General features: G+C 31.2%; 11 protein-coding genes across 21 annotated transcripts in view; 4 read left to right on the top strand and 7 right to left on the bottom strand.

Annotated features, from left to right (window-relative positions):
* LOC109812788 (potassium transporter 10) overlaps nucleotides 1-10,564 on the bottom strand; it is a 10,654-nt gene extending 90 nt beyond the window's left edge. Inside the window, exons 1-10 of one of the 7 annotated variants that reach the window (XM_083068903.1) lie at nucleotides 10,206-10,563; nucleotides 9,948-10,023; nucleotides 9,522-9,844; nucleotides 8,539-8,764; nucleotides 5,972-6,217; nucleotides 4,939-4,989; nucleotides 4,553-4,813; nucleotides 4,264-4,431; nucleotides 1,616-1,870; nucleotides 1-1,181 (exon numbers count right to left, since the gene is read on the bottom strand). The exon at nucleotides 1-1,181 is cut by the window's left edge and continues 90 nt beyond it. In XM_083068903.1, coding sequence (XP_082925029.1) covers nucleotides 139-1,181; nucleotides 1,616-1,870; nucleotides 4,264-4,431; nucleotides 4,553-4,813; nucleotides 4,939-4,989; nucleotides 5,972-6,217; nucleotides 8,539-8,764; nucleotides 9,522-9,647 — 2,376 coding nt within the window. In that variant the 5' untranslated portion in view covers nucleotides 9,648-9,844; nucleotides 9,948-10,023; nucleotides 10,206-10,563 and the 3' untranslated portion in view covers nucleotides 1-138. Of the gene's footprint in view, nucleotides 1,182-1,615; nucleotides 1,871-4,263; nucleotides 4,432-4,552; nucleotides 4,814-4,938; nucleotides 4,990-5,426; nucleotides 5,450-5,971; nucleotides 6,218-8,538; nucleotides 8,765-9,521 lie in introns of those variants that run through there. The other 6 variants (XM_083068902.1, XM_083068901.1, XM_020376837.3 and 3 more) reach the window with 6 other exon arrangements.
* Nucleotides 10,565-27,796: 17,232 nt separating this feature from the next.
* On the bottom strand, nucleotides 27,797-30,170 carry LOC109812790 (pentatricopeptide (PPR) repeat protein). Its single transcript, XM_020376840.3, has one exon. It carries the CDS (start codon nucleotides 30,069-30,071, stop codon nucleotides 28,038-28,040), a length of 2,034 nt encoding a protein of 677 aa, XP_020232429.2. The 5' UTR covers nucleotides 30,072-30,170; the 3' UTR covers nucleotides 27,797-28,037.
* Nucleotides 30,171-31,883: 1,713 nt separating this feature from the next.
* Nucleotides 31,884-35,440, bottom strand: LOC109812803 (ATP-dependent zinc metalloprotease FTSH 2, chloroplastic). 2 transcript variants are annotated; one of them, XM_020376860.3, is made up of 5 exons: nucleotides 35,282-35,440; nucleotides 33,785-34,975; nucleotides 33,382-33,695; nucleotides 32,925-33,165; nucleotides 31,884-32,399 (listed from the first exon to the last, which is right to left on the bottom strand). In XM_020376860.3, exons 2-5 carry the CDS (start codon nucleotides 34,973-34,975, stop codon nucleotides 32,058-32,060), a joined length of 2,088 nt encoding a protein of 695 aa, XP_020232449.1. In that variant the 5' UTR covers nucleotides 35,282-35,440; the 3' UTR covers nucleotides 31,884-32,057. The 2 variants fall into 2 exon arrangements, with proteins under 2 accessions (XP_020232449.1, XP_020232448.1); XM_020376859.3 differs by having other exon boundaries at nucleotides 33,785-35,010; nucleotides 35,282-35,395.
* A 2,177-nt stretch (nucleotides 35,441-37,617) lies between these two features.
* On the bottom strand, nucleotides 37,618-49,879 carry LOC109812799 (UDP-N-acetylglucosamine diphosphorylase 1). Its single transcript, XM_020376854.3, has 15 exons — nucleotides 49,524-49,879; nucleotides 49,324-49,378; nucleotides 49,038-49,189; nucleotides 45,559-45,598; nucleotides 44,255-44,347; nucleotides 44,068-44,180; nucleotides 43,905-43,979; nucleotides 42,378-42,417; nucleotides 42,145-42,227; nucleotides 41,964-42,041; nucleotides 40,195-40,338; nucleotides 39,141-39,208; nucleotides 38,363-38,477; nucleotides 38,097-38,253; nucleotides 37,618-38,000 (listed from the first exon to the last, which is right to left on the bottom strand). The coding sequence occupies exons 1-15, from the start codon at nucleotides 49,683-49,685 to the stop codon at nucleotides 37,903-37,905; spliced, it is 1,473 nt and encodes a 490-aa protein (XP_020232443.1). The 5' UTR covers nucleotides 49,686-49,879; the 3' UTR covers nucleotides 37,618-37,902.
* A 1,722-nt stretch (nucleotides 49,880-51,601) lies between these two features.
* Nucleotides 51,602-57,080, bottom strand: SAL1 (SAL1 phosphatase-like protein). The gene is made up of 8 exons (XM_083068900.1): nucleotides 56,825-57,080; nucleotides 56,507-56,582; nucleotides 54,680-54,753; nucleotides 54,384-54,589; nucleotides 53,298-53,505; nucleotides 53,112-53,210; nucleotides 52,842-52,995; nucleotides 51,602-52,092 (listed from the first exon to the last, which is right to left on the bottom strand). The coding sequence occupies exons 1-8, from the start codon at nucleotides 57,023-57,025 to the stop codon at nucleotides 51,929-51,931; spliced, it is 1,182 nt and encodes a 393-aa protein (XP_082925026.1). The 5' UTR covers nucleotides 57,026-57,080; the 3' UTR covers nucleotides 51,602-51,928.
* Nucleotides 57,081-70,568: 13,488 nt separating this feature from the next.
* On the bottom strand, nucleotides 70,569-75,069 carry LOC109812784 (protein RGF1 INDUCIBLE TRANSCRIPTION FACTOR 1). Of its 2 annotated transcripts, none has more exons than XM_029274277.2 (4): nucleotides 74,731-75,069; nucleotides 72,206-72,280; nucleotides 71,897-71,995; nucleotides 70,569-70,979 (listed from the first exon to the last, which is right to left on the bottom strand). In XM_029274277.2, exons 1-4 carry the CDS (start codon nucleotides 74,953-74,955, stop codon nucleotides 70,836-70,838), a joined length of 543 nt encoding a protein of 180 aa, XP_029130110.1. In that variant the 5' UTR covers nucleotides 74,956-75,069; the 3' UTR covers nucleotides 70,569-70,835. The 2 variants fall into 2 exon arrangements, with proteins under 2 accessions (XP_029130110.1, XP_020232418.1); XM_020376829.3 differs by having other exon boundaries at nucleotides 70,577-70,979; nucleotides 71,897-72,037; nucleotides 74,731-75,063.
* Nucleotides 75,070-86,965: 11,896 nt separating this feature from the next.
* On the top strand, nucleotides 86,966-92,205 carry LOC109812786 (thioredoxin O1, mitochondrial). 2 transcript variants are annotated; one of them, XM_020376832.3, is made up of 7 exons: nucleotides 86,969-87,281; nucleotides 87,352-87,417; nucleotides 87,526-87,576; nucleotides 88,075-88,154; nucleotides 90,061-90,105; nucleotides 91,426-91,520; nucleotides 91,926-92,205. In XM_020376832.3, the coding sequence occupies exons 1-7, from the start codon at nucleotides 87,083-87,085 to the stop codon at nucleotides 91,933-91,935; spliced, it is 546 nt and encodes a 181-aa protein (XP_020232421.1). In that variant the 5' UTR covers nucleotides 86,969-87,082; the 3' UTR covers nucleotides 91,936-92,205. The 2 variants fall into 2 exon arrangements, with proteins under 2 accessions (XP_029130108.1, XP_020232421.1); XM_029274275.2 differs by lacking the exon at nucleotides 91,926-92,205 and having other exon boundaries at nucleotides 86,966-87,281; nucleotides 91,426-91,524.
* A 905-nt stretch (nucleotides 92,206-93,110) lies between these two features.
* Nucleotides 93,111-97,930, top strand: LOC109812791 (pentatricopeptide repeat-containing protein At3g16610). 2 transcript variants are annotated; one of them, XM_020376842.2, is made up of 3 exons: nucleotides 93,111-96,278; nucleotides 97,162-97,252; nucleotides 97,667-97,930. In XM_020376842.2, exon 1 carries the CDS (start codon nucleotides 93,558-93,560, stop codon nucleotides 95,826-95,828), a length of 2,271 nt encoding a protein of 756 aa, XP_020232431.1. In that variant the 5' UTR covers nucleotides 93,111-93,557; the 3' UTR covers nucleotides 95,829-96,278; nucleotides 97,162-97,252; nucleotides 97,667-97,930. The 2 variants fall into 2 exon arrangements, with proteins under 2 accessions (XP_020232431.1, XP_082925024.1); XM_083068898.1 differs by having other exon boundaries at nucleotides 97,047-97,252.
* Nucleotides 97,931-100,232: 2,302 nt separating this feature from the next.
* On the bottom strand, nucleotides 100,233-100,848 carry LOC109812817 (large ribosomal subunit protein eL27). The gene has a single exon (XM_020376879.3). It carries the CDS (start codon nucleotides 100,780-100,782, stop codon nucleotides 100,375-100,377), a length of 408 nt encoding a protein of 135 aa, XP_020232468.1. The 5' UTR covers nucleotides 100,783-100,848; the 3' UTR covers nucleotides 100,233-100,374.
* Nucleotides 100,849-123,271: 22,423 nt separating this feature from the next.
* Nucleotides 123,272-128,364, top strand: LOC109812800 (copper-transporting ATPase RAN1). The gene is made up of 9 exons (XM_020376855.3): nucleotides 123,272-123,702; nucleotides 123,792-124,400; nucleotides 124,754-125,183; nucleotides 125,347-125,672; nucleotides 126,203-126,261; nucleotides 126,353-126,695; nucleotides 126,967-127,164; nucleotides 127,256-127,513; nucleotides 127,700-128,364. Exons 1-9 carry the CDS (start codon nucleotides 123,424-123,426, stop codon nucleotides 128,174-128,176), a joined length of 2,979 nt encoding a protein of 992 aa, XP_020232444.1. The 5' UTR covers nucleotides 123,272-123,423; the 3' UTR covers nucleotides 128,177-128,364.
* A 9,516-nt stretch (nucleotides 128,365-137,880) lies between these two features.
* LOC109812794 (uncharacterized) lies at nucleotides 137,881-138,891 on the top strand. The gene has a single exon (XM_020376845.3). The coding sequence runs from the start codon at nucleotides 138,029-138,031 to the stop codon at nucleotides 138,701-138,703; it is 675 nt and encodes a 224-aa protein (XP_020232434.2). The 5' UTR covers nucleotides 137,881-138,028; the 3' UTR covers nucleotides 138,704-138,891.
* The last annotated feature ends 5,288 nt before the right edge of the window (nucleotides 138,892-144,179 follow it).

Raw genomic sequence — 144,179 nt, 5'->3', positions numbered from 1 at the left:
ATAACTGCCAAAAAGCCATTCTTCTAAAATTGATCCTCCGGATTGTAACATTGATTGCCATAAGCAAAGTGTTCCTCCTATGCTACACTTGGCTAAACTTTGCACAAAATGGCAATCAAAAAAGGATATGGTGCTATACTATACATAAAAAATCTGACCAACATTCAAGAGACTCTCATGAGGAACATTGAATATGACACTATTTTCCCTGCATACTTTCCTAAGAAATGCATATATATAATCAACAGCTATTTTCTTGTAGAATCTTGATTCCCTCCTTGCCCTCACAACTGTGTTTCCTAGTATGTGAACCACCCCAGCATCCCTGCAGCTGTTTAAAAATTCAAGTTCATCAACTTCAGTCTGGCTGCTTGTTTGACCAGAAGACCTGACAGTAATATTCATGTGGGTTGGTGATCTAGCTGGTACTATTGAATCTACTGAGGACATTGTTAAATCCATAGTGGAAGAAACAGTGTTTCCATTGTTATGCATAAGGCCATCTCTTGAAGGCTCTATTTGGTGTCCATATAAGCTGTATTCATCTGAATCTGAACATCCTTCCATCATAGACTCAAGCCGAACGAACATGAAAAGGTTATCAAAGAGTTTTTTCTCAAAATCGTCATCTTTCTTGTGCAAATCTTTATACCCATACCGTGCGACACATCGAAAGATGTGGTAACTCTTAGGTCCAATCCTCTTGACAAGGAATCGCTCTTCTTCTGGGACTGTGTAGACAGGAAGGTATTTCACACATACAAAAACAACTACTGAATGGATGGCTGGTAGGTTGGTGATGAAATGAGAGAAGATGTGGGGTACTCCACTTGCAAGTTCAGTGTACACTAGTCCAATTCCGGGGACACGAACAAGTCCTAAACTCGGTCCAAGCCCGAGAATCCATGCCATTGAGACCTTACTATGCATTTCAAACTCGTAGCGCTTCACTGTGCCATAATGCCAGACAGACATGATAATAAGGAATGCTCCAGCAATTGCAAGTGGAACCCAACCACCTTGATCAACTTTGAATAGTACTGAGGAGAAGTATGTGAATTCCACAATCAATGATAAGCCAGTGAAGAGGAGGACAAGAATCCAGTGGCAGCGCCACACTAGTATCATGATTAAAATCATAAGGAATGTTGTAACCAGCATGACTATCACAACTGCAGTACCTGTTATGACAACGACAATAATACAATTGAGTACACATGCTAAAATAAAGGCTGTAATGACATTGTAAAACAGAGGTGCAGCATTAAACATGTCGAAGAGCATTAAAAAGTTTCCTAAACAGCATATTATTGTTTTAAAATGTCGCATGATATATAGATCATCACAAAATACATTTGTTTTCAATTTCACTTTTTATCAAGAGTCTGTTTGAATAAGAACTTAGAAGGACTTTTGAGAGCTTTAAACAGACTTTAAAACAAAAATGCAAAGATGCTGATGTACGTAGGATCTTTGCACTTCACATGATATTTTGGCATTAAAATCATTGTTACTCAAATGTCTTCTTATCAAGCCTGAAATTAAAAAGAAAAAAAGTGCATATATAAAAGCAAGAAAATATTCATGTTAAAATTCAACAAGGGAAAAAAATTACCATATGCATTTCCAATCTGGTTTTGATTTTCGAACCCAGCAGTAACACCGATGCAAAGAATCATAAGGATCCAATTAATATCTGGAATATATATCTGGCCAAGGAATTTCTTTGATGTATATACAACTTTTACTCTAGGGAAACATCCAAGAGCAAGGGCTTGCTTAATAATTGAAAAGGTTGCAGTTATTGTGGCCTGGCTTGCAACTATGGCTGCAAATGTTGCAACAATAAATACTGGCCAGTATATTCTATCTGCAGAACTACGGATAATCAACATCTAATTGATAAACAACTAATACATGAATTGAATCTGTATCATTCATACAAACAACAAAAAAGGGCAAGTCAATGAGAGTATTTAAACATACTAACATTGAGAAACAAATACCATGGCAGTTCAGGCAAATATGTAAACTGATCCACGCATGGAAATACGGCACAAGTTTGACAATGAAAATCCAATTATATACTATAACCACTACTTGTATAAATGATAAACCTAAGCAGCTAAATTCTGCACTGGAAAAATGAGGGCATGCTGTGAGGTAAAACTTTCTAGCTGGCTAATAAAAAGAGAAGATATTAAAAGGAACAACACACAGGTTAGGGAAGTGATTCTCTCGTGTGAAAAAAAAAAAACACTTCAAATTTTCAAGTGACAAGGATCTTATCAATAATTATTTTAAACTTCACTTTATAATTAAAAATATATTATATTATTAATATTTATTAAAGGATTAGGATCTTATCCAGTCATAATGTCACTAGAGAGGATCCATTCCCCACGGGTTAGGCTTCAATGTGCACACACACAGACAGAACTGGCCAATATATCCCAAAGTACTTGACCTAAAGGTCCAAAACATCAATATGACTCATCTATACTCACTGTCTAATAAAAGTAAATAAGGCATGACTTTATCATTTAGGGATGTGCATTTGAACTTTGATTCATTTAAGTTGCTAAGGACTAGTTAAATTTACTACATTGATTGCAGTCTAGCAAAATGCAAGGATGGTTATTTTCACATTGTTATTCATTTTATTTTTAAGGATCACAGATATTCTCTACTAGAGGCAATCTTGCTTGAGTTGAGTAGGACCACTATGGGTGCCAAACTATGAAGCCCAAATACTTAGTACGACACATGTATGATACAACATGGGTACGATACAACACGAATATAAGGATATGACAATTTCTTAAAAATTTAGGATATGATATGATACGTTTTGGATACATTAATAAAATTTTACAGAAAAAATTATATAGATGTAGAATATTGGTAAAGAAAGATATTAAAAATTCTCTTTTATTAACTCATAACTGTGATGATTATAATTTGCAAAAAAAAAAAAGACTTGTAATCATAACAAAAAATGCAGTTTTTGCACATATTAAGTTAACTATATTAATAAAAGCATCTTTGATAGAACTTAAAGCTAATATTGATTCTATACAATAGCTTATGACTCAAAAACATCATTACTAAATTACTGTCTAATGTTAATGGTATCACTCTCTTCTCCCCTGTTATCACCATCAAGAAAAAAACATAGTTTCAAATTTTGGTTCATCAAGAGAGAACTCTTCCAATTCAAGAAGCCTAGAATCATCATCAAGTGGATGATGTATACCTCTACTAATGTCTCACAGCCTAGTCTCTCCTTTTTTATACCCTTCATCTTTCATAAACAAAAGTCAAAGGTTGAAATGCATATAAACAGAATCTTCTACCCTTTAAGATCCATTTTGTTTACCTTTCTAAGCATGACAAAAAGCATGACTGTACAAAAAGCTTAAGACAAGTTTTTTTTTTTTGGATACTTTTCAGATACATATCTAGAAGTATCCAATAAGTATCTGAGAAAAAAAGGTAAAAAAATAAATAAAAAAGATTGGATGCTTTTTAGGATATGTATCTGGAAGTATCTGAAGAGTATCGGTATCCAACACAGATACGACACCGATACTTCATAGGTGCCAAAGCTCTCCCTCCAAGTATTCAACGTAGTTGTATATCCAAGACTCAAACTTAAGACCTCTAATTAACCTAAAACAATCTCATACCAATTGATCCACACGCTTGAAACCTCTGGAAAAGCTGACATTGCTATTCATATATCATATAGAAAATGACTCCTATTTAATTCAACCTATGGTGCCAATGCCAACAATTGGAACAAGAAATAATTGCTTTGTAACACAGAAAGAAATTAGTTAACATAAATTTGAAAAGAGGAGGGGAAAGAGAACATAGAGAAGAATCCATTAAATTTTGTATTCTGAATGTGGCAATATACTCACTGTCACTGATTATCAGAATATATTCCTAAAAGAGGATTTTGGGATAATTTTCTATCACACCCTCATTTCATCATCAACATACATACAGAAGAGCTAGCCGTCAGGTTAGAAAATAGAAACTATGATATGAATAAATTCCTAAGCTTTGGCTAATAAACAGACCACTACCTAAAATAAAAATAAAAAAACAAATATTCTCCTAATAATTACATATCTGCAAATAATAACCACATAATTTCAGAATCAATTTAATCCCATGATTCTTGTGATTTTCCAACAATTCCAAATACTTTAGGTAAATGACAAACGAAATTTTTGTGTGAAAAATATGACTAACCTGGAATAGACCGATAAAAAGCATCTTGTGAATGGCTTAAGTTATTCATAAGGTAAGCAGCCTGACCAGTATAAGCCAAAAGAAGGCAAGGAAACACAACTAGAGTAAATGCAAGCTGTACAGCTGAGACCGGAAAATGAGCTAGATCAGCAAAAAGAGCCTCTGTCCCTGATAAAAATCATCACAAATTGTCAAGTAGGTAAGTACAAAATAATAACAATTCAATTCATTTGTTAATGCTTCTGAAATACACGAAGGAAAGCAACAGCAATAAAAAATGTAGTCTTACCAGTTATGCTGAGCATGATCCCACCAAGGGAAGTCCAGCCTTCTTTTCCTCCTCTTCTAAAATAGCGATATATATAAACTGGAGAAAAAGCTTTTAGAACACTGCTTCCATACTTCCAGATGTTAAATATACCTATTCCTCCAATTAGGAGAAACCAAAGAAGGACAATTGGAGCAAAGAGCCAACTAACTCTATCTGTGCCATAATGTTGCAAGCTGAAGAACCCAACTAATATTACCACAGCAACCAGCACTACTACACCTGTATTCCAGACAAAAAGAAGCATTTCAAGACATGCACTTAAAATTAATTAAGAACAATAAATTCTTCCCAATATAGTAGTAGCAATTGAAGAAAAATGTCTTATCAAAGGCGTAGGAGCATACCACTACTCATGTGAGGCTGATTTACCTTGATGCCACCAACAGCTGACAAAACTACAACAGAAGATATGGTTATGAATCTCTTCAAATAAATGGAGGATGTGTTAAAGATGATACTCAAGAAAAAACACTAATACCAATTAAAACATTCAGTATGGAGCCTCTTGCAACACAACATACATAAAACATAAATAGAAAAAGATCCAAGAAATAATCAGGGGCTTGTTTGGTTTGAGAAGATGTTCTGTTTTTATTTCCTATTTCACTAATAACTACAAAAATGTTATTTTATTACCACTGTGTTTCCTGTTTGCCAAGATTTGTATATGAAATGAAATGGTGAAAATAGTATTTTCAAAAATTTGTTATTTTTAACACCTTGCTTCAATTTTTTCCTTGTGTTATTTCTGACTTATTTCATCAACCTTAGACTATAATGAAAACAAGCTCATAAGAACATATCAAACAAAGCAGATGCCAATCATACTTACAGCTTTCAAGTTAATTGTATCCATATGAAAGACCAATTTAAGTTTTCCCAAGATCTTCCTATATATATGGTGCAAGAATCAGATAAAAGATGACAAATTGTTCTCCAAAGCAATGAATAGAGCAGAGTACTCTGTGCATGGTACAATACATCTGAAGAAAAGAAAGTCTACTCCTAAAAAGTAATGAACCAAGTAACAAAAAACACAAGATTCCTAAGTACTACACTAATCATGAATTCCTTGCCCCTCTCAAGCTTCAGTTTTAAATACATCTTTGTTGCTGACTCTATTAGTTCAAGTAGCATATAAGGTCATTCTACCAATAAGTTATATCCACATCATTGTCCTTTTTTATCATCCCCTATGATGAATTTGCAATTATCTTTCACAGTTTGGTAAATCAGCACAAATATGCACACATGCATAATATACAATAGCACATGCATTGATAGATAACTTACTTTGGTAAACATCAAGCAGGTTGAAATTTATGAAAATATTTTTAAGAAAAAGGGAACAAGATCAACTTCAAAAAGAAGGCATACCAGATATAGCTGGGGTAAGAATACCATCTCCAATAACCATGCAGGTGCCAACAAGGACAAGAATAAGAATGACACTCTTTGCAGATTCTTGTTCTTCTAACCATCTTTTGGTTTTTGCAGCAAATGACCTTTCATGGAAGGTAGAACAACTATATGTCGTTAACTCTTCATCTGTTCGATGCTGGTTGGGAATGGTTTTTATCTTTGCATGTCGGCAAAGCAAGGAATAAAGCGCAAATGTCCCACCTGTTCCACAAATGTTAGTTTGATAAAACTTCATTGCATCTCAGAAGTCTGAAGCTAGCATATCTATCTAATGTGACCCATATAAAAAGTTAGTGAATCTTACAGTTATGAAAGGACACTGGATAACAGGGTTATCAATTTGTGGATTGTGGAAAATGGCAGAAATATGTTAATAGCAGAAGTCATCGCATAGCAGTTGATATATATATATATATATATATATATATATATATATATATATATATATATATATATATGTATGTATGTATGTATATATGTATGTATGTATGTATATATGTATGTATAAAAAGATAAGTTGTATCCAAATAAAAATAAAATGCATACAGATTGACATAATATTATCTCAAGTTCAATTGGACAGAGACTTGCTGGGGATGACAAAAGGATGCAGGAGGAAGTGAACACACACTGATGGAGGAGTTCTTCCTTGATCTTTCTGTGAAAAGAGATTTATGTGTGGGAAGAGAACAAGTTTTACATGAGTGGGGGAATGGGACACCGAGGCATTTGGTACAAGGATTCTTTATACTTTCACGAGAATATGAACTTTGTTTTATTAATTAAAAAATAAAATTTCCAGTAAACATTCTTTCCCATGAAATTGTTCCCATGGGAAGGGTGGAATTATAACATTCCTGGGTTAAATAGAAAGTTTTACTCTGGTAAAATGTATTTATTGTAGTAAAAAATCTTTTATCCCGAAGTAATATTTATAAACACTCCCAAGAAGATTTATGACCAACCAAATGGATTTTAATCATTCTTAGGAATCATGATTCAATTATAATTCCCATGAATCATAATTCCCGAATATGAAAAAAAAATTCATGTACCACACACCCCCTAAGATTGAGGGGAAAAAGTCACATGCAATATCACATCCATCTCTCAAAACCACAACACCCAAAACAGCTGCATGGCAGGTCCTTACATTTTATGGGGTCTAGGAAAAATAATAAATTAGGGATCCCTAACTATAAGTATTAAAATATATATAAAAAAAACTTTTATAAAAAATAGACATGAAATTTTAATAAAAAAATTATATCTTAATATATTAAGTGCTTAATATAGATTTAGAGAGGCGGGTATAGTAATAGTATGCAGTGCAATTTTTTTATTTTTAAAATAGTTTCTTCAAGTATTAAGTACAGATTTTATTAAGTGTAGTTTTCATTTTTTGGATACATAAAATTTAGAGAGGATGTAATATGTTATTGAGTGTAAATTTTTTTTATTTCAAAACAACTTTTTTTTATTTTTTTTCGGGTGCCATTGTTTAATACGAAACTAAATGACAGTTCTTTTTCGTAAATAAAAAATAATAATTGAATGACAATTAAATCACGAATGTGCAATCATATTTTTTAATATTTTCAAAATAGAAAATAAATTCAAGGTTTTAACATGTGTACGAAAATAATAAAACAGGAAGTAATTTCTATTTTTTTTATCTTGAAATATAAGAGATTAAAAAAAATTGGGCCCCTCCCAATAAGGGACCCTAGGCTACTGCACTTCCAAACTACTCTCAAGACCGGCAATACAATAGTGCTTTTGCACCTATTTTTACCAACTCTTGTGGATACTGGATAGTTTATCAATTAACAAGAAACTTGTTGGTGAAATCAGACATCGTCATTCTATACTAAACTGTGTATTTGATATACCTATAAGAAAATTTATCTATGAATAATAACGTACTTCAGAATTCAGATGTTCCAGAAAAGGCATAAAGCAAGGAGGAAACTTTCTGGTATGAAGATATCTACCCAATTTCAGATTTGTATGTGTCAAAGTGTGTTTGGGAAAGATCATATTCCCAACTTTCAGCTGTTTTTGTGTAAAAAAGATGTTTGTGAAATAAGCAAATTATTTGAGACAACAACTTAAATTTGTAAACAGCTTTCCCCTTAAAGTTGATTTACTACATAAAATGTTGATTTTTTGTTGTATCAAAACAAAATTAAATATCTTAAAATCGCTTTTCAGAAAACTTATCCAAACAAAAATCCATTACAATCAATTATAACAATAATCAATTTTACATTTAATCAATAATTGAAATAATCTAATTTTCATAGTTTTTCCAAATACACTCAAACATTATCATATCGAATGCAAATATTTACTGCAAAGCATGTACGCCATGGGAATTTTATTGACTGAAAATATCACTAAAACTGGATTAACAGAGCTGATTGTCACTAAGAAAAGTTATAATATAGTACCAAGTACTTCCTTCGTACAACCTTAATATCTTAAACATATACACCAAAATTTAACAAAAAAATCCATACCTTGGCCATTGTCATTTGCTCTTAATACAACAAAAACATATTTGAGGAGTGGCACCAAGGTAAGAGAATAGATAATCAAAGAAAGAGCTCCAATTACATCCTCCTGATCTTTCACTCCATTAGGAAATGTGTTGTAGAAAACATACAAGGGTGAAGTGCCCAAGTCTCCGTAAACCACACCAAGACTCTGAAATGCAAGCCGCAGAAGCAACAATGCAGAAAACTTCTGAACAAATAAAAATTATGTTAACAAGGAATTACATACCAAATCCCTTAGCCTACATAGTAGCTTATTATTTCATCTGTAATCTGTATAGAAAAGGCTGGATTTCTTAGTCAAATTGATATTTAGCAATGCACTCAAGTTGCTTTAAGTCTCTGTCTTTTAAATGAGACTGCATAAGGTTTCAAATTGCAATTCCGGTTGCAATCTGATGGCAATCCTTAATGTTGTGTGAAATTGGGGACAAATGCAGTTGCAATGCAATTGCAAGTAGTCCAAAAACCTTGATGTTGCATCCAAAATCACAATTGCAAACCAATTTTTAAACCCTGTCCTATTTTAAACCCATGCTGCGGAATTTATCTAAAAACAGAGGATCTTTCTTGATTCCAAGGAAATCACTATTTTTTGTTCAAATTGTGTTCTAATGAAGTCCTTGACACTGTTGAAAACTAAGAAAACAAATTAAGTGCGCCAAAATTAAGAATACGGAGGGACATATGAAAATTGAGATTCCATAACTCAAATTCCAAGCATCCTTTCGAATAGCGAGTGACATTTGATCATGGCTACATTAATTGAACTTTATAATGTTGGATTGACGAATCATCATTACAAGTATTAATTTCTTTACAAACTAAGAATCACAATTAGAAGTAATGAATTGCAATTTTTTTCCTCAAAAATAACAGTATGACAAAATAAATTCGGTAAGAGAAAAAGAAAGAATGTAAAACTAAGTTGCAATAAGGCATCTTACTTTTTCTCTGTACATATTTTTGAGCCTTCCTGCCTCTTCATCCATAGGCTGGTCAAGCTTCTGATCCAAATCCCACATACTACCTCTGTTATCACTATCATCATCAGTATCTACTCTTGAACCCATTTTGAGCCGAGTTCAATAAATTGCAAGTTCCAACCAGTAACAGCTATGCAGCCTTATATTCTCCCCTTTCAAGAGCTCCTCCACCCCTTAAGAAAAATACACAGCAAAATTTGACAACAAAACCTTGAAACTTTAAATTTGAACTCACTTGAAATCCATGCCTATTGAAACCACGGATCCCAACTACCAAAAAAAATCTGCAAATGAAAGCAAAATTGAATATTTCACTTAAGGGTCCATGTCTGCCGTCTATGGAAAACAAGACCAACCCAATTTCAAAAATCAACACAAAATCTATACCCTCATATTGATCCAGCCTCAGAGTATCAAAAACTTCATCAGAAACTAGGAACAAAAGAATCAAACTTTGCCAGGCCTACATACATAAGCATGGTAGAACATAAATTAAGATTGAGAACTATCTTGAGCAGCCAAATACCCTAGTAAAGGAACTAAAATTTGAAACCCAGAAACGCAAATTTGATCCATGCAACCACAACCCGTAAAGGAAAAAGGGAAGAAACCATGTTTGTAAGTGTTATCTAAACCAAGCCTCACCTGTTTTAGCATAATCTGCTACTTGCCACTGAAAATACCAAAGTGAGTTCTCAAAAAAAAAAAAAAAAAAAAATTGCTCCTAACAAGTGAGGGGGTCAAAAACAAGAACCCATCTCAATTTTCACATGACGAAACCCAGAGTCCTGAAAACTAAGAGATGGGCAGAACACATGCAAGGCTTTTCACAGAAAACGAAGATTGTATTGTAACAGAACTGAAACACAGAGTGTCCTTCTGCTAAGCCTGTATTGCCTTTTTACAGTAACTGGACAGTGCTTTCTCTTGGAAGCTAGCAGACAAAAAATCTCAGAACGATAGAGAGAGAGGGGGACAAACCGAGAACTATATAATCTAGAGAGAGAATGCAAGTAAAGCCCGGAGAAGAGAGAGAATGTGGGACCCAAAGACTTATTTCATTCATTTTTCGTCTTCATTTTATGATTGGTAAACATCGTTCGGGTCTTCACTTCGCTCACACACTTTGATTTATCAAAGACTTAAAAAGAGTTAAGTCTATACAAGGATTTTATGTATTAACTATTTTTAAATTAAAACATTTTTAATTAACTTTTTATTTTAATTTGATGAAATATTAATTATAATTTTTTTGGAAAGATATTTATTTTAATTGATTAAAAAAATAAGCAGTATTAATTATGAAAAGTAGCATTAATTTTAAGAGAAAAGTAATATAAAAAATATACTCTAATTAATTGAGACAAAAAGGTGAATATTCTTAAAAGAGAAAAGTAATATATAAATAGTTTTGAAAAAATGTAAAAATAGAATAAATTTATTGTTACAACTAGATTAACTATTTTTCTTAATTTGAATAAAAATAAAGGTAATATTTATTTTAGTTTAAAATTAAAAAATTGTTATATAAATAATACTAACTTCAATCTAAATTATAAGTAACATAGGACAAATTATCAAGAAAAAAAATAATTAATATGATTATTTTTATTAAATTTTATCATAAAGTCAAATTTTATTCCAAATATATTATTTACTAAAAGTGATAATTATATTTAATGTTAATTTTAAATGAACGATAGAAAATATAATTAACAATAAGTGAAAAATATAAAAGAAATTTAATATTGAGTAACTTTAAAAACTATTATGACTTATAATTAGGCTAAATAAAAATTTAATTTATGACTTATATTGATTTAGATTATAAGGTAATAATATTAATGTATTTTTTGAAATTAAAATAATAATAAATAATTATTTTTAGAAACTTAAATTAATCAACTAAAACTTTTAATTACTTACTAAAAGAAAATTTACTTTCAAAGAGTAAAATGTTAATGACATATTTTTAGATATTCAAATAATTTGTATAAAAAACAATCTTAAAGGCACACATAAAAGGGAAATGTATTAACTTTTTGTTTGAACAAAAAGTGCTACTAACATACTATATAATACACTTCTATGGACATATTTATTTTCATTGATCATAATTTATTATAAGCAACAAAATTAAGAGAGAAAAACATTAAATAAAATACGAGATCTATCAAATTTGGCATTTTTTTAAATAAATTTCCATGAATGAAAGAGACTATATTTAGAAGAAAAAAATGTTTTAAAAAATGCGTCACTAACGTCATATTTGAATATTTATGAGAGAGACACTACATGATATATGTTTTATAAAAATCACTCCTCTTGGCTATGCTTTGAATAGTTGGTAGCATATTTTTGGAAATTTTAATGCGTATATTCTTAAATTTCAAATCTCAAAATATAAAAAGAAAAATTATTACTTTCAAAATAAAAGTATTTTCGAATTATTGAAACTGAAATCTTAATGCTCTCCTTACTTCATAATAAATGTCGTGAATTTTTTTAAATAAATATTATTTTAGATTGACTCGTGAAAAAGTTTCAAACTTTGTCTAAATAATGACTACACTAATTTTATATTGTTATCCAGTGATAACATGACATATATGAAAAGTCTGTTAAGCAATTATTTAAGTTAATTTATCATGATATTTTAATGTTTGAGAGTGTAATTTTTTTACGCTGAAAAAAAATAAATAAATTTTAATGAAACTGTGTCAAAAATAACATTGTTACATTTAATTTTTTGAATAATATTTTTTTACTTATATTTATTAAAATATAATTATAAATTAAGTTAATTGATTATTGCAACATTTTTTATATAGAAAATGCTACCATAGATACAGTAGCAAATTTTATCTTAATATTGTTTATTCTATTTTTTTTAAATTAAAGTCTTATATTAAGTGAAAGAATGGCGCATAAAAAATATATTTTTCTTATTTTTAATTATTTTTAAAAATTAAAGTATCTCTTAATTAAAAAAAATACATAAAAAAGTATATATAACCATAATGTCAAACTTTAAATAAATAAACTTTGAAATTTAATATAAATTTGATGGTAATTAACATATATATTTTCAATTCTAAAAATCTTGTAGACAGGAGGCATAAAGTATGAGTGACAACACTCATCTATATTAAAACTAAATATTTTATAAAGTTCACAAAAATTTAACAACATTATTAAGATGTTACAAAATATAACTTTGCTAACAATTTTAATTAATATGTAAAGTAATATATATATATATATATAAACAATATTTATTTATATTGATAATATTTTTCTAATATTGCTAAAAATATATCTTGTTGCATTGTGTTCTTATTACTTACAAAGAAAATTGTTTTTTGTAGTCTCTTATTTGTGTAAATGAGTGTCAAAGACATATTAACATAAATGAAAAAGTGAAAGAAAAATTTAATTTTTAAAATATAATTATTTTATAAAAAAAAAACAAGAGAATTATTATATTTTATTGATTTGTGCAAAAAAAATCTTAAAAAACACTTGAAAAAGAAAAGATAGTAAGTGTATGTTTGAGTTTCTGTTTTTATGAAACAAAATATTATATGAGTAGGGGTGTTAAAAGAATGAGTATAGGTAATAGTTTTTTTTTACTTATTTTGTCAAATAAATATTTATCTTGTACTTATTTTCATATTCATGCAGATATTCATTAAGTAAATATTTACAAACTTTTAAATATTTGTGAATATCCAAGGGTATCCGTAAATATTTGTTAAAAAAATTATAAAAATCTTATAAATAATTTAAAAATATTTTAATAATAATTTTTATTTACTTTAATAATTTCTTTAAAAATAATAGTTTACAAGTTAAAACTTAAATTATTCAAATATTATACAAAATTTTATTAATCACAAAATTTTTAATTTAAAAACTAAATTTAACTATTAAAATACTTTAATACCATAAGTTAAACAAATTCAATAAACTAAAATAGTTCAATTCCGCAAGTCGAAGATAAAAGTTTAAAAAAAATTATAATATTTCAACCTAACAAATATAAATAATTTTTTTTAAAATAATAATATATTTTCACTTAACACATGTTATATATTTAAACAAAAATATTTAGTAATTTTATTATAACAGACACCATCGATTGGAATCTTAACATATAGCTTATAATTGAGCATACAAAAAGATTCTCCTAAGAGCTTTACATTGTATAAAACTCATTTTAAATCTAGATCAAACACTCGGTCCCAAGTCACCACACAACAAGCACTTGCCTACTCTAAATAAGAATATTGGAAATGAGACAATGATGATTTAAGTCACAATCAAAATGTGTGTATATTATATCAAAATCGTCACCGTTAAACACACTTGTTTCTTGTATTCTAAATACACCACAATAGTCATCGACACGAATTTTCATGTTGTTATTATATGTTGATTTTCATGTAATTTCATGTTACCAAAAATATTGTATTGTTGATCCTGACAAAATAGTATCTATATAATGTAACACATGTTCCAAACATCAACCACCACTTTACACTTAAAGAATAAATAAGAACTTAATTTTATCCCTCTTTGGCAAAATGGGTACATTTTTTCTAGATCTTCTACCAGTTGAATCCCCTTACTAGTCAAATTGATATTTGTTGGTAATATATCCAACATCAACCTCAACACAAAAAATGACGATTTTGATGGCAACTTGAGCCGCCATATTGTTGTAAAGATATCAACCCCTTATTAGGTAGATATTAATGATTGTAATTCTTCATATGTAAAATTAATAGTATAAGAGACAAAGGGATCTACTTTCTCCCACTACATGGAAATGACATTTTTAGTGATTCTTACTAGTGCCACCATAATTTCCAACTTTTGAACAAGCTTTTTTCACCACAAAAATCTCTACCTCCTCCAATTTAGCTCCCAATCCCACCTCTCCTCCACCCAACTTCCCATACCATACACACCTTTACCTTTTTGTAAAGATAACAAATATAATATAATAAATGGAGTTTTTAAATGTATGAGTTTCTATTTGTGTCATTAAATGTATGTTTACTAAAAGTCATTCTTTTATCTATCTTTGGACTAAAGTGAAACTTAAGATAAAGAGTGTATATAACTATAAAGTAAAATTTAAGATAAATGAATTTTGTCGTTTGATCTATATTTGGTGGTAATTAACTTATATGTCTTCAATTTGAAAGGACTTGTAAAGTATGAGTAACAACACTCTCTATATTAAAATTCATTATCATTTTATAAAATTTACAAAAATATATTAACATTATTAAAATGCTACAAAATACAACTTTGGTAACATTTTAAAATGTAATTAATATATAAAAATGTTGCTAAAAGTATTTAGTAATATAAGTTTTATTTGACATTTGATAAAAATGTATCAAAAATATATTAAAAACATTTATTCATAATTTGACAACATTTTTCCAATGTTGCTTAAGACACGCCTTATTGTAGTGTGATTTTGTTATTTACAAAGAAAATTGTCTTTTTCTTAGGTCTCTCATTTATGTAAATAAATGTTACCACAGACATATTTACATACATGAAAAAAAAAACTTGAATTTATAAAAAATTTATAATTATTTTATGAAAAACAATGAAAATTATTATTACTTTCGTTCTTATATATAAGGTCTTTTTCACTTTTTTACTTGAACCTTCTTATGAGGTTTTTTTTCAATTGTCTATTGAATTAATTATATCTTCTCTTAAATATCTTTATTTAATAAATATTTTTTAAACAAAAGATAATAAATGCTTGAAATTAATTAGATAAAAAATTTCTTTAATTGGGATTGAAGAAGATAAATAAATATATAAATATCTCTCTCTTCCAAACATTAATTAATTAAGTAAGAATTGATTAAGAAAAAAGAAAGAAGATTAATTTTGAAAAGTAATTTAAATTATTGAAAAACTTAACATTTTTAACTAAATTAAATAATTTCCTTAAAAGATGTAATTCACTTAAAAGGAATTTATAATTAGAAATGAAGATTGGACATTTTACTGATTTGTGACAATAACAAATCTTAAAATACATTTAAAAAAAAAAAGCAAGTGTATGTTCAAGTTTTTTTTGTTTGTGGGACATTAAGTCATTCTTTTATCTATATTTGGATTGAAGTTAGATTATATTTTTGAAAATTTTAGTACATATTTCTTAAATTTAAAAGCACAAAATAAAAAAAATAAATAAATATTTCTTTCAATTAATGTAAAAGTATTTTTGAGTAATACACTGTACCTTCCAAATTCAATTTACTTTTTTAGAGAAGTTAAAAAAAATTCAAACATAAGCTAAATATTGTATATATTAATTTTATATTATATTTCAATCAGAATACGACATATATAAAAAAGAACATGATATATATATATATATATATATATATATATATATATATATATATATATATATATATATATATATGAAGAGATCGTTAATTTTACAATTAACAGTAATATGTTTATAATTTTTTTTAATTATTGACAATGTGATCCTTTTTATACTAAAGATAAATAAATATTAATTAATGTGCCATAAATGGTTTTGTTGTTTAAAAAGAAAATTTTCTTTTTTTAGTCTTTTATTTTAGACTTTTAAAGTATTATAACACATATTTACACAGTGAGATATTTTAATTTTTAAAACAACATATATCCTCTAGTCTTAAATTCACAACACAAAACTCAACTACATGCATTATATATCTCATCAATATAATTTCACACTACAACATGTCTCATGCATATCTCATCATAATACTACACAATCACATATTACTCACACATTCACAACACAACATACAACATGTTACTCATTCAACATATTCACGCTTGACGTCCACGCCTAACACTACTTATATTACGTCCAACACCAGTGAGATAGAGAGTCTCTAGTTCACTCATGCTCAATGTCAATCCTCTTGTGCATAGCAAAAATGAGAGAGAGTTTCTGTGTAATCCACACCCAACGTTATTAATCTTGTGTTTGACATCATCAAGTCAAAGAGCACTTAAAGCAATCAGGCTCGATGCCTCTTGTCCCATGCCTAATGTGGTAACACTATCAATTTTATAACTCTTGTTGTTAAACTGACAAATGTTGTCAAGTGTTTTGAGTCTGAGAAACCTTGAGAGCAAGTTGATCTTGAAGGGCTAAGCCAAAAATAAGTCTAGTCAATTCAATAAGTTATAAAAGGAAGATTTTAAGTTGTGAGCCTCATAATTCAATTTTTAAAAATTGTAGAGAGAAGATAGAGACAGAAAGAGATCTCGTTTTCCTTCTTCCTTCTCCTTTCTCACTTCCTTTTCTTCCATTCTCAGTTGATTCTAGTTAGTGATGGAGTATATCAAAACTTTTAAGGTTATAACTTCAAGTTAGTGGTGTGTAGAGTTGTCTTCTTCCTCTTCTCCTCTTGCAGATTTTGATTCTACGAGAGGTAAGGGAAGCTGTGATTTTGAATTTTTGTGTGTTTTGTGGGGTTATGTTGCTGAAAAATGTGTTGATTGTAGGTTGTTAATAAGAATTGGGTGATTAAAATGGTGAAATTAGGAGTGCTTTGTAGTTTCAAAGTAGAGTATGAGAAATATATTGAGTTGAATTCTTGATCTATTCTAGTTGCATGTTGTTTTTATGATGAAATTGTATTGTATAGGTTGTATAAAATTTTTTTTATACATTACATGTTGTTAGGATTTTTGAGTTTCAATTAGAATTGCCAAATTTGGGTTATGCACAATTGCAAAACTTGATATCGTGTCGGGGGTGCCTTCAAGGCGTCAAGCGTGACTCCAAAAAGAGGTTTTTATCTCACTCACGTTGGGCGTAGGATTGGTAGCACTGGACATGAGGAGAGAGAATTATCTTGGGTTTGAATCACATCGAGGGTAGGTTAAATGGTGTTGTGCGTGAAGAGAGAGACTCGTCTTTGCCTATATTCACATCGGGCACTAGAGTGTATGGTATCGAATATGAGTCAAGCAAAGAGCCTTATGCCTAAATGGGGTTAAGTGTGGGTGTTGTCATGCCTGGCGCGGGAGTGTGAGAGACTTTTTGCCTTAATCATGTTGGGCACGGGTGTTTTTTCATTGGGTGTGGACAAGATAGAGTGTTCTCTAACTTAATGGCACTAGGCGCCTAGTGAGTGATGTTGGACACAAGTTGCATGTTGAAAAATTGTTGTTTAAGTTGTTTGGATGAAGATGCATGATAGAAAACCTATCTAAGTTGATAAATGATTAAGTTAAATGTAACAGCCCAGCAACCCGCATGTGGATATTGTCCGCTTTGGCCGCAGCCCTCACGGTTTTGCTTCTGGCAATGGCACGCATGCCACCCCAAAACGCGTCCACACAAGGAAGGTATCCACACCCATATATATGGCATGCTTCGTTCTCCTTCCTAACCGATGTGGGACTTCACAATCCACCCCCCTCAAGGGAGTCCAGCGCCCTCGCTGGCACACCGGCCCGGGTCCCGGCTCTGATACCAAATGTAACAGCCCAGCAACCCGCATGTGGATATTGTCCGCTTTGGCCGCAGCCCTCACGGTTTTGCTTCTGGCAATGGCACGCATGCCACCCCAAAACGCGTCCACACAAGGAAGGTATCCACACCCATATATATGGCATGCTTCGTTCTCCTTCCTAACCGATGTGGGACTTCACAGTAAACTTGCATGAATTGAGTTATTTAAAGTTGTTACATTGTTAAGTTGTTAGGCATGTAGTTGAGATATATGTTTTATTTAAAGATACATAAAAAACTAAAAGAGAGTAACTGATGTTTTCGAAAACCAAATGTCCCATTGTACGGATATGAGATATGGTGCTCCGAGAGTCTAAGTGTTGAAAACCTTCAATACGTGAGTTGATTGTTGAATGGTATGTTGTGTGTTGTCTCCTCTAGGTTTTGTGTGGTATCCATGTGTGGACAAGGTTAAGGCACACATGTATAAAGTGATCAACTGAGTAAAGTACCGTCGAGACTTAGTCTCTAACCTAGTATTGGAGGGGTGTAATACTTGGAGGATAGTCGATAGGTTAATCTCATAGATGATTTAGTGATGCAACCTAATGTCGTAGTAGGTTCATACCCAAATTGTTATACCTAACAGTACTACTAGACTTCTTAATTTAAGTAGCAAACTTGAGAAATCAAATTGAGTTGTTAGCTGACCTAATTGAGATAGGTCGTACGTTGTGGTTCATAGGATCCAATCACTTAAATTACTCACCTTATGTTGTTGGAGATCTCCATAGTTGATATGGGTAATGACATATGTAACAATTATATGTGTTGTGTGTTGAATGTGCTAAAGTTAGTTGAGATTGTTGCCATGTTGTGAGTTGTTATATTTTGACATGATGGTGTGGTTTATGTGTCGAGTGTGTTGAAATGCTAAAAGGTGCTTAAATTTGATTATATGTTAAATTCTTTTAACAAACTTACCTTGTGTTTTCTTTGTGGTTAAAACTACAATGATGATACTTGGTATAGGAGTATGATATGATTAACAAGATGACTTGTGTAGTTGGTGGTGAGCCACACTAGAGGTGGCTAGGTTTTATTGACGAATACTTTGGTTTTACAAGCTTACTTAGGTTTTATAGATGTCGATCGATGCTTAGGTTTATTTTGCACTTAACTCTATATTTTGTATATAGTATGTATGTACATGAATTATTATTGTTGTTAATTCCCTACATATAATTGCATACATGATATTAGTCACGAGTTGCATGATAAATCCTAAGTAAGTTGTATGTTGTTAATCCTTCCAGTATGTAGTAGCTGAACTATAGCAAGTGTAGTGACTAGTAAGGTTGTGATAAATGTAACCAAGTCAAAAACTCTCTAACTAACTCACGTTTGACGCTACTCATCCCATGCTTGACGTAAGTGAGGCAAAGAGTCTTTGACTTGCATTGCGCCCAACACGATGAAGCTATGCTTGTTGCAAAGGCGACTTCTGCACTTAACAAAGTCACGACTAGTTACCATTACCTACATTCTTCAACAAATCCAACATACAACCCTCATTTCAACACATATATAACACTTACAACTCAAATTCATCAAAATACACCACATAAAAACACAATAGGACTCTAAAATCATAATTTTTTTCACAAAGCATCATATCAACTAAAAACTAAAACACCAAAGTTTCCACTTCTCGATTCAAAAACACAAACACAATCTGGTGAATCTAGGCAAGATACAACGCATGCATAAAAACAACAAACTACAAGTTTCTCTTACCTCGATTATCACAAAGATGAGGAAAAAGAAGGAGAACGAAACCTCTCAAGCTTCTACCTTACAACAACCTCGACTTGTGATTCTCATCTCTAAAGCTTTGAATCTCAAATCAACTCCAAAAGGTGCTCCAAGGAAGAATCAAAGCTCTCTAGTGAAATTAGAAGGTAGAAGAATCTTGTTTGACTCCAAGGCCTACATCTCTAAAAAAATCTTTATCTTAATGGAATAAACTTATGAAATTTAAGTTTTAAAAAAATCTTATATAACTCCTTCTAAACTTAGTCAACTTTGACCTGAACTCAAAACAACTAAACTCATAAGAATTTCTTTAATCCTTAGAGTTTTAAAATGTCAAAATAATATATTAACATATATCATTTACATAATAAAATTAAATAAATAATAAATTTCAAGACAATGTTATAGATATTACTCTCAAATCAAAATTGAAGTTTTAAGTTAGTAATATGCATAAATGTATTTTAATAAGATTCACATTAAATAAAATTACATATTACCCTGAAATTAAATTTTAATTTTAATTGAAGAATAATACCAATCACACTTAAAAAATGGTACTTAAATTTTGTAAAAAAAATTGTTTGGCCAAGTTGGATGAAAAGTTCTCCTACTAATTTTATTCTATCTTGTTTTTTTAATTAGTGTTGTTTGTCGACCATTAAAAGAAAATAAAATAAAAAAGTTGAAAGTATTCGGTTTGAATTGGGCATCTTCGTGGTCATCTTGTCTCAAACACACACTTTCTAAGTTTTGTGAGGTTTTTCAACTCTCAAATTAAGCTTGTTTGTACTTTTACTTAGTTATGGTAGGTAGCCATTTGAATGATGGTTTGGTAGAACAATTATGTTTTCCGATAAAACATGCTCCACTCATATTTTTCTTTGGTTCAATTAATCACTTGATTTGTATATTTGTATCAAATTTTCAGTTTAATTCATATAACTAAAAAAATGTTTTAATTCTTAAACGGAATAATTTTAATGTTTTAATTCTTATACAGAATAAATTTTTCATATATAAAACTTTGGAATTTTCTTAAGAAGAATAAATGATATATTATACTTTTATGCTAATAATAAAAGGATACCATTTTTTAGTGTCCACAATTTATTTTTTAATCTTATTCTTTTATTAATTACATTGAAAAAACTTTACAGAACTTTAAAAGAAAAACTCATTAATTAATTGTTAAAAATTGTTATTCTCTCAGAAGCAGAGATTATCTTTCATTCTACTAGTGGTTAATAATAATTGTACAAATAATATGGGAGAAGATTCCGTATTTATGAAACTCATAAAAGAAATTACTTCTTATGTTCAACGTCTTTGGTAATGAAGTAAAAAATCATTTTAAAAGTATAAATTCCTTTAAACGAGTGAATATTCTAATTTAGTAAACTTAACGAAAATTTTAAAACAATTAGTTTGGAAAATGCTTCTTTCTTCAATCGCACACAAATTTTATCGGTGGTTGGCGGCGTCAACTACTTGTCAGTTTTTGTAAAATTACAAAAAGTATTCAAATTGTTTTGTTCCACTACTATTACTTTTGTAAAATTTAAAAATTCTATTCAAATGGTTTTGTATAAAAAGAAATGAAAAAGCTGGATCAAAATTCTTTTTGTGCTGGCATGCTAATCTCGACAGATAATTTAAAGGTGTTAATTATTTATCAATTTAAGATCCATTTTCTGTGATTTACTAAATTAGTCCTGCTAATTTTTCTTTTTAAATAATATTTTTATTTTATTCGATTTATGTAATTATATTAAAAAATCCGGAGAAATGTAATGAAAAACATGTATAAGTTATATAAATCTCGAGAGATTTATGTAAAGTTGAAAAAAATCAAATTCAATACCATTTGTAAATAAAGATTAATCATTATTTTTAATAGTAAATATTTGTTTCTATATTATAATTAAAAAAAATCTATTTCATTGAATTTCAATTTTTATTTTAAAATAAAAGAAATATTATTTTACGTAAAATAAATTTGCTTTCCAAATTGAACATAGTAGATATTTATAATGCATTGTTGAACTAACTTAGTTAGATACTTAACTAAATTATGAGTTTAAGTTACGAAAAAAAATGAGTTTCTTTTGTAATATTGTTAAATTTGGGGTGTTAATTTTAATTATAAGTGATATATGATTGATATGATTAATGATTGAATTATTATTATTTTTGTATTGTTTAGAATTCTGAGGGTCTAGGGACTATTGAGAGTTAAGTTGTCATTGAGTCAATTTTGGTTAGAGTTGTTTAAGTCAACTAGAATAAGAGTATCTAAACTTTTTTCTTAAGACGTGAATCTTATAAATTCATCTGTTTAAGGAAAACTAGAGAGAAGATAAAAAGAGGTTCTTTAAAACTCAAGAAGAAACCCTTTTCAAAATCCTTATTCCCTTATTTTATCTTCATCTCTTTTACAACTAGTTGAAGTGGATTGTTGGTGATTCGAAGCTTGCGGAGTCAAGAACACCAAGTTGGAATCATACAAAGTTTTTCTTCTTCCTTCCACTTTTTCACTTGGAGTTGAGGTAAAGGAAGTCTTGTGTTTGATTTTGTTAGATTGCATGTTAATGATTTGTTGTTTGATTTCATTATTGATAAGTTTTTTGGATTGAAAATCTGAATAAGATGATGAATATGTGGTTATAGGTTTTTGAATGTGTTTTGAAAGAGATGTGATGATCTATGATTTATAGTTGTTGCATGTTGTAAATGAGGTTGCTTTCGAGCTATTTGTGGGGTTTAGATGTTGTATGATGTGTTGCATGTGGTGGATTTCTGGTTTTCAAGTAGATTGGACAAATTGAGTTTTTGCACAAGAGAAAAAATTGATATCCCATCGAGAGCATTTTCATGGTGTCGAATGTGGCTCAAAGTCAAGGGTTCTCAACCTTAATGACAGAAATAACATAAAAAGTTTGGGGGTGCCAAATTAATTTTTTATATATATAAATTAAAATTTTTATTAATTAAAAAATAATAGAATTTCTCATTTTCTTTACTCAATTTTTTTAATTTTATTATAATTAATAATATGATAATATACAAATATAATATATATATATAATATAGAAAAGTTTTGGGGAGTCGTGGCTCCCCTGTGGCACTACTAAGGTCCGCCTCTGCTCAACCTCATCACGTCGAGTGTAGAATTGGTGGTATCGGGCATGAGAAAAGAGAATCATTTTTGTCTTGATCACACTGGATGTTAGTTTGAATGGTGTTGGGTGTGAGGAGACATAATTGTCTCTACTTGAATTGACGTTGGGTGCCAATGGAGTGACGTCAAGTATGAATCAGGCAGAGGCCCTCTACCTAATTGGGGTCAGGCATGGGATTTTGTCACGTCAAAGTGTGAGAGAGTGGGAGACTCTCTACCTTAGCCACCTAAAGCGTAGATAGTTCGGCATCAGACATGGTGAGACAAGAAGCCCTTGCCTCAATGGCGTTGGACGCCTAGAGGATGGCACCATACATGAGTAGCTTATTTAAAACATGATGTTTAAGTTGATTAAAAGGTTGAAAGATGATGATTTAGTCATAGGATGGATGTTAGGGTAATTCATTATGCATTGGTTTGAGATAATGTATATTGATGCTTATGCTATTAAATGGTAAGTTGATTGATACTTAAATTGTTAAGTTTTTAGACATGTGGCATAAATACATGTCTTATTGAGATACATAAAAAACTAGAGGAGAGTAAAAGATGTTTCAAAAATTAAAATATCTTACTGTGTGGATATAAGTTGTGGTGCTTTGAGAGCCTAGTTGAGAACTTTTTAGTAAGTAAGTTGACTTTTGAATGAGTCATTTTAAGTTGTCTCCTCTAGATTTTATGTGGAATCCGTAAGTGGAAAATGTTGAGGCATACGTGTATAAAATGACCAACCAAGTAAAATATAAGGTCTAAGACTTAATCCCTAATTGAGTATTGGAAGGACATAATATTTGGAAGGTAGTTGGTTGACTAATCCCATAGGAAACTTTGTGTTGCAAGCTAATGCCATACATAAGTTGTTCTATCCTAATAGTAGTATTAGACTTTATAGTTTAAGTGACAAAAATTGAGAAATCAAATTGAAGTTGTAAATCTGACACTCTTTAAGGCCTAGGTTGTCTATACTTAACCTAGTTGCGATAGTCAAACGTTGTGGTTCGGTAGTGTTTAATCAATTAAACTGTTTACCTCTACTGTAGGAGATCTCCGTAGTTTACATACGTAATGGCACATTAGTTGTTTATTGTTGTCTATGTTGATAATGTTGTTATACTGAAGTTGTTAAGATGTGTTGTGGTGTAATTTGTATGTACTGTAGTTGGTAATAAGGTCAAGTTGTGTTGTGTAAAGGACTATTGTTGTTTAAGTTGATTTATGTTGTTGTATATGTCAATTTCTTTCACAAGCTTACATTTTCTTTTCCTTGTGGTTAGAACTGCAAAGATCATACTTTATATGAGAATAAGACATGATTATTAGGTTTGCTTAAATGATTGGTAGTGAGTCATGTTGGTGATGACTTTTTGTTTAATATTATTCTAATGTAGCATGATCAATGTATAAAATATTCAGTTGACAATTAAAAATTATTTTATGTATAATTATATAATTGTTGTAAATTATATATAGATATATATATAGGATATACATATAATTTCACGAGAAGATTTATTGATTTTAGTTATTTTATTTTCAACCTAATACATATATAAATTATATAAATGACCAAATAATTATTATATAAGAAACCTAAATTAGTTGATTTGAGCTAATGTTTCTATTAAATAATTAAAAGTCAAACTTGATATTAAGAATTTACAATTCACATATTTTATTCAATCAATTAAGCTATATTCGTTTATACATAATGATGACTTTAGTTTTCAGCATCCAAATTTGAATATTTTGGAACACAAATTGTAAAGCAAAAACCAAATGGGGCCTTGGAACAATAAGAATAATTAATTTGAGAGTACTCGTGCTAAATATTTAAAAATACAAATCATTCTTAGAATCTAAAACACATTTATGGTAACTATGACTAGTAATGGATCTGTTTAAATAAGGCAAATCATGTGCAGCGTCAGGAGAGGGACCACATGCAGATCATGGTACAAAAGTAAAGTGACTTTTTTTGTTTCTGAAATTTATAATATATATATATATATATATATATTTTTATTTTATTTAGAGTGTCCCAAACACAATTTAATATTTCATCATCATCTTACAATTCACTCCTATCCTTTTTTCTTTCCTTTTATCGGTCCACATTTTATTTTTATTTTTATCATATTATGTATTACTTCTATATGTTTTCTCTTTGCTTCTTTTTATCTGCCTCTTTCTTCCCTCACTTCAAAATGAGGTGGAGGTTGATCATTTTTCTTAATGAAGCCAAAGTTTTAATAATTCTGGTGACTTTTATGCATATATACCTAATTTCGTAGCAAAAAAAGAAACTCAGTCTTATATCGAGATTTAAAAATGCATAAAATAAGATTAGGTCAGTATTTTTTATTGACATAAGTAAATTTTAACAGGTAAATATGGTCAAAATCAATATATTTTATAACATTTTAAAAAATAGTAAAATACGTATTACTTCCTTAAAAATTGCTTAAGATTATTTTTCCTTCTTGAAAAATAAACTATACACCCCAAGAGAAACATGTGCTACATTTTAGACAGTTGAGATTAAAAATACTTGTTGACAAAAAGAAAAAAAAAACTTGAGTTTTATGTCCAGAGAAACAAATATAAAAAATATTTGAGTTGATTGCCTCAAGAAAGAAAATGTTAAATAACTTTAACGGTACAAAATATGGTTCCTCTAAATTACATTTAGTGAAAATTTGGACATAGTATTAGATTGTGACAAATTTCTAATATGGATTTCAAGTATCATATCTTATAATTAGATCTAATCGTTTCCAGCCACTTCCTCTGAATGAAAAAGAAACTCAACCACATCTCTTATTATGGAAGAGAGTAGAAAAAATTATTGATGTACAAATAACTGAGAGATAAAAAGAGAATAAAGAAAAATAAAAAAGATGCAGTAAATCGTGGGTTGCAATAGAGAGAAAAGTAAAAATACTGTGCAATATAAATAATTATGAAAGAAATGGCTAATACGTCTTATTTAGTTGTGTCTTATGTCAAATTCAATCTTAAATATGCCGTAAACAATGTGTGAGTTTAAGACTTAAGAGGAAAGAAATTTGTCCAATTTTTCTGTACAAACCAACCACCATCATAAAATGAGCGATTTGAATAAATAATTGAGTAATTAAGAAAAATATAACGATGGGCTGAATATGCCCCGTGGGCCCAATCCAAATAATTCCCATGCACATGATTAGTTGCATAGATTGATGCAGTTTTCAAGAAATTCACCAGAGGAAATAGATTCTCTCATGTTTATTAATTTAATGAGAGGATTTGAAGATGCATAAGTACATGGATGAATAACTTCTAGCACATCGAAAGATGTTGCCAATGCAGTATATTATGTGTAATATAACATATAATTAACTTAAAAACATACTTTTATTTTGTTTTTAAGTATAATATAACTAGTATTTTAGTTTGTATATTGCACATGATAAATAAATTATATTCACAATAAATAATATATAAATTATATATATAGGATGACATGTAAATTAGATTTAAATTTATAATATAAAACTTAAATTATGGTATAAATTTATTTAAACTATTAATAATTTCTTATAAAATAAACTATTGAAATTCAATATACAGATATAGATGAAAGACAGTGTGTTGAAAGGGATAGGCAATTAAGAAGATGAAATATAAATAAAATAAAATAAACAGATAATAGTTTGAGAGATTTTTTTTTAGTTGCGAGAGTAATGTGTGAAAATCACATTCAAATGAGAAGAGATATAATATTGATAATATATAATTAATTTATAGTAAAGGATTAGATAAATGTTTATTATTATTATTTTTATTTTTATTTTTATTTTCCCTCATCTGGAAACTGATTAGCATTTATAACCACTGTTATAAGATAATGACGTTACATATTGTAAATCATTTATTTTGTGAAATTTTCGTTTCCAAAATTGTTTTATGATTGAAATCGAAGGTGGTTGTGAATGTGATTTATAGGTTATATGTAATAAATGATAGGGGCGATGTCTAATATGCACCCCGTAATTAAGGTGCTTGGATTTTTAGTTTTTGCAACCATTGATTATGACATTATGTTAAAAAGTTAGAACTTTAATTTGAATAAATTTCTTTATAAATATTTATAAAAATAAAATAAAATGAATTGAAAATTTTCAGATAACTAAATCAGCTTACTCATTTAACTTATCTAAACACAAAAGTATCTAAATTGATTTTAAATTTCGAGAGAAACTTAAAATTAACTTGTACAACTTACTCATTTAACTCATCTAAACACAAAAAATATATAAATTGATTTTAACTAGTAAGACAAACTTAATTTATTTTAATTTCTTAAAATTCTTATATCAATTACTAAAAGTATTGGTGCATGCTTGTACCGGATCCATTTCTGTGTTGACCCATGAGTCCATGACCCAAATAAACCCAACCTAGCACCTCATCCAGTTGTTTTCCCTTGCCTAGTAATCTTTTTTTGCAGTGCAATACAGTGAGAGGCTCAATCTCAATCTCAATCTCATTCCAATTTCCAAAGGCACGTGACCGGAATTCTTGATTCCTCTGCTTTGACCTCTGGCACATGCCATCTTGAGGGAGATTTTAGAAAAGGTTCGACTTAATTGACTAATAAGAAATTAAATTACATTGTTATGATGAGTTGGCCACAAAGAGTCAGCAAGCATTTGATAACCAACAATAACTGACATCAGTGTTAGAAGCAACCACTAATCAATAATACCCTTCATTGAGATTTGCGTATAAAGAATTCCTTTTCTAATTTGAAATTTCAGCTATGAATTTGGAAATTATGACATGGAGGCCTTAACCTTAACTATTTATCGGGGTAAGGTTGTGATAAATGAAAACAAAATTGATAGACGAAAGAGCTGTAACAAGAACTTAGTCCCTCAAAGCTCTGCAAGATCATGAACATCATCTGAAATGGAAATCAAGGACCAAATAACTATTACCAATAATCTCCACAAGAACATGAACCATTTTTGAAATGGTGAAACCTGCTAGAGTCTCGCACTACAATTTCTAAATTTTTTATCTCCGATATGTACTTAATAGCAACATGACAGTCACAGCAAACCCGCAAGTTTTTCATCACCCTTATTGGCACTCCCTCTGGGGTGGTCATTAAAGCAAAAGCAATTGCCAATTTCTCACTATGGTGACTCAAGTTGTGTTCTTTTTCCTCATTGTCCATGTCATGCATAACCGAGCTAGTATCAGGTACATAGCCCCGCTTCTTCATTTCTGAAGTTAATTCTTCCAAATACTGATTGATCTCCACATGTTTTGGGTGGCATTCATCACCCATGTGGAACTGGTGAACCCGATTCTTCACTTCTACCCAACTTACACCTGGTTCTTTCTTCACCATCTTGTCCTTCATGGCTCTCCTCACCTCAGAAACATTATGCCACCTCTTAGCTGAAGAATAAATGTTGGCAAGTAGAACATACGAAGCCGAGTCTTGAGGATCAATCCTAAGAACTTCTTCAGCAACCCTTCTTGCAATTTCTGCATTCTTGTGGATTTTACATGCAGATAATAACGTTTTCCATATAATTGCATCTGCTTTTACAGGCATGGATCGTATCATAGTCTCTGCCTCCTCCAAACAACCAGACCTGCCAAGTAGGTCAACCACACAAGTATAGTGTTCTAGTCTGGCCTTGAGTCCATACTTCTTTACCATCATGTCAAAGAAATCAAGCCCTTTGTCCTTCAGTCCACAATGACTACAAGCATATAGCAAGCTCAAGAATGTGACTTCATTTCCTGGCAGATTTTCTTGTTCCATCTCATTGAAAAGCTTGATGGCTTCCTCTCCTTGACCATGAAACCCATAAGCAGCAATCATTGAGCTCCATAACACAACATCCCGCTCTTTGCATTCCAGAAAAGCTTTGATAGAGTCTTGCAAACTTCCACATCTAGAGTACATACTAACCAATGAACTAACCAAAGAAACTTCAGAACTAGCTCCTGCTTTTATTGCTTCAGCATGAATTTGCTTCCCTTGACCAAGCGTGGCTAACTCCGAACATGAGCTAATCACACTCACTAAAGTAATCCTATCTGGTCTAAGACCTGCCATTTTCATCATACAGTATTGGTCCAGAACTCCCTCAAAGTACCCTTTCTGAGCTTTTCCCGCCATAAGTGTATTCCAAGCAACCAAATTACACTTTGGCATCCAATTGATAACTCTTTCCCCATCGTGCATGCTTCCAGCTTTCATATACATATGAGCTAAAGAGCATCCAACAACCGAATTAAACTCAAACCCACATTTCATAACATAAGCATGAACCTGTTGCCCTGAAATCAAAGCTCTCAAATGTGCACATCCCCTAAGCGCGCTACCTAACGAGTACTCATCCGGCATGAATCCCAACTCATTCATCCTCGAAAACAAGAACAAAGATTCTTCATTCATTTCAAACTTGGTCAAACCCGTGACCATGGCATTCCACGTGGCAACATTTCTCTCAGGCATTTCATCAAACAGAGTCTTGGCACACTCGATATTGCCCATTTCAAGATAGGCCTTGAGCATGATGTTACATGACATGATGTTCCTCCTTGGCATTCGATCAAACAGTGCCACTGCGGTTTGAAGTTCCCCAAATTTTGAGTAGAGGTTGAGGAGGTGGTTGGAAATGAACTTGTCTGAGGAACACCCAGAAGTCAATATCAAGGAATGAAGCTGTTTCCCCAAAGAAACGGACTTTAACGGAACACATGCTTGCAGGAGGTTTGAGAACAAACGGGGTTCTGCCCATATCTCAGATACAAAGCTTTCAAACGCTTCTCTTATGTGCCCTTTGGAACACAAGGTGGCAAATTGTTCTTTGGCATCACGAAAGTGATTATTTTGCACGTGGGTTTTGAGGGAAATCGTGGAAAATAGAGAGATTGGGTTTTGAAAAACGGTGGGCACAGACACACAAGGGAATCGAATACGATGAAGACCAAACCCGCCCATTAACTGTCCTTGTTTAACTAATAAGTATTTACAACTCAAACATAGTATATATTTTTTTAGATAAGATATAACATTCCAATACTAAATGTTTTTGTGAATTGTGATATACTGCTCTTACTTGGCCAACTTAAACAGATTACCCTTTAGTAAAAAAATAAAAATAAAAATACATACGATCTATCTTAAAAAAATTGTTATATACTTTGCTATATAAATAACATTTTCTTATGAGCTTTTAATAGTATTACTTTTCAATTTGATGATGGTCAGAACTCAAACATGTATCTTCTTAATTGAACATTTTTTTTTCGCATTACTTACTTCCCTCACATACGTAAGGTGGTAGAATAAGAATAGAATATGCATAGTTTCTTTTTTATAGAACTAATTACAGTTTGTAGATGGGTCTAAATTGACATAGAATTTATGTGTACGGAAATAGTATTATTCTATTTTTTCAATTTATGGATACATAATATTTTTCCTTTTGGTACTGTACATATTCTATTTTCCTAGTCCGCTCATACTTTAAGCAACACACAAACCTGATCCAAACAATGTCTCCTTAATGGACTAAGGCAATAATAAGTAACACACAAATTATAGGCAATAATAAGTAACACACAAATTATGCGTGTTGCTTATCCATTTAGGAGTATAGTCTCTCTGTTTTTTTTCATAGTCGTTTTATTAGAATTTGTTATTTTTTTTTCATTGTCATTTTACTAAAATCAATGACTTATTAATTTTTTTTTCCATTTTTACCATTGATAATTAATACATGTTTACTGAACAATGTGTGTATTTATTTTTAATGTCTATTTATTTTTTCTTCAACTACTCATATAAAGTTAATGTGTATTTATAAGAGCAATATGTTCCCAACAAAATACTATAAAAAACAATATAACCATTAATTCATGGACAGGTATAATTAAATACAGTAGGTTACAGTTCACGTGTAATCAATGCATTAATAATTAATAGAGTAGATTGCAATTCACCAGTCTCAAAAATGCAAAAAAAATAAAATAAAGGGTAAAATAAGAAAGTAAGTAATAAATATTTTTTAAAACTAAAATATCAATGATTTTTTTAAGTCCCGTGCAAAACCTTAAACGACTATAAAAAAAATGGAGGGAATACTGTTTGAAGTTTCAATTAGAATTCCAAAACTATAATTTGGGACTTTTCGAACTAAAACCATACTAAAAAAGAATAAAATATAACCAATCTAAGATGGTAGGTACTATGACTAATTATGTTAATACGGTGCCGATGCAGTTGAATGAAACCAAGTTACAGAGAAAAAACATGATTTCTTTGTTGTCTTCGTAAAAAATCCTCACAGGTAAAGTTATCAGATCATTCATTAATCAAGCCAAAGGTGGTGATTAAGTAGAACCCTCTCCGGTGTGACAACTCAATATTTGAATCCCTAATATTACTGATAAACTGTCTTAAGGTCACATTTCACTTTCCCTGTAATCAGCCACTGTTAAAGAGATTAATGATTTTTTTGACACTACGAATTACATGATTTTGATAATGGCCAATGCTCTCAAGTCTATACATTTCCTTCAAAATACTGGCAATACCATCTGGCTACCAAGCTAATCTTAATTCCTAACCACTTACCACCATCTCAACAAATGGATATCCAAACTGAACCTAACTCACAAATACAGTGAATTTGCACCCAAACTAGATATTGCATCTCACCAGTTACAAACAACTCTATCTTAGGAATTAAAGTTGTTATTGTTGACAAAAGTTACACTGTATTATAGATGTAAAGAAACTACTAAAATATTTTACACTTCAAACAATTTCTCTTTTATATATACTCTCTGTTGTCACTGTCAACACTACAAAAATGAAAAAAGGTAGAAATTTTAATCATTCACAAATTTGGAGTAGGCTGTAGAGGGCATTCCGTATTCTAAGAAAATACATATCATATTAAAGATGTTACATATAGGCTATTCAAACAGTGGCTGGAACTGGAGTTGAAGGAGGGACCCTATTTTCAACTGGAATTTCAACAAATTCAGACAGTATAGCACGGAATTCATCACCAGTTATTGTCTCCTTCTCCAGAAGGACTTCCACAATCTTATCAATTGCCTCACGGTTGTTCCTTATATGCTCTAATGCAATTTCATATGCATCATCTGAGAGCCTCTTGACAGCAGCATCGATGTCTTCTGCAAGCTTCTCTGACATTGAGTTCCTTGCCATCATTCTCATGATAACATCCCCACTTTGTGCTGATGCCTCCATAAGTGACCAAGGACCAATATCAGACATTCCAAATGTGGTTACCATCTGCGAAAGTATCATTTAATATTAAATGAAACAGCATAGGAGGTTAAGGAAGGAAAATGAAAAGATTTTTTCAATAAAAAAGTTAAAAGTTCATCCTTCAAAGTAAACATCATCGTTATTTCAATTGAAGACAAAGTTTCAAGTTTCAGGCATTCAAGAAATCAATCATATGACGGTATTTATTGTAGGTTACACCAATTAATTGTAGCTAACAACACAACTCCTAATGTTCTGACAAAATATTGGCAAATGAAATCAGATTCTAAATTAATTTGGCTATAAAATGTGAGTTTAATTTCTAAGCATGGTCAATGTAAAAGATTTTATAGAAATTATCATATTTATGACTTTTAAAGTAAAAAATATCATTATACATGAATAATTGAATATAGTCTATAATTAGATGACAGTGTAAAAAGCATATTTAAATTAAATTCAGGAAATACCAGCATCCTCCACCTCACAAAAATAAAATAAAGAAAAAGGAGATATAATGCGACACAAAAGCATATAATTAACAACTACCTGTTTTGCCAAACCGGTGATTTGCTGCAAATCACCAGCTGCTCCAGTTGTAACTTCAGGCTCACCAAAAATGACTTCTTCTGCAGCCCTACCACCAAGTCCTCCAACAATTCTTGCAAAGAGTTGTTGTTTGGAGATCAGAGTTGGATCATCGTTAGGAATGAACCATGTAAGACCCCGAGCTTGACCACGAGGAACTAGTGTTACCTTTTGCACAGCATCATGACCAGGAGTCAAAGTTCTGAAAGCAAGTACAAACATGGGTTATAACAACTTTACGGTAATTGTTTGCTGAAACAGCTTCTAAGAGTTACCACTGAACAAGGGTAGTTTTGCTCGCTTAAGATCATATATTAATTGTTACATAGTATAGTAAGTCAAGAAGACAAAACACCTTGCTTCCATTGCAACCTTAAAACATTTACTTAATGACAAGAATGACAGCCAAATTTCTTACCCACAAATAGCATGCCCAACTTCATGATATGCCACTAAACTCTTGCTCTTCCCATCTGTCATCACTGTTCCTTCCATTCCAGCCACAATCCTGTCAATAGAATCATCAATCTCTTTAGATGAAATTGCTGTCTTTCCACGCCGACCAGCTAATATAGCAGCTTCATTCAAGAGATTCGCAAGATCAGCTCCACTAAAACCAGGCGTTCTCATTGCAATTACATCAAGAGAAACATCAGCATCAAACTTTTTATTGCTACCATGAACCTTTAGGATTTCAGTCCTTCCCCTTATATCTGGAACATCAACTGTTACCTGCAGAAGCATTGATGTTTAGTGACTTACTCATTAACAAAGAAGCATTAGGCATTTCAATGATTTCATAATTCAAACCATAATCATACCTGTCTATCAAACCGGCCTGGTCTCAATAGGGCAGAATCAAGAATGTCAGCCCTGTTGGTTGCTGCAATGACAATGATACCAGTATTACCCTCAAACCCATCCATTTCTGTCAAAAGTTGGTTGAGGGTCTGTTCTCTTTCATCATTCCCACCACCAATACCAGTCCCTCTTTGTCTTCCAACAGCATCAATTTCATCAACAAAGACAATGCAAGGGGCATTCTCTTTGGCCTTCTTGAACAAATCACGGACTCGAGAAGCACCAACACCAACAAACATCTCAACAAACTCAGAACCTGATATCGAGAAAAATGGAACACCAGCTTCACCAGCAATAGCCTTAGCTAAAAGGGTCTTCCCAGTTCCTGGAGGACCAACTAGAAGAACTCCTTTCGGTATGCGAGCCCCCACCGCAGTGAACCTTTCAGGCTTCTTCAGAAACTCCACCACCTCCATAAAATCCTGCTTGGCTTCATCCACACCAGCAACATCATCAAATGTCACTCCAGTGTTAGGTTCCATTTGAAACTTGGCTTTGGATTGACCAAAAGCAAGAGGAAATCCAGGCCCACCAGGACCTCCCATCCCTCCAGATCGTCTGGAGAGAAGGAACAATCCTCCAATCAAGATCAAAGGGAAAGCCAGATTCCCAATCAGGTTAGCTAAAAGAGAACCCGATTCTTCCTGGGGACTATGAGCTGCAAAGTCAATATTCTTTTCCCTGAATTTCTGAAGGAGCTCTTGGTTAAGTCCAGGAAGCTGAACCCTAACACGCTGAACCCTATTCCCCAACTCAGGAGAAACAGCCTCAACATAAGCAATGGTTCCATTGTCATACAGATCCACCTTTTTAACCCTGTCCTTGTCCAAGTACTCCAGAAACCTGGAGTAAGACATTCTGGAGGAGGAAACGGCTTGCTCATCAGCATAAGCTTTGCCAGTAGTTCCCAATAATGCAGGCAAGCCAACCCCCACATTTCCAACCAACAATTTCAAAAACCCCCTTCTCCCTTCCTGTTGCCTTTGCTCCAAGGATGCCTTTATGGAAAACGCTTTTGATGCCTTATGATTCAAAGATGAAAGTCTCCAAGATGAGTAGAGATATCTTCCATTGAAGTCCTTGTTAAGAGCTATCCTATTACCCCGTGTAGATAAACCATTCCCAACAAGGCATGCAGATGATGCTGCCATCTGCATCAACAAGAGCATCCAATCCAAAACATTGGCTGTTAAACAAACCACACATATAATACACTCTAATTGGAAGGAACATGGAAGTCTCAATTCAATTGATGGGAAGGTGTATAAATAGAAAAAATATTAAAATATGAGCCTTTTTGATTGAGGGGTCCGTCATTAACACCTCCAACAATCAAATTACTAAAAATGAATTGACAAAATTTAAGGCAATTAACATAACATTAAAGACATGAACAGCCAAGTATGTTTTAGATAGCAGGGAAGTGAGCCATGAAAGCAAAAAAAAAGAGCATATACCTTAAAAGTAAAATGAGATAAGAGAGAAGTGAGAGAGTAGAGAATTAGAAGGTCTGGACCGTATTGGTGCAGAGGAAGGTGATGATGGAAGAGTTGTTAATGTGTGGTTTATAGAAGGAGTGGCTGTGGTTTGGGAGAGTCATACGTGGCGTTTTCCTAACGTTTGATTCGTCCCTCACCGGTCCAATGTTAATATTTGAGATATTTTTTCGGTTTTCCGTTTGTTTAACTTTGATTAGTTAATTTAATAGTTTATAAATTGAATTGAGAGATGATTATTTTAATATACCTTAAATAAATTATCAAGCTAGTTACATGATTTTATTGAATCAGTGCACGGAGTCTGTACATCGCATCCTATTTATTACGAAAAAATCTTTAAGAAAATCACATGAATAAGTTTTTAAAATACTTTGGCTAGTTTTCTAAAAAAAAAAGGAAAATATAATTCGAAGCGTTTACACCGAAAGGCACGTTAGCGTTAAACAAATGTCCAACGCCGCAGATGGAATTTGGTTAAAATTTGGCCATATAAACATTAAATTTTTTTTGGATTAATATATTTTTAGTCCTATAAAATTAATAAATCTTGATTTTAATTTTTATAAAGTTTTTTATTTATTTTTTATCTCTATAAAATTAAAATTATTATTTTTAATTTTTATTTTATATGATTATTTTTAATTTATTAAAAAATCAAATAATTATTTTAAGTGTTATATATAATTATTACGATATTTATTATTTTTAAAAAAAATTATAGATTCTTAAAATAAATATTATTTATCTATTTTAAAATGATCATTAAAAATTAAAAATAGATAATTTAAATTTTAGAGAATGAAAATTAAATAATAATATTTTACAAAAATTAATATCAAAATTACTCATTTATAAGAATTAAAAATATATCTAAATTAAAAATCTTTGACAAATAATGAATGTCGTTTCAACTTTGGTTGTCATCTCATGATGACACGTAGCTAAATTTCCATGGCTTGTTTAATTTTCACATGAAATTATGATTAGACTGGTATTTGCATACTTTATGTCATTCTTCTTGTGGTCGTGGGTCAATATAGAAAATAACTATGTTAAGTCCGCAAATTAAACAAGCTGTGGGTCAATAAATCTATAACATTTACCTTATTTTGGTGTCAAATTTTTTTAACTTTTTATTTCTTAATTAACTTGTTGAACTATTTTTTTATCTTTTAACTAATTTATTTAATTATTTTACTATTCTAAAATTAATCACACACTTTTTTATTTTTATTTTTATTATTATTTTTATTCTTTTATGATAAAGTATAGAGTGTCTCACTTTCAACGTATAAAATAAAGGAGATGGTTCCTCAAAGAGGATATGACTGTGGGTTAACACGAAGAAAATAGCTATGGGGGCCACGTGATCGAGTTAATAAATAGTAAATCTTTATCCTATAAACAGTAAAAATCAAGATGTTATTTTATGTGATTATAAAAATTTGAGCGCATCGCCATTGTACATTTATTTTTTTCATAAATGCATTGACTTAACATTCTTCTAGAGATACATATTTGTCATTTTTCGAAGATTAATATAATCGACCTCAAACGAACTACTAGGATCGACTAATGAAAGAGATCATAGTTCAAACTTCATTATCACTGTTGAAAAAAAAAACTAATAAACCTTAAATCTTTTAAGGAACAAAATGGTCTTTCACTCAAAAGTACATTTGTTAATTGACAAAATTATGGTGTAATTGGTAATTCGCAAAGGATATGTACTCCGTGATTTGTATAGTAAATTACGCTGAGGTTTCTGAAATGTCTTGAGATTGCACACATTCACCAGAACTCTACTAACTCCCTTTTTTGTTTAGAAAACATTCACCAGAACCTCTTAAACATTATACTAAATCTCTCTTAATTATTTGCAAAACACTACGCTGCGTTTCCTTACAAAGAAGGTTGGTGTAAACATTGAAAAAACAGAACCTCATAATATCTCAAGAGGAGTAAATGTAATGTACGCTAAATTGTATAAACATATAAGAATTTTTCGATATTTCTCATCTTATTGTTGCAAAATTTGCAATACGCGGATATGTAGAATATGTAGTTAATAAAATCTGCAAAATTTAATTTTCTAACCATATAATAAAGCATGTAATCTAAAATTCCAAATCTTTCATGGGTAGTGAATTTGCTTGCTGAATGGGCAGGGATTTACATCCCGTGTCATTTCATCGTCACCTCTATTCTCCCAATTACCTCAAGTAACGGCTGAAATTACAATAATGTAATAAAAAAAAGTATGGCCCAGGGAATAAATTAATTTGGTAAATAGGTAAGGAAAAAGGAAAACGAAGCGATATATTCGAGTTCGCATGGGCAAATAAATGCTCAGTAAAATTATGATACATGTACATTTCTCAGCAACACTAAAACAGATCAGTGGCCAAAAAAGAAAAACCAAAAACCAAAAGCCAATCAGAAACAGATTGGAGAAGATAATATACATTGATACAAGTGAATGATGAGTGACATACACATTAATCTTGCAACATGTCTGGGACTGAGAACTCCCTCGTTGTTGTATAAGTCACAACAAAAGCCGCACAAACAGATTGGAACTAGAATGTGATCTCACAAGGTGCATGAAATGTTCTCCCTCGACATATAGGCTCCAGGTTTTCTCCAGCATACGAACAGAGTGGTGACACTTCAACTCCTTAATGAGGGGCAATGACATTTCATGAAAGGAAAAGGAAGTTAGATATGACAATCATTTTCCTTTTATCCTTGGAAGTAAAGAGGAATAACTTACCTGTTGCATATAAGGGTACTGAATGTGTTAAGAAGCCACCTGCAGCAACTACCCAACGAGTATGGAGTCGAAGAACAAGCAGTTTCGCACTGTCTGGAGTGTCAACATTGGATCCATTTGCATTTTTCACTGGAGCAAATTCCTCCTCTCGTAATACCTGAACATGGATGCATAAAATATGCAATAATAAGAGTAGAATCCTCAAACAAACATCACGTCAGGAAATAAATTGCACAATTTTATGTAAAATTTAGAATTATAGTCACCTCAAAAAGTGCAGTCGTAGGAGCATATGGAAACGCATCAAATATAAACTGTTCAAGTTTTAATCCCATTGTATATCCATGTATGGAAGGTATTTTCTTCTCTGCAAGATGATAACTGCACACAAAATCAACGGATTAATATCTATCTATCTATATCTATATCTATATATCTATCTATCTATCTATCTATTATATATATATATATATAGGGAGCATATCAAGTGAGAGGAATTTATTATGAGAGGGTGAGAGGGTTAAAATATAACTCTTAGATTAATTTTCTCTCACTTGATTAAATCCCAAATTTTCTCTCACTTGATTAATCTAAGGGTTATATTTTAACCCTCTCACCCTCTCATAATAAATTCCTCTCACTTGATATGCTCCCTATATATATATATATATATATATATATATATATAGCAACAGGTAGTATCAACATCCTTTTTTACTACATTAAGATTTAAACTTCATTAATTATAACTACTGATAATCATGCATCAGAAGAATAGTGATTAATCTTCCTGAGTGGTCCATGTCATCTGATTAAACTGGTGAAGTAGATGATTTTTTTTTTTTTTTCTATCATCGAATTGGTACTATAGCAATGTAGCATTTTTTTAACTCGAATATGGTTATATGACATTAAGACAACAAGGCAGCATGTCTCGCAATGAATAAATGTCCTCACAGTTGAAATTCAGAAAACAACGAAAAGCAAGATGGAGACAAATAATGGGGGCAAGGAGGTTGAAGTGAAAGAAGGCAACACACATACACGCTGTCTTTTTCAAGGCCATTTGCCACTTGGTTCAGAAAATCCAGAGTGAACATGTGTAAGCAGACCTGAAATCACAAGGTCGATTAGAAATCTTGAAGATAACTTGCAACTCAGCCAGTAAAAATAACAATCAAATTCTGACGTACGAATATTTTCAAGATCTATAAATATGACTAGTTGAATACTCATGCTTAAACATGATCACACATAATAGCCTTCATCTTATACTACTACAACAACTGAGCCTTATCCCTTTAGTGGGGTCAGCAAAATAGATTAAACGACACCACAGTCATTTTCATTTATCTTTATGAATTTCCTGTTTTGGTTGATAAAGGAAATCAAGTTATGAATCATGACTAACAAGACCCTATGATGGCAACCACATGGATACATAAGAAAAGAAGACTAGAAGGACGGATTATATCTTTCAGAAATATTTTAATACAGAACCTGAAAGCATTGGTATAAAATAATAAGAAACAGAGCTAGAGTATATTATGATAATTTTCATCATCAGAAGATTCCCATAGTTTCTAACAGTGTATGCCAATTTGCTAACAGAATATATGATCATATCAAAGTGCAAACGCTCCAGTCTAGATGTCAGCAAGTCTCAAAATTTTGATACTTTCAGTTTCCACTTAGTTAGGAAGTGTAGTGATAGGGCCAGTGAGTAGATGTAGTTGGTTAGAACAGTTAGGCGGTTGAAGATGTAGCGGTAGGAAATTAGCTGAGTTGGAGAGGGTACAGAAGTGTGTGCATTCTGACATTACCATCAGTGATCTGAGCATTAGCTTTCTTGTAAAAGGGGGAAACCCTTTAAAACCATTATGAAAGTATTCTTAATCTCTTTTCTGTTTTTCTCATCTCTTTTTCTGAAAACTCCAATCGATTTTAGGTTCCTACATGTAGGGTGCTAACTCTTCAACCCCTAGCTTTCCATTCTAGAAGATCATAGCCAAAATTCAAGGGAAATGATCCTCAAAGTCTATGGCAAATTGAGTGCAGAAAGCAGAAGCAATGAGATTATAAAGAGGAATAGACTAACATTACTCCAACAAAAACGAAGACGGCCAGTTGCTTGATTGACTGCAGAAGCTAGCGACTGGTCCAACTCACTGTATTCAACTACAGTTAGAGGACCACCTTTGCCTCGTCTTACAAACACACCAACCTTTTCTTGTGGGTATGCCTGTCATATAATGACAAAGTTTAGTAAGCAGGAAATATGCAAACAACAAAATTAATTGAATTGTGATTTTTTTAATAAATAAAAGCTTATCATGTCTCATGCAATTTTCATAAATTACAGATCCTGAATATTATCAACATCACAACGAGATTTAAAACTCTAAAACATTAGAATTCAACTAAACCATAGGTATATATATTTAATGTATGCCTCCGCTGTTTTCCTTGGCTGGCATATCTTAAACAGATAGCTTTTTCTTCTGTTCCTCAAGCTGTAAAGCATCGTAACCACGCAGATAGAATATATAAAATAAATTGATGTAACACAGGACTGAAACCAAATAGGGGTCTATAAGAAAAATAGGATTTGGCAAGTCAAAGTTTACAGGTAAGAAAGAGAGAGAAAGGAAAATGAACACAGCAATACTTTGGTTGAGAGGAAGAACTATAACGGTAGGAAGTGATTGAAGATTGTGCAAATCCAGAATCAGAAAAAGGGGAAGGTGTTGCCTTACACTGACACTAATACTTTCTTCAATGCCGCTGCAAAGAACCATTGAATTTTAATTGAGTTTGTTAAGATGTCATATTCCTCCTAGCCATTGTGTGGCATGGCATCTTTAAAAACTCAATTCAAAATTCAATGCTTCTTGTCCTTCAAATTGCAAATTCCATTTCTCAAAAGTTAGCTTCAGGGGGGAGGCCTGCCCAAGCCTTATTAGTTTGGGCTCTAGCCATTTTTGTATGCTACATCTTAACACATACCCCTTATGTCCAGGATTGGAGATCTGAAGTATGAAGTTTGTAGGATTGAAGATTTGCAAGTAGTTTGTATTAAAACTAGATAGACTTTGATAACATATTAGAGAACAACCAAATTTAACCCAATCCCAAAAGCTAGCTAAAGGGGAGGAAATTTTGGGATGGGGTTATCAAAGTCTATCCAGTCTTAATACAAGCTACATGCAGATCTTCAATCTTGAAGACATCATACATCAGATGTCCAATCGTGGACATACAGGTATGTGTTAAGTTGTCCTATAAAAAATGTCTAGAGCCCAAACTTGTAAGGCTTGGGCAGTCCTCCCCCCTTTAGCTAACTTTTGAGAATTAGAATTTGAGATTTGAGATAGACCCATTCCATTTCTAATTCTATTAGAGACATCATCTCAAGCATTATCATCTAATTGAGACAGGAAATGGAAACCATGAAGGTAACTTATCATCTATCATCTAATTGAGACACAGGAAATGGAAACCATGAATGTAACAACAGCTACAGATTCAAAGAAAAGAAAATAACTAAACAACAGATCATCCTGGAAAAAACAATTTATGCAGAGTGATTATCAATCTACTAGTTTATTGCAACACCTGTCTAATCATAAAACAAACATCACTAATCTACAACTAGACCACAAAAGGATTGGATCTTGCCCATCTATTCAAGAACATAAACTACTTAAATACAATGTTCATTATTTCAGTGAAAAAGCAAACCCACACAGCTATGTTTTATTTCTTTGCACAGAAATGGGAAATATAAGCAATAAAAAACTTGACCTCTCAAATTCAGAAATTATTCTACAGGTTGCCTTAATAGGAATTACTTAATTCATCTGTTACCTTGCGGACAACTTTTGCAGCAGCAGAAACACCTTTATCAATGAAGTAGCCTAAAAAAGTTGGATCAGCAACTCTAACCTGTTTCACAAATCCTAATCAATTTGTTTTTAAATAAGAAGTGATAACTGACCAGGAGCACTGATATATGAGAGACAAAATATGAAGCAAGAAAATAAATTACCAGTGCATTGTCAACTCCGTAGCAATCAATGTACTTAATTCCTTTTGAGGCCATATCCTCCAATAATTTAGTAGATTTCAGAGCTGAATGAAAAAAAAAAATGAAAAAAAAAGGTCCAATATATTCAATTTTGACAAATCAATATGTAAAAGATATTTAAAAATTGCAGTTTTATGTCAGCATACAGACTGGAATTTGAAAAAAGAATCGTGTATATAAACCCCACAAGGTACCTGAATACACTCCACCATTCCCGTCAGGAGCCTTTGCTACCTGGCTTTGAAAGTTTCAAGTATTAAACCACCAGACAAATCAAAATAAGGTCATAAAAACAACGGAACTAGAGTTCAAAAGTAGCAAGATAGAACTAAAATTAGATTAGTAAAACAAAATAAAAAATTGTGATTACAAATCATCTCTTCAAGTTCTCATTCTCTAATTAGATACATTTACATATCGCAGGCCCTTAAAAAGTTGAAAAAGGGTGAGTAAGAAAATAAAGGTTTTTTCTAATAGCTTAGTTTTCTATTATTTGTGTTATTTAAATGTCTTAATCATTATCATATGCTAAAACATGCCATAAGGAGCCCTAAATACTCTATAATCATTTGATTCATTTCAACATATTGGTGAATAAATTTGTCTTTCCAACTAGCAATCCTCAATTTTAAATAGTCCCTGTCATTTAAAACCAAAGAATTGCACAATTTAGCACAAAGGGAAGGTAAAGTAATTAACGAAAAAATCAATGGTGCATATTACAAGCACTTGCATAACAAATCATGAACAAGTTGGAATATCTACCATTGATTTTCTCAACAATGACTGAGAATATAGAGGGATGTATAGAATTAATAAATCCAACTTTCACAATGCTGCTGCTACTATTTTGAAAACAAAAATCAAAGTGGTCAGTTTTTCTGGTTTTGGATCTTTTCAGAAGCTCAGTTTTTTTTTCCACGACACATAATCAACTATCCATTATATAAACCCCAGAATGATGCTTAGTGACTCGGAGAATACTAAAAATCGACAGGTACACATTGTACTGCAACTGCAGACTTCTCAATAAGCTTAATGAAAAATGTTCAATGAATAAATTCAAGACCTAAAAAAGGGACAAAACTCAAGGCAATAAATATATAGCATTCTAAATTTGAGCTTGAAAAATCTTGCAACTTAATCTGACCTCCCTATGGCCATATTGCACAGGAATTCCGAATTTTAATTGAAAATATGTATATCCAACCTTGAATTTCTTTTACAAGACACTTCATCTTGAAAACTTGGTACACACCAAGATGCAGCAGCAGCAGCCAAATTTAAATTTCAAAATACTTAAAAAGATGCAGCAATTTTTCCAGATTATGACATGATCAAATAAATAAATCATAGCTTAAATACCCTTTGGTTCCTAAAGTTTCATAATAGTCCCAATATATACCAATTTTGTTTCTTTTTAATCGTTGTTGTCTATTGATACAAGGACTAAAAAGTAAAATTTATGAAACTATAAAAACTAAAAAAGTATGTATAAGGACTACAACGGAATGTTTTTAATTATAAGAATTAAAAGATAAAGTTCATAAACTATAGGGATCAAAAGAGTAATTTAACCATAAATCAATTATCAGCAATAATCAGTTGAATGGTAAGTTCTTGGTACCCTCATTTTTCTCTCTTTTAGTATACATAAATTTAAGAAAGCAAAAAAGGATAAGAAAATATATTTAAATCTCGGTAAAAGAATGAGAGTATACCCTGTATGGAGTCTCCATAATAAATCTACCATCCTTGGAAACACAAGGGATTGTTCCTTGCTGGAAAAAGGTAACCTATATCAAAGAAGTGAGTCCATAGTAAGTAAACGATTACAAAACAAGTACTAATAGAACACGATACAGGTTTAGACATCTTACTTACCTGTTCTGCCTCGAGACCAAAAAATTTATGACTTTCAAAGAATTTGCGTGTTGCCTCATCAGTGAATGGACTAGTCATTATGTACCAATGTATTTGCGCTGAAGAAGCAGAATCTGCAATGCATAAACTGATGAGAATGTTAAAGAATAATGCAAGAAAAAACTGAACCAACACAAATGAAACTTACTCTCGTTTGTAGCTTGAGCAGCTAGTCTCTGTGCACACAAAATCCTCTCAGCTTGAAGTTGAAAAAGTGATTTTCCAGATGGAAGTCCAATATCTAAAGTATAATATAATAATAATAATAATAATAAATAAATAAAAGTTATATTTCATGATTTACCCTCAAAGCACATTAAAATGAAAAAAGGGAATGTGAAGTCGAGCAGATAGAAAATGCATTTAGTATTCATATTTACACCCAGTAAAAATGTTAGTGGTTCCAAAATAAGAAATTATTAGATATCTTCTACTTTACGTACAAAAATCAACTTGCTTGTAAACCATCCATGCTCAACATTCAACTACTACCTTTCTGCTTTCCATGATGAATACATTTGCTTTCTTCCTAACCAGAAGAAATTTAACTAAAGAATATATATAAATACAAGTTTCCTGGTTTTCATTTCGTCCAAAGAAATTTGTAATCTTACCAAAAGTTGTTTGTCTGAAAGACGTTTCTACCATTGGTTCTAATTAGAATGATCTTATCAAGAAACATAAGGGTGAGTACATCAATATATAGGGTGTAGATTATAAACATCATTAAAATCTACAACAAATGAAAAATGAACTGAGTGAAAAGACAAATACATATTAAAAAAATAGAACAGAGAACAAATTAATCTATGGTCCAGAATCACATCAGGTTCTACGCAAATGATGAATATAATGGGTACTGATAATTATATCATACTTTGTTAACGGATTAAACCAACAATAATGATTTTAAAATGGAACTTTATAAATTTCCCAGTCCAACCATATTGTTATAGCTATAAATAAAATAACTGATAGGAAACTTCCTTATAGTGAAGAGGTGATAGGACAATTGATAGATCAAGTTTGTAATACGCCTAAACTTTGGAAGGTTTACACTAGGAAGAGAAATTAACATGTGGAGGAGGGGAAGGAGGGAAGTTGTTATGGGTAGGGATGAAAGATAGAAAGGGGTGAGTTGGGGATGGGAAGAGAATAGAGACAGGGGGAGAGAGAGAATATAATATTGGGGGAACTTCACTGTAGCTTGGACTCTCAGTTATGGGAATTGAGAGCTTTCTTATTTTAGTCTTTTTTTTTTTTCCTACTTGTATTCCCTACTTTCATCCAAAAGACATCTACTGTTTCTGTTAAATCTCTTGTACATGTATAAAAGAAAAAGAAGCTTTTCAGTAGTATTGTGTCTCTGTTTCTATCAAACCGGTTCAACATGACAACTAAAGAAATTCGAGCTCGAATAATTTGCTTTCAATATCGAGTGAGAATACTCACTGAAACATCCTTTTGGATCTGAACTTCCAAGTCGAGTCCCCTGCATTTAAAGTTTTCGGACATTCTTAAGTCAGCTAAACAGACAGACAATTTGAAATTTAACAGTTAAAAATGAAGACTGAAAGCTACATAAAAATGGTCCAGTTGCATCAGGTCCACTAAGAATGTACTAGTTATAAGTAACTAATATTTTTAGACTGAAGAAAGTAAGTATCGAAATAAATCAAGGCAAAAATATTCTTTACTCAGCTGCTCTTAGTCAAAGATTTGTTTTATGCATCATATATCATTTGTAACATCTTTCCGGATACAAGAAAAAGTTTAATCAAATGTTTCTCCAGATTTACTGTAGATGCTTGTAGCTCCTACACAGCCAATATAGTCTATTGTATAAATTACCAAGAAGAATTTGATTGGATTATCAAGAAAACCATATGATAAGCCAAACATTTCCGGACTTCATGCTGCAAGAAGTATTGAGGAAAAACTAGCAAATCCATAATTTCCAAAGTTGAAGATGGACTAAGAATTGGAGCAGATATGTTCTAATTGAGCTGATTAATATATCTTTTAGAAGGTCTTTACAATCATTTAAATATGACAAGGCAACTTGAGGAGGGAGAATGCAATTCAATTTATTAGTGAATGCTGTGGGATGTTTACAGATGGAGGAATGGTGTGATTTAAGCAGTTGTACACCTTATAACAAAAGCTATAATTCATATTGATGAGCTAGCATTTTTCTCAGTTTGATCTAATAATAAAAAAGACTGAAAGAGTTTTAAAATTTTTCAAATATGATGCAAAAACAATTTTTTGTTACGAGTGATTTCATTTCTCCCCTTTCTATTTTGTATTTAAAGTGAATTTTACTTTTTCTTGTATTTAGTAGCATGCGACTTTTTAATAACCTGAGCTGAATTTAGATGATTTGTATTTTGGGCCGAGTGATATACTAGACTATTGCCTGTTAAAGGGTTCATGCTAATCTGTACCCTATTTGCCCAAGAGGATTATTAAGAGGAAGTTATAAGAAAATATAAAGCAAAAGCAAAGCTCTAGGTGCCTCTATCTTGACCCAAAAAGAACTACCATAATCTAAGAAAACAGGGATACTTCAGATGCAAGCGCAATCATGCTGAAATTATATTATTTAGACAAACAGTGCCTACAGAAGAAGAAAAAAAAAAAGAATCTTTCAAAATTGCAAGTGCAAAAGGTTTTTCAAGCTTTCATGTTAAATGATCAGTTTCATATTAATAATAAAAAAATGTCTTCAACACATTATTATTGAATCAATTTCATGGGAGTACCATTAATAAAAATCATTTTTTTAATGAATTCACCCAAAATTCGTCTGACAATAGTGTTTTGAAAACAATGTGTTACTATTTCCTAAAATAAAAGAGGTTAAAATACATCAAGAGTCAAGATGGGGACAAGATGGCAATATTATCTTGACTATTAAGTATCTCACACATTACCAGAGTATTTTTGTAAAAACATAAAATAAAAAAAAATAGTTTAAATTACTTTCTTAGTTCCTATAGTTTTACTTATTTTTTCTTTTAATCTCTATAATTTAAAATAGATTTTTTTAGTCCTTATATTTATCTTTTTCAATTTTTTTAGTATTTATAATTTAAGATATATCTTTTTAGTTTTTATATTTGTAATTTTTTAATATTTTTAGTTTTTACTGTTAATTATTTTTTTTGTAACATTGTTTGTTTTGAGTTAATGTTGTAGAAGTCTTCAATTTTGTAAGGATAGAAAATAATGTATCAACAATGATTATCGCATGTAAAGGTATAAAAGAGGCATGAAACATCAAGAAATTTAATTTTAAATAATTATTGCAAAATAAATTTAACATAAAACATAGTTAAATTAATATCTCTATTACATTAACATAAAAGAGACAATTTTACAAAAAATAACAACAAAAAGATTAAAAAATTGCAAGCATAGGAACTAAAAATATCTATATTAAACTAAAAGGACTAAAAAGGATTAAAAAATAAGAATAAAGACTAAAAATGTCCATTTTAAACTATAAAAACTAAAAAGTAAAATATATAATTATATGGACTAAAAAATATTTTAATCAAAAAATTATTATAATAGTATTAAAATTTCATTTGATTAATAAAATTCGTTTTAATGACAATAAGAAAATAAATATATAAAAAAATATAGATATTTACAAATTATAATTTTAAAAATCTATATATATATATATAACTTTATTGTAATGTAGATTTACAAATGTTTTGCTATATTTAATTTTGACTGAAGAAACTTAAGTATTTATTAAATCAATTAAGAAAATATAAAATACACTTAATTGAATAATTATTTAAGAAAAAATTAATATTCATTTGATTTAATATGAGATCAGATTTTCATGTAAAAGATGAAAAGGACATGAATAATTCTCAGGACACAAGTTACAACATAAAAAAAAATAAAAATAAAAATACTCGATTTCATTAAAAAAGAGAGTATGATATCACTTTAGAAGGATAAAAAATGTGGCAACAAATTTAATTTATAGAAATAGATAAATAATAACAATAGCAAAAAGTAACAATGGTAGGGCTCATGGTAAAAGCCACTAACAATGAATAATATCTGAATATTTTGTATTTAAGTAAGACAAGTTCTATTAATTATTCCAGCTATGAGATTACGCCATAAATAAACTAATACTGTACTGAAAAAACAGACTATTTTTTCTTTTCAAAAAGGGGAAATGCACTAGAGAGATTATGTCAAATATCATGTTTTAATGTTGATGCTGATAACCATTTCCTGTGTATTCATATATTGCATTTTGGTGGAATCCGATGAGACGAGACAGAAGGGCAACCCCATAAGGGCATAACATAAAGCAACTTTATTGTACCTAATGATTACACTAAACCAAGTTAAAGCCACTGCTTTTTATACCCCTAATAAATCAATTACCTATTATTTTAAGTGAAAACCAAAAGAGAGCCGCATCATAGTAGCAGCGTACTATAACACATGAAAGCAGATTATTAAAGTTAAAAAAGAATAAATAAAAGAGCATATGCTCTTACACAATCACACCTTTGCAGCTAATGATGTTGCTTTTTAGGGACAATCAAAATGGAAGACCCACGAATTCTACCTTGTCTCTAACGGAGAACGTTCCCCAAAAGGGTTGGCATTATAACAAAATAATTCTGACAGAAAAATGGAGAAATCATACTGCTTGCTATCTTTATTATCATAGTCATCACATCAATAATGCGCTCTTAGTGCAATAAAGTTACCGTAAAACATTTGTCAGAGATACATTGCATGTACTCAAAGATTCTAAATATATCTCACGGGCATCGATCAATAGTGAAATAACACCATTATTATCATTCATAATCTTCTAATTCTAATCACTAAAACAACATACATATAAAGAAAAAATGTATATGTTGTTCCAAATTTAAATGTACCTGGCCACCAGATAAAAGCAACACAGCTAACTTGCCATCTGAAATAGCCTTCAGCCCCATTTTCCACCATCTCTCTCGTTCCTCCTGGCTTCTCTCCTCCACCGTCGACACACTGCTCTCCGGCACAGGCTCAATGGCCGCCGCCGGCAGTCCTGAGAAGCAATCAGAATTCAATAACACACGCCAAACGCGCAATCACTAATTAACATGCATGCACGTGAAGAGAAGAAATCGATTCGATTAATCAACAAACACGCAATCATTAATCGACAATTGACAGCCAAACCTTGAGATCGCAGCGAGCATCGAATAATCCGGTCAATTCTCGAAAGATCTAAACTCTGCAAGACGGAACAGAATAATTAAACAAAGAAAAACATACAAATAAGTCGAAATGAAGCGAAAACGAAAAACGAGACGAAGTGGAGTTGCGAATCTGAATCTCGGAGCTCGAATCGGAGGCGGATCGGGAGGAAGTTGAATTACCTCGATGTCCTTGACGAGAAGGTCGCGCTCCTCCGGGGAGAGCTCGTACCAGAGGGCGAAAGCGTCTTCTTGACCGTAGTCTTTGAGTCTCTCGAGGAGAGCTTGCGGCGGCGGAGAAACGACGCCGTTGCCATCGAATCCCACCGACGATGGTTCCCTCATTTCTCTTTCTCTCTCTTCGTTATGGATTTCGATTTCAGATCTCGAATTGTGAAGCGAGCGAGTGAGGTTGAGTGTTGGTGTTAATGTATGGTTGGTTGGTTATGGAGACAGGGGAACAGTGGCGAGGAAGACAAGAATCAAATCGGTAACCACCCTCCTTCAGTCACTCTCACAATTACCTAAATGCCCCTCCCCTTGTCGATTATATATATATGCTCCCGTCATTATCATTTATCAAATTCTCTACTAATTTCACCAAACCATTTCACAAAATTGTTTTCTTCAATTAATACCACTTTACTTTCATATATGGACTTGTCACATTTATTAAACTCAAACTCAACCTAACATATCTTATTCTAACACCCACCACATCAAATTACTATTATAATGTATTAAAGGTTTGTTTAATTTTATACTAATAATATATAAAAATTAAACTTTTTCAGTCTTAACATTTTTATTAAAGTTGACAAATGTTTCTTGTTCTCATGTTCATGAAGACCAATTGTACCTATCTTGCATATTCTTTTTTGGGGGGTGTTTTATAACAGATTCTCTAACTACCAAATAATCATTTCCATTTAGCTGGTTGAAGTCGCGTACAGTCACCCAAGATGAGTAAAAAATATATTATGGACGCATTTTATTTGTGAACATACAATTGTTTGAGAAGGATTTAAAGTTTGTTATTTGTTTAAGCAAACGCAATGCAATAATTTGTTTTTGACAGATTACCATAACACGCCCAACCGACCCTGGCATATAAGTATGGAAAGCAATAGCAGGGAGTTAGGCTAAAGCATATATATATATATATATATATATATATATATATATATATATATATATATATATATATATACACGGATATGCTTTTGATACTATCAATATCGTAAACATATCCTGTCATGTCATAGCCCGCTCATGTGAAATTCCGATTACCCCCTCTACCCTCATATTCTCCTGACATTGCATAATTTCATTTTTTTACGCACGCACACGTAAGATGCTTGTTTTGCACTGCTAAATCCAAATTTAATTATTAAAAAAAGTGCAGATCTAGAAATCTTACCTGCATATAACATCGCAAATTTTTCTACTATGTTAATGTTGCATTTTCCGAATTATGTGACACATAAATATGAAAATGTAATTTTACTACGTTTAATGCATGGTTTAAATGGATTTTGACTTATATATTAAGGAGAATCGAATATACCAGTATCATTTCCAAGAAACCTCATTCATAAAACCCAACAAACATCCCGCACGTTTATCTCATTAACAAGTACTATTGTTTTTAAAATTCAACAGATCAAAGTATTGATTTAAGTTTCAATTGTAATTCAACAAATAATTCAATTGATATTAATAAAACAGTAATAATAATTAAATAAAACATAAATAATATTAAATTTATAATTATTTAACACTAAAAAACTAAACTAAAACATTTTATAACTTCTTTAACATTCTAAGTACATATAAAAGTTTTAACCAAATAAATCATAATACTTGGGTTTAAATTTTAATAAAGTATAATAATATCCATTAATAACAACAAACTTACATCTAGAATAAAAAAATTAATATAATATAAGTTATAAGAAATTAAGGTAAAAATATTACAAATTAATATAAATTATCAAATTATGTTTGATAAGAAAAAAATATTGGTAAAAATAAGTTATCCTTATTCGTAATACTTATTAATAAAGTACTTTTATTTGATTTAATCCCATAAAGACTGACATTGATGAATGAAAATAAACAAAAGGATAAAAATAAGCAAAAAAATTTATAAATTAAAACCAAAAATATTAAATTTTATAGAGATCGTAAACTTATTCAACCGTAGAAGATATTTCATAGCGGTAATGCACAAGCACAACCCCCCATATTTATCCATGGCATAAATAAAATAAGCTTTCAAGCTATACTCAAGTGTTGATAATTGCATGTTTCAAAGTTCATATTTGATCCGTAGCAACCTCAGATTTGACATGAGGTTACTGCCTGCCATCCTTTCTTTATTATCCTGATATTCACTGAATTTTAGGTTATTCTTGGATCAATATATATTCAAATAACATCAACTCCGGACTGAAGAGAATACATGGAAGGAGAAAAAGGCTCCAAAATAAATTATAAGAAGTCCAATCATGTATTTAACTTCATCGGATCACGAAGGAAATATACCACATTTGAGCCGACAACAAAGTTGGCAAGCTTAGTGGAAATCACAAGGATGATGCTTCCGCATTGAGTGCTTCTTTAACTGCTCTCAGAAGCGATGGCATCAATTTCTGGTTTGTGACAATAATACCAGAAACAACATCAAGAAACTTTCCTTTTGAAAAGTCCAAAGGGTTTCCCGCAGCATCCATGCAGATACCTCCAGCTTCTACAGAAGTTCAATTGCAGGTAAAGAAGATTAGACGTAGAAGACATATTCAACATCTAACCTATGCTGGAACCTAAATATTGTAACATGTCAATTGTCAAGGGAAGTCATAATTTTTCAGCATTTTTTAATCTCAATTATGAGTACACGTGTCATTTAAAATTAAGGGTTCAGTATATATAACTCATCCATGAGTATAATATCATCATTGTATTGAGGACTTGTTTGGGCAAACCACTAAAAATATTCAACACTCCACTCCCCGCAACGAAACTTTTTTTGGAATTCTTGTAGTACCTATTCCCTTACAACTATTTTACTTTAATTAGCAGTTTTTTTTTCTTGTTTTTATTTTATAAAAAAATGCATACGTGCCAAGTGTCTTACTTTGAGGGGAAAGGAGTATTTAAAAAGACTTCCAAGCCCCTTAAATTCTTTAGTAAGTTTAAACTTACTACAATAAAGAAAGCATTTACTTCATTTAAAGATTTTCTGCTAAAAATAATTATGTTCATAAAACATATTCCAAAAACACATTCAATATGTATATGAAGGGAGTCCAGATCCTAGTAAACCTAGACATTTGAGTAGGACTTTGGCTTGATAAACATAAACATCTAACCAAATATTATTTATGACCAAGTCTGGACAAAAGCCGAGCATGCTTACCAAGAAAAGATTGGTCAATTTGTTGATGAAAAAAAAAATAATTCATAACAAAAAGACAAAAAAAAATGAAAAATACACACCGGTCACAACAATGCTGCCAGCAGCATGATCCCATATTTTTTCACGGTATCCTTTGTGAGGGAAACGCAAATATATAGCCCCGTCTCCTCTTGACAAAGCTCCATATTTTGCTTGGCTATCAATTCTGACTGGTGGCGCTTTGACACCAAGTTTCTGTTCATGGATCAATGATCAAGAAATGTCTGCAAATTAAATCTAAAAGAGCTAAAAGAAATAAAGTTAAAAACAATGGAAAAGGACAAAGGTGTTAACTATAGCAATAGAATTACTTCTGCAATGGAACTAGATAAGCCATGCGACGTGTGCGCTGCTTCAAAAGATTCAAAAAATGATGCTTCTTCTGGATTATCAATATCACAGACATGCACCTGGATGATGATTTGGTCATAATACAAATGTCAAGGACATGACATTACCAAAAGTGTCAAGTAAAATGACATTTTACAAGCACCAACCCTAGTTTGTGTAGAACCACCCAGAGCTTGCATGTATGTTCCGTCACCAACTTTAGCAAAGAAGACACAACCAACTTCATTTGAAGAATGCTGCTGATTAGAGCCAATGGATGCCAGTGGAAGATTTGGACATGCCAAGACACCCAATACAACTTTGCCTTCATCTAGCAAAGCTAAAGCGATAGCATATTGATCTCCTCTTACAAACCTATAATGTCATCTCACAAGCATGAGCTACTCAATGACATTAAGCACAATGATAGCACAATGACCAAGAAAGTCAAACAAATAGTATAAAATATAGAATGTAAATTCAGAAATTAATGAAGAAATAGAATTTTTTAGTCAAATGTTTAATTATTTTGATGAGTAAAGGAAATAAAAGTAAACTATTCTAGTATTTTGTGTTATCAAAACTTTTTTACTCCAAAAATACAGTTATGATCATCACTTATTATGAAGAGACTCCAATTTTCATAAACATGAACTGTTCTAGACAAATTAAGGGCCTTTGCTTTGAGAAAATATTTTATATTTTCACTTTGGTTCCTGGTTTTAGAAGTTTGTACAAGAAACAGTGAAAACAAAAAATGAAAGCAAAAAATAACTAAAAAAAGTTTTAAGTTACTTTTCCATTACAAACTCTAGAAAACAGGAAATAGAATGAAAACAAGGTGGCCTTTTTGTAAATTAAAAGAAAATATAAAATGAAAACAGAGAACATTTTCTCAAACCAAATGGTCCCTCAGATATTCAATTTCACCATGCCTTGTAATAGATAATGTTTCTGTCAAAATTAAAACCATCTTTATAGTTGTGTTTGTTTAAAGTGATAGCAAAATTCAACCACTATTTTTAGTCCTTCCTAATCAAAATAGGATACTGAATGACAAATGCAATCTTAGAAAACAATCAGGATTAATAATACTAGAAAATTTTCATATATTTATGACATGAGATATTACAAACAACATGCTGCAAGAAGTTCACAACTTATTAGGAAGAGAAACTAATGAAACTTAGAAACACACAAGACAGTATTCATACCATATAGAATTTTTATGAGAAGAAAAAAAGGATACTCACCCTTTAGTGCCATCTATTGGATCCAAAACCCAGTGTCTTCCAACAGAACCACCTTCAGACTTACCATTGTCAATGGCTGTAAGCAAATCATTTGTTGTTAAAGTAGAAAACCCATTTGATCCTTCACTAGCAAGAGTATCATTGACAAGTTCAGTAATGCGCTTCAGCGTATCCTGGCCACTTTCTTTACGAAGATCCCCTGAATCCTGAAGTTTTAAAATTGGACTTTATACTCAAGCATGGAAAAGAAAGCGAGTCTGCATGTCCAAGAAATCTATAAGAGCATACAATTTTACCTCCTCGGCTACTAATGAAAATGGTTCAGCAGGAAGTTCTCTCTCTAGTATTAAGCTGACCAAGGCTTGTGAACCTGTAAACAACAGAGAAGCAACACAATTTATAAGTGAATCAGCAGTTCAGCTAAACCTCAATGAATGAGAGTAGCAACTAAAAAGTATAAAATGAAAAATTGTTGCAAAATTTGTAAATAACTTTCTTTTTTTTCCAAGCAGTCCATATTATAGACAATGAAGCGCAAGCTCAAAATTTACATGATAATAAGAGTTTCCAAAAGCAATTCAAATTGCTGCCTTACAATAGAAATATGGAACATCCACTCTTTTTTAGGGAGGTGTGAGCAAAAGGAATATCCACTAATATGCATAAGGACTAGTTTGTTATGCTAAAAATAAATTTGCCCAAGAACTTGCTGGTAGATTTAAATATAATTAGGTCCTGTTTTTTTATTTATAAAACAAATAATGAAATATGAGACACAATGCAGATGATAACACTTAGTGTGATAGACATATATAAATTAGGGAGAGAAAGCGTACAAAACATTTGGTATAGTTGCATATTATACAAGTGCAAGGTCTTTCCTCATCTTTTTCAGGTAAGCCAAAATGCTTTATACTAGCCAGTAGCCAGCCTTGGCTAATACATAGTAAATCATCAAACATGATTTACAACAATTGACTTATACAAACAAATCATCACAAATTTTCAACTAAAGAGAATTTCAATACATGGCCTAAAACTAATATGCTAGGACTTATAAATAATTGGTGTAGAGCTTGTATTTATAACAATATTATTAAAGAACAACGTCCTAAAAACTTAATTTGTTTGATAAGAGGCTCAACGAATGGTTTTATGTCACTACACATCCTCACATGCAAAAGCCCTATAGATTGCTACAAATAATACTCAAACCGTTTTTTGGTAATGTAGAAGGTGCAAGCCTGCGGTTAAGGTAGAGATTATGTGGTCTGGTGGAGGATTAAGCCTCCAACAACAACATCACACCTAAATCTTAAAGGCTTGGGCTAGTGCCTATTAAACTACAAGCTCACCTACTGTCATGAAGAACAAATAGCGACTGTCATAGAGGTGTTTGAACCATATAGACTCCCCTAAAAGCTTAAGCCATTGGGTAGGGGCCCATGAATGAATAGTTAAAAGTCTCTAATGCATAAAAAACTATAGTTTTTCAATAAATTACCTTACTCTTATTGAAGTAGTGCAGTAAATTTCCAACAATAATGATACTGTTAAAACTTGTTGGCTCATTCTTGTAATCTGAATTAATTAAATATTAATGGAATGCATCATCTATACCCATTAGAAGAACACAAAAGAAATCATGAATGTGAAAAGCTCATAGGACTGAACTCCATCTGCACTATACAATGAGGAAGAGGAACAAGATTTTCTTTCAAAGGACTGACACGAAGCATCTCACATTCAAATTATGACTCTTTCAGTAGCATATGAAATATCTCATCCGAGCTGATAAACCATATATAACAAGCAGGAAATGTTGTGATCAGAAACCCTGAATCATTCATCTAAATAAAACATACAACTAGAAAGTGCACAACATTTCTTATTGTCCAGCTTCTACTAATCTAGAAGAAACCCAGCCGCACGGGAATCCATAACAAACAAGCCAAGCGGATCATATTATACCTAGTCAGCATTAGGTCAACTCAGTCAATAGACAACAACTGAACATTGCAACCACAATTAGCTTGTCAATGTGAGCGATTGCAGGAAAAATTATCCAACATTAACATGTACCTATAATCAAACACAATGATCATAAGATCAAGATAACAAACCATAATCAGCCACTGTGACAGGACTTTTGTCTGATTTGGAGTGGACATCGGATTGCAGAAGAGCCTTCTGTACTTTCTGTATAAACCATTCAAAGAATAACAAATCAGCATCCGTAAGCACTATTATTACAGCAGCATTTCTTCTTTTGATTTTTTAGGTATTAATCGTTGCAGCACTTGCGAGAAAGAAACAAAAAACAAAAATTATGAGAAAATAATAAACTATTTTAGAGCATCATATCAGGGCCAATGCAATTGCGCAAAATAGGTCTAAAACGAAAACGGTGAATGAGAATTGAAGGAGAAGGAGAGGGGTGCCTGGCAGAGACGAGCAGCGAGAGTGGCTGCTTTCTTTGCAGCGGCGAGTTCCTTCTCGTAAGGCATTGAAGAGAGGACTAGTGTCATTGGCGACGAAGAGAAGCACCTTCTTCCCTTTATTCTGATTCTGGCTTCGCAAAATCTCCAATCACTTCCTACAGTTATACTTCTTCCTCTCAACCAAAGTGTTGCTGTGTTCATTTCCCTTTTTCTCTCTCTTTCTCTCTCTCTCCCTCTCTTTTTTTTTTTTTTAATTACGGGACCTCGTATTATTAAATCTATATTAAATGTGGCCCTGCCCTTTCCATTCTTGGGCCGTGGCCCGATACGGAATCCTTTCACTTTTATTTCAGACTTGCAACAATTTGTAAAAGGAAAAAAATCTCTATCTTTGTACAATAAATAAATCATTAATTGTATTAAAGACTTAATAAATGATTTATTGTACCAGTACTAAATCATTACTACTTGTACCACAATTTTCACCAATAAATAAATAAATTAATAAACTACTCGTAAAAAAAATTCATACAAAAATTTATCTAATGTTGTTTAAAAAATTATACTTTATAAAATATATATATATATATAATATTATATCAGGTTAAAATCACATATAGTATGATCTAAGTTCATCCTTAGAATGTACCTAACCTTATTTCTTAAACTCAAAATTATGAAAAGGCCCTTCGGGAGAGGTTGGTGAATGAATTATGAATACTTGGAAAGTTTAAAATCAAATTAATGCCAGCAAAAAAATAAAATTGACTCAAAAAATCGAAAAACATATGAAAAACAAAAAAAAAAAAGCAATTTTATTCAATTATTTATTTTCTTAAATTGTACGATTTGGTTTTCAGTTAAAAAATATGAAATCGGTCCAAATAAAACTGATGTGCCTTTTTTACTTTTTTTTAAATATAAAATTATACAATAATGACACAACATAATTTGTTCAAAAGGTATTTTATCAAATGTAAGTTATTGGGTTGAATTTAATGATGAAAAATTATGAATTAATTGTATCGTTTAAAAATAATGATTTTAAGTGGTAAACTATATATAAGGATAAAAATAATTAATACGATAATAAAAATTGTATTAAATAAATTTTTTAAAAATGATAAAATAAAAACTAATAATAAATAGAGCGACTAAAAATTGTATTTTTAATTTTATTTTCTTTGTATAGTCTTAAAATAACATAATATTACATATTTTTAACTGATTTTTGAAAACATGATTATACCATGTAAACAAGTTATATTTTATTTTTATAAAAAAAATTAGCATATTTATTTTTATTCTTAAACTGGTGTTAAATTATTATAAAATACATTCTTAGATAGGCTTATAGACCAAATAAGGTCAATGTTAGGCTTTTATGTGAATTCAGTTAAACCTTTATTATGATCAAATCAGGTATACATGTTAGGTTTTTATAAATCGTGGTAGATGTCTTTAAATTTGTGAGGGTAAAAAAAGTGTTTCAACAATAAGTATCGCAAGTAAAAGTACAAATGAGACATAAAGCGTCAAAATACTTAATTTATAGTAATTACAACAAAATAAATTTGACATCAGACACACAAAATTTAATTAATACATGTCACATCAATACAAAAGAGATAACGTTACAAAAAAATTAACAATGAAGACTAAAAAGATTTAAAAAACTTCAAATATAGAGACTAAAAAGATTTATCTTAAACTATATGGACTAAAAAGAATTTAAAAAGATAAATATGAAGATTAAAAATATCTATTTTAAATTATAGGAACCAAAAGGTAAAGTAAGTGAAATTACATTGACTAAAAAAGTATTTTTGTAACGATTTGACAGGTCACTAATTACAACTCAACAACTAAGCATCAAAAAACATAATTATAATCTAGCCTAAGATTATCATGCAAGAATTTATTGGATATTCATGCAACAATATATATGTAAGGAATAGACGTTTGAAAACAAAATATTTTGGCGAAATTACAACTAAATATTGTACATATACATACACAAATACCATACTACAAATATAAAAGTCTTAGGTTGTCGGTCAAGCAACAACTATATGCACATTGCATCAAAACAACTTAACAAAATAACAAGTTATCTCCAACATGGCAAATCCTCAACAAGCACTCCAAACCTAATCTCGAGTGCTCCCATAATAATACAATCACCACAATCCAAAATGGAAATGTAAAAGTAAGCTTGTATACAAAGAAAGCAACATAATGTAGAAGCAAGTAATCAATTATATAAACATCGTCAATATCAGCTACTCAACAACATTTATATATTCAACTTAATAACACATATCAACTTATCAATTCCACAACATATCAACATAGTTGTGCAATCTATCAACTCAACATTCAACAACTTAATAACATACAAAAAATCACATATTTCATATAGTTACCAAATAATATATCACACAACTCGTCAACATATCAACACAATAATTTAATAACATGAAAACTCTTCAATTTAGCAATATAGACACTTCATAGTGCAACAACTCCATAACATAATGACTTTACAATGCAATATATTAACAATGTAGCTTATCAACACAATATATCAACAACCAAATTTAACAACATAATATACCAACAACACAACTTATCAACACAGTATGTTAACAACAAAATAACTTAACCAACACTGCAAATCAACAACATAGCAAAACATGTATACAACTCCATAACATGACAATTTTGCAACTTACAACACAGTTTATCAACACAATAACTAGGCAACATGGTAACTAACAACATATCAAATAAACAACATAGCATATCATGCACCGTCTCATATTTATATTAAGAGATCTTCAGCAAAATAAGTGAGCAGTCTAAGTGATTTGACCTTATCTAACCAAACTTTAACAACATGACCTTTTTGGTTTATTAGGTTAACTACAAATTAGGATACCAATTCACAATATAGCGTGATTTCTTGGATTTCACCTCTTAAATTAGGAAAGTTTATTACCAGTTGTCAAGTATAGTATAGCTTCTGTATGGGTCTGCCACGACATTAACGTGCATTGACCAAGTCACTTATGGCTACGGTCTGCCAACTATCCTCGTGATACTGCGTACCCTTCTAGTAATTAATTAAAAATTTTACCCCTCAACTTCATATCTTACTCAGTAGGTCACTACATTAATAGTATGGCTTGACCCAACCACATACTATATCAACTAAGAACTTAAAGGAGACACAACATTCTACCTCAAGATACAATAGTACTTAAGACGAATTTTTCAACATTTAAAACAACATCTCCTCTCTACTCCTATGTTTACAACACAACTCAATACACCATGTCTCATGCATATCACTATACAACTCAACAAAACACCTCATGCATATCACTATCCACAACTCAACATCTCACAACTTCAAACAAAAAATTATTATCAACTATAAAATAACTCAAATCTCAATCATACATCATCATAGATAAACTCACTATGAACTAAATTCAATCATCATCAACCTTCATCTAAGCAACCAACACACAATACAAATCTCATGTTTATTCAACACATCCACGCCTGGCACCAGTCACCTTACGCTCAACATCACCAAGGAAAAAAGCTTCTACCTTACCCTCCCTCAATGCCACACAACCCACGCCTAGTGTCATCGAGGTTGAAAGTCACTAACTTGCTTATTCCCGATGCCACTTATCTTACGCCCAACAACACCGAGTCAAAGAACTCTAAGGGAAATCACTTTCGTCGCCCCTCAACCTATGTTTGACATAATCAAGTTAGAGATCTCCTAACTAACTCACGCCTGACGCAACCTATCTTACAATTAGTGTTAGCGAAGTAAAAGGTCTCTAACTTACAATACGCTTGATGTCGTAAAGTTGCACCAGACGTGAAGATGATTTCTACACTTGGCAGAATCATGATTTGGCCCAAACACCTTAAATCTTCCAGCAAAACCAACATGCAACCATGTCTTCAATACATATTCAACCTACACAACTAAGATTCATCCAAAGAAACAACATGCAATCAATAAAGGTTCACCCTCATCAATTTCTTCTCATTTACCAAAAACCATAAGAAAACTAAGACTTAAGGTTTTCACTACTCAATTCAACAACACAACTGCAATTTAATGAATATAAGTAGTACACAACTCCTACAATAGAACAAGAAATAAATCTACATGCTTCCCTTGCCTCGAATCTTTTAGAAAAAAAGAGAAAGAAGAACGACAAAGAACGAGACTCTTAAGCTCTCGTTGTATGGCAACTCAAATATCTAATTCTCAACTTTTAGGCTTTGAATCTCAACTTCTACCACACCAACGATTGATCAAGATAAGAATAAAGACCTTTTGGTGGAATCAGATCAAAAATCCTACTGCATTGGCCCTATAACACCTATCTCTAACTTCTTTCTAGAATTATAGAGTTATGAACTTATAAAGTTCATTTCTTAGAATCCACCTTATATACCTCAACCTTTCTCAAGCTAACTCTCACACGCTTAACTTATATCTTTTATAATTTAAGTTTAGAGTTATCGCAACTTTAACTCCCACCCCACAAAGATTGAAAACTATAAAACAACATAAAATATTTTTTTAACCATATATAGTACAAATATACATGATTGAAAAGAATGGTATTACAATTTTAACCTTATTTTTTTATCTATAATATATAGGATATGATTTATTTCTCTTATCTCCCATATAAAAACATGCTCTCATTGAATATGCTCTCTTTCTCTTTATATATATATGTGTGTGTATGTGTGGGTGAAGATTTCTTTAGAACCCTTCTATTAGAGGGTACTTGTGCCCTTTCTCTTGATAGCCAATGATATCGTGACATGTATACTAATTAAACACGTTAACTTATCTTTTGAAGTTTTGAACTTTTTTCTTTAACTCGATGAATACGAATATAGGTAAGTTCTTAAAAAAAAAACCCAACCGAATTCCTCTTCCAACAAAGTTTTCATCCACACGAACTTGCTTGCCTCGATGCCAAGAGTTTCCGCCACCATTGTCACACCACATTGGTGGCATGAGGGGATTGTGGAGAGGCTTAGTTACACCTACACCAATCTCCTAATTAGTTAGCATTTTCTTTTTTCTCAATCAGAGCCACCAGAAGCCGTTAAAGTTGACTTAGAAGTGACCTCTCAACTCTGAAGCTCCAACAAAAAATGTCATCTCGCATTGTGATGGAGAATGCTCAATCGATCATCAGTGCCATGCAGCCATAATATTTCGACCTAATGGGAACTAGATGACCTCACACGTCACTCTGTCTTCAATGAGATGCCAAGACTCAACCAACTCCTTAAGCACATCGGAGATGCATAGAAGGAAGGCACCAACGATGGGAGCAAAACACAGATGCACCACGTGCTCGACATCGTCTACATCACGAGATCAAGCCTCATTCCTTGTTGTTCATCCTCTTCTTCAGCAACCTCACCTACTCATACCCATATCCATCGAATTCTTTTTTATTAAAAAAAAGGTCAAAATTCAAACAAAAAGTTAACGTGGTTAATTAGTACACATATCGTGATATCATTGATTTAAAGACTATTATGATTAATAAAGACAAAGACAGTGATGTGCATTGATTCATTCATTTATTGCTCGCACTTATATCTTTTGAGTTAAAATCTTACTCCTTCCGTTTTTTTTTTCATAGTCGTTTTGTCAAAGTTTGTTGTTTTTTTTTATTGTCATATTACTAAAATTAATGAGTTATTAATTTTTTTTTTCTATTTTTATCCTTGATAACTAATACATGTTTCAAGTTAATATACATTATTTATAAGAGCAATATGTTTCCAACAAAATACTATAAAAAAAACAAAAAAAAAAGGACAACTATTTAATGGAATAGTTCAACAGTCTAAAAAATGCAAAAAAAAAAAATGAAGGGTAAAATAGAAAAGTAAGTAATAAATATTTTTGAAAACTAAAATATCAATGATTTCCTTAAATCCCGTGCAAAACCTTAAACGATTATGAAAAAAAACGAGAGAGTACTTAAAGACCTTGAAGTTTGAAGACTTATGTATAAAGACAATAAAAAGTGAAAGAAAATGAAAATATAAATTTTATATAAGAAAATATTAACATCTAGACTAAAAATAAAATATATATGTGCCTTATGATATATATATATAAATCATATATTAATTTATTATAGATTAATCATGTAAAAATAAGTATATAATCCTGTAGAAAAACTAAGAGAGACGAGTAACACTAAAATTGTGGGTGATCGTAGCAACTCACTGTAATTTTTATTGAATAAGAGATGACCTTTAAATAGTCATTGTACAACGTACTGAATTAACAAGAAGATAATAAAATATCTTATCAAATCAAAACTTACCAAAAAACTATCTTATCTAATCTGAAACAAAATAACTCAAAATCAAATAATTCCAGATAACTAAATCGAATATCCCGGATATCTTGGATATCTCGAATATCTCGGATATCTCGGATATCTCTATAAATTTAAGATTATCCAACAAAACTCCCCCATAATCTTAAATTTCTCCTTCTTCTTTCATTCCGAGTAACTTCCTTAACTTCTTAAATGTTGTTGTCGGCAATGGTTTTGTAAAGATATCAGCTACCTGCTCTTTACTTCCTACGTGTTCGAGCTCCACGCTTCCTTCTTTCACCTTTTCCCTGATGAAATGAAATCGGACGTCGATGTGCTTGCTTCTTTCGTGATTGATTGGATTCTTGGCTAGCTCGATTGCCGACCTGTTGTCTACTCGGATCAACACTTTCTCAGCTTTCATAATCTCCAGCTTGCATAGCAAGTTTCTAAGCCAAACTGCATGTTGGACACTCCAAGATGCTGCTACATACTCGGCTTCACACGTTGAAAGAGCTACGATTGGTTGTTTCTTTGATAGCCAAGTGAAAGCCGAGTTTCCCATGAAGAATACGTACCCAGCTGTGCTTTTCCGATCATCCACATCTCCACACCAATCACTGTCCGAGTATCCAATAAGTTGGTAGTTGTCCGACTTAGTGAAATACAGTCCAAGTGACATCGTCCCCTTCACATACCTTAGTATCCTCTTCAATGCTTTCCAATGTGAATGCCTCGGATCCTCCATAAAGCGGCTTGCAATTCCCACACTAAGCATCAGATCGGGTCTTGTACTTGTCAAATACCTTAGACTTCCGATTAGGCTTCGGTACCTGCTTGCATCAACTTTTTCAGCTTCTTCATTTTTAGATAACTTCGTTCTAGGTTCCATGGGAGTAGAAACTGGATTGCAACTCAGCATTTTTGCCTTGCTCAAAATCTCCTCGGCATACCTCTTTTGGGACACAAAAATACCTGTTGTTCTTTGGTCTACCTCTAAGCCCAGAAAGTACTTCATGATGCCCAAGTCGGTCATCTCAAACTCCCTCTTCATTACTTCTTTAAATTCCTCAACCAGCTCAGCTTTGCTTCCCATGAATATCAAGTCATCCACGTATAGAGCAACGAACAATATATCTTCTTTGTACTTCTTTAAATAGAGAGCATGTTCATACGGACATTGTTCATAACCATTTCTCTTGAAATAGGTGTCTATTCTCTCATTCCATGCTCGAGGAGCTTGCTTCAAACCGTACAAAGCCTTTTTGAGCTTCAGTACCTTCTTCTCTTCACCTCTCCTCATGTACCCTAGAGGTTGCTCCACGTAGACTTCTTCCTCCAACACCCCATTCAAGAATGCTGACTTCACGTCCATTTGTTGTATCTTCCATCCATGCTGAGCTGCTAAGGACAGTAATAATCGAATCGTTTCCATCCTTGTCACGGGTGCAAAAACTTCATCATAATCAATGCCTTTCTGCTGTTTATAACCCCTCGCCACAAGACGAGCTTTGTAGCGCTCTACTTCGCCATTTGCATTTGTCTTCTTTTTGTATACCCACTTCAAACCAATTGGCCGAGCTCCTGTGGGTAAATCTGTCAGCTTCCACGTCTCACTCTTCTCAATTGATCTGATCTCCTCATCCATTGCTTTCTTCCATCTCTCATCAAGTACCGCTTCTTCAAACTTTATATCTTTTGTGCCTGTCAATAGACATACTACATGTAACTCGTCAGTGGAGTTGTAGATGTCTTGCAAGCTCCGAGTTCTAAGTTGCTCAGGTTCATCATCTTCCTCGGAATGCTCATTGGTCCTATCCGAGCTTCTCCCTATTATCTCCGAGTTCTCCCTTTCAGAGTTCGAGCTCCCCGAGGTCGTTTCCGAGTTACTCCAACTCCACTCACTTTCCTCATCTACTTGGACATCTCGGCTTACCAGAATTTTACCTGTAACAGGGTTATACAATTTGTAGGCTTTTGCCTTTTCATCATACCCGATCAAAATGTACTTCTTGCTCCTATCATCAAGCTTCGTTCTGAGCTGAGCTGGAACATGATCGTAAGCAAGGCTTCCAAAGATCTTGAAGTGACGTATACTCGGTTTTTGTCCACTCCATGCTTCTTGAGGTGTCACATCATCCAATTTTGAATGTGGGCACCTGTTCTGTATATATATAGCACACTGTACTGCCTCTGCCCAAAACTTCTCAGGCATATTCTTCCCTTTAAGCATGGTTCGGACCATTTCAAGAATAGTACGATTCTTTCTTTCAGCTACTCCATTTTGTTGTGGTGAATATGGAGCTGTGAGAAGACGCTTTATACCTTGCTCTTCACAGTATTCCATAAACTCTGCCGATGTGAATTCTCCACCTCTGTCCGACCTCAAAGCTTTAATTTGCTTGTTAGTCTCTTTCTCCACCATGAATTTAAACTTCTTAAAAGCTTCAAATGCCTTTGATTTTTCTTGCAAAAAATATACCCAGGTCTTTCGAGAGAAATCATCTATGAAAGAGATGAAATATTTCTTACCACTGAAAGATGCTGGAGAGATTGGTCCACACAAGTCAGTGTGTATCAGCCCAAGTTGCTCCTTCGCTTTGTGCTCGGACGAGCTCGGAAAACTTGTCCTTGTATGCTTTCCAAGTACACACGCTTCACAAAACTTCTTGTCAAACTCAACACCACGTAGTCCGAGTACCAACTCCTTCCTTGATAGCTCGGCCAAGCCTCCAAAGTTTAAATGCCCAAAACGAAAATGCCACATCATGGCTTCATCCTTCACGTCCAGCTTCAAGCACTTATTTTGAAGGATGTTCAGCTCCAGTTTATACATCCTATTCTTTTTCATCTCCACTCGGGCTATCAAACGATCATGCTTGTCCTTCAAATAAAGCACTCGATCCTTCATCAGAACCGAGTTGCCTTTCTCCATCATCTGCCCCATGCTTAAGATGTTGCTCTTAAGTTCGGGAACGTAGTAGGCATTCCTTATTTCTCCAACTCGTCCATCCTTCTGTATAAACTTGATGGTTCCACGCCCTTTTACCGCCACCTTGGAATCATCCCCAAATGACACGAATCCAGCCTTTACCTTGATGAGTTCATTGAAGAAACTTTCTTCTCCACACATATGATTGCTCGCTCCAGTGTCCAAATACCAGATCGAGTTGTTTAGGCAACTCGAATCAAGCTCGGCTTCTGACTTCTCATTTGAGCTTGGAGGCTCAATTGTTGATCTCTCGACGCAACTCAAGTTTAGCTGGACCTCGGAGGCACAACTCGGACGTAGCTTGGTCTCCGAGCTCTGCGTCATCATCAAAATTCCTGCTTCCTCGTCCTCTTCTTCTGTGAGAAGATTCTTCCCTTTTTCTTCACTTCGGCTTTTAGCTCGGCAATACTTTGCTATGTGACCGTATTTGCCACAGTTGTAGCAATTTGCCGATCTGCATTCCTTTGCGTAGTGGCCGAGTTTGCCACACTTATAACATTCCACCTTGGACCTCGGCTGACTTCCTTGGCTACGATCACCTCGTCCTTGTCCACCTCCATGGTCACCTCGTCCTCGACCTCGTCCTTGATCACCTCCATGATCACCTCGTCCTTTGCCTCGTCCTCCATGATCACCTCGTCCTTGTCCTCCTGATCTTCGGCCCTGAGTGTTCCGAGTTTCATTCAAATCAAGTTGCGCCTGTAATGCTTGATCAAGAGTATTCTTCATCTTCCTCCTCCTTTGTTCGTGGGCTTCGAGTGACCCAGCGAGCTCTTCCACTGAGAGAACTGACAAGTCCTTTGACTCCTCAATTACGCATGCAATACTCTCGAAATCATCTGTTAATGATCTCAAGATTTTCTCCACAATTCTACTTGCTGGCATTGGCTCCCCATTCCTTCCTAGTTGGTTAGCCACCTTCTCCACCCGAGTTATGTACTCGGATACTTGTTCCTTATCCTCCATCTTCAAACTCTCAAACTCTCCTCGGAGAGTTTGAAGTCGAATCTGTCTGACACGGTGGTTACCTCTGTGCGCAACCTCTAAGATCTTCCATGCTTCCTTTGAAGATGCAGCGTTTGCAATCTTCTCGAAACCTGACTCATCCACGGCATTGTACAAAAAATACAAAGCCGATTTGTCCTTCACTCGTGTCTTTTCCAATGCGGCAATCTGAGCCACAGATTGGTCTTCGTCCTCCTCGGGTTCTTGGAACCCCTTCTCCACTATGTCCCATAGACTTTGGGAACCCAACAGGGTCTTCATTTGTAAACACCAATTATCATAATTGGTTTTCTTTGACAGTTGTGGTACGGTCATTCCATTCACAACCTTTGCCATTACTCTCTCTTTCTTCTTTCTTCCCCCTTCACAGGCGCACACTGTTTTCCTCTCACACTCGGCACTCAGAGCATATAGCTCTGATACCAATTTGTAGAAAAACTAAGAGAGACGAGTAACACTAAAATTGTGGGTGATCGTAGCAACTCACTGTAATTTTTATTGAATAAGAGATGACCTTTAAATAGCCATTGTACAACGTACTGAATTAACAAGAAGATAATAAAATATCTTATCAAATCAAAACTTACCAAAAAACTATCTTATCTAATCTGAAACAAAATAACTCAAAATCAAATAATTCCAGATAACTAAATCGAATATCCCGGATATCTTGGATATCTCGAATATCTCGGATATCTCGGATATCTCTAGAAATTTAAGATTATCCAACAAATCCGGCCTCTAGGTCCGTTTCTTTACCCAAAAAGTAACAAAGTATATCATCCGTACACTACAATGGTTAAAAACTGGGCAGTAAGTACCGGAGACTTTGTGGAGGAAAAGTTAGGGTAACTTAATACATTTCAACCGTTAGATTTGTAATAAATGATCAGATTGTGACACGTGTACATTTAAGTTAAAATATATATTGTACACGTATCACAATCTGATTTATTTTTATACATTTAATGATTGAGATGTATTAAGTTACTATAACTTTCTTTTCCCAAAATCAGAGAATCCGGATCCGTAGGTACCAGCTAAATATAATGCCCGAATAATCTGTCAGTACTTTAAATATAATACTAGTACCTGTCTATCATTCAACTAGCGAACTGACACAGCTTCGTCTGTTATAAATTACTGCATACGGTGTATGTATTAATAACATAGCAGTATAAAATTATTTATATTATCATTTAATTATAAATTATTATATAAAATAAATTTGTTGAATTTTGTAATTATTATCTTAAAAGCTATGGATTTTAATTAATTATCAATATAAATTGTATCGAAGGTAAATAAAATTAACTAAACTCTACAAATATTATGTATAGTTAATTTTTTTATTAGTAACTAAGATCCTTTTTGATACTACAGAATATTATATAGGTTGAAAAAGAAAAGGCTTATATATTAATATTTTATTCGGATAAGGAGAAAAGTATAAAAGAAACAAGTAGAATAGAACAAATAGAAGAAAATGAGTAGATTTTAAAAATATTTATGTTGGGAATTAACCGATGAAGCTTTCACCTCTTTGAATTTAAAATAGACATCATGTAAAAGCAAAAATAAGAATAAGGAGTAGAAGAATAATATATAATTTTTTATGTTAAAAATCTTTTTAATGCAAATTATAAAGAAGGAAAAATCATAAAATCTAGATTAGTAAAAAGATTTTTACTATAAAAATAAGATTCCAAATAATACCTTTCTTTCTTAAGATAATCTTTCAAAGAATTTCATCATTTTTAAATGACTATCTCCCGATTATCACCAAGTATAATAAAAACAACCATTTCTTTCTATCAAAATATTAGAATACAAGAGTTTTTTTACTTTACTTTTTCTTCTTTTTAGATGATTTTAGAATGGATTGGACGATCAACCATGACCGTCTCTAGGTGGTGTTCCCTTCTAGATGGTGACTCCTCTTTATAGGCGGGGAGACTATACTTATCACAAGTTTTTCTATCTATAGGAGATGACTTTACCCTTCAATAATGTCTCATCATTCATGAATTTTTGTTCACATCTATTCGTTCATGACTCTATTCATGGCTCTCCATTCATAACTTTTCATTCATTATTAGAAATTTTGAATTGATTTCCCAACAACCCCCCTCTCAATTAAGATTTCCAAATATTCATCTTCACAAAAAAAAATTTCTTTACATCATGCTTTCACTCCTCAAACTTTGGTGTGTTCCTTTACCAAACGTTTAATCTTAATATTCTTTCATGGTATTTAATGGTGACAGTAATTGTATTTGCACCTCTATTAGCTTTTAGGACACACCACTTGACTCTCTCATCAAGAAGACTTCTAACACTAAAATTATTGCCATGAACTACTAAGACATGTTGTTTGATCCCTCCATCTTGAGTTACATAGGCTAAAAAAGCTCCCTAACAAGGTGAGCTTTGATACCATTGTTGAAAATTAACGGATCTAATTCCTACCTCTATAACTTAAAATAGACACTATATAGAAGCAAAAAATAAGAACAATGAGTAGAAGAATAACACCCAAATTTTTTACATAAAAAGAATTCTCAATGTGAGTAAGGAAAAACTAGATCTAAACTAGTAAAAAGATTTTCACATCTATCGAATGATTATCTCTCAATTCTCACAAAGTGTGGTGAAAACAATTTTATTTCTTTCTTGAAAAGAGAAATACTATAACTTTTTTACTATACTTTTTTATTTCTCTCTCGAAGATTTTAAAACGGATTGGATGATCAACCATGACCCTCTATGGGAGTGACCCATTCTTTTAGGTGAGAGACTACTCTTATCACAAGTTTTCCTATTTAGGGGATAACATGACCTTTCATTCACGACTTTTCATTCATGATTTTTTATTCATAACTCTTCATTCATGATTTTTCATTTATAACTCTCCATTCATGAATTTTTGTTCATAATTAAAAATTTTATATCAATTTTACAATAATTTAGATTGAGAGAAGTAAGAAAGAAATATAAGAAAAAAGAAAGTAAATTTTTCTAATAAAAACATTTTTACCCTTAATAAATATAATAGGTTTTATGAAAAATAGATAAAAATAAGATTAAATTTGTATTTTGAATGAGTTGTCTCACATTTCTATTATTTAATTCATATTTTTTTCATTCAAATAGAGATTTTATTTTGAGGTGAGATTCACCCTTTTCTTTTCTCTCAAAAAAAAAAAAAACTACTTTTATTAAGCAATTTATTTTTTTTCATTAGACCGACAATTTTTTATAAGATCTCTCCACCTCAATTTCTACAGCACCAAAAGAAAAAGTTCTTCATCTATGTTTTATTTCTCTTCTCTCCCTTCCCTCCTATTCCTACGGTGACAAACACAAAGAAGAAGGGACATATAGTTAAACACCGAAAATTTCCATTCCAAAGTGCAAAATTGGTGGCTTCAATAACCACCTTAGACGGTAATGAAAAAATAATTCTACAGATTAATGCACGTAGAATAACTCAAGCATATAAACACACGCACTACAAACATGACATAATTGAAAACTAAAACTCATTTATTTGTTCATAATTCAATGTCAATCATTAATAACGTGGCCATGTTTTTATTCGTTGAACGTGACGCTAGGAAAGAGGAGCTCTATGGGGGGCACCCTTTCTCCTGCTTCCAAGGGATAGGAAGAAGCCATTGGTCTTGTTGTTGCTGCTGGTAGCCTCAGTGGAAGTGGGGACAAATTGAGTATAGCAATCAACTCTTAGACCCTCGAACTGCAAAAATATGTAAAATCAGCAGATTCAATAATACTTGACAAGCTTTCACCTTCACATACCATGTGATCAACCTGCTATTACATACAATTATTTTTCTGTGGGGTACAAAACCTTATAATTTTCATTACATTTTAAAACACATCACCAAAATCAGCAAAATAAAATTATTTATTCTCCCTTGCCGTCACATTTGAAGTTCTCAAGAAAAGAAAATACACACTTGAAGTATTAAAAAATATAAAAGAACTATCAAAATTATAATAGAAATTAGTCATTAACAAATAATTTGTACCAATAATAATATAAATAAAAAAAATCTTAAAAGAGTGTTTTTCTTTGTACATAAATTTTTAAGTTGGATACACAAAATGCCTTGAAAACGACATGAATGAAAAGAATACTTTCTCAATTTCCTAATTGACATACATAGTAGTTATTTTTACTAAAATAAAAGAAGAAAGTACCTTTTACGTCACTATTTTTCTTATTGTACAGAGAGGTATTTTTTAGTTGATCAGCATGGTCATGTTACAACACAATACATTGTTTACACTAATAAGGGGAATTATAAAAGGAGGGTCAAAAAACTCTCTCACTCATATTATTTTTAACAGTTATACATTATTAAAAATAAATAAATGTCAAAATATATTTTAAAATAATTCAAAATCTTAACTATTCATTTATTTTAATAATAGATTTGACAGTACCTTAAAAAATAACCTTACACGAGTAAGGAGACTTTTATTTTATCTCACATCAAAATCAAAATTCAAAACAAAAAACAGATATCAATTGTGGACAAGATTTAAAAACATGGATCTTGACCAGTAGTTTGTTTGTTAGAGTTAATAGCCAAACAAGAGAAGTGAGTGAGAGAGAGAGAGAGAAAAACAGTGACATGAGACAAAAACCTTGCATGAGAGAGAACAGAAGTGAAAGGGCTCCTGAAGAATCCTGTCACAAGTGCAGCAAGCATTGGCAGTGCCTTTGCATGACCTTGACTGTGGCCTCTGATTTAAGAATATCACTTTGGCACCGTTAATGGTATATGGCTGTCACCGATCCAATTATCAATTACATTAATTATTATCAAAAATATATAGTGTTATTTTTGTCTAATTATATTACACAATCAACTTTTTTCATGTACTGTATTTTTTTTTGGGAGGATAAATAAAAGTTTTGGAATTTCTTGAAAAGAGTTACAATATTTGTCCGACCTGAATATTGGAACAATCGACGAGTTTTTCCAGATCACCCAATCGAACTACGTCATGGTAAACATACCTTCTCACCTGGCATCAAAAAATTTAATTATTGTGTTTCATTATTGGTCATTCATTCAAATGAGGTCAAAAGTAAACAGGTAAAAAACCAATCACCAGTGAGAGAGTCATTCTTGGATAAGAGTGTCATGGTTAGGGTGTATTGTATGATGAACATTCATTTTTATTATCTCATCCAAACAGCTTTAGCTTTCACACACTTTTGAGACTAAAAATTTTGTATGCAGATAAATTAAGTGTACATTTATCATTTGCAGTAAAAAAAAGAATGTACTTAGTGTAAGGGTGTGAGTCCTCTTCTTTGAAAACAGGCTTAATGTTTAATTTATATAAGAAAATTGCAAACTAAAAAACGTGACATGAACTAAGCTGACAAGTGAAATATTATGTATAAAAATAATGTTCATTAAGTATTATGATTTGAATTCTGTTAAGGCATTTTAATAGAATTTTATTAGGAAATCAAGATCTTTTAAAGGTAAAAGTCAGAGACTGAATTAAAAGAATTTAGATCTTTCACAATTCAAGTTGCTTAGTTATATATGCATTTTATTATAAACATTTTTTACTAAATCTTTTTCTAAGTGTATGTGGTTTAACTATTGTTATCCTCTTTTTCTCAGTTTGATCATGTAAAAATATTTTTTTTTATATGCTACAAAATACAGGATTTAAATTTAAGTTACCTATAAAATGAACAATAATTTTTTTAAAAGATATGAAAATAATAAAAAAAAATTCAACAACTAAAGTTAAAATTCATTCGGTTTATAGAGACATAAACATATTTAAATTTATAAATAATCTATTTTTTTTGTAATTTTACTCTTTAATCTGACAGCATTATGGTGATAAATAAAACATACTTAAAAAAAATTATAACATATAATCTACTCGAATACACAATTGCTTGAAAAGTATCATTTTCTATAACACATTTTACATATTATAACTAGATAAAAAAGTTTTCATCTCAATTGTCTCACTCTATTCTCCCTTTATCTTTATACTTAATTATGTATGCGGGAAAAATAGTAATTTAACAGAAGTTTTATTTTCCTGTACATTAATAAAGAATTAAAGACACACAACGTGAATCGGGAACAATTTGGTCAAACCTTTCACTTTCAATGAAAGGAACAGCAGAGAAACCTTTGCAGGGAAAAATGGATAAAAAAATAAAGGATCTTCCATTAATGGGAAAGAAACCAAAACCAAAAAGTGAAAATCAAAGAAAACACAGTGAACCCTTCTAGGAAACAATGTATAAATATATACATAAACATATATAAGTGAAAACAACAAATACAATGAGACAATATACTGGTGCTGAGTTCATTTAATGTGTTTGGATGAATTTTGGTGAAATAGTTTTTTGAAAGAAATTAATTTTGAAATGATATAATTTTATTATAAATATAACTAAACTATATATACGAAAAGAAAAAAAAAAAAGAGAATAACTAATAAAAGAACAACCAACAGATCACAGTTAACTATGTGCACACATGCACAAATGTGTACATAAAAAAATTATTAGAAAATTAATTATTGACTGTATTTAATACATCAATATCCTATAATAATAAAAATAAGTTAGTAGTCAAACTCAAATATAAAATTTTGATTCAAATCAAAAGTTAGTTTTAACTATGAATCTATTTTAAACTCAAAACTATTCATCAAAATATAGAATCAAACATGCAAGAATTTATTTAAAATCACATTAAATAATTTCAACTAAATTTATCCTATGTGAAACTAAATATACATTTAATCAATCAACAAGAAGACAAGATCGACCTTCAATTTTGTAAAACAAAACTCAATTGTTTAAAAAGAAAATAAAATTCTATCTCCATGCATAGAGGAAATTCTATAACCATCCTAAAAGAGAGAACTACTGAAATAAGTTAAACCGAAAATTTCAGTTTGAAAACCCTAAAAAGAAAAAAGAAGAAAAAAAACATTCCTATTCTCTTTCATCCTATTCCAAGGAAAAGAAAATTTAATTCAAATCTGTTTCTAAGAACGTATCTAAACATGCTGAAAAACATTCTATAAAGAAAATTTAGAAAGAAATTCTCCAAAAGTTGCATGTCAGTGAAAACATAATCAAGAAGACCTAAAATAAGAATTTCAAAGAAACAGGTTAAGATCCAAGTCCAATTGAGAATTCACGAAAAGGAAAGAACCAACCCATGCAGTGCAAATCAACCCCACAAATTGAACAAGTCCATGAATTTGCAAATACACAATGACATGATCAGAGTGATGTGAGTAAATATGAAAATAAAGAAACTCAAAATCTTTGCAATTAAGTCTAAAAAAGAAGTGTTGTGAGAAAAGCTGAATTAAAGGTATAGACAAAGAAAGATTCAAGAAAAGGTAGAAAACCTTATATGTATGTGGGGTATGTATGTATAAATGAAAGTGTGAAGAGGATAATAGATAGATACCTGGAGAAGGGAATGGGAGGGGTGAGAAGGGAGGCAATGGGGGCAGATGCTAAGGCAACAGTGCAAGCAAAAGACGTTCTTCTCGTTCTTCCTGTGATTCTGGTGGATCCCACAACCACCAAAGAATGTCTCAGCCATAAGCTTCTCTAACCATGCAGGCTTCACATTCATGTCTCCTCTTGATGATGGCTCACTGCACCCGCTGCTCTTCATTGAGTTTTTCATCCAAAATCTCTCCCTCTTCTATCTCCTACTCTTAACACTACTCGGCAATTACCAATCCTTTCTAGTCATATGGATATATAATAAATTAATGTTAGTCTCTTTTAAACTCCATCACACATATATGTATATATAGAGAGAGAGTGTTAATCATATATACACTGTTAGTGTAAAGTTTTTTACATTGACAACCAATCATATCTTTTAAATTATTTTATTTTATTTTTTTCATTAAATAAGTAAATGACATGACACTATTAAAAGATATGATTGGTTGTCAAACTTTACACTAGTAGTGTATAAATGATTAACTTATATATATATATATATATATATTTTATGAATAATTAAAAAATTATTTTATATCTTGATTTGACTTAATGAAACGAAGTATTAAATAATTTTCAAATTTTTTAAAAAGTTACAAATTTGATATATGTTTTAAGAACTTTAAATTCAACAGTTGAATTATTGAAATTTAATGTAGAATATAAGTTATCGGATAGAACAAGTCTAAGTATACTTACTCATGAAATAAACACATTTATCCTCATATATATATATAAGAGATATCTATTTACTTTAAGAATGTTTAATACCAAATTTCAATAATTCAATTATTAAATTAAAAACTCTTGATGAATAAATTAAGTTTTTAATTTAAAAAAAATTAAACTATTTAATATTTTGTTTCATTAATTTAATTTGGTAAATAAACATAAAAACATTTTATAGTATTGTATGATTGTAGACTTGATTTATGCATTAAAGTTTTTTAATTTAATAATTTAATTTTTAAAATTTAATGTAAAGCATAAGTTATTGAATGAAATAAGTCTTTTAAAATTTACTTTTAAAATAAATAAACATTCCTATATATCCTTCTCATTACAAATCTTTAATCCATTAAAGTTGACTTAGTAGTTACGTTAGAATAAATGTATGTTAGTTTATGTTAAATTTTATTATTATCGTAGTAATATTTCTTACGTATAAAAAATATATCCTACAATTTTTCATGATGTATGTGTAGGTAAATCCATTTTTTTTAGTTAAAGTAAGTTGATGAACTTTTGAATGTATTTTAAGAAAATTGTAAATATAACTTGCTAATATATTTATTAAAAAAAAAGGAGTGCATAATAATTAAGAAACTTCAACAATTGTTAATTTACACTTGTTTATTTATTAATTGGAATATGTTGGTAAGTTATAATGTAACATGACTTAAAAAATGTTAGAAATATATATATTTTTTATTATTGACTGAAATTTATTAAAAACTATAAAATTATAAGCCTCACTTTATATAATAAATTTCACTCACAATGAATCTATTCAAATGATGTCTAACAAAATAATTGTAACTATAAAAATATATTAAAAGAATAGTGGTAAAAAAATTGTATAGCTAACACTCTTATGTGACTATATATATGGACAATTTGAATTTTTAAATAAACTCTTAATTAGTTGCATCAAGAAAATTAAGAGATGACAAATGTAACAAAAAAGGACAAAATTGGAGTCACAAAAAATTAAACAGGATATTTTTTTATTACATAATAGTCAAACTTGACTTTTGAGGTTTATAACATTTGGGCATTTACTCAATTAATCAACTAAATTAGACCTCTCGCTGATAAATAAGACATTTAATAATAGATAAATTAAATATATTTTTACATAATGAATTGAATCTACTGATTTCTAGCTAATTTTGAGTTTCTTTAGTATTAATTTGAGAATCTTTTCAATGGGATTGATTTAAAAAAAATATATTTTTAATTAAAATTTAATATTTTGCATGTTTGACTTTCCATCACATTTCATAATTATATATTGCAATTGTGTCTTTTAAAAAAAAAATATATAAGAAATAATAATTTTTTTCATATTTAGAAATCATGATTTATTAGAATCATAACAATAAGATATTTAGTTTATCATAATTGTTTATAAAAATATTTATAAATATTATTTAAAAATCAAATATTTTTATTGTATTAAATAAATAAATAAATAAAAATAACATGATGTTTTTTTATCACATTGACATTTTATTTTTTATCTTGGATATGTTCTCACCTCACTTATGAAAACAATTTCCTGAAAAATAATTAAAAAAATTCTGTGTAGGAAACGCTCACATATTTTTAATATAAAATGTTATATGTTTAATTAAACATGTGCCTTGATTTATAATTAGATTTTATATATATTTTAAAATAATAATATGATATGATTGATTTTTTTAAACATATTTAACACAAAATCTATTATCCCCATGTATGATAGGTCATGTTGTTAGTTTTTTTTTTTTTTTGGGAAAAGGTAACCTAAGTTTGACTGCTTTTTTTTCTTATTTCTTTTTTATATAAGCTAAGTTAACCTTTTTGACTAACATTGTTTTAAAAAATCTGAATTAGACTTATTTAGTAAATAAGCTTAATCTAACCTTGATTTAATATGAATTAAGTAATAAAGTTTTATTTAACAGTTTAATCGATCTATTCTCATTCATGTTTGTGTGAAGCTACAAATATCTTCTATGAAAGATAATTCCACTAAAATAGGACCACCCTATTCAAGCCTAACGTAGCTATTATCATTCTTACACACAATAGAACACATTTATCTTCTATTATATAGTCTTGTATACAAGACTTCGAAAACCAAGGTATATTGTACTATATTAGGTCAACATCAGTGGAATCAAAAAAGAGTTGAATGAAGTCTTTCACTTGATTGATATTATATGGAAAAATGTAGTTAATTATCTTCTTCTATAATAAATAGTTCTTTATATAATTAACTAATTACATAAATTTCTCTCGTATATGCATCCCTCCTCTCTTCCACTTTGATAACTTTATTGTACAATATAACAGTTGCTTATTTTTATATTGCTTACATTCGACTTGTTCCTAATGGTATTAGTTTATCATTAGTTACTCAAAATAAGAATTTAGGAGTATGTGAACAAATTACGTGTATTCATCACAATAATCAACATTGACTATTAATGTGACACTTTTATACGTACACACAACCTTTTAGCTTGACATAGTTCTACGTGATTATCGTATCTCTAACAAAATATGAATTGTACCTCGAATCAATCATGGTGGTCAAATTATATATATTGTTTTCTTCAATGCGTCAGAACTTCACATTATTGATGTCAAGGACCTTTCATTCTACAATTACTTTGCAGTCTATCATTCAAAATAATGGAGACAGCTTGTTAAAAGTTAAGACATTTCATTTGTAAAAGTTTTTATTTCAATTTATTCTTAAATCATAAAAGTTACATTTTATCTGATTCTCTTCTACTTAAATGAAAATGCCCTTTATTTATTATTATGTGAATGGATGAGAAAATAATAATTCTAAAAATATTCATTATTAATGACACGAAATATTTTTATTTAGTAACAGAAAATTTCTAAACACGTTTAAAAATAACTTTATTCTTAAACTTAAACAACAATGATTATGTGTAGAACGAATCTTTTCAAGTGAGATTTTCACTTGAACTTTTTCAAATGAAAATTTCTACCATCAAAGCTTCACTTTTTTTTTTTTTTGTTATTTAAAACTCTTATCTCTTATTTTTAATTAAGAGGTGAAAATTTACTAAAAAAATATTATATGAGAACATCCAAACCTTATTATAAAAAAGTAAGTGGTGTATTATGTTACATTGTTATTCAATCAAAAATTATAATTTATGATAAATAATTAATTTTTACAATAAATAAATAAATAATCATATCAACAATATCAGATTGATTAATAATATAAAATTATTTTATATTATTAAGTATGATCATCATTAAACTCAATGATTATTAAGTAGAAGTTGTTTCAATCTAGTACATAGTTTCCCTAACATGATTTTAGAAGAAAAAAAAAGTGTATAGTATTTATTTAGTAGTCAAATGTAAAATTGCATGGTATTTTCTGGTTTTTATTGTATTTTTTGTTATATTAAAATTGTATGATCTAGAGACATGAATAGTTGTGTACTGAGTCTGAGTTGTCTCTTATTAAAACTCTTCTCAGTTAGTCAGTTCCTAGGCTCCTTATATATGACCCAAAACGTCCCACATTCGTATGTATCTAATAATAATGGTACGCACCATGTTTGCTCTGTCCCTGCTCCATTTTTTCTATATATAAAAAAGTACACAATATCAAATGCTTCGACAGTGTCAACCATTTTTAATTCTTTAAATTCGTTGAAACACTAAAAAGAGCTGTATTTTATTTATTGAATGACTCAAAACGCCCAATTGCAGTGTTGCTGTCTACTAATTTTGGGCGGTGTGTCATTTTTCTTTAATTTCCAAATTCGTCATGACACTGCTGACATTTAGTGAAACCATACATGGCAGTGACTCCCATGGAAAACATTCTTTAAATTAATGCACAAGCTCATACTTATTATTAACATGCAACACCATTAATCAAGTTTTGTGATCTACAATAACAACATGACAAAAATCAAAATAGTTGTTCACAAAGAATCCGATGCTGAGGATATTTTGAGTGTGACACTGCTCTCTTTTGCTACGTCAATTTCTATTGTGTTTCCGTTGAACCATTCAAAATCTTGTTTGACTCAATTTTGCTTGGAACAAAGTGATTAACACATGTGGCAATATCTGACGTAAAACTTAGAATTTTTCTCTTTAACATAACCCTAAACATGATTAGTTGATAAAGTAAAAGAATATAAACTACGCACACAAACAAAACCCAAAGCCCAAATATGTATCACTAAGAAGAGCACAAAAGAAAATGAAAAATCAGAGAATTTAGGTATCAATTAATCTTGGACAGAGGGAAAGTGACCCTCGCTAAATTAGAGAAAAAATAATAATTTGCCACAATTAATATTACAAATTATCAATTTGAAATTAAGGAAATACCTTGGGATTGAACCACAAACACTTCACGGCCGAACTTAGTGCAGTGGTAAGGACTATGCTAACCCAGTGGTGGATACAAAACTTTAAGTTTATGGGAGCCTTTTAAAAAAAAGATAATTATAATCATATATTAAAAAAACTAAATATAAATATACAAAAATTATTAGTGAATTTAATATATAAAATTTGGATGTACAAAATATAATATTTTTAAATATATACTAATAATTTAATTAAAATAAGATCACCCTCACTATAATATGTGTCATTGTGTATCCTGACTTTTTTTAATATATATATATATATATCTACTAAAAATTAATTGTATTTTTACTTAATTAATATAAATAATTTTTTGTAAAATTTAAAATAATTTTAAAAGTATTTTTTTCAATTATTAATAATTTTAAGTCATGAAAAGATAATACAAAAAATTATTTATGAGGTTTCTATTCCTTGATTATTATAATAATTTTAAATCATTAAAATACCATAAAAAAACCAAATTTACAAATTTTATTCTTTTAAAGAATATAAAGTTGGATTTTTTTTAGAGGAAAGAAAGTAATTTTTAGTCATTCTTTTCTATTATTATTTTTTTTATATAAAAACTTTTATGTCACTAATGCACTATTAGGTTTTTATTTTTATTTTTAATAACATGCACAACCATTATAATTGATTTAATAACTCTTTTATACATTAATTATTTCATTATAATAAAGTTTATATAATATGACTTCTATTTATTGATTTTTCTAACATAGAGATTTTTCTTGTATGGTATTTCTTATGTAGATTTTTTTATGAATTTTTTTTTTCTTCAAAAATTGTATGCAAACTTTACTACAATTTTGACAAAAATGTGGCTTTTTTAAATATAAAAATAAAAAAATTGTTATATATTATCTCATATTATGGTTTTTATAAAAAAAATTAATGTTCCTTGTAATTTAATTTATTTAAAAAATTATCGATGAATTTTCAAAATTTTCTTATTCAGTAGTTGAAGAAAATATAAAAGTCCCAAAAAAAAGTGAGGATTGTTATTAATAAAATAGATAAATATTTTAATATCATAAAATAGTTAATTAAAAATATTGAATATTTAAATAATATATATCTTTAAGTATCTAAAATTATCTGTAAGAAATTATATAATCAAAATTGTTACATTTAATTTTTATTTTTTTTAACTATTTTGTCCCTCCAGCAAATTTGTTCTAATTCTACCACTGTTTCACTGGAATGGAACTAAGAAATTGTGACCCAAAAATCATCGATGAGAATGACCTAAACAAATAAATTATTAAACCTATGAATGATGTGATATATTTTACGAACTTCACCTACATTATTTCCTCCTAAGATCTTCTTTTCCCTCGATTTCATCGCGGTTCAAATTTTACTGTTTTCTTATTTGATAATTGTCAAAAATATAAATATTTTTAATTTAATTTAAACAATTATATCACATATCTTATATTTTACCTCTAATAGTTATAAATAGAAAACATTTGTATGTAGTTATTTAAAAATAATATAAGATTTTTTTTTATATTTAATTAATATTATGATCTACTAAAAAGTAAAAACTAAAAACGATTAATTACATATTCTAGTATCTATTTTATATTAAGTATATATATATGTTTTTTTTTGTCAAAATTTAATATTTTAGTTTTATCCTGTAGAGTTCTTTTAATTTTAAGTGTTTTTTTATGTTTTTTGTTGTTAATTTTGAGATTCAAGGAGAAAAAAAGATAATGTCAAAGAAACCACTAATAGGAGTGTGTTTGAGTTAGAAATTTAAATAGAGTAATTCATTTGTTTGAAAATTCTAAAATTCTTTGAAGTAGAATGTTTTGTTTTGATACAAAATTTATAAAGAATTTGAAATTTAAATATTTGTGAAATTCTTTAAAATAGTTAAATTTCAAATTCTTTCAAAAAAGTAAGAATTTAAATTTTCTCACATGTTTTTTTTTCTTATTTCACTTATATATTTTATCTTTTTAATTATTGAATATTTAAAAATATTTTTAAAATTATTAAATATTATTTAATATTAAAATTTAAAATTATTAAATATTTAAAAATTGGTTAATATTTATTTTATAAAATTTAATTTTAAAATCTTAACATATAAATATATTATTTAAATTAAGTTTACCATGATGAATCAAATTATCATATCTAATAAAAATGTAAAATTTTAAAAATTTGAATTAATTTATCCAAACAAAATATTTTAAGAATGATAAAAAAATAATTGAGAGAAATAATGATGAAAATTGAAATCAAAGTAAAACAAATATCAAGAATTTCAAATTTCTTAAATTTTTATAATTTCTCGTAATTAAAATCAAAGAAAAGCACTCTAGACACTCATCAACCTAGAAGATACTCTTGAAACACCATGAGTAACTAACTTAAACGAGTCATCTAAATGTTCCGAGTAAATGGACATCGCAAGCTCAATTAAAAGAAGAAAAAAAAACATTTTAAATCTTTTAAAAATAAGGTTCAAAAATAATAGAAAAACACTTCTTTGATCAACTCATTTTTAACAAATTTACAAAAGAATTGGCATTTTTTTTAAGCAATTTAGAATTTTTCACCTAACGAATTAGTGTTAAAATATTTTCGTTGTTTGTTGAATTAACTTGATAATTACTAAAATTGAATAATAATGGGGAATGATACATGTGAGAAAGATTAGTGAAATTAATTTTTGACATCTTTTATTTTAATTTTTCAATTATCTTTTCAATCTTTTTATTACTCTAAATACCAACAAAAATGTTTTTTTTTAATCTTTATTGCATATTTGAAATAAATATATTTTTCCCTAGTTAATATTAAATTAGGTTAATTAATTAATATGCAAGTATTCAATATTTAGATTTATGTACATTTTTCTACTTACGACGAATTGAACTTTTGCCAAAAGTGTAACATCCTTCTCCACCCTCTTTCCCTCACTCTTAAGATAGTTGTAACAGTGACTATAATCCAATCCAAAAATACATTACTAAACTAAACCCTTCAACTTTGAAGAACCCTTTAAAATATAATAACAAATCAATTTGCGAAGAATAAAGAAAACAAGGCAAGCGAATCAAATACAAGAATCAAGAAACGGTTGGAACTATGATTGACAATGGAGTTTTGAAAGAAAACTTGGAGAAAGTGGTTGTAGGAATGAAAGAAAGATGCCCCTGGACTGCACCATCTTCATTGCTCATAATGAAACACGTTAGAGTCTCATTTTGAGTGGGAAACCCACTTGTGATCATTTTTCGGCCCAATGTGTTGCAACTGTTTGCATACATGTGCCAACAAGTTTGGGGTTTGTTTTTGTGATTGTTTTTGTTTGGGACTGATTTGAGGTTTTTGGTTCAAAGCTAGTTTAGGTCCATCTTGTGGTAATTTATGTGCTCATAGGGCTATTTGGGACTATTTATGAGTTATTTTAAGTTTGTTTTGTGACTGATTTATTAAATTTTTTGGAGGCACATTTGTGACATGTTTTAAGTCTGTAGCTAATTTGGGGCACTGTTAATGAACGATTTTAAGTTGCTTTGAGTTTATATGTTTCCCACATGCATTTTTATTTATTTCATCTTCTTAGGCAACGCCACAACAGCTTATTAATTAAGTCTTGTTTTTATCTATACAATAAAGAAAGATATATTCACTCATAAGTCATTACTAATTTTTCTTTTTCATTTTATTGAAATCATTTTACCTTTAAACAGTATTATGAATATATCAATTGTTTACATTTTTTTCTTCTTACTTTTTGTGTACAATTTTTCGCCGAAAATATTTATATTTTTCACTCACTATTTAAATAATTACTTATTTTATTATTATTTTTTTCATTTTTTTAATTAAAAAATTATAGACATGTATAATATCACTTTTCACTAATAATATTTTATTATTGGTGAATGCATCAATTGTCTTTTTTTTTTTTCTTTCTTATTTCTACGCAATCTCTCATCAATAATTGTCTATTTTCACCCACAACAACATCCGTAATCACTCATTTTATTATTTTTTTAAAATATTACAAAGGCACTTAATACCTCATTCCTCTAGTAATATTTAAAGGCAACAGTTTTAAAATATGACCTAATTTATCTATAATATATATATATATATATATATATATATATATATATATATATGTATGAGAGCATATCAAGTGAGAAGAATTTATTATGAGAGGGTGAGAAGGTTAAAATATAACTCTATTAATTTTCTCTCACTTGATTAAATCCCAAATTTTTTCTCACTTGATTAATTTAAGGGTTATATTTTCACCTTCTCACATTCTCATAATAAATTCTTCTCACTTGATATGCTCTCTATATGTATATATGTATATATGTATGTGTGTGTGAGAATATATAAAAGTTATAATTATATTTTCTCGTAATATTATATAAAATCAAATGCTTTTAAAGATAACCTGTAACCGAACATGAAGATAATTATTTATGCTTTTATTTTATAAAATAAAAATTTCTTAAGGTTTTTTCTTATTATATTTTAAAATAGAGGACATTGAACAAGTAAAATTGGAAAAGAATAAAAACTGAATGGGCAAAAGTTGTTGGAGAAATTTTAATATCAGTTATCCTGCTTAACATTACATTTTATAAAATCAATAATTTCTTACACTCTTACTTCTTTTCACAGTGATTTTTTTAATGAAAGAAAGATAGGAAAATAGTTCGCGATAAACATGAATGAATACTATATCAAGAAATAAAAAAATTATAAAATAAAACATGAAAAAGAAAATAGCGTCACTCTTTCAAAATATACTTTTTTTTCTTCTTCAAAATAGTATTAAAAAAGGTGATTGAAAAAAAAAGTTTCAATAATCGATTAGGGATATCGGAGATTAATTAGTGAAATTAATAGATATTTTGTACTAATAATATAATTATTTAAAAAATTATATTTTTCTCAAGAAAGAAATGTATTTTTATTATTAATTTTTTATATATCTTATAATAAATTTCAATGTTAAACATCTTTTTTTTTTTAAGTGGGGTCAAGCCCCAGAAACTAGAACAAAACTAAACGAGAATATTTAACTCCTAATATATCATGAAGTAAAGGAAGATAAACTTCTCCCAGAGGTAGAGGACATTCCATGGTATCCGAACTGACGAAATGACTCCAAGTAGCAAGTTAATCAACCACAACATTGGCCTCCCTAAAGATATAGTAAAAATGAACCTCCAAATCATTAGCTAGCCAATCTTTGATGTTGGAAATCATACTCCAACAAGGGTGATGAAGATTTTGACAATGAAGGACCAAGTACACAACAACTTTAAAGTCACTCTCTAATAAAAACATGCAATAACCCTTATTCTACGCAATCTGAAGTACGAAGAGGATTCCCCAAAGCTCCACAATGAGGACCTCAGATGATCCAAGGTTTTCGCACAAACCCAAGCTCCCAATTTCCAAGGTTGTCACAAAAAACACTTGTGCATGAGGCTCATTGGGTTTCCTTTTTTAAAGAGCTGTCAACATTACACTTGATCCAAGGAGGAGAGAATTTATCCCAACAGACATGATTAGTGTAATATGATGGAGTAAGACGTTGGGGGTGAGCTTATACATCAGAGGCCTTTGAGACAGTATTAGTTTTTAAAAGAGATTGCTTAAAGATAAAATCAGGGGAAAAGTGAAAATTCTAGAACACCATTTTCTTTTTAGCCGACTAGAGATTATAAGCCATAGTAGCAAAAGTAATAAACTAGTAATGCCAATGATGATTATGACTATGGTTAGCATTGAAGGAAATCCATCGTTGCACCTCTTTGGGCTAGAAAAAAGTGTCAGAAGAATGGATTCCCAAATTGAACCAAACTTCATTTGTAAAGGGATAGTCTATCAAAATAAGGAGATTAGTTTCTCCAAAAGAGTTAAATATAGGACAAATATCAGTTCCCACAATGTCCCAACCACAAAAAGGTAACTCCTAGTTGGCAAGGCCTCCATGACAATTTTCCACAAAAGGATTTAGATTTGTGAGGAATACAAGTCTTCCAAATATCAATCCAGATCGACACGTGGGGATGATCAGTTGTGTTACTTAAGAATTCATAAGTTGTTTTGGTGGAAAAGACACAAAACAATCATCAAGTAAATAAGCAAAAACATGGAAGAATGATGAGATTTTCATAAATATATAATTTGGAACCCATTTGGACAAACACCTAAGATTCTTCCTCTCATCAGCGTTGATATAATGATAAACATTCTTCTATAACTTAGTATTAGGGACATTGATGTTGAAATCCCTAAGAACAATCCCTAGTGGCAACCAACTTTCATTCCATAATGAGGTTTGACGACCATTCCTAATGAACCACCTACTAGCACACGTAATATCCTTTAAAGTAACTATAATGGTTTTTCATACCTTTAATAAGGGTTCCTTTTTCTAAACATGTGGGATGGAAGAGTGAGTAGCACAATACTTATTCTTCAAACACTTTAACCCACAAGGCATTTGAATTACTAATAATGCTCAAACCCAATTTCATAATCATAACCTTTTTAAAAATATAGAGATCTTTAAAGCTTGTGTCGCCTTCCCATTTGGAAATGTAGATATTACATAGTATAAGTTAGAAGTGTCGATATGACTAATTAAACCAAAGTCATTTTTTCTGCAAAAGAAAAAAACTTCGCTCTCCGATTAGATAGTATTTTATTTTCTTTCACTCTTCAGAAAATATCTACACATATTAACCTTTTTTCGAGTATCTAATACTTAACATTTACAAGTTTCTTAAAATTAAGATTTATGTGAACTTACAAAATATGATTTTTTTTAACATGTCTACTACTAACTAATTAGCATCATTAAATTTGATTAACAAAATTAATGACATACATAAACTTTTTCACATTTAAAAATGAAAATTCTCAAAGTTAATGTTTAGAAAATGAGAAACTAAAAATAAACTTTTACGTATTTACATAAATTAAAAAAAGAATGTTGAATCTAAATTGGATAAATTCCCACGCAATTTCGTTTGATGTTTTAGAGAGAATGCGTCGTAAGGAAGTAAACCCTAGGGGATAAAGAAAAGCGTTTATTGTTTGAAAGTTTGTGAAGTGAGAAAAGGCAAGCAGGAGAAGAGAGGAAGGATATGGCGAGAATGTGGGTGGTTCGATCCTTGGCAGTTGGGCATGCGATAAAGAATAGGGTTCGCCCAATCTTCTTCAACGCTCACCACCGTCTTCCTTCGCTCCCATCCAAACCCTCTCTCTTCGCCACCGCCGTCGCCTCCTCTCAGCTCTCCTTCCTCCCCTCCTTCCACCACTCCCACTCCCTCTCCTCCGCCGCAGGTCCCTCTCTCACTTTCACCTCTTCATTAACCTCCTCAATTCGCTAACTCTAATGTTTACTCATTTCCAGCTCCTTCCGACGTTGTCCTCATCAATTCCGAGGAAGAGTTCAACAACATCCTTACCAAAGTTCGAGGTACGTTTTCTCACACCTGTTATCTCGTTCTTCTTTTTAGTAACATTTATGCAAATCGACTCTCGATGAATATATTCAGAGGGCTGATTTGGTCTTTCTGATGAATAGATGACTCGCTGCACGCCATCTTCTATTTCACTGCGGTCTGGTGTGGGCCTTGTAAGTTGCTGTGCCTTTTCTTTTCTTCACTCGGATATTTGCAATGAATTCTTCTGTGTTTTACTGCGGTTCATCACCATTGAAAAAATGACAATGAGATTCCGACGGTGATCATATAATTTAATTAAAAGAAATATTTGCTTTATGATACCCAACGGTAAATTACTCTTCAAATTATACACACACGGGGATCTTCAGCTTTGTGATATACTAAAAACCGGATATTCTGATAGCAGGCTTGCGAACTGGATATCCATGAGATATCTGGATTGAAAACTTTATTTTGCATCCCGATTGGTTCCCCTGTTATGGTTGTAATTAGTCTTTTCTTAAAACTGCCATTATGCTGGTGTAAAAATTATGTGGGTGTCACATGTTATGCCCATTGACAGTCTGCTGAGAGGTGGTGTTCATGCTTCATTGTTTGTGTATTTTTTCTTGCTGTCTTTATTGCAAAGTGAAACTCTCACAATTTTCCTGGTGTATATTTCTGTTTAGGCAGGTTTATTTCTCCTATAGTTGGGGAGCTTAGCAAGAAGTACCCTCATGTAACAACATATAAGATTGACATTGATCAGGTATGAATTATGAAATATATTTTGCTGTGTGATGTGTGGTTTCGAATCATGACATACTGGAATTTGGAGTGTGATGTGTGGTTCCAAACTGCGAATTATATACTGGAATTTGGAGGGCCACTTTTAAGTTTTAATTTAAATTGGATTTTCAATAAGATATACAAAATAATTGTAAATAGCTTAAAATTTATGTACCAGATAAGTCTAAATATTTCTTGAGCAATGGAAGACATATTTAGTTATGTTATAGTTGCTAACTCATTATCTATTTGTTTTAATATATTAAAAATTACACCACAAGTTCAAGACATTCTTAGAAACGTTATTATTTAACAATATCATATAAACTTAAATGCTTGCAACAAGGACATTATATAATCAAATTTTAAAAAGTTAACATGCTTTGCACTTTTTGTTTGGTTGCTACTGTGTCAAATTTAGCCCGCCACTAATTTTCTTTTGGGGTTCTTGTTAGACATTAGGCTAGCCTACCAATTGTCTCATTAGTAAATGGACAGAAGTCCAAGTATCGAATCCACAAGAATTTACTCTATCATTGATTAATCTAATTTTAACGATAATTAGGTGGATTTAGAAGATTATTGTTTGATGAATGTATAAAAATTAAGATAGTAATTTAGGGTTCCTGCACAAGAAAACAAATTTAAAAGATGATTGAAAATTTATGATAAGAGATGTCTTCTTCACACATTCTTCCCAATTTTTATTCAATTTCAGTAATTATTGAGTTAATTCAACAACCAATGAAATTATTTAAACCTTAATCCCTTAGGAGAAAAATTATGAGTTCCTTTATAAAAATGTTAATTCCTTGGTAAAGTTTATTAAGCAACCCAAATTAAGATCATAGACCTAAAGTTGACTAATAATTCTTATTTTATTCCTAGTAATAAGTGATATTAGTATTCTTGCCCAGATCGTATTTTTAAAAGGGTTTTCCAACCTTAGATAAATCTATGGGATCATGCAATAGGTGATCAAGTCATAACAAGCATTAAGAGAAGAATGAAAACAAGAGGCATAGCTGCTCATGGCTAAGGAAATTGAACAAGGGTATAGAAGGAGATTGTTGAGAACCCCGTGATCACTAATGTTCTCACTTTTACTCTCTCTAATCTCTTTGAAATAAGCTAAATGCAAAGTGCTTTTTCTTTTCCCTCAAACCCTATTTTTATAAAAATCTTAATGGACTTTTTTTGGCATAGCGTCGCTTAAGTGGCAATGGTTAGCTCCCTTAAGCAAGCTTGTTGACACATCTAAGGTTAGCTTGCGGTTTCCACTCACTCAAAGCTACTTGATGATGCACTTGGGTGAGTACTTTACGAGTGCTCCTAGTAGTGCTTTGGTTTTTGCTCACTTAAGAGGTTGAGATGACTCACTCAAGCAAGTATAGTTGCTAAGAGTAGAGCTTTGCTCTCACTTTGAGAGCTCCTGATGCTCAGACTGCTCTTGGTCTTGTCTCGCTTAAGTGACCAATCTGGCGTGCTTAAGTGATCTTGACATGTTCAGTTGCTTCCTTAAGTCTCTTGTTGGCCACTGCTCCTTCCTTCTTTTCCTGTGCCTCAAACAGTAACAAAAAGCATAAAAAACACCTTAAACTTAAAGAACTATTTTAATTAAACAAAATCAATTTAGAATACTCATTTTTGACAAAAACAGGACTCTAAAGCATAACATATGCCCGATAATTTCCTAAATTGAGTAAAAGATATTGACATATTTTGCAATCATCAACTCTCCCTTTTGTGTTTGGTTTTCCATTAGTTTTTTGCATGTTAAAAGTATGTTGTATTGTTTTTGCATTGACTTAAAATATTTCTTGCTTTATGGCATCAATAATGTATTAAGGTGGCTTAAACTTTTACTTTCTTTCCATCTATACCAGGAAGCAATTCAAGGCACATTGGGCAAGTTGCAGATTACATCTGTGGTAATTTATCTAACATTGTTATAAATTTATTTGATCAGATACAATTTGTGGTGATAAAAACTTTTTCACACATGCATACAATATAATTTGCTTGTAGCATGTGAATCATGTTAGTCATTCACTAGAGAAATATGGCTGTGCAATTTCCAGCTGTTGTCTATTTTTATCAATGCATGTCTCTTTTTGTTTGTTTTCCTCCTTTTTGGTATTGCTTCAATAATTTTTATTGTGTTATTTTTTCTTATGTCTTCCTTTAGCTCCTTCTGTGGATTATTATTTCATTAATGAAATGGTGAAAGCTAAATATAGAATAGACTTTTCCTCAGAGATGTCATGCTCATATTCGAAGTTCTACTTGTAATTTGTCGGGGTGGACACAAGTTGGATTGAATCAAGATTTGAGGCATATTCTCATCAAAACAGATCAACTTTAATTGATTTAGATTGATTTGATTTTTTTGTTTCTTAGTCTCCAATCTGAGGTGATCCAATCGGATGATTTGATTTATTATTAAAAATAATGAAAAATGTAAAAAAAAAAAAATACATTTGGCAACTTGTAAAGCATAGTGCACATCATCAAGTCTAACTGATAAACATTACATACTTAAAACATTGTAAATTTAAAACATCTAACATCACATAGTACTAACTTAAAACATTCAATATTACAAATTTGCCTGTTAAAATCAGAGGGTCCAAATTGTATTGATTGAATTTGCAATTTTCTAATCTAATAGTCTGAACAAATTTCAATTTTTTCCTTCAGTTTGGTTCGGATTTATCAGATTATTGGGTTGGTTTGGACCCATGCCAACTCCTAGTAATTTGTATAAATACGTGCTCAATAAGTTAGTTTATGTTTTATTGTCAACTGATTTTGATGTGTAAGTTTGAATGTGCACAGATTTATGTAGTATGATACAGTAGCCTTGCTTTGAATATCAATTTGTAATTAAGGTGTTACTTTAGTTTTGGCAATTTCAGACCTTAAATCTCTGCAAGGCTTTTGGTAATGTGGAATTCATGTTTTAAACTTAAGATTTTATTTCTTCCCTTACTTCAGGACTTTCATGGTAAATTAAGGTGATTATGACTTGTTTCTTCTGTGCTAATGGCATGCGCTGATTGAACCTGAGTGGTTCAGTTGTTTATATTTAAATAAATTGACACATGCCATTTCTCATTTTTATTAAAATTTCAGTGGACATACTAGAATTTGCTTTTTAATGCCTGCCCTTGCAAGTTTGTATCTTAAATGTTTCTTCACGGTAATATATTTCGTTCTTAAGGTTATAACTAGTTTTTTTCCTTCTGCAGCCAACACTTCATTTCTTTCAGAATGGGAAAAAGGCTGATGAGCTTATAGGTGCTGATATTGCACGATTAAACCATATCACAGAGAAACTATTCAAGTAATCCTTCAGAGTTTAACTTCATATTATGCTTTGTAAATATGATACATGCACTGTGAGGCGGTTAATTTCCCTTCTTACCATTAGGTTTAACATTGGTGGCTTTTCAAGTTGTAATGTTCTATTTTGGATGTGATTACTGATCTGTTGTATATTGTTGCTTACATTTGTTTTCCTTTTGTAATTATATATTTAGGTAGTCACACACATATTCAAACCTTGAATTTTACAATTACTTATATGCATGTGTAAAACATTCTTGCTTTGTAATTTTCACCCACCTTGACCACTCGAGTTATACTATATTGATCCCCCCACCTCCCAAAAGAAATATTCTGGTTGAATGAACTGAGATGCTTCTGCTTCTCCCTTGAATTTTGGCTAACTAAGCTTTCTCTGTTTCAGGAAGGACTGACTTTGATTTTAAGGCGGGAATGACGATTGCTGAATGGACAATGATTGCAAAAATGATTGACCTGCTGCCGCTTTGTGACTATCTAGGCGTCTCTCCTTCGTCTGGTCTGGTGTCAATTCCTTTGCTTAGTATTGAATTGTTACCTACAGTCATCATTTAATTGTATTTTTATAATTTCCATGAGAAGCAAGAACATGCACAGCTGTGTAGCACATGGGATATTTGTTAATAAAAATGCTTATATGGAAGGAATATTGAGAAGTTACACCATTCTACGTTGTACATAGTTTTTATTGGAGTCATAGTTTGTATGTTTTGTTTCACGGTGTTTGAGCGTCATTTATCAAAAGCGATCATTTGAGGTCATGCTTTGTTTTTCCGGACGACATAGTACTAGTATTGTGAAGTACAATTCGAGTTTCATCTCAGGTGGACTTGAGCTTCTCCAAGTCACCAACCTGAACTTCTTGGGTTTTTCTTTTTCTTGATTTTCTACCGTTCTAGACTATTCTACCTTTCTTTAGCCTGTTAAGGCTAAAATCTTGCGAATACTTTCTTAACCTTAGGCTCTGAACACCTCAAGGTTTTAATGAACTAATGTAAAGACTTAAAACACAAACTTTAAATGTCAATTAAGAGATTTATTTGCTAACTCTATGAAAATTAGATCATTTTAATAATTAATTAATTATAAAACGATGATAATCAAAATTAATTTTTGTTTGAGTAATTTTTGATTTTTTTTGAGATATTTAATTTTATTTAAATATACTAAAATGATTATAAGGGACTAAAATAGGTTTTTAGTCAAAAATCAATTTTATGTAATAAAATAGCTTTAAAAGCAAATTGTTGAAAGTAATCACAAACATATGAAATTATTTTATTTTCAGATTTTTTAATACAAATTTTAGTTGTTATTTCAATTAGCCAAAAATCTCTTTTTTTTCTTCATAAAAACAATCATGAAAAATAGATTATATTAAGAGAAAAATATTCATTTTATATGTATTTACTATTTCTGGTAGAAATTAATCACTATTTAATACTTGTATCAATATTATGATTATATAAAAAAAATAGTTTGATATCCTTTTCAACTGCGTAGAAAATGAATGAAATTAATGTAAGTTAGAGAAATAAATAAAAGAAATGATTTCAATGAATGTAACTTTTAGCATTTTCAGTCCTTTTGTGTGTTTTTTTTTCAATCTTCGTTAATGTTCTGTATACATACAGATCCATGATAGTTGAAGGTTGCAGAGTTGGAGCTTCGAGAGGAACAATGTAACCAATATTTTGATTTCTATTAAATGAATGGAGTCATTGAACTTTTTTCTCTCTGTTATTGTTGTTTGTTTAAATCAGAAAGTGTAATATTTTAGATAATCAACTAATCAAAATCATTTTTTATAGTACTTTTTATTATTATAAAAATAAATAATTATTTATAATATTTAATCATTATAAAATCAACACACTTATCCTATCTTTAACTTTCAATTGGATTCGCATGTAAAAGTTACGTTGTTATATCTTAATTTTAAACTGAATATTTTGAGCAGCATAGCCGCTAGTTTAGATAAGAAGCAGAGGAATTCCGGGTCCGAACGAGTTGTAGCATGAGCTTCTCCATTGCACACTGCGTGCACCAACCTCTTCCTCATGCTTCCGCAAACAAAGTAGCCACTCTTCATCATCATTCACACCACCCACCACCCATAGTTTCTGTGCCGCAGACTCCATCGCTTTCGAAAAACCGCCATGGAAGCAGCTTCACCAAGTCCCGTATTCAACCCCTCATCGACCTCTTAAAGTCCTGCGACGAAAGTGGGTCTCTAAAGCATGCAAATTGCGTTCATGGGCACGTTCTAAAGTCAGGTTTTGTCGACCGCGACTTGTTGGTGCTTCTGAATCACGCAGCTCACGCCTACTCTAAATGCAATGACTACGAAGCTGCCCGCAAGGTGTTTGATGGAATGTCTCACAGAAATGTGTTTTCTTGGACCGTCATGATTGTTGCGTCCAATGAACATGGCTACTACCGCGATGGGGTGGAACTCTTTTGCATGATGTTGGACCAAGGGGTGTTGCCGGATGGCTTTGCTTTCTCTGCCGTGTTGCAGTCATGTGTGGGGTTAGATTCGGTTGGGTTGGGTGAGATGGTGCATGCTCACGTTGTTGTGACGGGCTTTCTAATGCATACTGTTGTCGGTACTTCACTTCTTAACATGTATGCAAAGTTGGGGGAGAGTGAGAGTTCAGTTAAGGTGTTCAACACTATGCCAGAGCTTAACATTGTCTCTTGGAATGCAATGATTTCAGGGTTTACCTCTAACGGTTTACACCTACAAGCATTTGATTGTTTTATGAACATGATTGAAGTAGGGGTCACACCTAATAATTTCACCTTTGTAAGTGTTTCCAAGGCAGTTGGACAGTTAGGTGACATTCACAAGTGTCACCAAGTTCACAGCTATGCTTCTAATTTGGGATTGGATTCCAATACTTTGGTTGGGACAGCTCTTATTGATATGTACTCCAAGTGTGGGTCTATGTCTGATGCGCAAGTTCTTTTCGAATCAAAGTTCTCTGGTTGTCTTGTTAACACGCCTTGGAATGCAATGATAACGGGTTATTCACAAGCTGGTTCTCACGTAGAGGCTTTGCAACTATTCACAAGAATGTGCCAAAATGATATCAAACCAGATGTTTACACATTCTGTTGTGTGTTCAACTCGATTGCTGCTTTGAAGTGTCTGAAATCCTTGAGAGGGACTCATGGGATGGCTTTGAAATGTGGATTTGATGCAATGCAGATTAGTGCAACCAATGCCCTTGCTGATGCATATGTCAAATGTGACTCACTTGAAGCTGGAGAGAACATATTTTATAGAATGGAAGAGAAAGACATAGTATCTTGGACAACCATGGTGACTGCATATTGCCAATGTTCTGAATGGGGAAAAGCCTTGGCCATCTTCTCGCAGATGCGCAATGAAGGCTTTGTGCCCAATCATTTTACCCTTTCTAGTGTGGTTACCGCATGTGGAGGTCTTTGTTTACTAGAATTTGGCCAGCAAATTCATGGTCTGACATGCAAGGCCAGCATGGATACTGAAACCTGCATAGAAAGTGCTCTAATTGACATGTATGCCAAATGTGGCAATCTAACAGGGGCAAAGAAGATTTTCGAAAGGATCTCTAACCCAGATACAGTTTCATGGACAGCCATAATATCCACTTATGCTCAACATGGTCTCGTTGAAGATGCCCTCCAACTCTTCAGAAAGATGGAACAGTCAGATGCAAAGATCAATGCTGTCACGTTACTGTGCATCCTTTTTGCCTGCAGCCACAGAGGAATGGTGGAGGAAGGCCTGAGAATCTTCCATCAAATGGAATACAACTATGGTGTGGTACCTGAAATGGAACACTACGCTTGCGTTGTTGATCTCTTGGGCCGTGTTGGCCAGTTGAATGAAGCAGTGGAGTTCATAAGTAAAATGCCAATTGAGCCAAATGAAATGGTTTGGCAAACCTTATTAGGAGCATGTAGAATTCACGGAAATACCAAATTGGGAGAAACCGCAGCTCAAAAGATTCTCTCCACTCGACCACAACATCCTTCTACCTATGTTCTATTGTCTAACACATACATAGAATCAGGACTGTACCAAGATGGGGTTAGCTTGCGAGACACAATGAAAGAACGGGGCATTAAAAAGGAACCGGGATATAGTTGGATTTCCATAAGAGGCGAGGTTCACAAATTCTACGCAGGAGATCAACAACATCCACAGAAAGACAAAATCTACACCATGTTAGAAGAATTGACGTCAAATATAAAGTCCATGCCACGTCACAATTCAGAATTCAGTTTCATGTTATAACATATAAATTGAAATTGTTGATTCATTTTAAATTTCAGGAACACTAGTCATGATCTTTAATTTTGTGAAAAATTGTGTATAATCACAAAATCTTCAAACACCTAGATATTAAGACAATTGTGAAAAGTTGTACCATACAAGGATGTAGCTCTTTTGTAGAAACATAAATCAATTTGATCCTATTTCATAGCATAGACTTTTGTTTCTACATCAGTATGTATGGAAATGAGTTTCGAATGGGGAAAGCAGGAGGTGGCAACAAATTTGGTCGGAAAGTGACATCATACCCAGGCCATGAAGGAGGGGGAAGAATACATTTGGAAGTGTCTTTCGCTATAAGCACATTGGAATTCAGATGAGTAGTTCATGAATGCAGTTTGCTAATTTTCCTGTACGGGACAGTATTGAAAACAGACTGGGCAACAATATTGAAAGTTAAACTGAAATGAGGTAGCTTCCAACTTTAATTATTTGTCACTATTTTATTTTGTGACTTTTCAAGTAAATTAAAAAGTGTTTAGGGGAAGAATTGGTACTTACTGTGATAGCTTGTTATTTTGTTTGCTAGAGTAAAAACTATCACGCTTTTAATCTTCTGATGAATGTTCAAGATAATTACAAACATCTATTTCTCTTAATATCAACTTATATGAACATTTTTGTCATTGAAACAGGATCAATCAATTTGTAAACATGATAAATTGCATCAACTGTTTAAATTCTTGTTTGCTTTTGATGTGTGTTTCTACAAAATAAGGCCATGATAGACCTCCTTGCAGGATAAATTTAGTGTAGCAAGACTTTTGATCATATAGATGTCATGCTCATATTGTAAAAACTAGTTATAATCTGTATAAATTACATTCTAACTAGGTAAGCTATATTTTCATTGTGAATCGACTTTGATGGGTCTTCTTATCCGTTTAAATGTGCCCAGATTTATGTTATTGAATAAGTGTGCTACAGTACCATTGATTTTAATATCAATTTGTAGTGGTAATTATGGAGTCGCTGAAGATTTTTGGTAATTTCAGTTTCAGGCCATAACTTGAACTTAAGGTTTTATCTCTTCCCTTGCTTGAGAACTTTCATGGTAAATTAAGGGTGCTTGTAATTGGTTTCTTCTGTAAATAATGGCATGCACTGGTTGAAACTGAGTGGTTCAGTTGTCTATACGTAAATAAATTGACATATGGCCTCTCTCCCTCTTAATTTCAGTGTCATTGGGCTAATGTCTGCCTTTACAAACTTGCATCTCCGGTTCCTATCTGGCTTAATTTAAATGTTTCATTACTGTAATATGCCTCCTCCTAAAGGTTTTACCTTGCTGCAGCCAACATTTCTTTCAGAACGGGAAAAATGCTGATGAGCTTTATAGGTGCTGGCGCTGTGCGACTGGACTATATCACAAAGAAATTCTTCAAGTAATCCCTCAGTTTAACTTTGTAAATATGATACATGCACCGTGAGGCTGTTATATCCATTCTTCCATTATGTTTAACAGTGGTGCCTTTTCAAGTTGTAATGTTCTGTTGTGGATGTGATTACTGATCTATTGTAAATTGTTTCATTTGTTTGCTTATAAATGGACAGGTCAAACATATTAAACCTACAAATTTACTATTATATGCATGTGTAAAACATTCTTGCTTTGTTATTTTCACTCACCCTGATCACTTGACTTATGCCGAGGTCCCCCTCTCCCCACCAAAAGAAACATTTTGCTTGAATCGATTGAGATGGTTCTTCAGATCTGCTTCTTCACTAGGTTCTCTGGGCTGCATAAAAGTTGATTGTTACATATTAAATTTTGGCTAACTATGCTTTCTGTGTTTCAGAAATGACTGACTTTGATTTTGTGGTGAGAATGGTGATTGCCAAGTGGACGATGATGAAGTGCAAACTAATTGAACTGCGGCTGCTTAGAGACTCTTTTAGGCATAGTCCGTTGTCAATGTCTTAGCTTAATATTGAAGTGTTACAATAGTCATGTTTTGATTGTATTTTAAAAATTCAACGAGAGAAGAAAATATGCATTTACTTGTATAGGATTATGCTATATTGTGACGACGAATGCATTGCGAAGTTGAAAATTCTTTAAACTTGCATCACTCAATAGTTTATATGTTCTGTTTCAGACAGATTCTAAGATGCACCAACGTTAAATGTGATTCATGGTGATAACTAATATTATGATTGTAACTTCCTATCAAATTTAAGAATGCACCACCTGTAGCAAATTTCTCTCTATTTTATTTTATTTTTCATGTCCCTTTCATCCTCTGACCTTATTCCACACTTCCAATAGCATCCACTCACCATTGTGTCATTTCTGTTGCCGTCGACCCTCTGACAACTTGCAGTAATTGTTGCTCGTGTAACTTGACTTAGTGTAGTAGACCTTATCAGTGGATGGGTTCAGACGGATTTGGACCCAAAAATTCCAAACCGCAATAAATTGCAAGTCACTAGAGCTTATCAGTGGTAAATTAAGGGTGCTTGTAATTGGTTTCTTTGGATAACAAAAGTGTGACTTGTAAAGTTCCTCTGAAAAAGGACATGTCCTACGTGATTCTCCAAGAATCGTGGCGCCAATGAGATTCTAGTAGTAGCATAATAATCGGTTACAACGCCATACTTCGTCTTCGAATTGGAAATAGGTATTTTGTCAACTTCTCTACGACAGTCACAAGAATTTCTTAGAACAGAATTTGTTTAAGTAGTGATTCACAATTGGTATATAGACACTATTAGTCATTCGGATTCGAGTTTTGATGGATCAAAAGAATTGGAACTGAACCAGACCATATGAACCCACTCTAAACTTATCTGAATCATACCATTCAAAAGTATTGATTCATGGTCATTCCGGTTTTGGACGGATGAGGAAAATCTGATCACGCCCTAGGCGTAATAAGCATAGTAGCGGTGGTCCTCACTAACGTGCGCCATGACTTTCCAGATTTCTCAGCGAATTCGCAGTGGCCTCATTCATTCGTTCATCACCTTCAGTTCATTAAGTCATGGCCTCTTATATCCATTACCAACATTCTTAATTGTTTCTCAATCAATGATACAAAAATATTATTAATTGCAAAATTTACGAGGGAATTTTTTGTGCATGAAGAGAAAACTTGGTGTGGTGCTCGGATTGTTGGATCTGGAAATGGTCTCTGGAACATCTCCTTGGGATGGAGATGTGGTAAGTGAGGCCATGTAAGATTTGTTCATAGGGTGCATTTGTGAACGGGTAGCCCAGTCGAAGTTACAGCAACTTCCAATTGTGCCTTGTAGAATGACGATTAATTGTAGGATAAGGAGAGAGGAGGGGGTAAAGGAAATAAAAATTAAATTAAATTAAAGTGAAAAAATTTGCCACAAACGGTATACTATTAAAGCCAGAGGTATAAAACAATATCACAGTATAAATTACATGACCAGCATTATACTTGTCCACCCTAGAATTCATCTGTTTCATGCGTTTGAAGTCATATTTTTAGAAGTGATAATTCGAAAACAAGCATTGTTAACCCCAAAGCCGTTTGTGAAGTACTGTGTCATATTTCTAATGTCGCAATTTGAAATCATGCATTGTTCATTCCAGAGCTATTTGAGTTTAGATCTCAAGTGGACTTGAGCTACAAGCCATCAACCTGAACTCTTTTTGTTACTCTACCTTCAAGAATATTTTTTGGGCTCATAACTAGAGTACACCTTAACCAAATCGTCTTTTCTGGATTATATAAATATTTTCTCAAACTATGATGAAGCCTAGAGACATTAAACTTCTTGAGAAATAAAAGTATACAAGGATTTAAAAAATAAAACAATTCTTAATCTCTTGTATACAATATTTGAGACTAAAATACCTAATTTTGTGAGGGGATGCCCTAATCATAAAATAAATTTTCCATGCATCACGATCTTCCTTGGCCAACAAAACCTCATTCTGATAGTTACATAGTTTACAAGCTCCGAACTTCGTGATTAGTTTAATCGGTTTATACAAGCTGAAATTGTTAATTGTATTACCTTAAGAGGCGAGGTTCACAAATTCTAAGGAAGCAGTAAAGAAAATCCACAGAAACAAAATCTACACCATGACAGAAGAGTCGACATCGAATGTCAAGTCCACGCCTCAGTGATCAACTATTCGGTTTTACTTTCTATCATATAAATAAACTAAACTTTCCAATTTATTCTAAATTTCATGTTTGTTTATCACGATTTACGACATTGAAGAATTGAGAACCAATCGCAGAATCATCAAAACCCTAAAAATCACGCCAAAGTAAAAATAAAAAAAAAACAAAAAGAGTTAACAGAAACTTGAGAAACATTCAAACCACGCAATCATCGCGATTAAAACCTTACGAAACGGAGACGATTAAACGAAATCCACACTATCAAAAATGTTCGCATTCATTATCCTCGTAAATTATCAAAAGACAAATATATTAATAAAAAAGGACACGACAAAATCTAAAAGCACAATAAGAGTCTCGATAAGATATGCGAAAAGAAGGCGAAAAGAAGCATGGTAAAATCAGAATCTGAGTTTGGTGAAGAACCACCTGTTCTTGCCAGTCTTGAACCTCTCCTCGAGGCGCTTCTTGGTCTCCTTGAGAGCGGTGACCTTCTTGTCCTTGGAAGCGAGAACATCGGGAGTAACAGCGTCCTTGAGATCGACGTCGAGCGTGTAGCGCGTGGGCATGAGGTGCTGGTAGTTCACGAGCTTCACGAAGGCCTTAACCCTAGACTTCTTCGCGGTCTTCTTGGCAGAGTCCTTCTTGATGACCTTGCTCGGGTACTTCTTGATGCCGGCGACCAGGCAGTGGCCGTAGGGGCGCTCCCTCGTTCCGTCGTCGAAGGTCCTCACGATCACCGCCTTGCGCCCTGCGTAGCGCCCCTGCAGGACGATCACCGCCTTGTTCGGCTTCAGGAACTTCACCATCTTCTTCACTAGGGTTTTCCTCTACTCTCCTATGCTCTGCTGCGATTTCTTTGCCTTGCCAAACCCTAATTTCCTCTTTTATAGCCCACGCCGATAGCACTTCTCCTTTTCTTGGGCCAGGCCCGTTACCATTCGGCCCGTCTCTGGTTTGCACACAATGGGCCACTTTTTTTCTTTGTTAATTAAATAACAGGTGTTCATTTCTGGAAATGGCGACGTTATTTTTAACAATTTTCTTACTTCTAATTTTTTAGCGGCTTTCTAAATAGCACACAGTAAAATTTGTTGTGTCACATATATAATATGAACAAATTTCATAGGAAAAAATTATTATAAAACATACGCTTATATACTGAGTTCGTTGTTTTTTTTTTTTTTTTTTTTTCTAATTTAACTTTCAAACCCCTTTTTAGTTTTACCTTAAAAGAAAATTGAAATGAACAAAAATATTCAAATTTTCTTCACTTATTGCTTACTTACTTATTTATGTTTTTCAAGAAAAACTAAAATAACACCTTTATTTATATATGTATATATATTGAAAGACAGAATCTTGTATGTATTATGGTACCTTTCTACGCTATCATTCAATTTTAATTTACTATATAAAATAAGTTTGTTGATGCAACTTAAAAATATTATTTAACATGAATTTTGATTGATTGATACTTTAAAATAAGTTTATTTCTATAGTTAATAGTAATTAAACTCATATCAAAAATTGATAAATATTAAAAATATATAAGACTTTTTTTTAAACTATTATATTTGTATGAAATATTCCCTATTAAAAGTAGTAACTAATTTTTGTTGAGAATTACAAACATTTATATGATGGATATTGTTTTTGCACATAATATATTTTATATCTAAAATTAAGATTTAAACTTTAGATAATTTAATTAAGGAATTCAAATTATTATTATTTTATTATAGGTGATTTTTCAAATTACTTTGAAGGGTATATATATTGAAGAAAATGAGTCAAAATATTGGCAGAATTTGAAGAGAGAATGTCTCATTACAAATGTAAATTGAAGTGACAAAGTTACTTCTAAGGAGATTTATTTTTCAATTACATTAAAAAAAATTATGAAGTAGTTAATGTTAATTATTAGGTGTTATAAGTGTGTATATACACGTGTATGATCTATATTAAGTGTTCATTGTAATTAATTTCCTTAAATACTCAAATTGGGTTAAAAAAACACTTTTACACAAATTCTCAATCTGCCAATTTGCCTAATCTTTTTGATGATTTTCAGTTTCGAGTATTCTATGTAAGTTTTTTTTTTTTTACCATTTTTCTTTCTTTTCTTAAATAAAATTGTAGTTAATTAGTTTCGTTAGTTCCCTTTGTTTCTTATAGTGAATTTTGGTATAACCTTTTCGATTGAATCATTCCTTGAACAATTAATCACTATTGAAGTTGATATTATTGGGCAAATTTGTACAATAGTGATAGAATTGGATATAAATACCATAGTTTATTACTAAACTTACTTTTCCGTAAGATACTTTAGTTTCAACAAAGTTGATACTTTAGTTTGCTACTCTACCTATGCACCACCTAACATGATCTTTCATGTAAGATTTTTTTTTTCTTAATAATAACTGCCATAAAAAATGTAAATTCATTCAGATACTTTTTAACTAATAGTTCTACCATGAAGTAGGAAGTTAGGTGACACCAGATGAAGCATTATTTTAAAGTACTACATTATGTGATACATGAATGGACCATCATTTATACATGTTGGATATATAAATTAAAAATTGAATGGTTAAGATTTATTAAACATATATATAAAATTATACATTTAAAGTTATAAATGAGTTTCCATATTTGTCTTCAAGTTCTTTATCGTGGGTCTTCTTCTAAACGTATCCTTCATACTATATGTGTTTGGTGTTTTGTTTCCTCTATCCCATCCATCAATAAGGTGTGTTGCTTCCCATAGAAGATGAAGCCGTTGAGATGAGGAAAACAAGGGTGTAAGAATGGTCATCTAAATACAATGGTGAAGATCATCATGGCAAGAACCATAAGGAAACTAGAGATGAGAGACACGTGAACAAAAAAAAATTCAAAATTTTAAATTTAAATATCTGAAATATTATTTAGATTTCTAAAGATATTTGATTTTTTAGGATATTATTTATAGTTGAAATATATTGTATTTATTTTAGATATTTATTTTCTCTTTTAAGATTAAGATGTAAGGTCAATAAATAAAAACTCTTCAATTGAAAAAATGCACCCGACTTGTAGAGAAGGTCACCATCTTAAATGAGAGAGTAGGTCACTACCTTAAATGAAAGATGAGGTTATATGAAAGAGGATTTCTAAGTTTCTCTATTAAACTTGTAAATGAGGGTTTTCAAATTTCACTATAAAACTTGTGAATGAGGATTTCAAGTTTTTGTAGAAAACTTGTGATGAAGGGGTTTCCAAGTTCTACTAAAAAAACTTGTGAGGAAAGTATTTTCAAGTTTTACCCACAAATCTTGAAAGGAGGCTTTTTAGGATACATGTAATACATTTTGAGATAAATAATGAACATCTTTATAGACATAGGTATGATGGATTGAATCACATAAAATAAATTGTGTGATCTTTCTTTTGTTTCTTTTATGGTGTTGTTTTAATGTGTTTCTCATCATTATTGTCCGTAAAAAAAAAAAAAGATTTTTTGTTTCTAACAATTATCATAGTGATCATGTATTTGCTAGAAATGACCATTGTTGGGTGCCACCCTCATGACACCCATATATTTGTCGACTCCCCCATCTTCATCGCACATAGTGTTGTCCTCTTCAATCAGTTAAGGCATGAAATGACTAGACTCTAGAGCTCCCTTTCTTCTTGAGTTGAGTCATCACCATGTTGAGGAGAAAGTCATGACTACAACAGTTAAGATCAAGAGTTGGGATGACAATAAGACAGGGCAAATACAAGTTTCAATATCCTTGATTCGTCTCTAAATTCGTATCTTATACTCATCCCTATCCTGATATCTGCTAAGTATGAAATTTGTATTTTATCTTCGTCCCAGATAGATATCGAGTATACCTATCATCGTCTCGTATTCATTCAAAAATTAATCAAACAATTTTTTATGAAAATATAAAAAATAAGAATTTCAAAATATAGTAACAATTACAAAATTATATTAATTAAGTTTCATCTAACATAAATTTAAAATAGAGTGAAAATTACATAAATTTCAAGTAAATTTTGAAAAATAAATAAATTAAGTTTATAGAAATTTAAAATAAAGACAAGAATAGAAACAGATAATGGATAAATATATATCTATTCACATCCTTATCTCCATACAAGATATAATAAATCAAGTATTACTCATACATTTCATTAATCAAATCAAATATTTTTTATTTATGTCAAGATGAATTTGGATATTATCCATAAATACATATCATTCATGCATGGCAAAGATGATGCGCTTGTGACATGTCAAAGTGCAACGTATGGAGGAGTAAAAAATATCTGCCACGAAAATCTATCTAAAAAAAATTAAAACATATTTATGGATACTTTTTTCATTTCAAATTCTATATTTGTTAAAAAAAATAATTAAAACTATTTTTAAATTATCGATTTGAAGCGTTCCTTTTTAACATTTTTTTTTTCTTTTGAAAACTAACTTGTTTGCACATTGCGTTACACTTTCAAGTTTCAAAAATGAATTTTGTGTTCACTCTTTCTCTATTGTAATTCTGCTAGATATACAATTTTCGTGGACTTAAATGCTTATTTCATTGAAATGGTTTCTGAGGTCGATTTCGAAATAGTAAACTTTTTTTTTTTTTGTGTTGTGTGAAATTTTTCCTTTTCAATCGTTATCGATATAGAAAAATGATATGTGGGGGGTGAGAGGAATATAATTTTCTTACTTGCATGTGACATTGTTGATGATACGCGTGTGAGTGTACAGAATGCAAAATAAAAAAAAATTTGACAACAATTATTGTAAAAGTTAACAGCAACTCCAATGGGAGTTGCTTGTCCCATAAAACAATTCAAGTCCCGGTTTCTTATTATTGGAGGACTCTGACGTGGTAACATGAGTTGCTTGAAGAAGAGAGAGAGTTGCTTCCTCAAGCAACCGTTCCTTGTCAGATTTCAAGCAAATTTTATTGAACATATTTGGGAACGTTTCGGAAATAATAATGATGAAAATTAATTTCGTATAATGTCTATGTATTTATTATTATTTTATTTTATTTTTAATATTTACCTATTGTGTATTTTTTTCTCGTAATTTATTTTCTTTCATTGTAGTACAATTACCCTTTTTAATAAAAATTTAAAATTGGTTCATAAATGAATAGAAAAAAATTCTAAAAGTTGAATTTCTTAAAGTTTCTTACCATTGGAGTAAATTTGTGTTTGAGTTGCTTAATATTAACATGGCACACTTGGGACCACTTTTTTCATTTTTCAATGCACGAAGCAATTCAAATGAGTTGCTTCCATTAGAGATGCCCTAATAATTTTATTACTTGTGATGAATTATGGTTAAATAAAGGTATAAAATAGGTGCTTTAATGTTAAGCCCTATTTATTTTATGTTACTGTTTTAAGAAAAAAAAGTTTATAACATAAAAATCACTATTTTTGCTGAGACTTTTCACGTGGTATTATACTAAAGTTTTTTTTTTTTTTTTTTAACAACACGCAACGGCGAAATAATAAGAATATAATTCCTTATTGAAACATTCTTCCTTTTTATTCATAAATCATAATCACTTTTATAACGATTTTACAGAAATAACACCTACTTTTTCACAAGAACATAATAATGTTAACTTTTAAAAAGTAAAACAATCCACATTGTTTCCAAATGAGTTGTTGGCCTTCCCATGGATTCGGTTAACTAACTACTTGTGCTTTCAACTAACTTGTAGAAACCTTTAAGCATAATTATTTTTAAAGCGATATCCACTATTTTAGGGTATGGATGCAGACGTTGTACCTTTTAAAAAAAAAAAAGAAATATCTATTATTTTTTCTATACACGTACAATATTTTATATGATATTATTTGTTTTTATCGTTTTTATTTCATCATTTATTAAAAATTTGTTGTACTAATATTATTTCTTAAATTTTTTTATTATGAAAAGTAGTAAATGGAAACACAACGTGATATTTCTGAGCATGATACTAGATTTGACCCTATAAGTGAGACTAATAAAATTTAATAAGCTTATTGAAAAAATATTTGTTATTAAATTTATAAAAAGTTTTCAGTTACCTTATATTTAGTTGGAAAGGAAAGAAAGGAACAAAAATAGGAATAAAGATGTATTTTCATTTATTTGATTGGCGAGAAAATAGGGAGAAAGAAGAAAGAAAAGTTAATTTTATAGAGATAATTTTTTTTTCTTTTTTCCTTTTCCTTTCATTTAAATTTCAAAATCTTTTTTCCCTTCTCTTTCTTTCCATCATTCCAAACTAACCATTAAAATGAAAAAGATTTTTTTTTTCCAAAGGTTTTACTCACCATGATATAGAGTACACATTCAAGTATCTATATATATACAATTCTTAGTTATTAATTGTTCATTCACATATCTATATATATACAATTCTTAGTTATTAATTGTTTTTCTGTTGCTAGTTGTTTGTCCTTAATGTTAAGGACCATAAAGGGTTGTTACATGCAAAATATACAAAAGTATATAAATAATTTTTTTGTTGGTCAAACAACTATACAATGACCTAGTCATCACCAATAAAACATTACAAAAAGAAGTCATCTTCAAGCATGAGTAGCCACTAACTAATCCAAACAGTCCCACTAATTTTGTCCTACTTTCTTATCAAGTATGACCATTGTAGTTCTAACAACAAGGATAACATAGTATAAGCTTGTGAAATAAAAATAACATGCAAGCACAACATCAAGGTCAACATACAACTTCAACTTGTTACTAATACTACTCATGCAACTTACAACATAAAAAAACTTCATTTCAACAACATGATCATCGTATAACGATATACAATTAATGCATCATCACACATATCAATTAAGGAAATCTCCTACAACAGAGGCAAACAATTTATGTGGTTAGACCCTATCGAACCACGTTTGACCTATCGCAGTCGGGTCATGTATAAACAACTCCAGGTCTCACAAAAATCTTGTTTAACAACTTAATTCAATTTCGCAAGTTTTGTTACTTAAACTAGCAAGTTTAGTACTATTGTTATGATAACATAGTTTGGGTATGAGCATACCATGGTATTAGTATGCAACATTAAGCCATTTATGATATTAACCCACTGATTACCCCCCAAGTATTACGTCCCTCCAATACTTGATTAGGAACTAATTTCCCGAACTTTGTACTTTACTCGGTTGATCGTTTTATACATGTATGCCTTGACCCTGTCCACATATAGATACCATATAAAATCTAAAGGAGACAACTTAAAACAACTACCCATTCAGAAGTCAACTTACTTATTGAAGAGTTTTAATTGGGCTCTTAGAACACCGCAATGTATATCCACACAATGAGATATTCTAATTTCTAAAACATCTTTTACACTCCTCTAGTTTTTATGCATCTTATCAAAGACATATCTTCACCACATGCCTAACAATTTTAACAACATGAAACGATTATAACATCATACAACTATACAACTTCATCATTTTAACATCTTACAACTTAATAACTTAAATACCATCATATAAAATATCAACTTACAACATACAAATTCATCATCATGCATCACCATCCATACAACTTATTCATCATCATTCAATTGTACAACAATTTAAAACCATAAATTTTCATTACGCAACTCACACCTAGTACCCCTTAAAGGATGCTCGACCCCATTGAGGCAAATGGAACCCTATCTCGCCAACACTTGACACCAAACTACCTATGTCTAATGTGATTGAGGCAAAGAGTCTCTCGTTCTCTCACGTCTAACGTGACAAAAACCCATACTCAGACCCAACATGCAAGGTTCTCCACATAACTCATGCCTAACACCACTTCAATGGCGCTCAACATGATTTCAACTTGAGTCGATGCTCTCTCTTCATGCTAGATGTCACTAATATTGCGCCTAGTGTGGGTGAGACAAGATCTTTGGTTGAAACCACGCTTAACGTCCAAAAGGCACGCTTAATGTGGTATCAATTATATACCTATGCAAAACTTGATTTCAAGTCAATCCACTTGAAAATCAACCAAATTTCCACATGCAATGCAACTTTTGACATATATATGTCCCATACAACTTAAAACCAGCTTAATAAAACACATGCAACCATCACGAATGCACAAAACATCAAATCCTCTTCGATCACCTCCAAGACCCAAAACTCATCTACAATTCTCTACTCATTTTAATTCAATCAAAATAGATATGCATAGATGGATTCAGACAACACACCATCAACTACAACACAACAATCAACAAAATCATTAACTTCCCTTACCTCTTATTGATCCAAGCCAAGAAAAGGAAGAAGAGAAGTTTCATATGATTTTAAAGTAGGATCTCAGCTTCACAAGCTTTAATCTTCAAGTCAACCAATTGATTCAACTACATGGAAGAAGAAGGGGAAGATTTTTTTTTAAAAAAAAAAAAAGGAGAAATAGAAGATTCTTAGTATTGAGAGAGCTTCTGTCTAACTTTTCTCTAGTGTTTTTTAAAACATTAAATTACGAGCTTATGTCTTAAGAAAACCTTTATATACTTTTCTTGAAATTGACCTAACTTATCTTTGACTCGATTACCTTAGAGACCAACTTAACCCTCAAAGTCCCTTAATTTTAGAGTTTTAAGACAATACTATTAACAACAATCAACAATATAAATCACATAGTTAAAATTAAAACATTTAAAACTCATAGTGTTGCAATACAAACTTGAATTGTAAAATATTTTTTTATTCCATTACAATTATTCAACTAGTCCCTTAGTGTTAGATTTAGGAGAGAATTATCCACTATAAGGTTAAACACTTACTACTAGGCCAAAAACTATATGTGTTATTAGTTAAGACACAACTCTTTCTACTTAATCACATAATAGTTAAAACATCACGTGTCAATGGTGACTTGACCTACTTAGGCCCCACCATAAGACATAATAGATTTGTTGAGTATATTTCTTTGTGACATTGTATATATTTCTTTTAAAATCTAAATTTTAATAATATTGAGTAATTTTTTTTTGTCAAAAGTAACTCATAACAACATATTTATAAATAGATTTAAAAATTAATTTATTAACCTAATTAATGTCATTAATATAAAATATATTTTTAAATAGACTAATAAATCAGATTAAATTTTTAAAAATATCATACTAAACTTATAAAAAAATTATGATAAATAATAAATTAAACTTTGATTTTAATTTTATACAATAAATCTAATTTATATATTTAAAATCTAACTTTGCCTCACCTATTCCTTCCCACTTCTATTTATGTAGCACATCGTACAATTTGATGCGGAGAACAGAAAAGTCACCACAAATTGGCCGTGTTCATTGCATTTATTCCACGGTTCCACATTTTCATACTCAACTTTCTCATATTTCTATAGATAGTTGTTTTCTTAAGAATAATCGTTTAAATAATTATTATATCAAGAACCAACAAATATTTTATGTTCAGTTTGGTACCAATTACCCAAGCAACAAAAATGTTAAAAATTAAATTGAAGGTAAAGTGAAATGAAAAAAGAAAAAAACTCTAAAAAGTTGAGTTTTTTTTCTTTCTATTTCTCTCAAACAAATTAAATAAAATACTACAATGTTATATTCTATTTTATTTATCCAAACATACAATTAATATGCTTCCAAGTTTCAACGAATGCCATAAACAGGGACGAAGAAAAAATGATAAAGCAGTGTGTTTGACAGTACGGCACGATATTTAGTTGGTCTTGTGTCATCTATCAAAGTTGCGACATTTTCGTTGATGAGAAATTTCAAAATGCAAATCAGAGTCAAATTACTTATTAGTTTGTCAATAGATGGGACCACACCACACCACACATTAACCAATTAACTAGTTAGTCTCTTAATTGTTCAATTAAAGTTAAATTAAGTAATTTTTATATTTTAATAAAAAAAATACATCTTTTAAATGTAAATACGTGGTTTAACTTAATTTAAATATGCATTTTAATTTAGTTTTATTGGTTTTTTTTGTCATTTTCTCAAGACTTAAATAGCTTTTTAATTCGTGTAATATAAGAATATTTTAATTTTTGTCATTTTATTTTTACTTCCATCCTTATTATACGTACTAGTATTTGGAAAAGAAGAGATTTTGTACCTTCGAAAAAACAATTTTTTTTCTTTTAATTAACTAAAAGGTATAATCAAAAATAAATTGTGGATACCTTGATATTCCTTTTTATTATTAATATAGACATATTTTGCTTAATTATAATTCTTGTTATTAAGTTTTTGTCCATCAAATCTTGCGGATAACTCATCAAACAGTGTGAGAGAAACTAAAATAAAATAAATATTTTTTTATAGAATATTATATATATATACCATAAAAATAAGAGGGAACAGAATATTTTTAATAAATAAAATAAAAATAACCAAAGAATTAAGAAGATTTAAATAAAAGTAATCATATTACATAGACTAAACAACTATTTAATATGTAAAAAGTGAATCTTTAAGCACCATAAATGTACTAATGGGAATAGAAAACTAAAACATACAGCAAACGAATTGGTCTTTAGTGACTTGTTAGTTCTCCATCTTGTGATTAAGTAGTAAGATATTTTTCTTGTATCATGAGGAATTTATGTAAGAGTTTGTAAATAAGTCTTTTAAGATAGTGCTACTATACAACTCAAGAAATTACATTACTTTAGATTTTAACATATATAAACAATTATTCTGTAATGGCATCTTGTAATAGTATGTTTAACTCATTTGCAGAAATATAAATAAGATAAAAATGAGTTAAACAATTTAATAAAGAAGGTATATACCACATAATCTTATTTGAGACCAAGTATAATAGCATGTAGATATGAAATTGACATATAACTCATAAAGTAAGCAACAAGTCTTGATTTGTGTGGCTTGAAATTTTTTTATTATATCTTACAGTAAGCGTCAAAATGTTTCAATATGAAAAACATGTTAAAGATAACTTAGTAATTGTTTAAAGTCAAAACATTCCAAAAGTATGTTCTACTCCTCTAATATTTTTTCTCTGTCTTTATATAGTGTCCTTTAGGTTTATTGTAACATCGAAAATTTTATATCTAAATTTCATGATTTTAACCTTAATGATCTCTGATATTTAATGATCCTTATGAGTGATATCTTGACTATTATTTAAATTTATCATTTAAATGTTATGTGAACCAAATTTAGTGCAAACACCATCTGAAGAGGCCCAACAGGTTGAGTTAGAATGAGAAGTAGCAATTGGAGTTATCCAATGAACATATCAAAAACTAACTTACGAATCGCCTATCTGGATTGTAATAGTAGGAGGTAGAGTTTCTAAATCAAGAATACCGTTGGTGCGTGGACGCAAATGTGTGATGATTGTTGAATTATCCACTTGATGATGCATTTCTCTCGTATTGGAGTGGTGTTTGTACATTCAATGCTAAAAAAATGAAATTAGGTTATGGCATGCAAATGAGAGCGTAAGAAAAAGCTGTCTTCGTGGATACCACGTCTTATAATGTGCCACATAGCACACTGTTTTGGGTGGAAGATAAGGTATTCCAAAGTTCCCCTTTAATTTATCTTTCCTTTTTAATGTAATAGTAGTTTTCATTTAGGTTAGTGGAGCGTGTATCTTCATACTACCATTGTTATGATAAGGGCTAGTGGAGAAAAATGTCATCGTTCCAACAATATTTGTCACCTACGTAAACAAAATGCTTCTGCTTTTGCTATTCATTTTTCTTGCACAACTTTCCCGCGGGACCAAAATTTGGAACTTTGTTAATCAATTCTTGATTGTTTTACTTTTAACAACAATAACGTAATCATGCACTAACAAAAATGAGACGAGGACCATTCACATAAAATGACTAAAAAAAGTTAAAATAGTTGTAATCATAATAAGAGTTCTCCACATTGCATATTAAATAAAGTAAATATTTTCTTTTAAAAAACAATATATAAGTAGCACATTACGTGTTATTTATTAAGAGATTATTACAATAATAAAAGAAGATTCTTCTAAATTTCAGTGTAATGATATTTCTGATAATTAATTTAGACTGATATCTTTAACTAAATTAAATTAGAACAATTTCTTATTAACAGATTTACACACTTGATAATATATATAAAATACGGAAATTAATTGAGAGATTTTCGAACTAAACTAATACAAATTTCTATTATTACATTAAATTAATGTTAAATTATTACTAAATAAATTATATAAAGTTAATTTTTAAGAATTGAAACATTAAATTAGTATTTGATAGAACCAAAAATTATATTTAATCATCCAATTGATGTCTCATTTTTTAGAAAATTAAATTAATGTTATCTAAATCTTATGAAAATTTTGCTCAAATTAAATTCCCCTCTTTTTTTCTTATCAAAGCCAATAAATCTGATTTATATACTGTGAATCTTAGGAAAAATTAAGATCTTCACTCTTCATCAGCTACCACAAATCACTATATTCAGGGCGATTTATCCTGAGATAGAAATTGCAATTTGATAATCATAACGATGCAAATCAAATGCAAGGCATTCATTTGGGTTTTAAGCTAAAATTATGATTCAAAAAAATCAGTAATCAATTTTAATAACACAACTAATATTTTAAAATTTAATGCATAGATTAAATATGCTTATTATTTATAATTAAAATTTAAAATAAATTATGTGTATAAATAAATATTATATGTTTGAATATATAAAATATATTTTAAATTTATGATAAATAATTTATCTTGTAGCATAATATTATTTTTATTTATTAATAATTTATTTTAAAAATATTAAAATTTAATTTATAAATAATTATAATAAATAAAAATTAAATTAGATAGAACGTTAAAAAAACTCATAAAAACTCTCTTATTATGGAAAAGTTCCTAAACGGTAAATTTTCAACATTATTTAAAGTTTAAGAAATCAAATTATGCAATTCTACATGGAGTCACTATGTCGAACCTTGGAAATGCAAGGGTAGCATATGTAGTGAATTATATCTTCTAGTGAAAAAAATGTTATGAGAAAATTATATTTTCATAGTTGGGTAAATGAGTTTGCAAGGTTTGATACAGTGACTTTATATATACCTATACAATAATTCAATATTGAAAATATGTATGTGTAATACTTTTGCAAACAACTGAAATAATATAGTAAACTACACAAGGACATATGTATATACACAGAGTAATTTAGTATTAAAAATATAAACCTAAATTGTTGGTTAAGAAACAATTATAAAATAAATGCTATATAAGGGTAGCACAAACCCACGCTGCCATCTTTCAACATGGCTACCAAAATGTACTCTTCCTCCAACTAAATTTTGTCATACTCCTATATCATAAGTAATCATTGCAATCTAACCATAAGTAAACATGCAAGGAGTAAGTTAAGGTTTCAAAACAAATAACGTGGTACATAAGTATTAACTAGCTATACAAATAACTTAAACAATAACATGCATCAACATTTATCCACTTGCAACCTAACTACACAACATAATATGTTCTCAACGCACAACATAATCATACTATCATCACCATTTCAACATGGCATATGAACAACACAACAAACACTACAACATATTCACATAACAACATAGCATATGCACCAAACAACTCAACATATCAACCACATACATAGCAACGACATGCATCGTCATGCATTCAATTAAGAGATCTCTTATAATACATGTGAGAAGTCTAAGTGGCTTGACTCCACCGAATCAACTAACAATGCAATCTTTTTTACTAGCTAGATCAACAACTAATTTGGATAAAAATTTACAACACAACATGGTTTCGTGAATTTTTCCACTTAAACTAAAAAAAAGTCTAGTATTTCTGTTAGGATAGGACAACTTTGGTGTGAGCCTACCATAACCTTAGCATGCATAACTAAGCCTTCAATGGGATTAGCCAATCGTTACCCTTCAAATACTATGCCTCTTATAGTACTTGGTTATGAATTATCTTTTTCGACTTTATACCTTACTCTATTTAGTTGCTTTGTACATATATGGCTCAACTTGACCTCCATACGGATCAACATTTGATTACTTTATAAATAGTATATCTCTATCTAACCCCTATATTGTGGTCACTTATAAACAGTATGATTCGACCTTATCCTCATACAGTATCAACTAAGGTCTTATAGGAGACTCAAAATCCACTTTAAGAGTCTACTTCTTAAGAAGGGTTTTCAACTATTGACCTCGTAGAACACTACAACACCATATCCTTGCAATGGGATATTCAACTTTTAAAACAACATTTCTTCTAGTCTTAAGTAAATTAACACAATTCAACATAATGTCTTAAGCATTCTCAACACAACCACCTCAACACTACACAAAATACACATCAATTTTCAACTTTCAACAGTTTAATCATCAATATACAACATGTGAGGGATTCAACTATCACATACATGTTCAACACTTAGTTAAGAAATCAACATTTTTAGTAGGCTACCCACACTCAGCACCATTTTCCTCGCACTTAATACCATTCAAGTAGAGAACCTTTGACTCACCCATATGACAGGCATAAATATACACACCTGACGTGAATGAGACAGAGAGCCCTATGACAATCATGCCTACTGCGACCAAACATACAAAAAGAGAGCTTCTATCTAAGTCATATCAGGTGTCACTACACTAGCGTGTGATGTCATTCGGGTAAAGAGTCTTTGTCTTGATCACGCCTGGTGCCACTTAAGTAAGGTCTAATGTTACCAAGTCAAAGAGTTCCAAGGACATCTACGCCCGACACCATTCAACCCTCGACCAACATCCACGCTCTATGAACTTATGAGGTTCACTTTTTAAGAAAGACCTTATATATCATTCCTTACTGATCAACTTGACCTCTACTTAGAGCAAGTCCCAAAACAACATAATTCATTAGGATTCCTAAATCCTCAGAGTTTAACAACAACTAATTAACTAATCACAACAAAATTTAAATTAATAAAATCAATAAAACTCACAAAATTCACAATGTTACACCCAACACATGATAATGCTTAACTAAATAAAAATAATAATAACATATAAATTAATTAGTTTAATTCAAGTTTATTTGAATTTTAAATGAATAAATCTAATAACCAAATAAATTAACATCATATTTATTTGGTTTAAGATTTAGGGCTTATGATCTAAAAGAAAAAATTGAACTAATTTAATTAATTCAATTCAGATTATCAAATTATTTGAGTTGATTCGATTCAATGAACACTTCTATATCTTTAGATAGATATATCTTATCACAAAGTTGAATAATCAACGGAATAAGATAAATGATTAATTGAAAAGTTAATAGAATAGTTAAAATAATGTAAACCGTAATAGAAAGGAAATAATTATTAATTTTTGATAATATCTAAATTGAATAATAATTATGTCGTGTGTCTGACCATCTTTACTCATCAATATGTTTGGATGATTAGATTGAATTAAGTATCACACATATATAACTCCATTAAATATAGTAAAATAAAGTTAAAATCATATATTCAGTTAGGATAAAAACTTATTTTACTCCCTGTTAAGTCTCAATTTTACCTCTTTTTGGATGAGGCTTATTGAACAAATTCCACTCATCTTTTGAACCATTGTAATATAATTGTTCTCTTTTTGGTTCATTTTGTGTGCAGATATAACTAAACCAAATTCATCTAACAATACCTTAATCCACCTCATTTTTTGTGCAGGTATTGAGGAAGAGTGGAAAGTTGAAGACTCTTAGGATTGGAAACCTAAGAAGCTAAGGAGCAGAGAAGAGGTTCTGCGCCGGGCTCAATATAACCTGCGCTGGGCGTGACAAAAACAGAGTATTTCATATCTGCCAGTTATATTAAGCCGGGCGCAAAAGGAATTAAGCAGGGCGCAAAAAAGAATTAAGCCGGGCGCAAAAGGAATTGCGCCGGGCTTGTGTTGAGACAGAGAGTGCTTGACTGCTCTGGAAGAACTTGCGCCGGGCGCGAAGAATTGTGCGCCGGGCGCGGAACCCTAATCTGATCTCCCAGGCTCGTATTTGAAGCCATTTTCGGGGATCTTTCTCTCCATTCACACATTGGGCGCGTTTTGGGAGCTGTGGAAGGGATTCCCGGAGCTTGGAGCCGTTCGTGTGTGGGTCTTTCCTTCGGTTCTTCATTTCTCCCTTCATCTCTATTTTGTATTTACCCTCTTTGTTGAGTGGTTTCACCCATTTTTGTGGGGTTAGATGTAACCAACGAATTCTATTGTAATCCTTACGGTTTTTATGATATATATACATGTTGTTTCATTCATTGTTGTTTATGTTTCTATTCTTAATGCTTGCTTTGGATTTAATCTCATTGCATGATATAGGTTCCATTGGGTATTGGAAAATAACCCTTGAAACTAGCTCTGAAACAAATGCCTAGTGGGAAATGTATCTAGGAATGGAGCTTAGCCCATTAGTAGTCTTAAACCCTAGCCCGTAATGCGGATGTAGATATTGGGTACTCAAGGGATTGATATTCAATATCCACATCTAGGCTCTTGCTCTAAGGGATTAGGTTTGAGTAAACTATTGGGTTGACTAAGCAATGAATTTAACAAGAGATTAAGGATTCATTAGTTTGACGTTTGGTGAAATCTGACCCCACAATCTCACAAAACCATAAAATCATTTCTACCTTTTCCACTCACAAACCAATATTTATTTACAGCTTTCATTCCAATAGTCTTAACCTTGAATTCACATGACAAATTATGAAATTGGAATTATTTTTTAGTCACGAATAGTCAATAAATGCTTATTTTACCTTCTAATCCCTGTGGATACGATATTTTTACTACTTGAACGGCCGGTATACTTGCCGTGTTTGAGACCGTTGATAGAATTAAACTAAATTTCAATTATAACAAAAGTACTTCAACGGAAATCTCAACAAGTTTTTGGCGCCGTTGCCGGGGATTAGAATGGCGATTTAGTATTTGTAGCTATTTGTGACTTATTCTTTGTTTTTATTGTTATTTTTATTTGTGTGTTGGTAATGAATTGTTGAAGCTAACCTGTGCGCTCTAGTCCTCTGCTTTCTCTTGTATGCAAGGAACTGTGAACTAGATTGACCAATTCCTCTGAGCAGTTGCTGAGCAATCCTCAGATTGAGCACAAAGCAAGGAGGAACAAGAGCAACAAGAGGAGAAGGAGAATCAGAGCACTTCAAGTTGGTCACCGTCAGGCTCGGGACAGTAAACAAGCGCTTCCTGGGAGGCAACCCAGAGATCTGACTTTGTTTATGTGTTTGTCCTTTCATTCTGTTGTAGATTTTAGTGTTAATGTTTGTTATGCATGATTGTTTTGTGTACACGTTGTTTGTGTTATATGATGGTTTGTGGTATGTATTGTTTTGTGTTAGATGTTGATTGTTAGAATCATGCTTGAGTGGGTAAATATAGGGTACATCTTGTTGGGAGTGTGAGGAAGAGGTAACTCTGTATCTAGGTGGAAATCAGGCCTTATCTCAAAGTAAATTTAGGCAAAACTGACCATATCAGGGTTATGCGCCCGGCGCGCTTCACCTCGCGCCCAGCACAAGACTCGAATTGTGGTCTCTGGAACCCACCACGCCGGGCGCGTTTAACGCACGCCCGGCGCGATATCAGATTTTGACACCTCGTTGATTTTTACTGATATTAAGCCCGGCGCATCTGTGTTAAGCCCGGCGCACCACATTCCTGACAGCCCATATTTATCTGTTTTCAATCATGTTTCTTTATGTTCTGTTGTATGTTGTATGTTTGTGTGCTTTATGTTGCATTGTTATAGTTCATTTCCGTGTGCATGCATGTTGTGCTTAATTTTGGTCTAAGGATATTCTCCATTTTTGCTATATTTGCTTGGTCATCACTGTGTATAATTTTTGTGCTCACCATGTTCTTTCATGAGTACACTCTGCAATCACTTCTGGTTACCAGGACTTTCAGGCGTATACTGGTTGGCCTGGGGACCAGGCTCCTAAGTTTGGGGGAGTGGAGCTGCTGAGGTTGATGGAGTTGATGATGGTGGAGCAGCTCTTGGAGATGATGATGACCAGACCCCATAGATGGAAGCAGACGGAGCCTACCTTAGTTTACCTTTGTTATTGCAATTTACTTTTCTGTCTTTTATTTTCAGTATTTAACTGTTTTTATATATAGTCTTTTTGATGATTACTCTGTTGGTTCTTTTTGTGAATAGTCTGCCTTAGCATGGTTTTTAATCTTGTTGATACTTGTTTTGCTTGTGGTCGATTCTGGATTATAGTTTGCTTGATGTTTATGGTGTGTGTACCTTAGACATTTTCAAGTCACATTAGATCTTTAGTTCATGACTAGTTGCATACGGGTTTCAATGTTGATCATAGAACTGAGCTGAGTTTGATAGTTTGTGGATGCATAGCCGGGTGAGGTTTGAGCCTAAATACCTATGAGTGAACTACGCTTAGGTTGCATGATAGACTTTGCTTGAGTTTCCCTGGTGGTTTGCTTATGTTGTGCACTTATATGATCAAGGCATTTACATTTCCATATTTTGTTAATCATCTAAGCCAAAAAGCCATATCCACTTTCCACTTGACCCATACCTTCCTAAGCCTAAACACCACACCTTCCACTTGTCCCAAACCATGGAAAATTAACCATAACCTTTGCCTTGGTTAAGAGAGCAAAATGATGACATCAAATAAGTTTGGGAGAGTTGAAGAATGAGGAAATTTGGGAAGAAGAAAGTATGTGGTCAGCCATTACAAAAAAACAAAAAAAAACAAAAAAACAAAAAACAAAAAACAAAAAGCAAAACAAAAACAATAAGGCTAATGGCTTGGATCCGGTAAAGGGCATGTGCCAAAATGTTGTATTGGGGTATGGAGAGGGGCATCAATGTAAAATCTTATTTGCTCTCTTAAGCTATAGCACCTTCAATCCTTGAAAAACCATAAAACTGCTACCGCTTGACCCTGCTTGACCCAGATTGCCCTAATAAAGACCTTGTGATAAGTGTCTGCATTTGTTTTACCACTGGTTTCATTTGGAAACGAAGAGCAAAGTTGAATTATGTGGCGTGAGTAGTAGACTAGAGAGAAACACTCACCCTGATACACTAGTGTGCATAGAGAGAAACATTTTCCTAGTGAGGATGCATACACAGATAGTCATTACTCTTCTCAGCTCTTTGATCTCTTTTGAAACCTTTGTTTGCACCTTGTCATGTTCTATTGCAATAATTGTGATTGGAAATTCATCTGAGGTTCATGCTTGCGAAAAGAAGATACAAGTGAACTAGGATGTAGAAATTGACTCACTTGCATTGTTTGTTATCTGCTAGATTAATTACCTTTTGCTTGAGGACAAGCAAGGTTCTAAGTTTGGGGGAGTTGTTAAGTCTCAATTTTACCTCTTTTTGGATGAGGCTTATTGAACAAATTCCACTCATCCTTTGAACCATTGCAATATAATTGTTCTCTTTTTGGTTCATTTTGTGTGCAGATATAACTAAACCAAATTCATCTAACAATACCTTAATCCACCTCATTTTTTGTGCAGGTATTGAGGAAGAGTGGAAAGTTGAAGACTCTTAGGATTGGAAACCTAAGAAGCTAAGGAGCAGAGAAGAGGTTCTGCGCCGGGCTCAATATAACCTGCGCTGGGCGTGACAAAAACAGAGTATTTCATATCTGCCAGTTATATTAAGCCGGGCGCAAAAGGAATTAAGCCGGGCGCAAAAAAGAATTAAGCCGGGCGCAAAAGGAATTGCGCCGGGCTTGTGTTGAGACAGAGAGTGCTTGACTGCTCTGGAAGAACTTGCGCCGGGCGCGAAGAATTGTGCGCCGGGCGCGGAACCCTAATCTGATCTCCCAGGCTCGTATTTGAAGCCATTTTCGGGGATCTTTCTCTCCATTCACACATTGGGCGCGTTTTGGGAGCTGTGGAAGGGATTCCCGGAGCTTGGAGCCGTTCGTGTGTGGGTCTTTCCTTCGGTTCTTCATTTCTCCCTTCATCTCTATTTTGTATTTACCCTCTTTGTTGAGTGGTTTCACCCATTTTTGTGGGGTTAGATGTAACCAACGAATTCTATTGTAATCCTTACGGTTTTTATGATATATATACATGTTGTTTCATTCATTGTTGTTTATGTTTCTATTCTTAATGCTTGCTTTGGATTTAATCTCATTGCATGATATAGGTTCCATTGGGTATTGGAAAATAACCCTTGAAACTAGCTCTGAAACAAATGCCTAGTGGGAAATATATCTAGGAATGGAGCTTAGCCCATTAGTAGTCTTAAACCCTAGCCCGTAATGCGGATGTAGATATTGGGTACTCAAGGGATTGATATTCAATATCCACATCTAGGCTCTTGCTCTAAGGGATTAGGTTTGAGTAAACTATTGGGTTGACTAAGCAATGAATTTAACAAGAGATTAAGGATTCATTAGTTTGACGTTTGGTGAAATCTGACCCCACAATCTCACAAAACCATAAAATCATTTCTACCTTTTCCACTCACAAACCAATATTTATTTACAGCTTTCATTCCAATAGTCTTAACCTTGAATTCACATGACAAATTATGAAATTGGAATTATTTTTTAGTCACGAATAGTCAATAAATGCTTATTTTACCTTCTAATCCCTGTGGATACGATATTTTTACTACTTGAACGGCCGGTATACTTGCCGTGTTTGAGACCGTTGATAGAATTAAACTAAATTTCAATTATAACAAAAGTACTTCAACGGAAATCTCAACACTCCCTTATAATAATTGTTTGTTTTAATTTAGTCTTATTTTTATTTTTTGTTTTAATTTGGTCTCTAATAAATTAATTGGTTGCAATGTCAGACTTTCGTTCAAATTATTTAGACGAAGTTAACTGTTAGCTACGTGGATGCCACGTGGAAGCTACGTAAATGCCACGTGATGTCAAATTTTTGTCATTCATCTGGAACCAAAATGACCCGTTCTGAAACTAAAATGGTCCATTCTAGTTTCATTCTTGGTATGTTAATTTTGCATCTAGAATGGGCCGTTCCGAATGCAAAATTAACACACCATGAGTGAAACCAGAACGGGCCGTTCTGGTTCCAGAATGTCACACATGCGGTTGATGATTATACCCAGAAATTTTATATCGTGAGGATAATACTTATTCATATATTTATAATATTAAAAATTTTATATATAATTTTTAAGAGTATAAATATATATTATTTTTTACAAGTTTTTATATCTACAATTATGATTAAGGATGAAAATAAATTAGGTCAGATTATGTTATATTATAATTTAACAGATTTAAACCTAATTTTTGTTAAAAATACATGTTATAAATATTATATATTTATCTGTCATAGACATTTTTTAAAAAGTTTGGTTACATAACAATCTTAAAAACCTACTTAATAATAACTTAACACTAATAAAAACATATAAATAAATATGTTAAATTTTATAAAAATTAAGTTTAATTTATTTATCATATAAAGATGTTTTTAATATGTGATATAAATTTTTACAATTTTAATTTTTTTTATCAACATAAAACAATAAATAGAAAGTACAAAAGTTTGACAAATACAAGATAAATGAATAACTCCTCAAAATTTATATTTTATACATACAATAATTTAAATATATATATATATATATATATATATATATATTAGAATCTAATTTTTACTTTTTAAAATATATTATTTTTTAGATAAAAATTTGTGTATGTGTAAATAGTTTGCTTTCGATTTTTGAACTACACTGTGCACATGTTGGTTGGCGTTCTGGAACGGTCCGTTCTAAATCCAGAAAGGTCTGTTTTGGAAGCTAGAACGACCCATTCTAGTTTCAGAACGACTCGTTCTGATGCACGCGTTGGTGTTAAATAATTCATCTGGAACGGGTCGTTCCAGATGCGAAATTTACACACCATGAGGGCAACCAGAACGGGCTGTTCCAGTTTTAAAACATACCGTTTTGGTTCTAGATGTATGACAAAATTTGACATCCACGTAACATTTACATAACTTTCACGTGACATCTACGTAGCTTCTATGTGACATTCACGTGACCAACAGTTAACTCCATCTAAATAATTTGAACGGAAGTCTGACATTGCAACCAATTAATTTACTAAGGATCAAATTAAGATTAAAAATAAAAATAGGACTAAATTAAAATAAATAATTATTATAAATAATCAAAATAAGTTTTTAACCTTAAATTTAATATAAACAATATCATGTATAACTAATAAAAAAGTCATGTATATATTTATTATACATTTATTACTTTGTTAAAAATTTATACCAGCTTAATGATTGAAATACCTTTGTGCAGATCCAACCTACCATGAAAAGAAGAATTACCGTGAGCAGTCAGGTCATGCCTTAGACCTCAATCAAAGTCAATTTAATGCGTCTCATACAACAACAAAAATTGTCCGATGAGCTATCACTGCGTAGACCGGAACATGCTTTAAATAATTAAAACAAGCTCAAATCTTATTATACAAAAGAAAATCAACCACACAAACTCCTCGTTTTCTTCATTCTTTATTTAGAGTGTAAAAACCTATCCCCCAAGTTGAGGTTTATAATTAACGAACACGTTAGTCGCGATATAAACAAATCCAAAATTGGATCCCATATATATAATCTATAAAATACTATCCCTATGAAGAAAAAAGCAAGTGGGTCACGTACCATTCATAGTCTCATGCTGCCATCCTGTTGTGTTGCATCGCTTACACTCTCATTTATTGAACTCATCTTGCTTTAAATATTTTCCAACGTGAAATATTCCGTATCTATTTCCATTTCCCTATTTAAATAAAGCACCCAATCCAATTATGTAACATTTTATGGCATCACCCATTCCACATCAAACGTCGTTACCAAAAGTTTCCAATCCAAACACACCTTTTGACGTTGTTTGACCCGCTCACGCGCCAGCCACAGTCTTCAACTCCAACATGCACATCCGCAACCGCAACACGCGACTTTTGACACAAACACAAGCAATGCGTGCGTTGTTTGTTGGCCAACCAAACGCGGTAGTAGACGTGGAAACTGGAAACGCAGTACAAAACCAGAATAACACAAGTACAAGGGCAAAACGGGAAAACCCAATCAAAATCTCCCTCCAACTCCATGTACCTGCCCCACCTCACCCCCCACTTAGTTAAAAAATTGCTTTCTCTACCAAAAACGCTAAAAAAATATATTTTCATTTTTCGTCTCGCCATCTCGCACTTAAGTCTTAAACTTTTTGTTTTAATTTCTGTTGGTCTTTTTTTTTTCCCATTTCTCTCGCATTCCCTTACCCTTTTTCCCTCCTTTATATATTTCTTTTGGTTCACATTTTCCTCGACGCATTCTTTTTCTTCATGATGGCGCCGAGCACCGGAGACCTCCAACTAACTTCCGCCGGCGCCGGCGAATATTCCGACGAACTCGAAGACGTTCGCCTCCTCGACTCCTACGACAAAAACGACGTCGCCGAGAATGACACGAAGCGGATTCAGGTCAGAATCACCGGGATGACCTGCGCCGCTTGCTCTAACTCCGTCGAGGCCGCTCTCAAGTCCGTTAACGGAGTCACCGACGCCTCCGTCGCTCTTCTCCAGAACAAAGCCGACGTCGCTTTCAAGCCGAGCCTCGTCAAGGTTAGTCTCCGTTTTCGCGTTTCGCGATTCCTTTAATATGTTTAGTAATTGGTGCTGATTTGGTTTTGGAATGCGTTAATTAACCGTAGGACGAGGACATTAAGAATGCGATCGAGGACGCAGGTTTTGAGGCCGAGATCTTGCCGGAGTCCGGTGCGGCGGGCGGCGCCGCCGCCGTGGTGGGGCAGTTCACGATCGGAGGGATGACGTGTGCGGCGTGTGTGAATTCCGTGGAGGGGATTCTGAGGGGGCTTAAGGGAGTGAAAAGAGCGGTGGTGGCTTTGGCTACTTCGTTGGGTGAAGTTGAGTATGATCCAAGCGTGATTAGCAAAGATGATATTGTGGCTGCGATTGAGGATGCTGGTTTTGAGGGTTCGTTTGTGCAGAGTAATGGGCAGGACCAGGTTGTGTTAGGGGTTGGTGGCGTGTACTCTTTGGGTGATGCTCAGGTTTTGGAAGGGATGCTGAGTGGGATGAAAGGGGTGAGGCAGTTTCGGTTTGACTCGATGTTGAACGAACTTGATGTGGTGTTTGACCCTCAAGTTATTAGTTCGAGGTCGTTGGTTGATGGGATCCACTTGGGAAGTAATGGCAAGTTTGAATTGCATGTTAGAAATCCTTACGCTAGAATGGCTTCTAAAGATGGTTCAGAAACTTCGACTATGTTTCGCCTTTTTATTTCCAGTTTGTTTCTCAGTGTGAGTATCTCGCTGTTTCTTTTTTAGTACTAATGTTTGCGTGATCATGGTTTGGTTTCATAGACGATCTTTATGAGTATTTGGAATCGAATATTAAAAGTCCATAAATTCATGATTTGTAGGGGTTGTATTAATTTGTACAGGAATTTCTTCTAAAGTAAGTGGGGTTTAGTCATCATATCATTTTTTTTTTCTCTTCGTAGGAGCTTGTAAATGAAGCAAAATGAGACCTGATATTGTTGCTGAAAGGAATCATGTTTAACTTTTGAGAGTCTGTTAAGAGCCGTTGTTTTTGTTTTGGCTCTTGGTTAAATGTTTTCATTATTTTGTAATGATTTTTGCTTGATGTGCAGATTCCTCTATTCTTCATGGGGGTGATCTGTCCTCATATACCGTTGATGTACTCTTTATTACTTTGGAAATGTGGGCCTTTTTTCATGGGTGATTGGCTGAAGTGGGCGTTGGTGAGTGTCATTCAATTTGTGATTGGGAAACGCTTCTATATAGCAGCTGGCAGAGCACTTAGAAATGGTTCAACAAACATGGATGTCCTGGTTGCTTTGGGAACTACAGCATCCTATATTTATTCTGTTTGTGCTCTTCTGTATGGTGCCTTTACTGGATTTTGGTCTCCAATATACTTTGAAACAAGTGCTATGCTTATAACATTTGTATTGTTGGGCAAGTATTTGGAGTGCCTTGCCAAGGGAAAGACCTCTGATGCCATTAAGAAGCTAGTGGAACTTACTCCTGCAACAGCTTTATTGATTGTCAAAGATAAAGGTGCATGTTACTTTAACTTGTGCTTTGTTTTCTTCACAGAAAAATGAAAGTGAAACTGCTTCTGTTTTGTTTATTTTATACTTAGGCTCAAAACTTGTCAATCAGGGGTGTTTTATATTTCATTGTAACATCAAATTAGAGCTTGCCAATAATTTTGTTCCAGGTGGTAGAACTATTGAAGAAAGGGAAATAGATTCCTTGCTCATTCAACCTGGTGACACATTAAAAGTTCTTCCTGGTACCAAGATTCCTTCTGATGGCATTGTTACTTGGGGTTCAAGTTATATAAATGAGAGTATGGTAACCGGTGAATCCATACCCGTTTCAAAGGATGTCAATGCATCTGTTATTGGAGGTACTATCAATTTGCATGGTGTCCTTCACATTCAAGCTACCAAAGTAGGATCTGATACAGTTTTAAGTCAGATAATTAGTTTAGTGGAGACTGCCCAGATGTCCAAAGCTCCCATTCAAAAGTTTGCTGATTATGTAAGTATTCTGGTCATGCTCTTTGGCAACTTTTATGTTCTGCAGGCGTTAATTTGATAGTGTAACTGTGCGAGCATTTTTATGTATTAGGACATGATTCAATTATGCAGTTAAGTGAATGTTTCATGTCTCTTGATGGCCTGGCGAATGACAACCACATAATTTCTTGTTTCTTTAGTGATTGTCAACTGATTGTAGTTGTAAGGATACCTTGAATAGCAATTAGCAAGGAGTCAGGACTTTGTGTTCCTATCAAACCCGATAAACTTGTAGAGTTGGGGCAATATTGTGATGCCTCACCTTTGATCATTGAAGCCCCTTCTATGAAATTATTCACAAAATTGGATAGTTAATGAATCCATTTATTTTGGTTTTAGGCCTTATTCATAAATAATTTCAGCAGCTGTTTCCTGTTCTTGTGCAGAATTCTTTTGTAGTAGTCACTCTGTTGTTGACTTAATGTTGTTCTTGATTGGTTCAAATGACTAAATATTAGATATGAACTCAGGTACCGTTCTTTTGGCTTGCAGGTAGCAAGCATATTTGTTCCTACTGTTGTGGCTTTGGCATTATTGACCCTATTGTGTTGGTAAGATTAGCTTGAGTAGTTTTGGTATTGACAAAAGCTGGTTTCTAGTTTGTAATTGGAATACTTATCGCTACTTCTGTCTAAATTATAGGTATATAGCTGGAGCTCTTGGAGCATACCCAGATGAATGGCTTCCGGAAAATGGAAATCACTTTGTTTTTGCACTTATGTTTTCAATATCTGTCGTGGTGATTGCATGTCCATGTGCACTTGGTTTGGCAACACCAACTGCTGTCATGGTGGCAACAGGGGTTGGGGCCAACAATGGTGTGTTAATTAAAGGAGGAGACTCCCTGGAAAGGGCTCAGATGGTTAAGTACGTCATTTTTGACAAAACAGGCACTCTAACTCAGGGGAAAGCCACTGTTACTGCTGCTAAGGTGTTCACAGGAATGGACCGAGGAGATTTTCTAACATTGGTGGCTTCTGCTGAGGTGATTTTCAATTTCTTGATGATGGTTACTTTCTTTGATTCTTATACTCTGTATATGGCATTGTCACAAATACGTGATTCAAACCTAGATCCAATTGGAGACGACTTGTAAGAGCGAACTATTTTTCTACATTGGGTTAGGAAGAATATTGGCAAAGATTAGATCTTTTCCTATTTGTTTGTCAGAAAATTTCACCCTTCCATTTTTCGTGACATCTGTTAGAGGAATCAACTGTATTTGTTTCAATTCTTTTTCTTCTTTTTCAATTCAGGCTAGCAGTGAACACCCACTGGCCAAAGCGATATTGCAATATGCACGCCATTTTCATTTCTTTGATGAGTCTTCTCCTACCAGTGGTAGGAAGAATGATGCCAAGGAGTTCAAGTCAGGGTGGCTTTATGATGTCTCAGACTTCTCTGCTCTTCCAGGAAGAGGGGTCCAGTGCTTTATAGATGGGAAGCCTATTTTGGTAATGTCTTTTGGCTATTGTGATGTCTCTTTTCATGTTTAAATACTATTTTTCAGAGAGTTGCTTATTTGAAGCAGTATGTCCTGGACAGGTTGGCAACCGGAAGCTGCTGGAGGAAAATGGCATAAATATTTCTACAGAAGTGGAAAATTTTATTGTAGAGCTCGAAGAAAGTGCAAAGACAGGGATACTGGTAGCATATGATGATGTATTAACTGGAGTCATAGGGATTGCAGACCCACTAAAGAGAGAAGCTGCTGTTGTTATAGAGGGCCTCTGGAAAATGGGAGTCATACCTGTTATGGTTACAGGAGATAACTGGAGAACAGCTCGAGCTGTAGCCAAGGAGGTTTGTTTATAAATTAAATATATATACAATAGTGTTAAATTTGTTACTATAAATATTTTTTTCTTCAGCCCTCTATTGTAAATCATGATGGAGTATCTGTCACTTAATGAAAGTTGTAACATAAATTTTTTTAGTTGAAATGGTTGTTATTGTCAAAACATGGCTAACGAACATGCTGTGTGACAGGTTGGCATTCAAGATGTTAGGGCAGAGGTTATGCCTGCAGGAAAGGCTGATGTTGTTCGTTCATTCCAAAAGGATGGAAGTGTAGTTGCAATGGTGGGTGATGGCATCAATGACTCTCCTGCTTTAGCTGCTGCAGATGTTGGTATGGCAATTGGGGCTGGGACAGATGTTGCAATAGAAGCCGCTAACTATGTGCTGATGAGAGATAACTTGGAAGATGTGATCACAGCCATTGATCTTTCCAGGAAGACCTTTTTCCGTATTCGATTGAATTATGTATTCGCAATGGCTTACAATGTTGTTGCTATACCAGTTGCTGCCGGGGTTTTATTTCCTTTATTGGGGATCAAGTTGCCACCGTGGGTTGCTGGTGCATGCATGGCTCTCTCGTCTGTTAGTGTGGTATGCTCTTCTTTGCTTCTGAGAAGATATAGAAAACCCAAACTTACTACAATACTTGAAATAGTTGTAAATTAACGACAAAAATGAAACGGAATAACTTGTGAGGGTGCAAATGATTTGACCCTTGTAGTTCCAATTTTGTGCATTTTCCTTTATATCTGCAGCACTTATTGGGGTGCAATTGTAATTGTAGGTGCCAATTCATTGTAAATGCTGTTGTAATTGTAATTGTAATTGTAATTGCATAGTTCTTTCTCTTCCTATCTCTCACTCGCGCCCTACACAAAAATTTACATGTTTCTGTTCGCTTAATAATTTCCATGGAGCAATAAGCGAGGGCAAATGTGAATGTCTTTGATCAAAACTAGGGAAGGAAAACGCTTTGTGATTGTGAGTAGATAAGTGCTTGTCCCGCGTATTTCCCTGCGTATACTATATGTTCTCATTCCATCATAGCACGGGAGAATCATAGTGTTGTTGAAACTTGAAACTATACATTAGTTGTTAATAATGTAATCTTAGTTGTATTTTTAATGTCCCCTCTAGTTGTTAGTCGTGTCTGGTGTAAATTGATCAATTGTCTACGGAGAAGGTCAAATCGTGAACTACAATTTTGAATTAGAACTACAGAAGTTAGACCACATAAATGCCGTTTTCCTTTACTAAGTTGTTATATCTAGGGTGGATTTTTATTATAAAAAAAACTTATAGTTGATCTTGGTTAAAATTCCAACTAAAATTCAATGAAGAACGAATTGGATTTTCTTTTCAACAATGATGAATCATTGCATTTCTTTTCATCATCGCGACTTTTACCCTTAAAGCTAGCTATTCACACCGATATCAGTTATCTCATCACATTGGCAAGCGCTATCATATCAAACATTTCGCTTTTCACGTTTTCCATGTTCGCATGATTGAGTGAATGAAGGTAGAAGTTCCTTTCAGGTCCCTTTGGATCAATCTTGATCTTTATGGTTATATATACAGCACACTTGAACTTGATTTTCATGATTGAAATACGAAGATGAAGTTTGGGTGACTGCAAGAATGTCCTTAAAGGCTCAAGTTTCCAGATACTGTAACACCCCAAACTTCCATGATTTTCAACTTTTTTGTTTGTCAATTGTCAACACTATTCGTGAATTTAAAACACCAACATTGCTTGTCATGGGCCGAATGAAAGGCGAAGTCCATATTCCTATGCATACGACCTTCTTTAAATTTGAATCTTATATAAATATAACATGATCCGGGTGTTGGTAAAATGTCTATTTTATCAAGCAAAACAGTTTAATATCAATTCCATAGTAAAACTTTTGCCAAATTATGTTTTCAATCCTCTATCGTTAATCCGCAATTTTGATTCTTATATTTTAAAATAAATATATTTAATTTTTTATTTTAAAAATATAAAAATTTAGTTTTATCATTAATTTAATATTTATTGATTGTTAAATTTTAATTTTTCTGATAATCTATCATCACTTAACCGAAGTACTATTTAATAACATGATATATAAAGATAAAAATTAAAAAAAAAATACAAATATTTTTTATTTATATTTATTTTTAAAAATAATTGATATTTATTTTATTAATAAATTTTTTTATTTGCATATTTTTTTTAGTTTTTATTTACAAATATTATGTTACTAAATGTCATATCATGTAAGTATGAATAAATTTAAAATTTAATAATTAGTAAATTTTAATTTAAAGAAAAGTCAAATTTTTATATTTTTAAAATTAAAGGAATTAAATGTTTTTATTTTAAAATAGAGACATTAACCCATCTATTTTAAAATAGAAGACCAAAATTACATAAATAAATAAAAAATACAAGAGGAAAAAGTGCAATTTAAAAAAAAACTTTTTTAATGTATCAGACATTGTCTATATTTAGGTAGTGTTTGACCCAGTTTTTTTTTTCTGTTTATTTTTTTCTAAAAAATAAAAGCTGGACCAAACATATTTTATAAGTTCTAAAAAAATTAAGTTATTTTTATAAAATAAATTTCGAAAATAAGTAGCTTTTTATTAAGCTAGTAGGAGGAACTTTTATATCAAACGGAACTTATTTATATAGTTGCTTCTTCGAATCCCATTAAGACAAAAATATCACATTTTTAATTATTTTTACTAATTTTTATATTTGTATGTTTGATGAATTTTCTATTAAATAATTATCACATATGACCACTAGGGTTAGCCTAGTGGTTGGGTAGAGAGGGGTTCGGGTAGTTAGAAACATGAGGATCTATGATCAATCTGTTTTTAAATTACTTTTTAAAACATTAAAAAATAATTTTTTTAAATTTTTATTACATGAAATAAAATAATGTTATTAAAATGAGTAAAATATTTAGTTAAATGAAAATTGATATTTTAAATTATCTATAATCTTCTTTTTTAAAATTTATTTTAGAGTTCAAATTACTTTTAATTTTTTGATTTGTAAATTACGTTTTTAAACTTTTAATTACATTAATAAATTTATTAAATACTCTTAATTTAAATTTACATTATTAAATTATATTTAAAAAAAAATATTCAACAATCTTAAAAATTATTAAACAATATTGCGGAAGTTTTTAGATATTTTATATTTTGAAATTAATACTTGTCTTTATTTAAATACCACTGCTCCAAAAAAATATCTTATATAATTTTTTATTAGTTGAAATTTTTTAAGAAAAATTTTAATTAAATCTTTTATATACATCTGTCTCGGAAATAAAACAACATTACTATAATGAATAAATTACAAACTAATTAAATAATTTTTTATATTTGAAAATATTTAAATTTTCAATCTTTAAATTTAATTTATATTTCAGTTTTTTTATAAAATTATTGATTTATAGTTAAGATTTTAAATTCTTAAAATATTTTTTTATATATAAATTGAATTCTTAAAGTGATTTTTAAATAAATTAACACAGTTAAATTATATTTTAAAAAATATTTTTATATTCTAAAAACTATACTTACTGATGTTTTTAAAATTGGAGCGGTCATACGTACTTGTTCAAGACTTAATGGTCTAACCGTGGTTGAATTATGATCGAATCAGTATTAATAAAATAATAATTATTATTATTATCAATATAAAAATAATATAAGTAAATATAATATTATAATTTTATAACACTAAAAATTAAAATAAAATATTATATATAAATTTTAGCATTTAATGTAATATAATATTTAAGTTTAAATTTTAATAAAATATAAAAACACTCATAAATAAAAACAAGTTTATATTTAAAATAATGGGTATTAAATTAAGATAATCTAAATCATAAAAATTAAAAATATTAAAAATTATTAATTAACGTAAATGAATAAATTATATTTATAAGATAAATATTACAAATAAGTTATTCTAATTTATATTTTTTAAATATATATTTTTATTAAAAATATTTTAAATTAAAAGTTAAAAATATTTTTTTTAAAATGTTTTTTAATTAAACTGATTCAAATTGGTTTGGTCGATTTATTTGACTGATTTTGGGCCATTTCTACCCATTTTTCACCAGTTCATTATCAAACGATTTTTGGGAGCAACTAAATTGGTTATTTTAATTATAACCTTTTATTAAATATGATTTTAATTAAAAATATTTGAAATTAAATTTTAAAATTAAAATGAAATTAATTTGATAGATTCAAATTAGTTTGACCAAACTTTTTTTTACCATTTTTATCAGTGTTCGGACCAATATTTTTAATTTTTTATGAAGATATTATTATTAATTTTAGAAAAGTGTCACTTTAATATTTTATTTATGCCTAATAATATGTTGGATTGACTCTAATAGTTGTTACTAACATAATCAACACCTTTATCATCATCATCACTACTATCGTTTCCATAATTACTATTGTCATCACTGTTGTATTGTCACTACTACCACCAACCTTATAGTGACGGTAGTGGTGATGGTTGTGACGATTGCACCATCATCATTATTATCATCATCACCACAATTATCGCTATCATCATAGTTGTAACCATCATCACCATCATTCTTGTTGTTATTGTTGTCACTATCGTTGATGACAGTGATGACAACAACGACGACGAAAACAATAATGGTAACGATGATGACAATGAGGAGGGCAGCAACAATTATGACAATGGTAGTACTAATGGAGGTATTGATGGTTGTAGTAACAAGAAGAGTTTTTTTTTTCTCTCATTTCTCCTCTCTTCCTCCTTGACTGAGATTTTCTTTTCCTTTTTCTTCCTTTCTTTAGTTGATTGGAGTGGTTGTGTTGCAGAATATAACTCAAGTAGAATCGTATAGAGTGTGTGGAGCTTCTCTTTCCCCTTTCGTCTTGGCAAATTTTGATCATCTAAAGAGGTAAGGGAAGCTTGCTCTTAATTTCTTGTTGTTTGGCTGCTTTGGAGGCCCTTATTGTATGGAGGAATTAGAGTTGTAAATTTTGCAAGTTGTAGAGGAATACCCTTGAGTGGTGTCTTGAGTGGTTCGGACCAAGATGGAATGTTGATGGTTGCATGCATTGTTTTGAGTTGATTTTAAGTTAATTGTAATGTATGTGTTGGATTTTGTGTTGCATATGGTTAGAGTTGCTAATTTTCAAGTGTATTGGATGAAAATTGGTTTCTACATTGTGCAGGAACTAATATTGCACTAGACGTGATTCCAAAGAAGAGTCTTTGTCTCACTCACATCAGGCATAGGATCAATAGCACAAGGCGTGAAAAGAGAAAGTCGTCTCGGGTTAGAATTACATTGGCGTGGGTTAAATGGTGTCAAGCATGAGAAGAGAGACTCATCTTTTCCTAAGTTCACGACACTAATGAATGTGGCATCGAACGTGAGTCAGGCAAAGGCCCTCTATCTCATTGGGGTTAGGCATGGGTTTTGCCACGCTAGGCACAAGAGAGAGGGACATTCTCTACTTCAATAATGTCGAGCGTGAGTGATGCGACAATGTTAGGCATGGGCGAGACAAACTCTTTGCATTGATGGCACCGAATGCGATTTGAGTAGCGTCGGGCACGACAACCTTGTTGTATTCTTGTTGTTTTATGATGAACTATTGATGAATATTGCTGACTATGATGTATATATAGTTGCCAAAGTTGTGATGTCGTAGACAAGTGATTGAGATATATGTCTTAGATGAGATACATAGATGTTAGAGGTGGATTATGTTGTTTTAAAGTTGATCTTCCCTCTAGGATCTATGTAGTTTAATATGGAGGTAGTCGAACCATATCTTAGTTGAATGACTAACCAAGTAAAATACAAATTCAAGGATTTGGTCTCTAACTCGGTATTGGAGGGTTGTGGTATTTAGAGGATAGTTGATGGACTAATCTTATAGGTGACTTAGTGTTGCAAGCTAATGCATGTTGTGGTTGACCCATACCCAAGTTGTTCTATCGTGACTTAATGTCATACTTCCTTGTTTAAGTGGCAAAATCTGAGAAATCAAACTAAGTTTTCTATATCAATCTGGCTCTTGTTGAGGCCTAATGTTGTACTATACCTAACCTGATTGAAATAGGTCTAACGTTGTGGTTTGGTATGATCAAGTCACTTAAACTGCTCACATTAGTTATAAGAGATCTTCTTAATTGATACGCGTGATAACACATTAGTTGTTAATATCTATATGTTGAAATGTTGATTATGATGTAGTTAATGAATGTCAAGCAAGTTATTAAGTTGTGTTGTTGTTGTTTATATATGCTTTTGTCGCCTTTGCCATATCGTTGTATATGTTATTTCTTTTGTAAGCTTATCATTTTTTTCCTTATAGTTGTGACTGCTATGACCATACTTAGTATACAAATAGAACAAGTTTAGGTGTCAAATAGAACAAGTTTAGGTGTTTAACTAACAAGATGATGATAACTTATTTTAGATGACTTTTCTAATTGAAACATGTTTTGCAGTCCTCAACCAACCATTTAGAAGATATTTTATAGTAATTTAGTCTCTAATATATATTACATAAATTAGATTTGTTATATATATATATATATATATATATATATTATATATTCCATACATTTTACTTTATATATACATGTTTTAACTTTGATTTAATATAATTTTTTAATAATAAATATGATGAGATGTCAGATCGGTACTTAATAACATAATCATCTATGGTTCAAAGTACTTGTAAGCTTAACTTACAAGCGAGCCCCCTCTCTCCCTGTATTGACAAATTTTGCAGGGGAAAGAGTCAACTAATTAAACTTATTTGCACGTAACAGATAATTTTCTTAAATGTAAGTCATTATCGGTAGCACTGCCCCCAAAGAAAAGGCAGAGTTAATACTGAATTTCAAATCATTTGACAAAGCAAAGGCAAAGTCATACTTCCCTTATACTTCAACCACCTATACGTCTATTTTGTGTTAAAATATTTGAACTTTGACCAAGTATGAGTAACTCTAACAAAGGTTTCTGGGAATCAAACATAGATTAATAAAAAAAAACATTAAACCTTAAAATCTCATGTACTAATATATACACTCACATATTATTTATTTAACATGAATATATTTATGTTAATTAATAGCCTCTCTCTCCCAGTCTCTCGGTATATAAACTTATCTAGGTATTTAATAAACCTTAAAACACTATTGTTAATTAGTATTTGCAACTTAGTAAAGAAATAATTTAACCAATCCCATTTACTAATATAAAAAAAAATCGAATTAAAAAGTTTAATTAGAAATTTGTCAAATTAATCAAGTAAACTTATTTAAATAATCTAAAGAAATATTTAGGTAATTGAAGAATTGATTGAACTAGAACCATGCTAGAACGAGTTTAATAACAGAGATCCGATAATATACATAAGATAATAAATTCTATATTTGCAACCAATATACAACAAAAAAAGAGAATCCATCATACTAATCAATGTCATAATAAAAAAATAGTTTGGATTATTTTTTTATTTATTTATAAATTTTCTATTAAAAATGTTTTTTTTAGATAAAAGGCCTATAAATAATTAATATATAGTTATTTTTTAATATTTTCTTGACTTTATATATAGAGCATATAACTAATGACTTTTTTATTTAAAAAAGTATACCTAATTTATTTGTTTATTATATTCGGTATTAATTTCCTATTTAATATGTTAAATAATCTTTAAAATATTTAACTAATTATCATCGATATAACCACAACCCAAGCTATGATTTGTGGACAAATATTCTTATTAGTTTAATTAATAATCAACCCAGTTTTTAATACGAATCCGATTTATTATAAAGTCAGTATAGGAAGTGGATATTGAGTCTAATTCTATCCTAAAAAATTAGTTTATAAGGTGAAAATTATTTTTTTTATTTTTTCATCTTTTCTATTTAATTTATTTTTTTAGACAAGAGGCTTATAAATAAGCAATAAATCATTTTTACAGCAATACGTTGTTATTATTTAATATTTTCTTGATTTTGTAGACTATATAATTAATTTTTTTTAAATTATACCTAATTTATTTGCTTATTATTCTGTATTACTTTACTATTTAATATATATGTTATATAATCTTTAAAATATTTAACTAATTATCATCGATATAACCACAATGCAAACAATGATTCGTGATATGGATTAAAAAACTATGAATTGTTGATAAATATTCTTATTAATTAGTCTAATTGACAATCAAGTCAAAAGTTTTGAATATGAATCCAACTTATTAATTACGATTATAAAGCCAATTTAGAAAGTGGATTTTGTTGTATTTCAACATTTCAAAATTAATTTGTCAAATGAAGATTATCCCTCACTTATATAATCTTTTTTAATTTTAATTTTAGTTCATGTGTAACTTTTTTTTTTAAGAGACTTAAATATACTTTTAGCTCATATAATTTTTTTTTATTTTGTTCTCATAGACATTTTTTTAAAATTGTCCTTATGATTTTTTTTTCTTATTATTTCATTTTGGTTTTTGTATTATTATTTTTAATTATTGTCCTTGTAATATGTGATTAATTTTTATTTTTAGTCCCTCTTATTTATTTTCTAAAGGGACTACCTCAAAATGAACATGGTATTATAGAGATTATAAAATGAAAAAATAGATATATATTATAAGAAATAAAACGAAATTACAAGGACCAGGATTTAAAAAAAAAAAAAAAAAAAAGAGTAAAATTTACAAGAATCATTTAAAAAATTGCAATTAAAATGACCAAAAAAAAATAGTACATTATATATTTAAACCTATTATAAATTAACTACATCATATTGAACTCTTGCAGTCATACATTGATTATCATGCAGTATTTTTATTAACTTAACGTGGGTTTAATTTAACTTGGTTTTGGGAAATAATCGTTTTTTTTAATTACTTTTTTTAAAAAAAATTAAACAATAAACAATTAATTTTCGTAAAATAATCGTTAGCAACCATGTGACCATGATATGTATATAACAATCTTTAAATATATAGCTTCATTTTAGTTAATCATAACTAGCTACCTCAGTATACGAAGGCTGAACAACAATAGTGTTTTGTAATGCATGATTCATGAGTCGATTGAAGTATCTAATAATTGGTGGTAAACGTTAATTTAATTATCATCATCGAGTAGCAGCCTGGATTTTGGTTACCACAATTACTATGTAATTATAAATTCTTAGTTTCATCTGATCCCTTACTCTGAGTTTCAAACAAAGCCAAAGTCAAATGCTGTGCATGTATATTAATGACTAATTCATATACCGTCTCCTATTTCCATATCTAACACTGTAGTTAGTGGCTTGTAAAAAAAAGTGAAAAACATCTTAAATGAAAGTTTTGGTGGCTTGGTGTGTGATTATAAGAAGTAAGAACGCATTTATCTCATCATTTTCAAATTAATTTTCTTGATATCAAGAACATAAAAACTGCCCCCAAGATCCCAACATATATAACAAATCACTCTGATCCGTTTCATGTTATTTGACATATTAACAATTTTTGTCTGTTACAATTTGATTATCATTTTATAATATGAACGTAACATTAATTTTTTTAATTATACTCTTAATCATTATAACCACATTCTTTAATTATTAACAGAAATTCCAAAAGTTTGAAGATATATCAATAAATTACATAATTTATTTTACCAAACCAAGTTTATATTTGTTATAAGTTTCGTATCAAAATCTTAAACATCAAACGAAACGAGAGTAATAAAGAGTCCAAAATGTTGATGTAATCAAACCCTGATTTGCATATCAGTGATATATTAAATAAGGCATACATGCAACTTCCCGGAAGCAACCTATCCTTTGCCAGTAAGTTTCTCCCCTATCCCGATCAAAGAATAGTCAAAATATTGAACATCTTTACTTTGAACAAAGACATCTCCCTCTCCCTTCTCTCTAAATTAAAAGTTCTTGCTATATATATACTATTACTTAATTCTTGATATATATATATATATATATATATATATATAATATCAAGATTAACATAATATATAAAATTTTGAAATATATATATGAAAATTTCATTGATTTAATTATCTTTTTAATATTGTTTAAGATCTAGTTAACAAAAATAATCAATGTAATAATAATTATAATTCAATAGTTATATGATAAAATTTAGATTTTATGTAAAATCAAATTCTATATAAAATATTATTGAATAATGTAAGAATATTAGTTCTTGTGTAGATGGAAAGAGAAATAAGATGTGATCTTCTTGATTCATGACCATATGCTCGTGTGAACAAAATTGATTTCACCTAAACCATATGTGGTCAAGGTAAACCCTCTCCTACCCTACGCTTACTATATATATAAAACCAAACTTCTGTACTCTTTCTCTCAAAAAAAAATTAACAAGGACTGTCTCAAGAGTATATAATTATATACCATCACTCACCCTCACCATTTACAACCACCCAAATTCATGATCGATAACATGACTGCTACTGCTGATCAATGCATGCAGTTTTATCAACAACCTCTCATGGATGGCATGGCTATGGATCTAGGATTCATGGATGCAACCATGTCATCATCAGAGGGCATACTAAGCCCAAGCAATTCTCACAACAAAACAGCAAGTAGTGGCCACCACTTAACTCCAAAGGGTGGTGCAATATTCAAACCAATCAGAAGGAGATCTAGAGCTTCCAAGAGAACTCCCATTACCCTTCTCAAAGCCAATACCTCCAATTTTAGGGCATTAGTACAACAATTCACTGGGTGCCCTACCACAATAACAACCATGTCCTTGGCAATCCATAAGGGTCCCATTACCTTAAATTTCCAACAAGGTGGAAAACAACAGATTCAGCATCACGCAAAAATAACAAGAGCAATGCCACCATTTGGATCCATAAGTTCTAATAACCAGGTGCACCAAGTTTCTGTGCCACTTCCTTGGCATCATAAGCAACCAGAACAACTTCCTAAGCAACAGTTGATGCAAGAGCAACAAAGTAACAGTCTTCCAAGTTCGGGTAACTCATATAGGCCAATTAGTTGCATGGATGATGGATTTCTCTTTGATAATGATTCTAGTTTGCAAGAACTAACCCTGAATGCCATCTCCAATGATATCCATGGTTTATTTATGTGATGAAAATTAATGTCGATAAAGGATTCAATAATGTAATAATTGTATCTTAGGAAATTGTTATGCAAAGTTGACTCCACTTCAGTCAACAGTTATGCATGAAATATATCATAAATAAATTAATGTTTGCCAGCCTGTAATACGCTTTAATTTATTGTATCGATTCAATTTCTCGATTTTTTTTCTTCGTTGTTGAGTAATTCTTTTTATAACCACATTATTAATTGTGTCAATTATTTATCAACTTTATTAGTAATTAATTTTTGTCAAGAAAGTTAGAGAGAATTTTCCCAGCCATGTTTATGGAGTACTCTATCGTAAGAATAATTGATCGTTTTCACTTTTCCTAGAATTATTTCTGGAATCGAATTTAGCGTTAGTGCAGCCTTAATTATTTTGTTACATATACTTATCTTTTAATTCATCTTTGTCCGTTCTTTATTGCACTTGTCAAGCCGGTAATCTTTGCACAACTGTCTGATTCTATTTTCTTTGACTTAAAAAGAAGTCATGCTATTAAACATATATATTTTAGATAAGTTCTGGAAAATAGGAGTTATTTGTTTAATGGAGATAAAACAAAGAAAGAGTTGTACAAAGAACAATCAAAGGAGATTTTGCTTCTTTTTAAAAAAAAAAGCATGTTGACATGTTCTCTCTTGCAAACACAAAACCTTCAATCCAAACAAGTTCACAACAAGCAACATATTCGTGACTCATGATAGTGTTGGCCCGGATCGATCAAGCCAAAAGCTCTGCATGGAGTGGTTGGACTTGGTTGATAACACGTGTAACAGGTTAGGTATTGCAATAAGTTAAAGATGTGACTCGTTCATATTGGTTATAGCATTTTCCTGCGTATTCAATGACATAAGCCTAGGGGGGTTTATAGAAATTTAAGATTAAAACAATAAGACATAATAAAATAATTTTAATTTAAAAATATTATTATTTTAGCTAAAGTTTTAAAGAAATCTTTAAAAGGAAAAAGTTACCCCATAACTCAATATGCCCTCATCGCGAGAATCTTCTTCACTATTCACAAAGCGCCTATAATAATAGACACTATAATTCATGGAATTCGCGTCTACACAAAAGATACATCATCACCTCGACTCGAAGATTCTTGAGTTCTTACGAGTACTTCACCATTAGCTTGGAGAGGATTATTGAGATTCCTAAATATTCTTCACCTTTGGTTGGTGTTGATCATTAATCATGCTAGGCATTAATCACAGGTTTTATCTGTTGATTGAACTCAGCTTCATGAGAAGGAATTTATTCTCTCAAAGTGCATCATTAACAAGGTTGAAAACTTACTTTGTACCTGATGAACTAGAGTCAACAAAATAAGTTAGTCCCAACCCTCGATAAATAATAGGATTTAGGTTCTAAATTTCAAGTTCAGACTCGTCTATGATATAGACTTTAATTATCAAACTAGGTTATTAGCATGGTTAGGCTATGGGCTATCTGCTTCTTTTTTAAAAGAGAAATTAAGATTAAAAATCTAAGAGTAATAATTATGTTAAAATTGTTGTTCATTCTATCACAATTAGAACAATATTCATGTTTATTTGAAGAGGAAAAGAAAACACACCAATACTTTTTAACTTGTATATGAGGTAAGTTAATTTTACAATTTTTGTACTATTAATTTTATTGTTATTATTACTTTATATATATATATATATATATATATATATATATATATATATATTAACTAAGTTATTTATTTATTTTATAAAAATTTGAAGGATTTGAAAACATAACTATATATCAATACTGAAAAATCTAAACTTGATAATCATTTAAAGGAGTCGATGTTCCATCATCCCGTAGTTTTAATATCTTAGCTTATTGGAAAGAAAAATAAATGTATTAATCTTGCAAAAATGTCTTGTTTGTGATATACTAAGGATTTCAATAACCAATGTGATCTTATAATCCATTTTTAGTATTGACTATCAATCTTTGAACAGGTATAGAAGTTCTTTGTGAGATAAAATATATAATTCAAGCTCTCTTGTAAACACATAATTAGTAACATAATTTTATAAAAATGGTAAATTAAATTATTTTATAATGTATAATCATTTTTCACGACAAAAACATGTTAATAAAAATAATTATCACATTGTCGACTTTGGAATTTGAAGAAAATAAAAAAAAATAATTAAAAAAGATTTTTAGGGGGGGGGGAGCTAAGCTTGTAGTCCACATAGAGACTTGGGCATCAATTTAGAGAATTGAATTCAATCTAGACTTTTTTGACTCAATTCATTATAACTTATGGCCTGCATTGAGTTAGCTTGCAATTGGTCAGGTAACCCGTTTTGTCAATTCTAGCTTGAATTAAGTGGATTTGTGTCTGAAAACAAACCAAGAACTTTGCTTTTTCATATTGAAATAATTAAGTACTAATGGGGCAAGGCTAAGCTCATAGCCCGCATAAGGTCAAACTTAAACATCAATTTAGAAGACTAAATTCAATCCATACCTTTTTGACTATCAATCTGTTATAGCTCATGACCCGCATTAAAACAACTTGCAACAGGTCAAGTAACCCATTTTGTAAACTCTAACCTAAATTAAGTGCATACATGTTTGGAAATGAACTAAGGACATCGATTTTTCACATTGAAAAATCTTTATATTTTTCATATTAAGGATATGATTTGTTAAATGTAGAATGTATTTCCAAAAAACTCTAAGTTCATGCTAAAACAAGATTTGGCCAATACCCAAAGAGCATAAGAACATGCATCTTGTAATATTATTGAAAAAAAAAAGTAAATAAATGATAGTCTTGGTCACAACAAACCAAAGCAAAGAAGACTTGCAAGATTGGTGTGAAACTTTTGAGTCTCATTTTGGCACATCATCAACAATTTACCTTATACAACAACTGTTACAAAGTTGAGCGGCCTAATGCCTCAAAGGCCTAAATGAGTTGTTCAACAGTCCAGTTGGTTAGCTAATTATATCTAGGAAGTTAACTAGCCATTATGGGATAAACGGGCTTTTATTTTTAAATTGTTTTTCATTCAATAATTAAACCTTGTATTTCCTTTCAGAAAACATTAAAAGAAACTGGTTATATGAATTTGGATACACCTTGCTTCAATCCCACTAACCCATAATTTTCTACCACCACAATTGTACTTCTTCACCCCTTTACCTTACTTCTACCTTCATATCAAATTCATCCTCTTTCATGATCCTCAACTCCTCCACCTATCCCCAATGTCCATCACCCTCAAATACGTCCCCTTAAATTGCAACTCCTCACTTTTGATGGATCTAAGCACATAAATTGGTTGTTTCAAGTCGATCAATTGCAATACTTCATGTTTTATCAAGTTTCATGGGATCAAAGAGTTTCAATCATTGTTTTTTATATGCAAGGGGAAACTTTTAGCTAGTTTAAATGGATGTATCACAATCAACAGTTGGGTGATTGACATTCATTTGTTCGTGCTTTAGAGATCAAATTTGGATCTTCATTGTATGAAAACCATTAGGCTGAATTATTGAAATTAATTAGACAAATTGGTTTCGTGGCAGAATTTCATGCCATTTTTGAGAAATCATGCAATCGGGTGTTTGGTATATCTCCTGATGTCCTCAAAAATTGTTTTATTTCAGTTTTGTTACCTGAAATCCAAAATGAGATGACGTTATTTCAACCCCAATCGATATCTCATGCCATTGGGCTTACAAGATAATTGAGGCAAAATTAAAGGATACCAAACCTTGTAGTAACCTTCTTTCTTGGAAGATCTCTCAAGAGAGATCATTATTAAATGTTAGACAATGAACTTTATATTGAAGGTTTGTTTATGAATAATTCGCTTAAGAACATCTAAGGAACATGGTGGTATTGATTCATGAATCATAACTAAGAAATCATTTTAAATTTCATATTTGAGTTTTGAAAAGCCTAGGTTTTTTTTATTCATTGAAAAGCCTAGGGTTAGAACAGTGAAAAGTAAATCCAACATTTTATTTCATTGTTACATTTATAATGCATTTTAAAGCATTTTTTTATCAAGATATTTAAAAGTCTCAAACAAACATGCACCAAAAATGTAAAATTTCGATACGTGAAAATAGTTGTTCATGCCATATTCCAACAAGGCAACAAGATAATTCAAATTCTGACAAGTTAACAATGAGATTTAATGTCGTTATAACGAGGAAAATGTAACACGAAATTAAAAAAAAAAAACAAAAAAGATTGAAACGTGAATTAAAGTTAAAGGACTAAAATACTAATTTAACCATTATTTTTTCATTTATTTCCAAGTTACATTTTGCATTAGTTAACTCCGTATAAAAAACTTACACTCTTTTTAATACTATTTTTGTTATTGAATACAATCCCATATTGATTTGATAATTGATTAGTAAAGAATGAATCTAAATTATTTAATAAAATTAACATAAATTCTAACAAATCATAAAGAAAATAATTAAATTTAAGATTTAAATATATTTTTAATTTTTTAAAATTATGATAAATTTATTTTTGGTCCCTCAAATCTAAAATTATTATTTTTAGTCTCTATAATTTAAAAAAAAATCTTGTTTTAATTTTTTAGGTCATCAATAATATATATGAAAATCACAAATTATTACAGTTATGTAACATCAATTGAATTTGATATGATATTTTTATTAACAAAAACATCAATAGATAAGTTTTATGTGACAATATTTGATAGATTTTTTTTAATAAAATTTAATTATAATAATTAAAACAAGATTTTTTATATTACAGTGACTAAAAAATTAATTTTAAATTTGAAAAACTAAAAATAAATTTAATTTAAATTTAAGTATTAAAAACATATTTAAACCTAAAATCAAACATCAAATAATATGTTTCTAACCACTAGGGTTAGCCTAGTGGTTGGGTGGGGAGGGGTTGGGGTAATTAGAAACATGAGAACCTAGTTTCAATCCTCATCGCGACCATCTTTGTAATCTTTGCAATCTTTACCCAAAAAAAAATAATATATATATATATATATATATATATATATATATATATATATATATATATATATATATGTGTGTGTGTGTGTTTCTAACGTTCTGCGTAAAGTTTCATAAAAATGGCGGTTAACTTTCCTTCACATTTCATGTTAAATTTATTGCCAGATGTTTGTCCCATTAATGCGCAATTTCAACCTGTTACCATCCGCTAGTATGGGTTCAAATTACAGGCATTAGTTTTTCTTTCCCATGCAAGTCAAAAGGAAAAAAGAAAAAAGAAAACAAAACAAAAAACAAAACGACGAATTGAACTTTGCTTTCTCCGATACACACGTGAGTAGAATTTTTTACAAAATTCAGTCAAAAAAATAAAGAAATTTTTATTAAATAAATATTGACCACAAATGCAAGCATTAACGAAAAAAATGGGAAACTTTTTATCGAACATATTAATATGGTCAATGCCACTGGTGATCGG

Source organism: Cajanus cajan, chromosome 2, assembly GCF_000230855.2.
Source record: "Cajanus cajan strain Asha chromosome 2, NIPB_CcT2T_4, whole genome shotgun sequence".
In the NCBI taxonomy this organism is placed as follows: Eukaryota; Viridiplantae; Streptophyta; class Magnoliopsida; order Fabales; family Fabaceae; genus Cajanus; species Cajanus cajan.
The sequence above is the reverse complement of the archived record's forward strand: the minus strand, read 5'-3'. Positions and strand labels throughout refer to the sequence as shown.

Bases quoted from the DNA above. Each gene is read 5' to 3' on its own strand.
- LOC109812790 (XM_020376840.3), bottom strand. From the start codon at position 30,071: ATGGGCGGGTTTGGTCTTCATCGTATTCGATTCCCTTGTGTGTCTGTG.
- LOC109812803 (XM_020376859.3), bottom strand. From the start codon at position 34,993: ATGCTCTTGTTGATGCAGATGGCAGCATCATCTGCATGCCTTGTTGGG. The intron at 33,696-33,784 runs GTATGATTATGG...ATGCTTCTGCAG, and splicing joins CAGGCCGGTTTGATAGACAG to GTAACAGTTGATGTTCCAGA. The intron at 32,400-32,924 runs GTAGTTGTTAAT...ATACTTTCGCAG, and splicing joins TCACCGGTTTGGCAAAACAG to ATGGTAACCACATTTGGAAT.
- LOC109812799 (XM_020376854.3), bottom strand. From the start codon at position 49,685: ATGAGGGAACCATCGTCGGTGGGATTCGATGGCAACGGCGTCGTTTCT. The intron at 44,348-45,558 runs GTGAGTATTCTC...ATTATACTTTAG, and splicing joins AGATCCAAAAGGATGTTTCA to ATATTGGACTTCCATCTGGA. The intron at 39,209-40,194 runs GTTAGTCTATTC...TTGTGATTTCAG, and splicing joins TTCGTTTTTGTTGGAGTAAT to GTCTGCTTACACATGTTCAC.
- SAL1 (XM_083068900.1), bottom strand. From the start codon at position 57,025: ATGAACACAGCAACACTTTGGTTGAGAGGAAGAAGTATAACTGTAGGA. The intron at 54,590-54,679 runs GTAAAATTGTAT...TTAAAACTTCAG, and splicing joins TTTCATTAGTAGCCGAGGAG to GATTCAGGGGATCTTCGTAA. The intron at 52,093-52,841 runs GTGTGTATTTTT...GAACTTCTGTAG, and splicing joins TGGCAGCATTGTTGTGACCG to AAGCTGGAGGTATCTGCATG.
- LOC109812784 (XM_020376829.3), bottom strand. From the start codon at position 74,955: ATGAAAAACTCAATGAAGAGCAGCGGGTGCAGTGAGCCATCATCAAGA. The intron at 72,038-72,205 runs GTCGGACAAATA...GATCGGTGACAG, and splicing joins TCGATTGTTCCAATATTCAG to CCATATACCATTAACGGTGC. The intron at 70,980-71,896 runs GTTTTTGTCTCA...ATATTTTTGCAG, and splicing joins TCTGTTCTCTCTCATGCAAG to TTCGAGGGTCTAAGAGTTGA.
- LOC109812786 (XM_020376832.3), top strand. From the start codon at position 87,083: ATGGCGAGAATGTGGGTGGTTCGATCCTTGGCAGTTGGGCATGCGATA. The intron at 87,282-87,351 runs GTCCCTCTCTCA...ACTCATTTCCAG, and splicing joins CTCCCTCTCCTCCGCCGCAG to CTCCTTCCGACGTTGTCCTC. The intron at 87,577-88,074 runs GTAAGTTGCTGT...ATTTCTGTTTAG, and splicing joins TGCGGTCTGGTGTGGGCCTT to GCAGGTTTATTTCTCCTATA.
- LOC109812791 (XM_020376842.2), top strand. From the start codon at position 93,558: ATGAGCTTCTCCATTGCACACTGCGTGCACCAACCTCTTCCTCATGCT.
- LOC109812817 (XM_020376879.3), bottom strand. From the start codon at position 100,782: ATGGTGAAGTTCCTGAAGCCGAACAAGGCGGTGATCGTCCTGCAGGGG.
- LOC109812800 (XM_020376855.3), top strand. From the start codon at position 123,424: ATGATGGCGCCGAGCACCGGAGACCTCCAACTAACTTCCGCCGGCGCC. The intron at 126,696-126,966 runs GTGATTTTCAAT...TTTTCAATTCAG, and splicing joins CATTGGTGGCTTCTGCTGAG to GCTAGCAGTGAACACCCACT. The intron at 127,165-127,255 runs GTAATGTCTTTT...TGTCCTGGACAG, and splicing joins TAGATGGGAAGCCTATTTTG to GTTGGCAACCGGAAGCTGCT.
- LOC109812794 (XM_020376845.3), top strand. From the start codon at position 138,029: ATGATCGATAACATGACTGCTACTGCTGATCAATGCATGCAGTTTTAT.